At 37.1% G+C, this 144,179-nt stretch overlaps 1 long non-coding RNA gene across 2 annotated transcripts; it reads right to left on the reverse strand.

The window, feature by feature from the left end:
- Positions 1-32,076: 32,076 nt before the first annotated feature.
- Positions 32,077-116,582, reverse strand: LOC134516102 (uncharacterized). 2 transcript variants are annotated; one of them, XR_010071219.1, is made up of 8 exons: positions 116,513-116,582; positions 74,209-74,320; positions 73,802-73,867; positions 59,136-59,217; positions 44,684-44,781; positions 43,632-43,952; positions 37,253-37,359; positions 32,077-32,755 (listed from the first exon to the last, which is right to left on the reverse strand). It is a non-coding gene; the product is annotated as an uncharacterized LOC134516102 (long non-coding RNA). The 2 variants fall into 2 exon arrangements; XR_010071218.1 differs by having other exon boundaries at positions 73,802-73,914.
- Between the last annotated feature and the right edge of the window lie 27,597 nt (positions 116,583-144,179).

A 144,179-nucleotide genomic window follows, 5' to 3' on the forward strand; every position in this document is an offset into this window, starting at 1 on the left:
TCCTTGAGCCACAGATGAGGATGCACGTATTTCACAGCTGACATCAATGTGTTCTTACTTTGGGTGCACAATACAGAAAAAATAGGCATAAGCTTTGCAAGAGAATCTTCATGGAGTAACCAGAAGGAACTGAGGGTTGCAATTACAAAATTTACTAAGAATTTTTAATTGTAAATCAAATACAAGTTTGTTTAAGAGAGATTTATTTCTTTTGTGACCTCAGTAGGACTATTTTGACAAAACAAGATCTGGTCTATGTATGGTGAAACTATGTCAGAAGGTAACACAACACATACCAGAAGACAGAAAATCTCACCGGACATCTGGAAAATATCTCTGTTTGCTGTCATTCTACTGATATTCCCAGAGTAAACCTTTTGTTAATTCTATATTTTGATTTCTTGATGCGGTTGGCAAGAAGGTAAATATTTAGGGTTAGAAAAGTTCAACTTTCACACTGATTGTAATAAAAAAAAAGTCTATATATATTCAATAACTCAACCAAATTTACATGTTCTTAAGGACCTGACAAAATGTCCTTATATGCATGTGACACATGCAAAGCAATTCTTCTGTTACACCTTTCTGTATGAAAACAAAACCAATCAGACAATAAGCAAGAATCAGTTCTGCTACCATTTGTTTTGGGGAGTACGTCCAAAGAAACCCATGAAACAAATATTTTATATTGTATTCTTCTTTAGTTTAATTTGTGTTTTTGGATACTGTTATAAATGTCTATTAAGTCAAAAACTACACAGCAGCAATTGCTTTCCTCATGAGGTTTAGTGATCATCCTTGACCTCATACTTCTCTGTAACAGAGAAAAACATTTCTGCTTTCCTTTCATGTATATTCTTTGCATCTAAGGAGGTGAAAGGTTGTTCCAACTCAGCTCTTAAAGTATAGCCTGATGATTGATCCATTTAGACACCTTAGAAACCCGTTTTTGTTTGTGCAGTCTCAGAGAAAGTGATAAAAATGGTTTTGTAATAAATGATACTCTCACTGTGGATCTCCATTCATTCAGAAAGGAAAGCGTCCACAACCATTATAAAAGGATAATAGTCTGTGTGTGTCATAAGCAAATACAAAAAAATGTTTGCGTTAAAAAGCAGATTGTTCTGGAACAATAAAATGCTGAAAAACTTAACAAAGATTACAAAAATATTTTGATTTTATTTTTAGAGAGCATTCATCTTGCCATACAGGAATGGAATACGTAGGTGGCATATAAACTATTCGGTTTGCAAATCTATCTAATGCTTATATGTAAGTGTCTGCAAATTCTGAATATTCACATTAGACATCCTTCACACATTTTTCCTTAGATAATAATGCATTTTCCAAGCACTTTTAATGGATTTCTGTGAAAGTGGAATGGAAAATATGGACAAATCAGAGAATCTTCCAAAACAAAACAAAATTGGCTAATTTTTAGTGCACTGAAAGTTGATAGTTCAAATAAAGTCTTAGGAGTTATGAACAATTTACAGACTCTCTCCTCCTTCTTCAGGTTCTTATCAGAAATTTACAATATTCTATTTTCATTTATGCTGTCTGTTAATAACTATAGTATTATGTGAGCTAAAATTTTGTTTCCTAGCTACAAGAATCACAGCTATGTTTAAAATGTTTTGACTGTATCTTACATCCCTTTTATTCCAGATTTGATCTTCGCCAAGTCAAACAGCGTAGATTTCATGATCTATATAATGCAGAACTGAAGGGTAGTTTCATGAGACACCCCCTAGCTAGCATCAATCTGAGCCATCACATTTTCATCATGCTGTGACACGCCATAAGGGATTGTGAGTTCAGGTCCCAAAAGCAGGATAGTCATTGGAGGGTGACACTGTGCCTGGACTAATCAGCTCTATTTCTCAACATGCTTAATTAAAATAGACATGTTCCAAAAATTCCACAGATAGACTGCTGTCTTTCTGGAGGTGAGATTTCTATATCGTACTCCACAGTACATTGTAAGCGTGACCTTTTTCTTTTAATGTAGAGCTTGCATAGCATTTGGGTACCTCACCTAAAACTTACCTGCTGGTTCAGCTTCAGACTCATGGCAATTTGTAGCCTTAAAGTGTCAATAGGGCTCTGAATTACATTTTCAATAGTTGTTTCAGTTTTATAAATTTGAATTATGTCATGATTGATGTAACAGGGAGCTGAAAAGCTGATATTCTTCCACTCCAAATCCTCAATTAAGTGTTTGCAAAGTGTGCCTAGCTCTCTAACAGCAGTGGGCACTGTCCCAAATACAATGATAATTATTCTGGCAGTAGCTGCTGCATTTCCTGTAGAAGGGAGTGTTTTCCTTTCTTGTGATAGTATCATTTGACAGCTTACCCAGAAAACAAGTGAGTTGTCCAATGATGCTATCTCCATCTCACCCAGCAATTATATATTTTAATGATTCTCAGGATAATGGTTTTATCAGGGGACAGGAGGACTGGCCACCCCAGCAAGTGGAGCTGGTCAGGCCCGTGGGTGGCGGCTAAGGTCAGCCAAGAACCCAGATAACCAGACAAGTCCATAGTGATGGTGAAGGTTATGATGCGAAGCCAGGACAGGAATTCGACAAGTAAGAGACTGTCTCAGGCGTGGTCGTGGTAACCAGGGTTACCCACAGTCCTGTGACCATTAGTAAGTCCATAATGATGGGGCTGGTCTGAGGTCAAACTAGGTAGTCACATTTGTGGCTGAGATTCAGGGTCTGGATCAACAAAGAACGTGGCTCTGCAGTGGCGTAGCTGCAGTGTAGCTCAGAGATGGACCAAAAGCAAGAATCCAGCTGAAATGCACATCCTGAGAGAAGGTGAGTGGGCCAATTCAGGGGCTGCCACAGCTCTTTGGCAGCTGTGTATCCCTTTTCAGCGTGGCACAGTTGCAGTATCAGAGTTGGCTCTGAGTCCGAGCAACCCCCAGGAGTGCGGGTGTATGCTTGGGGCACTGACAGATATATCCTATGGGGGAAGTTAGGACTAAGTGCAGGCTCTGGTAGGAAGGGCAGCCCCAAGCCCTCCCAGAGAAGCTGTGTCACTGTAGAAGAGATTTAAAATCGCACTGAAAGCAACTGAAAGTGTGACGGTTGTGTAAGGGCAAACATCAAAAAGGGGGAGGTATGGATGCTTCTCTTGCTTAAAAGGTTGCATATATTTTGCAGTAAACATTATGGACTAAAGTAGAGAAACAACTCCAAAATTAAAGACCAGTGCAAAAATTATCTTTCAGTGAGTTCCAGTGAGAGCATTGTCAAGTAAGCTAGATATTCATGTTTTTGCTTTGTCTTTTGAATCAGTGATCTTTACTTCTTCCCTCTCCGGTAACATACCTTAAATAGAAGTAGCAGAAATTGATCATCCGTTTTCTTCTTTCAGCCTTTGGCCACTGCGACCTTAACCACCTGTACAAATTTTGTGTCTCCAAAGACAGATTAACACCTAAATCTAGAAACTCAGGGAAACAATCTTGTTTGAAAGCACTAAACATCAACAGCTGTTCATTTAACCGTTCTCAATACAATCTGCTGGTGTAAAATTTTGGCATGTAGGCAAGTGTAAACATTTGTGGGAGCATCAGGAGCAGAGTCTGAAGTGAACAATAGTGTGCAAGAACTAAGTGGTTTGCAGCAGGGCTTTTGTACCTCGAAAACTTGGTCCTTAAATACCTGCCTTTAGCAAGAACATAGTAATATTGCATAGTAAATGGTGCTATAACTTCATGTCTCAGGCAAAGCCAAAATATTCTCATTATTACTATTTTGATTATAATTACATCCTTTATTAAGATGAATAATTCAGTACTACACACATGCAGAATAGAGGACAGATTTCAATTTGTAAATCATAATACAGTATATCAGTCATAAGCTTTAAGGTAAAATATATCTTTCCAGCGTCTTAAATTTGGACACGATTTATGCATGCATTTTTTAAAGCATATCATCTCTTAATTGTAATCGATTTTTGTTGTGACGAACAGCGTATTTCAGCTAAGGCAGTATTCACATGTTGAAAAATGCTCTAGACAACTTTATGTTCTGCCAATAGCCCAATTATTCTATAGAGTCCTTCTGCCCCCAAGCACTAATTATATTAATAAGAATTATTAAATATTAAAATTAGCTACCAGAGTTTTCTAAGAACAGAGTAATCTTCTAAATGAGAACTTCTTATACAACCCTAGGTAGCTAATATTTTTGAGGTTTGGAAATATATATTTTCTATTATATCCAAGGAGAATGGTGTGCATATGTGTTATATTTATATTGCTTTAGTCACACCTGAATGAATATGAAGCACATCTTATTCACTCAGAAAAAAAAAAGAATTGTCTTTTGAAGAAGGCTTTAGTAAAGAGCCAGAAATTCACATAGCTGCATACAGTATGCAGAAATGATTTTCTGTTCATTGGAGGGTCGTTAAATTACCCCTGGTGTTTCATCAGCATGCCCTACTTATTTGTACTGCACTGAAGTCAGTCAACAATGGTGGTATAATATATTATATATATTTATTATACATGCAACTTCTCGAAGGAAATATGATACTTCACAAAAAGTCTGATCCAAAGCAGGGTAGAAATCAGGAACAGTTTGTCTTTTAAGTTCAATGTGATTTTGATCAAGACCAAACTGTATCTTAAATAAAATACATGTAGTTCCTCACATGAGGTACAGAAGCCGGTAGAATCAAGTGGGTTGTTACATTCAATGCCTACACACATCAATGACATCTTAAAGGAAGAGAAGTCTAGAGCACTGCAAATGATACTGCTTATTTTGCTTTTCCGAAAAAAAGTGTAAATAAAACCCAACCAACTTTGGAATTAACATAACACCATAACACCAGTTTCACCATGAAAGTAAAAAGCAAATAACTTGTTTCGGTCCAGTCAGCTCTTCCCTGAAAAATTTAATTTTCATATAGAAAGTAAAAAAAATATTTTTTTTTCTAGTGCTTCTGCTTTTTGTTTGTTTCTTTCTTTCTTGCCAAAGCTAAGCAACCACTTGACAATTTTAAACAGTCTCAGCGACATTTTTCCCTTTTTCAAATGAATCGTCTTAAAGGACGACAAAAGGGAAAAAGTGTTAGATCTTGAGCACTCATCTAGGAGAGGACTAGTTTATTTAGTTTCTGATAGTTTATTTTGTTCTTAAGGACTATAGATGAGGAATGCACCAACCTTCTTCCAATGAATGTATCCCTCTGTTTTACTTTTTTTATTTTACATTATTTTATGATAATAAAGCTTACTCTTGTATCTTACATGATTCTTCTATCCAACAATGCAAATGCATCAGCCTTTGCCTTATCTGCCACACACATAAAGAGGAAATTGTTACTTTCCTTTTCACAAAACTCCTCTGTATACTTAAGGGCTGTAGTCATATATATTCTCAGTCTCCGCTTCTTTAAGCTAAACAATGAACTTCTGTTTTTGAATAATTATGTGATTTTTTTTTTTGTGAAATCCTTCCTGTGCTTTCTTATCACTAGAGACACTCTGAACATAATCAAAGTAACATTTTTAATAAATACTCTGTGCTTAATCCTGAAGTTCTCAAGCACTAGGTAGATGTAAGCATAATTACTTTAGATTTATACAGGGAATGGGTCATGCATCATTTCAGATACTTTCCAAATTCACACATCAATCTATTCTCTCAAGCACAAATTCACAAGAACTGCCGCCTATACAAATAACAAAATCGGTTTATTTACCTCTGCATGTTTTTATACAATATGACTTTTTAGAAAAGATTCACCGATTTGTGTAACAGTCTCGAGCCACTTACTTTCGGATCACCCACAGATTTCCCGCATCTATATCATCATGCAAATAAACAGCCTATAATTAAGATCATAATGCATTTTACATAATGCATTATATGGGTATTTTTCCATTATCCAAGGTATCTTTTTTTATTTACTATTCATTATTCCCATTACTCAAAGTATTCCTTCTCAAATAACAAAGACGTCAAGAAAGAGCAAAATTTAAATGGACAGTGACCTAGCATACAATCTAAAACATCATTAAATTTTTTAACTGATCTTAGAAGAGATAAAAATCATCGATATATTCAGTGGGGTTTATGAGCCATCCGATTTATACACCTGATTCCCAATGTAAATTTTACCTATACTGAGTCAATGCAACAGCTGGAAATAAGTAGGGTGTTACAAGTGAAGCTCTGATGTCTTGTCCGTGTTGCCTTCTCTTACAAATAACAAAACCCCTTTGCCAGACTTAACAATATTTGTTTTCTGTTCTACTGTTTTGTCGCAGGGATCTGAGAATTCAACTGCAAGTTTTGGAAAGATAAAGGTAATGTAAAATACAGTGCTGAAAATTGTCTTTACCTGAATTTATTTGTGGGATGACATTTATAGTATAATTTAGCAAATGTGGAGTGCCCTTTTTGTTTGAGATTCACATTTAGGTATAAACCTGTAATAGCACAAACTGCTGATCGAAAAATAATTCAGTTTATTTTTATTTCCAATAGATTTCATTATAAAGAAGATTCAGTTAATGCTTTCAGACTAAGAGTAACATTACGGAGTTCTATGGCTACTATTCTAATTGTTTATTTTACAGTTTAATTTAATTGCACCATATTTATCTTTATTATTTTGGGACTTCATTTTCAGTGTGGCTTTTTCAACGTTTTGTGAATGAGGATAATTATCTCTTTTGATCTAACACAGACACAAGGGTCACTGATGCATACATATATTAAATGGTTTTGTTACTTTGTTTTGCTTTGTTTCATTCAGCTGCACAACATAATTGCAACTTTCTGTTTATACTTCTTAATTTTGGTTGCTTCTAATGATTCTGAAGAATTCATTGAGAATTTCTTTTTTCTAAAATGATACAGTTGTTGTGTTCTTTCTCTTTATAAAGCATGAAGAAGATGAGGGAATTTCAAGGACACAACCAGATTTAAAAATAACCATGAAAGGTAATTTTAAATATGCATGGCCTAACTACATAATGTATTTTCTGATCTGTTATAATCTGATGACATCTGAAACAGAAGACAAGGAGACCTATGGACTTCCCACAGATTATTTTTTAAAAAGTGAAATTAAGCCCTGTGCTCTGTGGTAGCTATATAAACATAAAGTCCTGAACATAAACATGTAAAAAAATTACAGTAAAGACTTAAATTAGTGAAAATCATGGTGTTTATGAGACTTTGCCCCTTACTTGCAAGTACGCTTAGCACAAACTCACACATTGTGGTGGATATCATGAGCATGGATAATGCTTTTCTTTAAACGTTACTGGATGATCTTTTTTTCTTACCTTCAGTCAGAATATTTATCTTCAATATAATAACTAATATAGTTTGGAAATCTTGAAACTGGGAGCTAGTTTTTAGCTTCAATATACAGTTCAAATTAGTGACACGTATTTCCCACTATCATTAAAAAAATACAGTTAAAAATACGTGGAAAAGGGAAAAGAGCATACTGTTCAAACCTAACAAAACTTCTCTGTAATCGTGGTTATGAAATTTAAGATCACAACCGTCCAAATGCAAGGAGATTATGACCAGATGTGACCAAAGAGGCTAAAAGGAAGTTTAGAATTTCTGTATTTATTGGTTACTTAGATGTACTTCAGTGTTTCAGTTTCCAAATGGTGGTATGATCCAGAAAAGAATAAAACTTCCCTCTATTAATCTGTCATTGACAATGTTCCCATGATTTATTTTGCATTAATAGCCAAAGCATATGTAGTTACTGTCTCAGGCAGTACATTTTCAGGGTTCAAAGGTAAGATCTCGTGTGTTTTGGGTAGTTACTCTGTACTACAGACTTTCACGTTGAGTTTATTCATGGACAAATTGTGTGATGAGTCCTTCACCTTACCAGCTATAGAATAACATGGCCCTAAACAAGCTGCTGAAACAGTTTAGAGCTCTGGAATTGTTTCGTTATCTAGTTCCTTAAATTGCAAGACATTAGCCAAACCTAGATTTGTAATAATTTATGATACCAAGAACATAAAGATGTTAATAAATATACGTTTTGAGCAAATAATGCATTCTACCTAATACATTCTTCTTGTGCTTATACAAACAGATCTTTTAAATCAAATATATTCATTGCCAAAATTATTTATTGTATTTTTACCCATAGTAAGTATTGGCTTGTAACTTGCATTCAAACTGGGTTTCCTGCAAGAATCCAAAATTCAAAATTCAAAGCTTGTTGAGTAGCTTGTGTTGAGAATAGGCTGTTCCTGCCCTCTGATAGGATGAGAGAAATGCTTTAATAACTGAATTTACATTTGTATTTGTAAATTCAAAGCTCATTTTCTGCTCATATTCATTAATATTTGTTTAGAATCTACTATTTTCAAAGATGTATTTTTTTTAATAGAATACTAATGGGAAGAAGACATACAACATGCTAGGATGAAGATTGCCTAATTCACTGAAATGTGAGTAAATATTTTTAGAGGAAGTAGTTATATCTGGGCAACTTCTACATGAAGTATTGTTTGCAATAATAAGTATGCAAACATTTTAAATGATGAAAGGGCACAGAGTCTTCAGTTTAAGCCATATTTCAGACACAGATTACTTGTGTTTGACATTACTTGTTAAGCTATCAATGGTTAAAACATAACTGAAATGGCCCCTTGGTCATTTCCAAAATAGAACAGTTGCTAGACAACTGCCATCAATAATTTGCAACCAAGTCCTTGCTTATACATTTCACAGTACCTTTTTCCAGACACGCGATCAAAGTACGAATATGACATAGACATATTCCCAATGTAAACAGATTGTGCCAAAAAAAGGAAAATGACACATTTGAAGCCACTGTGTAGTATTGAATCACTGGGAAAAAATGTCAGTTAAAGGTTTTGCAGTCAGGAGGAATACATTCTGTTTCCTATTATACAACTCAACAATGAAGAATTTCCTGTATTCCGTATATTTCACTATATTTTCTTCAGTGTATTTTCCCCATAACATAGGAAATGGGACATTACTACACTCCCATGAAGAATAGGAAAACAATCCTGAGGAAGAAAAAATCAATTAATTTCTTTAAGGAAGAAGATTTTTTTAATAAAATTTTTGTTTAGGTCTAATGTGCACTAATAAAAAATGCACTAATAAAAAAAAACTGTTCATGTGTGGTTTAGATTTTATACATTTTTTTGATATATAAGCTATATCACTATTTTTAACCTTTCCAGACAACACTCTTGTCTACAATATGTAAAAGAATATATACAAATAGTAAGATGGAAACACTTATTAATCAGGAAAGGTTATGACACTTGTGGTACTCTGATGATCTCAGGATTTATTTGTAGTATTCTCTACAATGTTCTAATTTTCTATTCTGTGAAATAGAAAGATTAAGAAAAAAATAGCAATTTTTTAACAGCCTTTCCAAATGTACTAAGAAGATGGAATTATGACGCACATTAATTATTGTGATTAAAAGTGTTTCTGCTTTTTACTTAAAATTCTCAGGGCGTTAAAGAATGCTCTGAAAATTTCAGTTGTGGTACTCGACTGATCACACACAAAGCTCTCAGTATATTACAGGGGTGGACGGACACAGGCAACTTGAAGGCCAGCAACAGCTTTCTTTTTCACCATACCCACATGAGCTAAGGTCTCATGCTGGAAGAAAGAAAAGATTTATTCCTGGAAATAGAATTCCCAGAGGCAGATACATGCTCTAGCAAGAAGATGAGGAAACTGTAGTTTGGAGGTCTTTTCTCTTTTCTTCTGACATATTTGAGAATGCAAAGAAAGCCTGCCCCAAATGAACGTCAAAGACTACTGAAAGTATTTTAAAGAACAGTCAGTTAAAAGAACTCATCTGCACTCCCTTTGACTACTTGATTTACATGTACTGCAAATAGATAATTACCAGGAGAATACAACTATTTGACTCGGTCATATCTGAAATGAACTCCTGTATTTACTTCTTTAAGTTCATTACAGGCTTAAGAATGTGGCTAATGTAAAACAATAAAATAAATTGAAATTATGGAATAGTTCTGTGTGTGCAGTTCAGTATGGCATTCATATCTTAACTAATATTTGAATATTTGAAGTTTTGGCTGTCCAAAAATTAAAATCTTTTCAAAATCATATTCTATCTGAACATCACCTTTTCACTACTGTCTTATTGGCACCCAGTAATATCGGTGTCATTAATTGTCTATGAAATCTGGACACGCAGCCATCTATTTTAGGAACTCGTTTTGATTTCCTATTGTTTTGGCTGATTACTGTAGGAGAACTAGATTATCTTTAAGGTCCTTTCCAACCCAAAACATTCTATGAGAAAAAAATTGTATTTTGAGGAGTGGAGTGGGGAGGAACAGCGGGGAAAAAAACCCAAAGTATTTTTCTTCAGCTTTTAATGAATCAGAAGGAGCAGAAACAGGAATTTAACTCTGTTTTGGAGAGGAGTCTGTCCCTTTTGGTTTTACATTTCGAACTATGCTTTTGTGATCATCCTGCACTGTGCTCTGTCTCTTTCTTCTGTTTCCTTGTGTTTTGCCATTAGGCCAATGAGCCAAATTGTGCTTAAGCCGGCAAATTCCAAGTGTGAGGCTCAAAGAACATGAAGGGTCAGGTCTGTTAGGTTGCAGTATGAATATGAGATAATGCTGAGTGCAGTCCTGCAATATGCAGGACTTAAAGGTAAAATAAATGAGGCAGTGCCACTTACACAGAGTTCACAGAATGGCACAAGCCTTTGTCAATTTTTTTTGACAGAGACTTTATAGACACGATAACAAATGCGTGGAACAGACAGACACACTTTCCTTTTGTTTAGCCAGCTGCAGCTCTCTGCACACAACAGTAAAATAAAGTAAATTATTCTTGAGAAGATCTGGGAATGAGGTATGAAAAATAATTTATCATTTCATTAAGCTACTATTTAATCTAGATTTTCAAATATTGCATGAGTACTGTGTAATTTCCATGAGAAGAATTTGTAAATTTCTCCCATCATCTGAGAAACAGTAAAATTCATCTTTCCAGCCGTTGTTTCAGCATGTACAGAAAAGTGGAACAGTTTGCTTATTGCTTTACTTGAACAGAGAATGCCCATAACCCACAATAATATATGTATTCTTCTGCAAGAAAAAAAAAAAAGATCATGGCACATTCTAATTTCCTTCCATCCATTCACTTATTCATTCATTTGTTATTTCTGTAAATATCTTCCTATTCAGTTCCTGTTCAGTGCATTAAGTTATTTTCTGAATATCAACTATAACCTTGACATCTCATTATCGCCGGTATCTCAGTGTTCAGATCAGAGGTGAGTGATATTCCCAGTTAAAATATCATAAAGGTCAGGCCTTAAGGCTGAGAAACTAAAAAAGTTATCTTAAATAATCCCGTTAAAATATAGCTTCTAAAAGCAATTCAAAATTCACAGAAGCACCTGCAGCTGTTCCCTTAATCAAGTTCTATGGCTGTTATTTTGCAGCGGTTCATACTGCTTTAATGAAGGTTCAGCTTTCATCTCCATTAAAAGTGCTGCATTCGGGCGCTTTCTTTTTTTGTTTTTCTAATTGCATCAGCTTACTTTTTTTATAGCTGCCCCACGTATCAGTAGTAAACATTGTTTACATGACAAGGATATTATTTTTTTAATTTAAACATACAAAGTAAATGGAGGGAAATAAACATTTACCACGTTCCTGTTACTTCTTTGCTGAACTCTAGCTAAAAATTACCATTTTTAAAAATAAACACTTTTATTTAGCTAGGTTTTAGTGACTTTCTGTATAGTATAATGGAAAAAATACACTGGATGTCCACTCATGAATTTTTTTTCGGATCTTGTTTGCATATTTGCCTTCATTCTACCCCTTATACCCCTGCTTAGTTTGTCATAGCTGTGTTGTTTGATTTTCTTCTTCCACTATTTCCATGGGGGGGTTTGTTTGTTTGTTGGGGGTTTTTTTCATCTTAATCAGTCCTTTTAGGCAATATTTACACGTTTTAAAATCACTAAAAGAAATAAGAAAACTCAGACTGTTAAAATTATGGATTTGCGAAGGGTGAACAGTGGTCTAGTGCAGATAGCCTGGACAAGTTCCTATACTATATTTTACACTCTTTCAAATCAGGAATTCATTAATCAGTTCTGAACCAAACTTCTGCCTATGGCTACATATTGGGTAATAGTCTTAAATAAACTGTCCGCAGGAGAATTGTATTTCTTCTGTCAAATTCAAATTGTTCAGAAAAGGTGCTAAGTACCTTTCAGCTGCTCTTCACTTTTATCGGGAACAGTAGAGAGCCTGCGTTAAGCGGCGTTACACAGCTGAGAATATGATGTACATAAACATCCACATTTTATTTTTCACCAAATCTCGTCTTAAACTAAATCCAATCAAAAATGAAAAAGAAACAAAAACCCAAAACCAAATCCCCCCTACATAGATTTAAGATATGTTAACATACTTTCTACTCTTCTGTTTGTGTCAAATTCATGTTAATTTTAGAGTTTGAAAGATTTCATTAAATCAGTCATGCTTAGATTTGCACATGTAGGCTTTTAAATTTCAGACTATCAGAAAACAAGCATATGCAACAAATCCAAATATGAAACAAATATTTTGAAAGATAATTTTTCAATGTATACTTGGATTATATTACACCACAAGGCAAGACTGCTGGTGTAAATACAACGTAGCTGTAATGCGCATTTTGTTTGTATCACAGTATTCAGTGAAAACATCTTTTCAGATTTTCTGTGGTTACAAAATAGACGATGTGCAATTCCACTAGTAGAAAATACTGCTTTATATGGATTTGATTGACCAAGAGAATCTTAGAGACATTTGTCAGAGTAACTGGGCTCAGAGGCACAAGTCACCTTCCTTACTTAATTTGCATTTTCTTTAAAACATAAACTTTTTTTTTCCTTAGAATTAATTTTTAAATCATACCAAAAAGTGTGATTTTCTTTTCTTCTAGAAATCAAGCAGAGAGAGACTCAGATACCTGTTTATGACAACCAGGAAGTATTACTTTAATCTATGCCAGCATTTTATGTATCTATCGATCATATACATACATTTTTTTCTATACCTTCCTGCATGTGATTATAGGAAAAGTTATATGACATAAGAGTATAGTTTTAAAACTGAATTTAAGGTTCATTTGCTAAGGAAATTGACTACTATTTACAGTCTTAATGTAATTGCACAAGTCTTTCCACAAAGACACTGTAATTCAACATATGGTTATGTTTTGCATTTAATATGATTTTTAAAAATTTTAGCTTAAAAGAAGATATATGTAATAGGTGAAAAACATTCAAAGTATAGCTCAAGAAGCAAATTTTTTTTTTAACAATGTTTTTTCCTATAATAGATTATGATCTTCTCTATTACCAAAGTATTAGCATTAGTTTGAAAATATTTTATATTTCCTGGATAATATTTCCAATGTGAAAATGAATATGCTTCCATTTGAGAGGTATATTGCAGTTTTTCAGGGGAAGAGTTCAATAAAAAAGATAGGAAAATGTTTATTCCCTATTAAAAGGGAAATAGGGCAGTCTAGGAGATCAGGGAAACTGCCTAAGACAAGGCAGTATGAGAGAGCTATTTTGGGAACTTCTTTTATAGCAATCATGGAACAGCAAGGGCAATGTCATCTGTGCAACATTAAGAAGAAAAAAAAAAAAAAGAAAAAAAAAGAAAAATATTCCTCTTAATAAGTGTTTGGTTTATTATGTCCAGAATTGTGTAAAGGTTTTGCAAAACATCTGAAACAAACAGTATTTGCCTGAGAATAATATTAATCACAATCTGCTCTGTAGTAATTTACCTGACACGGGATCAAGAGACAGGTTGGACAAACAGGGGGGGAGGAGTGGAAATCCATCCAGAGTTTCAAACGCAAAGAGAATGCCTCTGGCTCAAAAAGTGTTTGTGCCAAAATAGTTGGAGACTGGGATGGTACTCAGGAGAGTATCGCATGGCTGCCCCACTCCGTTACTCCTTGCTAGACATCTGCTGTTGGCTATTGCTAGAGTCAGCATAAATGAGTCTTCCACTAGATTAACCTTTCACCTGACATTGTACAGCTCTTCTTCCATTTTTACTTTCCTCATTATTCATGCTATGTTTGCTGAAAAGGTGAGTAAAGATAAGAGCCTATACTTAAACAGAGGATTTAGGTAGAAGAAAAGCAAAGAAGGTGACAAGGCAAGAGGAGAAAAGTGCTAAGTTTGTATGCTCAGGCCCTCAGAGAGTAAGACACAAATTGTGATGATGTTTTTATTCCATGCTGTGATGAAATCAAACATACCTTTCAATTACTTTTGGTGTCATTTAGATAAAAATACAAGGACAAGTATATTGGCATCCAGAGGGGAAGAAAATAAAAACAAACCAAAGTGAAATTTTAAAAGAGAGCAGTGGGGTTTTTTTCTTTCTATAATGCTATTTTTGCCTTGTAACACAGAGCGAGAGTTCGTATTAGACACTGCCAAACTTTTTTCCTTAAGAAATACACCGTATCTCAGCAACAGCACATGTACAGTGGATTGTTACAACCACTTTCTCTCTTCTGCCCTTATATTTTTCTCTTAGAGTAAATAAGCTTTTAGGACATCATAGAGTGCTCCATTTGACATCTCTGTAGCTCTTTTGTTTCTATTTTCATCCCAAGAGATTTTGAGGTTCTTAATAGAAAAATTGGCATTTTCAACTTGAAAAAAATATATTTTTTTTGTCTCTTGTTCCCTAAAGATGTCCAATCCAGTACATCAACAAGTGAGTTATTTTACAACAGTGAGAATACCACAGCTAAATCATTTACATACATTAAAAATAAGCATTTAAACTGATTATTCAATTATTTTACAATTTCTGATGTTGTATCTTTATGAATGCCTTCAGGAATATATCAAGTTGTGAAGAGTTGAGTACTGAATAGCAAAGTAGCCAGATGCTTTTATAAAAGTATTTAGATATCAGCATCTCTAAAAACATCTGAAAATGAAAAGAACCACTTTATTTTTCACCTGGGCTATGACAGCTTTTGCCTTTAGAAATTTATTTTTTTAAATCCATTTGGAGGGCAGTGGGGATTCATATGCTACCTTAGACATTTTAGTGCTCCTTTTTCTATCTTTCTGTTTCCAGATTTTCTTCAACATCTCAAAATGTGTTGAAGTCTTTCTTAGTATAAAAAACAGAATAATCTGATCTACTACCAGTTCTAATACTTAAAGATATATGAAGCAAATTTTACAAGAAAAATTAAATCACTTTAGTTCTCTCAGTTCGGGTTTCTTTGATGGACTTCCACTGACATTTTTAATGTTTAGAATCTCTAAAAGAAAAGATGGAACAAGTGAATAATGCAAACACGGTAAAAACAAAACTTATATATAGATATACTTTCTTAATTAAGAAACTATATCACACACTAACAACTGTAAAATAAATAAATAAATAGTATTTGTACATTGCTACATAAGCATACAATTATTAAGAAGTATGGCATCATCCTTTGCTACTTTTCTATGTGTCTTTGTTAAAAAAATCCACCATGTAGCACATTGTTTTGGTCTGGAGCTTGATGTGCAACGAACACTGCTAATTCAGTGCAACGTAAGCTGTTTGACAAAAATTAAAATATTTGGGTTTTCTTGTTTTATTTTTATTTTCATAATAAACTGAGTAAAAGCATATTCCCTAAAGCAGAACATCAAAACCAATATGACAGAAGTTGGCAAATAACAGTCAGCCATCAACCGATATGATATGATATGATACGATATATAGTACAGTATTTTAATTTTGTATTGTATTGTGTTCTATTTATCATATAATATTTAATAAAGTAGTAGGGATTTCACACACAAAGAATTAATGGGATTCTGATGAAGTTTTCTGATCCTCCCCATTACAAAAAATACAAACTGGATAGGAGCTCCAAAATATTTTAAAGCCACTATGACTAAATTAATATGGATAAATTCCATGCATCAGCAGCTAGCAAAAAAGCGAATGGAACACTTTCCATGTTAAAAACATAAAATAAAATAGAATTTCTCTGAAATTAAAGTCTGTGGACTCACACGGGACATCAGTTATCTCTTTAAAAAAAAAGGGCTTGGAACATCAGATAGTGTTAGCAAGTGATGTAGATTTTTTTCAAAAATAGTATTTTTCTGTGTTGAAAAAATTAGAGTTCCAGAAGACAAAGAATGATGAGCTGGTAACTGTAACTACATTCCAAATTTTTCACCATAGATATATTTAAATATCATCAGGCTTCTGGCACAAATAGAAAACATTGTTATTTAGTTGACTCAAAGACGTTTTCTTTTACCCCTTAAGGTCATCATATTGATTCTGTCAAAATACTGTAAATATTAAATCCTCCAGTCAATAATCTTAATACTGACTTAAAAAAGTCAATATATGCTTAGTAGCTGCAAAATAGTAACAGAACTTAGCTTGGTATCCTCTGTTCTGTATAATACCCTTTGCATAAAAGCAGAACAGTGTTTTTGTGTTTTAAAGGAGTGGAAATGTTATTTCCTGGAAAAATATAGTGGTAAAATTTTTCAGTAACTGTCCTGGTTTGGGGCGGAGCAGAGCCAGCGGCCTGTCCAGGGAGAGGCCCTTGCTCACACTCGTTGCCGTGGCAACCAGGGTCAGCTGACTCGGGTGTTTACCCTGTGGGCAGGTCAGGTGACCCAAACTGACCAATGGGGTGCTCCGTCCCATCTGCCATGCTCGGTGTCAAAGCTGAGGGAGCAGAGGGGTCAGGGTGGCTCCTCTCTGAGGGCTCTTTTCTGAGGGCTTTTCTTCTTTGGATTGTCTCCAGTGAGCTCCTGTTCAATGGCCTGCTTCTTCAGTGTCCCTCTCTCCCTCTCTCTCCCTCTCTCTCCCTCTCTCTCCCTCTCTCTCCCTCTCTCTCCCTCTCTCTCCCTCTCTCTCCCTCTCTCTCCCTCTCTCTCCCTCTCTCTCCCTCTCTCTCTCTCTCTCTCTCTCTCCCTCTCTCTCCCCCTCTCTCTCTCTCTCTCTCTCTCTCTCTCTCTCTTAAATGACTGATGACCCCATAAGCTCGTCTGCCTTTTGATCCCGGTCAGTGTGTTCCAGTTCCCATTTGTCACTGAGTCCAGTCTGGAACGTTCCCAGTGCCTGCCAGTGATGTCTCCCTGGGAGCTTGATATGGTTTTGTATATATTGTATCTTTTTCATTATTTCCTTTTTTATTTTATTATTACTATTTCATTAATTTAGTTTTTTTCTAAACTCCTAAATCTCTTTATCTTTCTTCTTTCTCTCCTTGGAGTGTGAGGTGGGGGAGAGCATCTGTTGTCTTGTCATTGGCCAACCTGGCCCAAACCAAGAAAAAAACATTGAAATTATCAGCTCTATTGGTGAGCATGTTTCTGCAAGTAGTAATGTAAAATAATGTGAGATGAACAATAGCATTCCAGGCAGGTTGGATGTTTTAAACAACCTCTTTTAAAGAAGTAGTCACATGGAAAACTTAGAAAAATGTAATATGCTAGAACCAAGGACAGAAACCACTCAAGGAAGTTTGAAACAAAAAGTCTAATCTTGCTGAAGATACAAACTCACACAACATTGACCACTTGCTGGCAATTGTCTTTTCAAGGTGAAAAGCAAACAAGAAAGTCAAGCAACAAGGCTTACCAGAGAGCAGTTCCAAGCTCTGTTCAGAAAACGTAATGCAGAAATGTAGCAAAATGCATTTAAATATGCTAAGAATAAAGCAAAAGTATCTAAAAAGCTGAGATTCAGGAAGGACTTAAAGATGGCTGAAGGTAGTAATGACTTCAACCCAATGTAACCTCAGAAATTTGCACTTTTCATCGAAATATTATTTCAAACAAGAGCATTTGCTTTAGGGCTCAAACTGTGTCACTAGGAAGAATTTTTTTTCTTTTGATGGACAGTTGAACGAGGGAGCGGTTAAGTTTAGTAGTCTGATTTTGCCCATTTCTCTCTAGAATCATTCAGAACTGGAGGAAGGTGTATGACAAGATAGGAAAGTCACCAAAGTTAGCAAAATTTTTGATCTTTTGATGACTAATGTAGGATTGTATGTTGCCAATATAGAGTTTACATCTTTGGATCTCTCTCTTTTACCACAGTATGGTGTGGAAAGACATTTTTGCTGGTCAGTTTTGTTATATGTGTTCTGACAACAGCAGTGTCCCATCATGAACATGGTTCGTGCCTTTCCAAGGTCTCAGTTAACAAAATGCTTGTTCAGTTAGACACTTCTTACGAAGGTTGATGTGTTATTTTCCCTTTTGTTCTGGCTGAAAGAACAAGGTGCATAGTGATTCCATAGCTTATACAGTTAAGATGCTCCACCATATGGATAGCGTGGCATGTTTATTGTTCATAGGTGGTAAAACCTATTTGCTACTTAATTGTCTCTAGTAGAAGATTAATTTATCTCAACAACTGTTTACAAAATTACTATGCAGGACAAACTATTTGCAGTGAATAGTTCACTGAATGTAGCCAAGTTGTAATTGTACAGATAAAAGTGGGTAGAACATCTAAAGTAAGGGGATGCCAAAGGCCAAATGCATTTTGAAGACTGTACGTTCAGTGGGAAATAGGTATTTTTGCACATTGACATTGAGATTATTAGCTGGTGGACATTATTTGATAAAGTGAACTATGGGTTTTACAGACTCAGATCATTTGTACGTGCCCTGTATGACTATTGATTTAAAGTACCCCAAGCTTAGTTTCTAAATTGAAGAATTTCTGTAACATTTGGTTTTCAGAAAAAAATAAAATAATCCCTAGGTTATAAAGTTGGGGACTGAAAAGATAACACCTCAACAAAAGGCAACAATGGCTCAAAGATAAAGTATGATAGAATAATTCAATCTATAGAAATATTCGTATGTCTCATCATACAATGAGCTGAGACTAGCTAATATATATGCTAACTGTCACAAGTCATAGTATGCATGCTGACACAAGTGTCAACAACTTAATATTGTTGACAACAACAATATTAGTTGACATAAAACTTGGGCTGTATGTTACAGAATCACAGAATGGTCGGGGTTGGAAGGGACGTCTGGAGATCATAGTCCAAACCCCCTGCCAGAGCAGGGTCACCCAGAGCAGGTTGCACAGGAACGCGTCCAGGCTGGTTTTGAATGTCTCCAGAGGAGAAGACTCCACAGCCTCTCTGGGCAGCCTGTGCCAGTGCTTTACGCTTAAAGTAAAGAAGTTTTTCCTCATGTTGAGATGAAATTTCTTGTGTTACAGCTTGTGACTGTTGCCCCTTGTCCTGTCACCGGGCACCACTGAAAAGAGTCTGGCCCCATCCTTTTGACCCCCACCCTTTAGATATTGATAAGCATTGATAAGCGCCTCTCAGTCCTCTCTTCTCCAGGGTAAATAGACCCAGGTCTCTCAGGCTTTCCTCATAAGAGAGGTGCTTCATTCACTTGATCGCTTTTGTAGCCCTCCGCTGGACTCTCTCCAGCAGTTCCCTGTCCTTCTTGAACCAGGGAGCAGTTCACCAGGGCCGAGTAGAGGGGGAGGATGACCTTCCTCGACCTGCTGACCACATTCTTTTTAATGCATCCCAGGAGACCATAGGCCGCCTTGGCCACAAGGGCATGTTGCTGCCTCATGTTCTGAGAGAGACTTATATTACAGAATTACAGAATGGTTGAGGTAGAAAGATACCTATGGAGATAATCCAGCCCAACCATCCTGCTTAAAGCAAGGAAATCTAGAGGAGGTTCCTCAGGACCATATTCAGTCACGTTTTTAATATCTCCAATGATGGAGCTTCAGCAGTCTCTCTGGGCAGTCTGTGTCCACGTTTGATGACCCTCGCAGTAAAAAAAGATATTTTTTATGTTTGAGTGGGGTTTTGGGGTTTATTTTGTTGTTTCTGGGGTTTTTTTAAGTGTTTAAATGTAAATTCCTGTATTTCAATAGAAATTGAAAAAAAATAGTGTCCTTTTTGCTTCTTTCACTGTCTCTGGGCCACACTGAGAAGAGGCTATATTCTCCTTGCTCTCTCCTGTCAAATATTTATACATTTTTGTAAGATCTCTGAGTTCTGTTCTCCAGGCTGAACAGTCCCAGCTCTCTCAGCATTTCCTTGTATGAGAGATGTTTCAGTCCCCTAATAATTTTTGTGGCCTGTGACCCCTTGCTGTACTTCCTCCAGTACAACTGTGTCTCTCTTCTGTTGAGGAGCCCAGTACTGGACTCAGCACCTCAGATACATTTTACCGGTGCTGATTAGAGGAGGATTGCCTCCTTCCACCTGCTGGACAACCATCTTCCTGATGCAGCTGTAGGCTGGTGGCTTTTTTTTTTTTTTTGCCACAAGGACACATTGCTGCCTCACGTTCAGCCTGTTATCAGAACTGCCAGGTCTTTTTCTGAAAAGCTGCTTTTCAACTGGTTGGTCACCAGCCTCTCCTGGAGCATGAAGTTATCAAAACCCAGGTGCAGGACTTTACATTTGCCTTTGATGAACTTGCTGAGATTCCCGTTATGCTAGGAACGGACACAGTGCCAAACAGAGTAAAATCCCAGGGCAGTCAAGGAAGATTTTACCAAATAGTGCGTTCACTCACTCACTGAAACATCTTGAAACTACTGAGTGTAGTGTCCTTTGTTTTCATGTTAGCCAAAATTTTGTAATAATTATTAACTCTCCTGAAGAGGAAGATGGCATAAACATTAAGTGGAAACCACCATGATTGTTTATATAATTTTTATTGGGTTTTTTTATAATTAAAAGTTACAGTAGAATCAACTTGAACTGTGACATAATGCTGAAATTAGATGCCATTTTAAATCCATATGTAAAATGCATTAATGCAAATATTTACTGTGTTGTTCATCAGTATTTACATTAAAAATTAATTATATTTTAAAATTAGTTATATTTTGGATTTTGATTTGGTTTTGTTTGGTTTTATTTACAGATATAGAATTTACTCCATCCTTAGGATTAACAAAAAGTCTGAGTGCCAAAGCTGTGTTCCCCTTTTTAAAGGAAGATAAGATGATATTCTCACTACATAAACATTCTACCCAACTAATTAGTTTTACTTTCCTGGCACTTAATTCTGTAAACAAGTAAGGAAAGCTGGGTTTCAGTTCCTTTTGTGCTCCGTGCTCACAGACATTATGGGGTGAATCTAAAGCTTCCTGAGTATAAGGACAGTTTCAGGAGTGTTCCCTTTCTGTTTTGCTTCCAGGGGCGATTATAATATAGAATAATAGAATTCAGAATAAGATACTTCAATGGGATATCTAATTCCTTCCCCCACTGTAAGGTAAATTCAAAATACTAATACTTGACAATCCAGATAATTCCTGCAGTACAATATAGTGTGCACAGTTAGCTTTTCATTCACAGGCTGCTAGCAGAATTTGTGGCAGGCAGGGTTAGAATGATTGTGGAATCCTAATGATGCTTCCACACTTACGAAAATCTAAGTAAAAAGGAGCTTAGCATAAAGGAGAACTGTCTGTACTTCTGTTTACTGGCACTGAATAATAAAAGCACAATCAAACAATAATCAAGCAACAGTAACAGCCCGCGGGGCAGGATGCTATTTTAGAATGCATATGTAGAAGTAGAAAGATGTCTTTTCCTTTTTCAGTTCTTTACAGTACTATCATAGTTACCGTCTTCATAAACTTTGGCTTTTTTCCATTGCTGGCTCCCTCTTCTTGAAAGTATGACTTCCCAGAAAGCTTGGTCTGTTAACAGAAAACATCATCAGCTACTTACCAAGCTTACAGAGCTCACATTTCAATCTGTGAGTATGGCATGCTTGCTGCAAAAAGCTCTCAAGTAACCCCTCTACCGAAATTCAAAATGACAAAAAAAAAAAAAAAAAAAGGAAAAAAGGTATCTGCTTGTAGGCTTGTTATGTACATTGTGCTAAAAGTAATTACCTTATTTATAGCAATACATTAATCCATTTACACTAATCAAGCTATGTAAACTTAATCCCTTAAGGAAGGCTGCTATAGATGACCCTGTAATTATTCCCCAAAAAAGTCACAGTGGTGCCTTCATTTTTCCCAGCTCTTTTACTTTTCTGCTCCTATTTCATATGGAGAACAGTGACCTTTGGTTTTCTTTATTTACGTTTTTTCTATGAACAATTAGTATAGAAGTAATAAGGATGTCAGTATTTAAATTAGTGTCTTTTCAAGTAATTACAAAAGTGATTGATCAGGACAAGCAGCAGAGGGAGTACTGGGAGGCAGGTAGCAGACTTTTAATAAAATACATATTTGAAAAAAAAAATGTTTCATGTAAATAAAGATTAAAACGGGATCCAGCACAGTCTCAGTGAAGAAATACCTATGGACATAGGATAGAGGAGAGTATAAAAAGCAAAGAACATCATTATAGGTAGCAAATGATGTTAACATAGGCTTAAGTGCATTATTAGTAACTTATGTTTCGAGAGAGGTGATTAATTGACTCTAGGACTGAATATTTTAAACATAACATGCAGACTGCATTATACTGAACTTGTTCAGGTACCTTCTGACACCCTGCTTGACTCCTGAATTTAAAGTGCTCATTCAGTGTGCAATAAATAGCTGTAATTAAAGAGTGTTTATTTTTTGTCTCAAAATACATTGCTTAACGTATAGGGATCTACCTATTAACGTATGGCATATCCAGATCTTCCAAACCCACAGTATAAAAGTGCAAAATAGCAAAACTTATTTACGCTATGGAAGTATTCTTAGCTTTAAAGACTTCAACAACCATAGTATGATTATAATGCTTTATCCATTTTTTGCAGTGCAGGAAATTAACATATCATCAGTCACATTCTGGCTTGCATACTAATAATTTCATTTTGTTTCATTCATTGACAAGGGAGAAAACAGACAAGTGCTAATGGACAAAAACCAGAAGATGACTGTGTAAGAGAGACTGGAAAAGGATCACTGAAAGAGTGATCTTAGGTTGCCAGGTGTCACAAAACATTTTCAAGAACAGATATCACTTTGGTTTTTGACTCTCAAGCAAAACTAAGTTTGACTTTAAATGAATAGGAGAAGTTTAAATGAAAGGAGAAGAAGAAAGATGCAGTTTCTCGTACTTCCCCCTCTGATTTAAGTTCCGTAGCTTATGTCTTTGTCATATGAAATAGAAGAGACAAATGTATACCGCTTCTTAGCTTCCATGCATTTTAAATATGCTTTTTAAATATGGCTTCAAAGAACACCATGATATTTGTTTAGTAGGAAAACCAGGAAGTGATGCAACATCACTACTTCCAATTGTATCCTAAGGGACATGACTTAACCTTCTTCAGCTACAAATGGATCCACAACACCTGTGTTTAACAGTTCAGCAGTAACAGTGACAGGACAAGAGGCAATGGGCCCAAACTGAAACACAGGAGGTTCTGTCTGAACCTAAGGAACACTTTTGTACTGTGAGGGTAACTCAGCACTGGCACAGGTTGCCCAAGGAGGTTGTGGAACCTCCCTCCTTGGAGATATTCAAAAGATGCCTGAACATGGTGTTGGGTAACCTGTTCCAGATGGCCTTGCTTGAGCAGGCATTGGACCTGGTGACCCCCAGAGGTCCCTTCCGACCTCAGCCATTCTGTGGTTCTGCGATTCTGTAATCTTAGGAAAGTCACGGGAAAAAACTTGAGATCTTCTCAGTCATCATAATGGACATTGCTGATCCCGATATTTTAATTCTTATAAAAATTCAAAAACTTAAATGCTTTGCAGTCATTAGAATATTTTTGCATCTGAATGGACATACAAATTACTGTAGGACATGCTAGAGCATGAATTTACTGTACATGAGCTGTTCTGTGCTAATTGGCCGTGTTACCTTGCGATAAATCTGAGATGGCCAGAGATCTTTCACTGAGTAATCTAGTTTGAGTTTGTCTTGGGCTCAGACTAGGTATACAGGCAGTTACAGCAAAGGAGCTGAAATGAATTAACTTTTTAGACTTGACAACTTGCTTGCTTGCCTATAACCCGTTTGCAGGTCCTAAAAGGACTTTCTGAAAGATGAAGTCAGGAACACACATAGTCAATTTATCCAGTGACAGAGCTGGTTAAGACTGTTTGCAATGCATTTTGTAATACATATAGATTTCCATTTTTATTCCATAAATGTATATAGACTCCAAGGGAACATTAAAATAAGAGACAATCCCACTGAAGAGTTAGATCATTTGAAGATAAAAGCTAAAACCCAGGCAGGCACACGGGTGCCTGAGGGCATGACTACACAGGAGCAGCGAGTCGGCTGGCCAAACATACAAGTCGCTCTGGTGTTGAGGTTCCGTGTCTGTGTTTGCATAGCCGTATGCCAACATTCTTCTGTCCTTATTGAGCAGGGAGCACAGAAGTAAAACTTGGCAATACTGGAAAATGCTATGTCTCCATTTTTCTGATGCCATTTGGACTTGCTAAAACAGGGTATGTCACAGGATGAGAAAGATCAAAATAAAGTTACTGTTTCAGACGTACTTGTGCTGGATCGGCTGAAAAAAAATAACTGAGAAATTAAAGGGAATTCCAGAGCAGAGAATTATATTTAGGATATTTTTTCTCATGCATAAGAAAAATCAGTAGAGGAGCTAGGCTACATAGGTGGTAGCTTTTTAGCAAAACCTGACAGAATTTCTGAAAGATTGTATATGTGGTGAATATTTTTAAAGTAGCAGTGGCTCGCATAAGTTCTCAGGTAAATGTGGCCGAGGATGAGCTCTGTCCCAAACTGAAACTAAACATAACTTTAAAAATTCTAACAGAAAATCTCAGGAAACGTATTGTAGGTTGATGTATTTTACACACCAAATTTCAAAAATGTTCCCACTGCATATTATCTTCCTTGGTTTTGCTTTTATTTGTTTTATTTTCTACTATAGATGGAAAAGTACAAGTAATCTCAAACCAGAAGGTGATTTTTCCCCATAGCATTGGTCCCACTTTCATATTTTATGTTCCTTTTTATTACTGTTTTAGAACACCTAATCACAATGGGCTTATGACTATACTAATCTTCTGTTTTGAAAAAAACCTGGTTTTTGTATTGAAAAAGATGTTGAACATTCCCAGTCACTTCCAGGTTAACATTTAAGAACACAAACACTATTAAAATTATAATCAAATTGACTAAACAACAAAGATAAGCGAGTAATTTGTATAAATGTGTCTTGCATAAAGCAGAGCTGTGCCCAGTAGATAACTTTCCTGTTTATCAGATTCTTGTAAGAATACATTAGTGCTAATAAATACTATTTTTTAATTCCAAGAATTTGGAAGGTGCCTACTGAGAAAAAGTTGTTTGTTTTATTTTTTAAATAGCATACAAATTTGTTTTGTTAGCTTAGTGTCAAAAAGAGAATAGAGAAGTTGTATAAAATGAATACAAGAATGCGCAAGTGGAAATGGATGCACATAAGCTACAGTTAACACTGGTGACCTATTGGAGTGATTCTCCAGAAAATTCTGTCTGCTGCTTCCAAATGGTGTGAGTGGGATGGAACATCCAAATGGATGCAGTTCATCCATTGTTGAAGCACTTTGCACTGGCTCCACTTGCTGGATATCGTCCTAGTTGGCTTTCTCAGGGCCCAGGTTGACTGGATTCAGTTATGGGATACTTATTTATTTATTAAGACGACTTTCAATTGGTAGGGAGGCCTGTACTCCAAATCAATGCAGGACTACTAGAACACCTACTGAAAATAGGACAAGGGTCTCAGAGATTTGAATAGTGGCTGTGCTGTAACTACAAAATATTAGGGCCGGCATTTTCAAAGGTGACAAAATTTATCTTATATCTCAATTCCAATGAACTTTTAATGAGTATTTAATATTAGCTCTATGGAGCTTTTCAGGCATTTCCAAATTAATCCTTATGGTTTTATTCCAGTCGGATATACTGATTTAAAAGACAACACTTGTGCCCGTACACAGAAATCCCATAGGTTCCCGGAGGTGTCATATGTTCACATAGGTATTTGCAAAATAAGAGTTCAACTAAAATAAACTCAATTTCTTAGATGATAATAAAGATTAATTTTGAATGAGCAGTTTGATACACAACAGATGAAATCAGATTATTTTTATTTGGAGAAATAAATATATCTTCTCTGATCTGTTAACATCTGTCCTTCAGATTTATCTAAATATGACTTAATCTTTATCTGTTTCAGTCTTTTGCATACTGTTACATACCTTTAACAGAGCAAAAAATGCCGCCTTGCCTGAATTCATCTCACTGTTTAAACCCGTATAAATTCCAGAGTTGTCAATAAATTCTTTTAGGCAAAATGGTCTTCTTCACTGAGTAGCATGAAGCAAATATCTTAATTTTTCAACTAAATATTGAATAACTTTTAAACAGAATTAATACACGCAACTGAATGTCATAATGAAAGACTTTATTTTTCTGATCTTAAACTGATTGATTTTTATTTTTTTTAATTCTGATTGTGTCAATACTGCACAGGTTAGATAGCAACACTGTAACTTCATTCAAGGGAGAAATTGTCCAGCTAAAAAGGAATTACTTATTTAAATTTATCTAAGAGATGTTGGGTTTAGGAAAGCTACTCTTGTGGAGTTTTCCCTTCTTTTTTCTCCTTTCCTTTTCTTTTAAGGAAAACTGTTATTTGCATGTCTGAGAGCATATAAAGTTAGCAAAAGCTGGCTAACGTTAAATCCGCTTTACCAGATGAAGGTGGTAGATTCTTAGCATACTTTATGCACTTCGTTCTTATGACTTTGTTTTGTTATTTTGAGATTTTGAAAATAAGTCAGCGAAAGAAAAGGTTTTTAATAGAATTATATTACAGTAACTTCAACATGCAAAAAATAGAGTATCCTGAATACGTCTATAAATAGTATCTGTGAAGTTGTTACGATGTAAATAAGAATCACTAAATAACAAGTTTTAGGCTAGGTACAGGGGTACCACTATTGCTGCTGAGTACTACAGAGTCTACTCTTTTATTGAGTTTTGCTTCTTATCATTACTTTACTTCACTTCTTTGCAGTACTTTGACCCCCTGACAGAACTTCAATTTAAAATGTATAATTTGCCTGAAATGACACTAAGAAGGTGGAATTTGATAAATCAAGTGTTTTCACACGATACTATTATATTATCACTGAAGAATCACCTACACGTACTTGGAAGTACATGTAATCAGGCATTATACTTAACTATGCTGGAGATTTTTGGGGTAGGGAAACAGGTTTTAAGCTGTTTCGTATGCTCCATAACACTGGAGATACTACACCATTACGTAAAAGTCCTGCTCTCAGTGATCCCTAGTGGGCATCTCAGACATACGTCCTTATATTCTAGTTGTCTACGCAGTGGAGAGCTTTATTTTATTGACCCGAATTTGGCCATCATACTTCAAAGTCCTCAATACTTTTATACAGCAAGAAACTCTTTTATACAGTGAGACAGAAAACCAAGAAAAGTGACAGAAGAAAAGAAAAATAGAGTCACTGAGGCTTAACTTCATAGAAGAATGGCATAGAAAATGGGTTTGTCCCTACTTTCCGTCAAGAACAATTAATCTACCAGACCCATAGGTAATCTACAAGGGGACAACAGGAACAGTGTAACTAAGTGATGCATTGGATCAGTTTCACAAATTATATTCACTCTAATAGCAGAGAGAAAATTATTTTTTCTTGCTCAAATGAAAAGGTATAGGCTTGTTAAAGGAACAGAGGATATCTGAAACAAGGATCTAAATCTATCTCAGAGATTATCAAGGGATGGAAGTGATTTTATTGTGTTATTTAATTCATAAAGTGTGAAAAAGAATTACATCTGTATTTTTTTTTCCCAGATTAACTCCACTAGTAAATCATATTAGAGATTTGAAGATAAGAATCAAATAAAGCTACTGATGAATGCATTGAAGGCTTGTCTAAGGCAATGAATGCAAAATAATTTATTATTTTCTTCCTAGGACAACTGCTGCCTGCAGAGTGGGGGGTAGGAGGGAGAATATTTGACTACTTCCTCTTAGAAGGACTGCTACGACATATTTCCCCTTCTTTTGCAGCCATGATTCATGGTCTCCAAGTCCATGACACAGTATTGCCTGCATATCACACCTGTGAAAGGATAAGCTGTAAAAAAGAGTTTCCATCCAAGCTGCCAGTAACAGTATGATGTCCTCATCTACTTGTATATTAATCTGTTGTGACAAAATAACAACTCTAACTCGATCTTTCAGTGGTTATTCTATGATATTATAACCTTCCAAATGGTTTCTTGTCTTTTGGGTATGTAGAAAGATTCTGCGCACTTCTGTTCTTAAAAAACAAAAACCAAAACAAACAAACAAACAAAAAAACCCCACTGATCTGATTCTGATACCTGATTTTCCTCTAGACTCTTAATTATCTGGAAACAGTATGTATGAAATACCAAATTAGGTAGTGTCAAGGTCTATACAAAAGAATATCTGGTGGCCCTGAACCGAAGTACAGATTTTTTTTTTTTTCTGGATGTTAAGTCATATAAGAGAGAATTTTGCATGAGCTATTGATAATATGCAAAATGACCAGCATATTTTAGCTTTCCTAACCCAGAATAACTGCGTCTCATATCTTATGTTCTAATATGGCCATGAAGCAAATGAACAAATGGAAAGCCTTTTTGACTGGGCATAGCGTAATCTAGAAAACTGCTGAATCTGATACACATCTATCTCATTTTCTGTTTCTTGTTCACAAGAATCTCTTTTATTACTCTATAAACATTTAGTTTTCTACTTGAATTTAGAAGCCAAGTTAAAAAAAAAAAAATCCGATTTGGCTGACTAGTTTTTGCATTTACTGGGGGGAGGGGGAGGGTAGTTGGGTTTTTTTCCCCATTCCACAAAAGTACTCAAGATTTTTAAAAATTACTGTTCTGTATCAGAATTAAAAGCAATTAACCTGTAGCTGGGACATTCATGAAGAGGTGAGATTAATGTTTATGCTCAGATTTTGTTCAGCTTTATATTCAGACTTGTTCACAAGCTATTGTTTATTCTAAGACAATTTATTTTTTGTTTGTCTTTCTGGTGCTCTCCTTCCTAAATATTCACGGGACAAGGAATGTGAGTCTGAGATTTCAAGGGCTATAAATGCTACACGGACGGTACAGACAATCACAGTCTCAATAAATATGTAGCTACTTATACGATGTGGAACTGCTGTCAAAAAGAAAGACAGAGATTTTCTCAGAGGTTGTCCCCTCGTATTGGTGAAATCATATTATTTAGATCAATTAGTGGGGGAATCCTCTTATCAGTAATATTTAGAAGATGAACAGAAACATTACTGGCCAAGGCAGTTAATGAAATCCAGCATTGCTGAGTGTTAATTTTCAATGCTACTGAAGTATGTGCAACAGAATTACCTTCAACCACAGACAAAGGCTCCATTACATATTGTCTGATATCAGCTCTAGTGAGACTGCCTACGTGCCCAGAAGTTGTGGCCAAATTCGAGATGAAAATTACCGCAGATGTAAGACGTTAAGTGATCAGGATTTGGACATGAAGGTTATTTAGTCAGCTAATCGCTATTGAGGTACGTGAACATTAAAGTTCACCTGTTTTAAAGGTGCGAAGCCATTTTTCTGCGTTTCATCTGCCTGTGGGTATCAAAACCACCGAACAGTTTAAGCATTAGGATCTCATTTCAGTAGGAATCAACCACCTAATTTTCTTGGTGAATCTGTTGTGACAACGCAGTGTTTCACAAATCCAGTTTCATTGCAATAAAGGGTTTTAAAGTTACCTACTGATTTTATAAATTTTCCATGAAACAAAGCTGATAGAAAGTCTTATTCAAAAGTCAAGTTAAATTTTCACAAGGTCTATTGGAAGGACTGTGATATAAAGAGACGTTATGGACCAGGCATAATTCAATGAGCTGAATGCAGCCCGTGTTACCCGTCATTTTTTATGGTACTCCTAATGTTTTGACATTACTGAAATTAACTATCCCATCATTTTTGAAGTAAAATATGATAACTAATCAATGTCTTGGCCCTGTGTTTTTTGAATGATTACATGAATTTTTATGTATCACATTTGATATGAGTTCTGATTTGAAAAAAAAAAGGAATTCAACTTGATGTATTCAAAACCCACTGAAACTGTTAAATAAAATGCACATCTTTACCTTGATAGTACACATATAAATGCGTGTCTCAGGACAGGTGTGACGGAATCTGAACTATCTTTGACCCACATCCCCAAAAAAGAACAAAAAGTTGCCAGTCAGCAGAAAAAGAGTGCTTAGTGGAGAAAAATCCTATGCATAATACGGTCTCCTATACCTAAAAGGTTTAGGAAAAGATTATTATATTCACATTTTAACTCGTAGTATAATTATTGATGTAATTTTATACCACTTTTATTGCAACTGAAAAGGTATAATGGGAGAGAGATGGGAGAGACGGATGTGGTCAGAAATGTGCAAGTAATGAAGTACCTCAAACTGTGAACACATGGGTAATTAAAGGGAAACGAATCTAATCCAAAATAGTATTGGGCATTTTCTAGTCAAATGATAATGTTAATCTTGCTATCCAAGAAAGTAATTTTCTATTCCAGACGTTTTGCAGCTTTATAATGCATTATGTTATGTTTGTTGCTGTGGACTTTAATTTGGAAATGTTGTTTCGGGGCCTGTTCAAGATGCAGACTGACACATCCTAACAATGCATAATTCAAAGGACTGCATTTAATTTTATTAACATTTTATTTAGATTTTGTACTTAGATTTCCTAGAAAATGCCATGCTTTTAGCTTTTGCTGTCGTGCTATTAACTCATTGTGTTTATGACTTACCGTTGTACACATTGTAAAAGTTCTGTTAAATTTATGTAGCAACATATGTGAATATTTCACATAGTTAATCCTTGAATAATACTTTTTGTATATACAGTAAAGAGGGAAGAATGAGATGCCGCGGAGTATTTGCCTGGATGGGGCTTTGAGCAGCCTGGTCCAGTGGGAGGTGTCCCTGCCCATGGCAGGGGGTTGGAACTGGATGATCTTTAAGGTCTCTTCCAACCTGAACCATTCTATGATTTTTCTGAGAGTTCAGTTTTCTTTCCCATTTGGGCCACCCCCAGGGGCGGGTATTGTCATTCATCAGAAGAGTAGTGAATATTGGACTGGATCTAGGAAAATGACGCTGTCCTTCATTTGAAAATTAAATTGCCAATAAGCCCAGTGTGCAGCACTCATAATTAGATGGCCAGATGTCAGACCTCAAAGTTAGGCTGCAAATCCCGTTGTGAAGACTCCTCGAGCCTTGCTTTCCAAATACCTTTATTCAAAAGGTAGTAGGGAGACCACCTAGTGAAGAAGGAGAGGCAAGCACTACTGATCTAATCTTCATAACCTAGTTTCAGAACCCCGTAATTATTGCTTTGTTTGTGCTACACAAGCTCAGGTGATTAATTTTGTCCTTGGTACTTCTGAATACGAGCCACCAAGACATGTACAGTAACATATGGATTCTGTCCAATACATACTATGGAATATAAAAAAACAACAAACCACAACCAAAACAAACAACCCACCCCTTCAATTTTATTTTACAACCATATTTAAAATAACACTATAATTCTTAACAAAATATGGAGCTAAAGTGAAATAACTTTGTAAACAGTTCTGATACAAATCTCTCTATCTGTTCCCAAATTCATTAACGCTTAATCCATGTGTCATTGGAAGCGTATGCTTTGCAAAGTGTTGCACTACAGTATTTCACATTAAAATTCTCTTTAGTTTTCCAGGATGTTGGAAGATATGTTAAATAAACATTTATTTTTTTCTTTTAGTTGTCTTAGTGGTGATTCCATATAACTTCCAGTCATACCGGTTTTTACTGAGCATAAAGTGCATTGCAGGAAACCAGGCAAGCAGCATAATTGGTAGTCACAGAGATGAAAGAAAAAACTTATCAAATGAGTAGTCTGCCGTAGTATCTAGGTAAGGTACACATTAGGAAATGAAATAAAAATCCACTGCTGTAAACTGTTTAGATTTTTAATTTTGCTTTAATCAAAACCATTTTCACACAGTAATTCAATTTGTCTGACATTAATCAGAAGCTGCAAATACAAATAATGAAAGTGGTTCTCATTAATAGGTAGGCGGCTGGATTTTCTCCATAAATATTTCAACAGAGAAGTCAATCCATAATATTATTGATTGAACATGAAATAAAAAGTGTCTATTTTTGACTTGCTGAGTGCACAAGAACTGATGTGCTGCTAATGGGAACTGCAGATCCAGCAAGAAACAGAAAAATTATATTCGTTTGGCCTCTCATTGTGGTGACTTCAGATCTCACAAGCGAAGTAGTGTGTCAGACAAAATCTGAATCCGTATAGGAAAATAAAAGATGAAGAGTTAAACGGCTTCAGGTATTTGTGCTCATAGTTCAGTGGTTGAATTTTTTCCCTCCAGTAAGCTGTGAACTTGAATTCCATCATGGTTCAAGGGGTCATTCTGCAGCTGGAAATAGTATGTTCCAAAGTCTTGATATAATGCTCATTAAAAAGCCCATGGAAATTTTAAAGGAAAGTAGAGATTTTTAACTGTGATATCTAGACACATTTCTCATCCAGAAGATTCTTGGCTAGACATTGACTTGCTTTCTGAAAACAATCAAATAGTTAATCAAAGTAATACATGTATGTAATATTATGTAATACAGCATAAAAAAATCACAGAATCATGGAATCATTCACTGGGTCATCTAGCCCAGTATCCTGTTCAAAACCAAGTCAACACTGAAATGATGGGATTAGTCCAATTGAGTTTTGAAAACCTTCACGTACGGACACTGTGAAGTCTGTCTGGACAACCTGCTCCAATGCTTAATTGTATGTGGATTGAAGAATTTTCTCTTTGTATCTTATTCAGACATAACCTGTCCATTTATAACCAGTATCACTTTTCCCTCCTGTGCACATGTGTAAAGAGCCTGGCTCCCTTATCTATCTTTCATTTAGCCGTTGGGGGGGCTGCTGTTCAGCCCCCCAAAGCTGTCTCTTCTCCAGGCTAAACAATCTGATCTTCCTCAGCTTCTTTTCACAGGGCAAGGGCTTCAGCCTCTGACCATTCTGGTGGCACTTTGCTGAACTTACTGCAGTCTGTCACTGTTTTTCTTGCATTGCAAAGCCAAAACCTGGATGATGTATTCCAGATACGCTCTAATGACTACCAGGTAAAGGGGAATAATCACTTTTTGGGAGCACTGGCTGTGCTTCTATTAATAGAGAGCTGTATGCTTTTAGCATTCAGCACTCATTTCAACAGGCAGAAATCCTCCAGTAATATAGAAATGCCTTTTCAAAACTCACAAAAAATGACTGATTTCAGCTGGAACATAATATGTAGGATCTTCGTAATGGGAAAGTTAATTTTACATGCATATATATGTTTGCAGCATTTCCTTCCAATCTCCATGTACAGGGCATCCGTCTGTTTAGTCCACAGTCATGAGACCTCAGCTTTTTGCTTTGAGCCGTGCTTGCACCATTTATATATGCTCCTTTCTCTGGCTGGTAATCATTAGAAGTTAAGAGCTGGTCACTAGCATTCTCCTTTCTCATCATCTTAGTTAGCTCTGCCCATATGCTAACAGTTTCTGATTATACATTCCCAGCAGCTGCACTACGTTATTGATGTAAGGAAGAACTGAACTGGAAAGAAATTAACCCTGCAGTCCCAATGAAACAAGACTACAGTGAGTGGCTTATAAAAAATTTCATAAGTTTTATGTGAAATTTACAAAAACCTGTTTTCTACAGAAAACAGGGAATACAACCAGATTGCTACAACACTGAAGTCAGGGCAAAAGGTGAACTGAAATTAAATGGATGGGAATGAAGGTGAATGATGAGGAAGGCTGGGACGGTGGGAGGGAAGGTGATTCCTCCTTCTCCCAGTAATGTCAATTTGTGAAGTTAACTTTACCGTCTCATGGAACTTCATAAAATTCGGGTGAGAATCCGAATGGAACTCTTAGAGAAAAATCCAAAGAAGAAATCTGCTGTCATAACTAGCATCACTCACCAGGAAATAATTATCTCTAAGTAATGTAAAATGAACTGGAGGATATGCAGAAAGACAGAATCTCTGGTGATACGAGGGCGCCCCGCAAAAAAAAAAAATAATAATTTCCATCTTTTCTTGCCAAAGTGCTCTTGAGCTCATCATCTTGACCTCCAGGGCTGAGATCATCAAGGACCACAGCCATGAGCACTACATGTACACCATCAGCTCCTGGTACGGTGTACTCAAAGCTAGGATGACTGTTTAGGTGATGACTGTTGAGAACTGAGTGCTTCGTGTATTTAGTGGTAGAGATCAGTAATGTATAAGAACTAGCCATTAGCATGAGCAGTGCAGGAACTCAGCAAAGTTACGTTTTAAAGTTTGAAGCTGGCTTGATTTGTCAGTCTTCTAAACGCTTAGCAGCCCCTGGTTCCCAGACACACGTGTACATGTATATTGAGTTGCAACTCACTTCTCATCCCCTGATTTCAGTGTGTAGTGAATGAGAATAATTCCTGTAGGATTTTATGAAAAATTAGAAACGTTTTTAGTATTAATTCAGAATATTCAAAAGGTTGGCAGTTATACTGCTTTAGAAGCTACACGGGCCGAGTTGAATGGTGCTGACAGTGGGCAGTGATAACTAAATCAGGAAATCTCACTCCGTAGAGCCATGCAGGAGTCAGACAGTTCCATATCGTTCGTTCTTTCTGTATCTATGATCCCAGCTAGGAGTACAAGACCTGTTCCTTCAGAGTCTGTTAATCAAGAGTTTTGACTGGGAAGAAAAAAACTACAAAAACTGGAAACTACAAAAAGACTGAAAACTACAAGAGACTTTCTTGCTCCCTCCAAAAGCTAAAAATGCTGCTTTTGCAGCTGCTGCAGAATCTACCGGCCTGGGAGCCATGAATTGACCCTGATCCTCAAAGATGGATCTCCTATCAGTAATCACAGAACAAAGTGCTACAAGTGCTAAGAGAAATCTGTTCATTTCATTTTTAAAAATGCTTTGCTAGTTTTCCTGTATTAGCGTCATCTTCTGTTCCATGGGCTGTGCTGAAGGCAGTATTTTTTTCTAATACCAGAGGTATCACAAAGAAAATCTAAACAATTTTATAAAGCATTGTCAAGTTATACCAAGGAGAAAAGCAGTAGGGTGAAGTTGGTGGAGAAAATGTGAGAAATTAGGAAAAAAATCCCAACTAACATGCAAGTGTGAACGGATAGATGTGGGTGAGAAATACAACAGCAAATAACTGTTTTATTCCATCCACAAATTTGTGGGGGGTTTTTTTGAAATAAGAAAAAAAAGGTATATGGAAACAGAAAGACAACATTTTTGTGTCTAAGGCAGCATTTCATGATCAGAAAAAAATGAACTGAAAATTCACTAATTAAGACTTAAATTTCATGGGTTACAGTGTGAATTCCCATAAGTTTGGGAAGTAAGCTCAAACTTCTTACAAACTCCTAATCCCTGCACACAAAAAGTAATTGTTTCAGAACCAATTGCTTGTTTGACTGGAATTATTAGACATCGCAGATGTTTCCTGAAGTTCACTTTGTTCAGTGAACACAGTAAAAAAGAAAAAGATTTCTTGGGTCATTGTATAAGACAATGTAATCAAGATAATGAAGAAGAACGGAATTAGTTTAAAAATCAAGTTGTTCTATAATAAAACTGTTCCTTTGATTCTGTAAAAAACAAACTTTGCTGTTGAAATGTTACATTTGCAACTAAGAGTATTTAAAAAAATAGTGAATAAAATTAAAATGCAGACAATAATTTTACAGAACAGTATTTTTTAAATATGCTTATTTTTCTCTAAATATAACTTACAAATATAATAGCTTATTCCCCATTCTATTTACTAGGTAGTGTGGGCAAAAAAAGGTAGCGGAAGAAATGAATACTCGAATAATCAACTTTAACATTTAGGGCGATATTTCGGTGTTCTTCTGTTTCGGTGTTCATAAAAAAACTCCTCTGGAAATCTGGCTGTAAATTTATTACCCCAATTCAAATGACAAACACGTGTCAATGTGAATTACCAGCAAATTAGTGATGTGAAGCCTGTGTTATTTAATATAATATTGTACTGGTTCTGGCTGGGATAGAGTTAATTAGCACGCGTGGTGCTGAGGAGGTGTCCTGCGACCAGAAGAGTGTTGATTGAGAACACACTGATGTTTCAGTTATTTCTGAGCAATGCTTCCGCACTGTCAAGGCCTTTTCTGTTTCTCATGCTGCTCCAGCAGCAAGCAGCCTGGGCACGCACAAGAATTTGGGAAAGACACAGATGAGACAGCTGACCCCAACTGGCCGAAGAGAGATTCCATGCACAGAGTCTCATGGAATATCTCATTCTCCAGCAACAAACAAACAGAGTGGTAGACAACTTATTCTGTCTTGTTTATAGCATCCCATAAAACATTAAAGACCAGGATAGCACGATAGAAAGTTTTGGAAGAAAAAAAATATATGTGCACAAAGATTCTTCTCTTTCCCTGAGTTTGGCTCACAAACAGGAAAATATCACTTCATTTCCTGAAAAACCCAACACACACACCCCCCAAAACCAGGGAGGATAAATCCCAACAGTGCACCCTGACCACGTGAACCTTAAAGTTCACCAATTTTAGCTTAGCTGTGTGTTTCACAGAGCCAATTTATGATCACATTCAGTGTAGCAGTGAACATAATTTAAACAATCTGCCAGCCCATACGGTCTGGTCTTATTTTGCCTCTTTTAATGAAAATGTCCAGGATTATATTTGAAATGAGTAACTTTATTTAATATTTTTAAGATTTCAAAATCAAGCAGAATTCTAGAATTCCCATTTCATATAATCATAGAACGGTTTCGGTTGGAAGGGACCTTAAAGATCATCTAGTTCCAAACCCTCTGCCATGGGCAGGGACACCTCCCACTAGACCAGGTTTTCCTTAATAACTTTTTGTTATTAAGTTTACTCTTTCTCCGAAACGAACAAACAAACAAGCCCTAACCACAGGCTTTCCTGTGGCTCCCTGCAAACATGGAGCAACTCCCTGAGGAACTAAGAAACCTCCTTGTCCATTGTCCTACCGTTCTGCAGGCAAGTTGTACTTCTTCATTCTTGGCTTCTTAAAAATGTAGTGGGTCCTGGCGGGTTCATTACATTTTAAAAATAATCCTGGTACAGTACATTTTTCCTAAGAACATGAGAGAGAAAATGAACTACATTTGGAACACATTAGTAATATTGTTTAATAAATTGAAGGAAATAATTATGATAACAAAGTGATGAAGGTAGTACAGGATATTGCAAAAAACATAATGCACTGTACTAGTGACAAATCCTCCACCCAGATACTTTATATAGTCAAAGCTTTGGAAGCAATATAGTGCTAGGGGAAAAAATACATTGCAAACAAAACCTTTTTTTCTTTTTTATCTTCTAACATCTCTCCCTGTTTTCTTCAAATCAAGGGGAAAATGAATGGTGTTAGTTAAATAGATGACAAAAGTTCATGATTATAAATCAGGATATGTCAATGAAAACAAAAAGTAAGATCAGTACAGCAATTTGTCTTGCATCAGTACATTTCTTCAGGCTGCTGAGACTGTAAAGTCATGATGGCTTATCCTCATGTCATATAGGCATTTTCTTGATTGGTTACTTTAAAAATATTGTGACTTCAGTGGTGAAAGCAGATATAGATTCAGTATTGCAATATCTAACATTTAAAACTCCTACCCAGTGAAATCCTTCTTAATTATTCAATGCAGCAATGAACTTAATGAATTACAATTACTTATGGAATGAACCATCTTTTTCAAGAGACATAAGATACTTATATTTTACGGCTTTGAGTTGTAAAAAATGTCAGGATGAAACAATCATTTCTGATAGAACTTTCCTCGAGAAAGTATGCCCAGATTCCTACTAAAAAAAAAAAGAGGAATGACAGGTCTGAAGTGCTGGGAGAGCAAGTTTCCAGCTTGGAAACAACTGGAATTAGGAAGAACATCCCAGAGTTGGGTAGGTAAAGAACTGAAGTTCTTCAGAGTTTAAGAATGTCTTCATAGATGTGGAGTCAGATAGACCCACTGGGAAGTCAAAAGTCTTTTCCAGAAATCAAACGGGAGAAGGATTGCCTACATCAGTAATCTACATATATGGCTACTGATTACTAAATGTACTAAATATACAATAGTTTGGCCTACTTTCTACTTCATTCAGATTTAGTTATTATCTAAAACTGGCAATTGTGGATGAATATCTAGCTTGAGAATTCAGTGGAACGTACGTCTCAATATGCCTATTACCAGTGGCAGGGATGCTGGCATCAGAAACATCTTACTGATAGAAATGTAATCACATCAGTACTTTAAATGTATCAGTAGCTGCAGATCAGCTTAGGACAAAGCGGTAGAAAGTCAAGTCTAGACTTATCCATTTAACCTGGAAGTTAGATGTCTTAAACCTTTGTGGCTATCAACACAAAGAGCCCTGATATATATATTAAAAAAGTATATAGATAGAACCGGGTAAAAAACTAGCTGGGAAGTATATATACATAACTGGGTAAAAAAACTAGCTGGATGGCCAGGCCCAAAGACTTGTGGTGAATGGAGTTTAATTCAGTTGGTGGCCGGTCACAAGTGGTGTTTCCCAGGGCTCAGAGTGGGGACCAGTTCTGTTTAATGCCTTTATCAGTGATCTGTATGAGGAGATTGACTAAGTTTGCAGAGCACACCAAGTTGGGTGTTGATGTTTTTGAAGGTAGAAATGATCTACAGACAGATCTGGACAGACTAGATCAATGGGCTGAGGCCAACTGTATGAGATTCAACAAGGCCAAGTGCAAGGTCCTGCACTTGGGTTATAATAACGCCGTGCAACACAACAGAACCTGGGGGTGGTAGTCAACAGCCAGCTGAATATGAGCCAGCAGTGTGCTCAGGTGGACAAAAAGGCCAACAGCATCCTGGCCTGGATCAGGAATAGTGTGACCAGCAGGACCAGAGAAGTGATCATCCTGCTGTACTCGGCACTGCTGAGACCACACCTTGAATACTGTTCAGTTTCGGGCCCTTCACTACTAGAAAGACACTGAGGTGCTGGAGCGTGTTCAAAAAAAGGCAACGAAGCTGGTGAAAGCTCTAGAGAACCGGTCTTATGAGGAGTGGCTGAGGGAACCTGTTCAGCCCGGAGAAAAGGAGGCTGAGGGGAGACCTTATCGCTCTCTACAACTACCTGAAAGGAGGTTCTAGAGAGGTGGGGTCTGTCTCTTTGCCCAAGTAAAAAGATATAGGATAAGAGGAAATGGCCTCAAGTTGTGCCAGGGGAGGTTTTGGCTGGAAACATTTCTTCACCGAAAGGGTTGTCAAGCATTGGAACAGGCGGCCCAGGGAAGCGGTTGAGTCACCATCCCTGGAGGTATTTAAAAGACGTGTAGATGTGGTGCTGAGGGACATGGTTTAGCAGTGGACTTGGTGGTGTTAGGTTAATGGTTGGACTCGATGGTCTTAAGGGTCTTTTCAAATCTAAATGATTCTATGATACTATGATCTCCATGAAACATAGAAATATGTATATATATGAATATAAAACGTGCATAAACTCATTTTTTAAAGAACTTTGATACTACTACAATTGGCAGCCTATAAAGATATTGTCCATAGGTATTTTTAGGAAAAATAAATATAGAAAAAATTACATTTGATGTATGTTTGTGGCAGGATAGATGTTATATCTATACCTGACACATGCAATGAGTCTATTTTCCTCAGATGCTAATTTTCAAAACTTGCAGACCTTCACAAAATAAGGTAATACATTCTGTAAGCATATTTTCATTATGCTATTCACCAGTATCATGATTATGTTTCAACTTCACCAAAAGAAGTTGTAAGCCAGAGAGAACTCATGAAGCAGCATGTACATGCTTTCAAAAAGCCAAAATAAACTAGTGAAACAGGAAAAGTCACAATATTATAATATTCTTATAATCGCAGTGATTAATAGGAATAATAAAATAGGAAATCTACTATTCTTTCAGTAAAATTGAACATTTAGGCAATGTGGGACCTTTTCAGCCAGGCCCGGCTTCAGCATCCTTTGAAAATGTTGCTAACTCACATTTATTTTCTGGAAATAATAAGACTAGGAAAAATCTCAGAAAGTTTCACATTAACTCTACCCCATTTTGAGAAAATAATGTCCTCTTTGTGCATACAACTGTCAGTTTTCCAGGACAGCTGTAAAAAGACATCCTCAAAGCCACCACCAGTTGTACAAAGCACCAAACCTTCTCAGTTTAGATGGATTTTCCCCATTTCATTTTCTAAAAAATTAACCTAGAAAGGTTCCCAGCTTGATGACTGGGCTCTGTAATTTGTTCTGAAGGAGAATGTGAACGGGTAATTGTGATAATGAGTAGACTGCTAATAGAAACTTTTTCAATGTGCCTTTCATTGAACTCCCTTACCAACTGGTACCAAGGTTGAACAAGTAACTACCTAATATTTTTTAGCATGTAAAAAAAAATAAATCTAAACTCAAATATCATAAACCTGCAGCTGTGTATATGCCACTGTAATCACTACACAGTAAAAGTGCCATTTGCTTAGGATGGATTAAGAGATGTAGCTATCAATGAAAAGGCTCTCCTTATTGATCTGATATTATCTTCTCCCCTCAAGCTTCCTTTCTTAAGTCATGTATGTATTTTCAGTTGTTCTAAAAGGGGAAATTTATTAGAAAGGGTTTGTTTTAATCTAGTGGGATAAGAGTGAACTTGATCTTTTATTTTAATTTTCAGATCTGATTCAGATGTGTAAAATGAGACAGACTATAAGGATCTTGACCACCTATCTAATTTGCTAGGTATTCAGCTCACCATGGTCAGAGTGTTCACTAGCATCCTCGAAAGAAGATATCAGACCATCCTCAAATAACTCATAGGCTTAGGGGAGACTTTATCACCGCCTTCCAGGATTTAAAGGGTGCCTACAAAGAAGATGAAGAGTGTCTTTTTACAAGGAAAAGATGAGGGGTAAAGTGTACACATTAATCCTGGAGAGATTCTGGTTGGACACGAGAGGAAAATTTTTCACAATTACAACACAGCCATTGGAATAATCTCCCCAGGGAAGTGGCAGATTTACTGTCATTCAGCTGGAGAGAGTGTTGGGCCATCTTGCCTAGAGTGTGTTTTTGCAAAGAAACATTGGACCAGATGATCCTTGAGGTCCCTCCCAACCTGGTATTCTATGACTCTATGATCCTGAAAAAAGGCCTAGAAATTAATGTTTGGATAGCAGATATATCTTGAACAGCTTTATATTCGTGTTCCTATAGGTAGACCATGTCTCCGTGGTGCACATAAGAAGGAATGATGAAACTGAATACTTTTCTCTATATTGCTGCATCATAGAGCTACTGAATTTGGAGTTCCATATATATGTATCTGCCAACTAGAAACAGAATCCAATAAAAACTTATGTATAACCCTTTGACTTAGTAATAAACTTTGGCTGAGAGAGTAATCAATTTCCAGTTCCTACGATGGGAACAAGAAGTGACCAACGTCTGCAACTGTACATAAACTATACATAAAAACTCACTCCACTATAGCAGTAGTCATTTAAAATTATATTTGCATATGGAGGAGAAAAATTCCTGAATTGCTTCAATACATTTCAGATGGTTTTCTCCACCCGAGAAGTTGTACTCCACTCACAGTGAAATTTTGCTCTGACCCAAGAGATCTTTCCCTTATAAAGTAAAATTATCATCTATCAGATTGTTATTAAGCATATTTAATGGGTCTTATTAACTGCTTCTTCCCTGTCTTGTCTCATTGGGAGAGGAAAGAGATGTTGCCACTACTCACAGAAAGAAAATAGATTTTTTTTTTTGTTGTTCTGGTTGCCAGTAATTATATCAGTCACAGGGAAAAATCAGTCCAAAAATCCTTCAGACTAGCAGATTTGTAGCCTGCTTTTTGGGATTTATCCAGTAAAGGCAAAAGATGAAAGTCATTGCTCATGCTTCCATCCCCTTTTTCTTAAAATAACCATAACCCTTCTGTATCAGGTGTCCAAATTCAGCCTAGACTGAAGTGACCCAGTTTCCCGTTAGTTACCTGTAGAACTAGTGGGCAAAGGCTGTCTGCATTATCCTGATTTAGGTGAGCATTATTATCTTCAGAAGGGACTTTTTACATTTGCATTACATTCTACTATGGATTCTATTCCTTCTACTTTTCTTGAGGCAAAAGTCTGCAGTTTTCTTGGAACAAGGATTCTGCAGAGTCAAGTAGTAACTATTATTCCTCTTAATGAAAAACTAGAGGATTTACAAACTGTTTTACTGACAGCACAGGAAAGTAAACAAAACCTTTTCAACTAATTCTGAAAGAAAGCATGAGCTTCCTACAACTCTAGTAGTTATGTTCTGATGATCAGTGGAATATTAATTGTACCATGGACACAAAATTCCAAACATCAGAGCAACTGAGAACTGGATGCAGATTTTTGCATCGGTGCCTAATGTAAACCTCAGTTTGATTTAAGTGCAGGAAGTTGATGACACTGTTTCTTATCATAGCCTCAAAAAGACAGCAAGAGCATGCCTGTCAGAAACTTTCAGACATAGTGCTTCAAAATTTCAGATCCTTCATATTTCGTATGATTTGTCAGACACTATGCAGATCACTTCCCAATCTTTTGATTTGTCATCAATTTAAATTTCTGTTCTGATAATGATATATTATACAGGCTAAAAAAAAAAAATCTTCTGGTAGGCTCTACAACAGTGAAGGAACCCAAACAACATAAATTGGCTGAGGCGTCCAATTTCCATAATTTTGTCTTAAATATCTAGGTTTCTTTGGTCTGCTAATGCAAATTCACTTTGTAGTAAAGACTAAGAAAGGAAATGGTAAGCTAGATGGTAAAATATTCATATAGTTATTTACCCTGTAGCCTCTATTCTGGAGAGTTTATAGCCTCTGCTAAGGAGTCTTCTGCGTTCTAAACAATTTTTTCTAATTAATGAAAATAATTGATCTATTAAATGTGTTAATAGGGAATCAAAAGCTTTGAAATGATCTTTAAATAAATTATCTAACTCAACGCTATTGTCATCAATTCTTGTGAGAACAATGAGGTTTAATGTCATATCCTGTGTGACACAACCTTAGTTCCACTATGTGTTGAAAATGTGACAATTCAATACCAAAATTCTCTAGAAATAAACCTCATAAATGCTAACCCTCAAAGAGCCTTCAGCATAGTAACATGCCTTCCTGTGTGATCGTTAAACTTTAGACAAAACAAATAAATATTCTCTATGGGACACAATTACAATTGTTCTATCTGAGGATAAGAACATATAACATGCTATGGATATTGGCAGCATTGCGTAAATGACGGAGAGTATCTAGATTTCTTCTGAGAAATCCAGAGCACTTACCATTCTGGTGAAACATAAGGGAAACCGAAGAAATCTATTATCTTCATAAAATAGGTCACATAAAGTACTCATTATTTTCACCAGAAGTTTTCCAGTACGGACGCACAAGGAATTTTAATGTTGTCTAATGTTATGCCTATGTGAGTCAGGCATTCCACCACAACGTGCTCATTGCCTGACTTCATACAGCAATTCTGCAAAATCAGCCATATGCTTGAATATTGATGCACTTAACTCAGTTGAACGGAGCAGGATTTAAGTGTTAGTCATTTTTGCAACTGTGCATTTATTAGACCGGTGCTTTCATAAACTGAAGAGTCTCTGTGATTAAAAAAGAAGAAAACATATGCATTGAATACAGTATTACAGCGTACGTACATTTCACCCCAAGAATAGTGCTTGTTGCCCGTCAAGGACAATAGTTTCACAGAAGAACAAGATGTCATAGTATGAGATCATCAAAACAGAATACAAGCAAAAAGTAAACACTAATTATGTGAAGCATCTTTTTCATAGGTAAACTAGTATTTAAGATTTATAACTTCCTTTATATGTGAAAATTTAATTTTCAACTGAAAATCAACCAAAAGCCAATCAACTGAAATAAGACTGCTAACCTGTTTTGCTTGTTTTACTTTCAATAATTATTACAAATTTAATTCCATATCCCTATTAAATTTAGTAATTAAGTGAATCAGGATATGGTGTCCACCAAATAGTCTTTTGGGTTTTTTTTTAAATGTAGCTTTCAAACATGAAATATCTAAAATTCCAACATCTAGTGTCACTTTTTAAACAAGAGGTTATTTCTTAAAAACAGCTTCTAATTTTTTTATAATTTATTTTCCTCTTAAGCAGTTTTCCTCTGCTAACATCCAGAAAGTCTTGGGAAGATCATTTACTTTAGTATAGCTCTTTGTTTTTCTTATTCTGATGACTTCTTTTCCCACTACTTTTATATTATTATTAAATACCATTTGCTTTTTCTTCTTTGTCTTTTACTTCTTGGATAGAACCATACTATGAAAATACAACAGAGAAATACTACATACCTGTTTCCTTCTGCTCTGTTCATTTACTAGAAACATAACAATATGGGTATTGTTGCTATTACTCTTACGTAGATTTGGATTCCACTTAGATTTCAGATCTTTTAATAGCACAGTGTGATGAAAAAAAAAACAGGAATAGGAAAATTATTTCTTTTTTGAAAAGTTAGATCTATACACTATATATATTTTTAGATTTTATATACATTGTCATTTATTTTCAACCTGTATGCAGTGAATCTCCGTATTAAAGATTATAGGAATAGATAACACACATCACAGATTCTTCACATGAATCAGCTTCTAAATATTCCTTTCATTCAAAGCACTTCTTAATCAGTTTAGTCTAAAGAGGAAAAACTGTTCTGTCTTCTTCGCAGCTGAACATTAATGACACTTTAGAAATGATATGACAAAACAGAGCTCTCACATGTGTCACTTATGCTGACAAATACTATTCTTGCTGGACTCCAGGGCCAAAAAATCCAACTAAAGGTGCCATTCATAAGAAGATACCCTGCATAATAAAAATTTTTACAGTATACATTTTAAGAGCAATTTTTCATAAATACAGGATCTCAGAGTGGTTATCAGAATATATCTAACCTGTCTGATTCTGGTAGAATCTGCTGGTAATATTTCGAGACTGTGATCTCCTAGAACATAAGTTTTATTTTCATGAAAGCACTTGGGGGAAAAAGCAAAACAACCCACATCTTTTCCTCCGTGATTACATTTTTAAATCATTCTTCAATGGAAAGGGCAAAACAATGGTTATTATATAATCTTATGTTTCTCTCTGAACAGACTGGCTTCACCCATGAAACTGGACTAATTGCCGCTCATCATCCCTGAGCAATATTAGGGCCATTTACTAGGAATGTAGCAACGTAAAAATTCTCCTGCTTTTCTGTAAATGAAGGATACACTTCAGTTCCAATTGTTTAGCTTTATAATATTTTTATGATGAAATAGTGCAGTATATAAAAATATTTAAGGAAAAATTAAATACATGCTCTGTTTCCTATATCATTAAGTATTTGAAGGCTGTGAATGTGTTAATGCCATTTCCTCGTAATTATAAAAACAACAAAAATGCAGGGCCCAAAATCAGAAAAGAAAAATTAAACATTTAAGCACCTTTTAAAAATCTTGTAATATAACAAAAGAAGATGGATTAGACTTAATTTTTAAAAAATAACAGATTTAAATTGTCTCTGAATACTTCAAAGTCATGAAAAAGAAAATCCAGTGCCTAAAATACTAGGTAATATACAAATTGTTTGCTGCCATGGAAACTGACAAGTTTAGAGATGCTTGACTTTCTGTGTGTAATTTTAATATACCTTTCTTATATGGATTTCATGAATTTTATTTTTTATATTAGACCTTTATGTAAAAATAGTTCCTTCCTGATGACTACTCTTGGATAGTCATCCATAACCTGTTGTGAGGATGAACAGTATGGAAATTTCAGAGGCTTAAATTCTTGTAACATTAGTTATTATTTTTAAAAATGTATTTTAAAATCTAGTGCTCTTCTATAAGAAACTGAACTCCTTTAGATTGGCGAGCTAAGGGGCATTCACCTAAACTGGTAATAAATGACATCTGAGCATATTCAAACTGCCAATGACTTTTTTAAACAGCCCTTTTGCTAGATTTTGCCTTTAGATCTTTAAACTGTTCCTAGCAAAGCTTCATCTTCCATTTATACCACCAAATGTACCACCACTCGTTACAGGAGTGTCAACATTGCAGAACAAGTTTTGGCAAGCTGACTATGCAATACTCATTCAGCACCTATTGCCTATTAATGCAAATCACCCGACCCTCAATCAATATTATTGATATAAGTAACATGATACATACATTACTTGTAGGGATACTCAGAAAATAACATTTCTGTATTGCAAGATTTAAGAAACATAAGAACATTGTTTGAATTACTTTCAAAATGAAACCTAACCTTGTCCCTCCCAAATGTAAGAAAAAGCAGCAACCTAACCTAACCACCAGACAGCCTATTTGGGAAATTCTAGTGGAGTTTCATTCCTATCTTGACCCAGAATAAGCACCTTACCTCATCATCCCACGTTTACACGTGACTGTTATGATAATCAGGCTATTTTCATATTATCTTTTGTCAAAAAAAGAGAGGGTAAAGTAAAATAAAGCATTTCAGTTTTCACAGTGTAATATTGTTAATTGAAAAGCTTTGTCAAAATCACCACTTCTCTAACTTATCATGAAAACATTACCACTCCCTACCTTATCCAGACATTTCACTTCCAGAGCAAGTTTCCTTCCGCTTTGAGGATAAAATACAAGTAGTGCATTTATCCAGCTTCTAAAAACCACATTCAAATTCACAGCATTATTTTAGAGGAAATAATTCTATTCTAATGATTTTGTGCAGCGTTTTCTGGATGAGAAAAATAAATTTTTTAGGAGGTTTCTGAAACCAAAGTTCGCCCTTATGTGGAAGTTGATGGGTGTACGAGAAGTCAGGTAGCTGCTCTGTTGCTTAAGTATGTGCTTAATATTTCGAAGTTTAAATAACATCCTCTACACTTCCTTAAAAGAAGATGTGGTTTTGCATCATATGAAAAGAGCAAAGACAGACTGGAAGACGGCTGATTTTCTTTCTCTACTCACACAAGAAAAGCTGACCCTCTCACATGTCTGAAGAAGGTACACATGCATATAAATTGTGCTGATTTTATCATTTTAGCTTGAAGAACACAAAAGAATTCACAAGCTTTCCAAGGAGAAATTATAAAAATGTCTAACTCACTTCACAAAGTTTTCTTCAATGTTTCAGGCCCAAAATATCATCATTACAACTGTTCTCTGAAAAGGTAGTGTTACTAAGACTTCTGTTTATTTTTTTTCTACAAAAAATGATCTAGGCAAACAGTAGCATGAAAAAAAGGCTGCTTCATATAAATAAAATTTAGTTTATTTTTTCCACAAGGAATCAAAAAAATCTATAGAAAATTTAATAATTTTCAGTACAAAAATGGTGTGACATTAAAGTTGTTCTCATTTATCTTTAAAAATATATTCTTATGTATTTGGGTTTTCTACTTTTAAAAATTATCACTGTCTCCATTTGTATTTCCTAAGAAATGCCAGCCCTGGGAATCGCAAGAATAGAATAAGAAGCAGGACCTGCTATATTTACTCTGCTGTCTAAATTCGGATTTTGCATGTATTTTACCCTAAATAGTTTGATAAAGCCAAAGCTACTCTCATTTCCAAGCTTAGTTACCAATTTACAAATTCTAATTTTTTTCTTTCTAGTCACATGACACAGCAATGTGGCTTCAAAAGGAAAATAAAACTAGCAAAAGAAAAAGAAGGTGTAAAAAAAAAAAAACCAACCCAGTGGTGCCCTTTTCCCCCACTATATTGAGGTGGTCTGCGTGCTTACTTCAAGCTTTGGACGTACAGGACCAAAGACATAGAGCAAGTTATCCCATTTCCTTGGCTATTACACCATTTCATAAAGCATATGAGACTACTCTCACCTCTCCCATTAATTTTAAAATCAGTAAGATTCAGTCAGTTAGGAATTGGCATGCAAGACAGAAATATTCAATGCAGATCCAAAATGGGAAAGATTTGGAAAGCACAGATAGCTAGGACCCAAACAGGGACACTGTTTTCATAGTGTACATCATTCTTTCCTTGATACATTCAGGTTTTGCATTATACATTGAAGTTACCTATTTAATTTCACCAGGTTTATAGGTGCTTCATCACTAAAGGCAGATGCAGAGTCTAATTTTTGGTACTGAGGAGTATGAATTGAAGATACCTACATAAGCAGACTCATTCTTTTACTGCAAATTGCACTACTTTGAGCTGAAATAACGTAAACCTGGTTTTGACTCTACCCTATGAATCCAGTGCATAATATACATATAGACATATATGTATAGAAAGTCTTAGTTCAAGCTTTAAGAAGGTAACGGGTCTCAGGCTTAGCCAGAAAATACTGCAGTAGGTTCTGGTCTGTTATTTGAAGAAGGAGCAGAATATCGTAAGGAACACTTTTTCAGGAGTCCTCTTTGAGAAAGCTCAGAAATGCACTGCTGGGGAGAATTTCTGCAGGTTGGGATGTGATTGCCTCTCATTGTACTGACCTGCCAGAGAACTAGAAACTGCTGCTTAGTTTCTGTCTTACATTGGATTCCTCAATACGTGCCTGCCTTCAGGGAGAAAAAAAGGCAGTGCTTTTACATGGAAGATTCGAAGCTTTGCAAGAAATCTGCCCAATTATCCAACTGTCATCCTTACAAAAAGTTACATTGAGTTCAAATAAACATAAATACTGGGAAAATTTACAAATAGTTAATATTTTTTACCTACAGTTATATAGGTGTCTAATTATTTAAAAAAACCCCAAACAAATAGTTGCATTCACATCTAGCAATGCAATGCCATTTTATGTAAATAATAAAATTTACACTAGGATGTCAGATATTTATCCAAAAAACCTGATACTCTAAGTTAAAAATATAGACATGAACTATGAATATGTAAAGACTTTTTTCCCCTTAATGAACAAATAGCTGCAGGCACATTTGATGTAAAAAAAAACCCACAAAAAAAAGATTAAAACCCTATATTGTAGAACTGAACCCCAAATGAAAACCACATAGAAATAACGATGCAAATATTACATTTACAATCATTCAGAAGTATACTTTATAAGGAATTAGGTATCTGGATTCTTTTGAAATGTATGAAAGCGTTTTGGGAAAAAAAAATCCTTAATTATCGACATAACAGGTTTTAAATGTTGACAACTAAGGCTCTAAGACAAAACACAATTCATTCTAAGACAAAAGACAATTTCATTGCTAGCTTCCACGCTTTAAACCTTATAGATCTAATACTGAATGTAAGAGAAGATGGTAATTATTTTTCAGAGAAAATGAACTTAAAAGTTCACCTTTGTAATCAGAGCAACTGATGAAATTCTGTTAAGAAGCTGTATTGAAAATGGAAATTACTTAACACGTGGTACAAAAAACCACAAATGAATACATTATCTTCTTTAAAAGAGATATTTTTTAGTATTAATAAACTGTGTTTTACAGGAAATTCTTTATGAGAACATCTACCACACTTGGTCCATCAATTGCTTCTTAACAGCCATAACATAAAAGTCATCAAAAAAGCCTCAACAGCAGTCCATGCAACAAGAGAAATTTCTTCTTTCTTTATTTCAGTTTTAATATTCAATGATCTAATGAAGTTCTCATCATCTTGAGATCTCTACAGTCTTTGAATTGCCTTTAGCTTCATAGAGTGGTTGAGAGTATGCCTATGTTACAGTTTCAGTCTGGATCAGGAAAGTGCTTTAAAAACTAACCATCTCTATATACTATGTCCTGATACGCTTTGTAGCACAGTCTCAGGGCACAACCCGCTTCATTTCAAGTGAAACTAAGCTGAAGATGTCTGTCAAAGGTACATCCAATGAACTCCAGTCACTGATGCCGTTCCGTCCGTGAAAGCAGGCTGAAGACAATCTGAAGTAACCCCACATGAAACATGCTAACGGTAGATGTCAAGTTATTGACAACTGCTTTGATTTACAAGTCCATTTCTATTGTACTTCCTTACTTTCTAAAGTTGACATAACATACAAGATTCCCCACTTCAGCTCTCTGGAAATTTTCCATGTTACAGGACAATCAATGAAAAATACTTATGCTTTTCTCTAGAGAACACTCAAGTTCTCTTTGCTTCTCGCTACCTTTGAGCACAAGTACCTAGCAAAGGTTTAAATAGCAGGAGCCTAGTCCTGTGCCTCTAAGAGAGAGCAGTGAATAGCTACAATACATGAAGAAGAAAAAAAATAATAATCATAGAGTGCTGGTAATCAGGTAGTATATCTATAAAATGCTAATAAGTGATAGGCGTGCTTTATGCATCAACTGTTTAACCAGAGAGCAAAACTGAGTGGAAAATCTCCACCATGGAAAGCAGAAGTACCACATGAATTTTGGTTTTGTTAAACAGCAGCAATGTTTTCTACTGTTATGATCCCACAAGTAAGAAAACACTCTGTATAGAGCTTGCAGTCTAAATAGCCGGAAGAATGACAAGACCAAAGAAAGGCAAAGAAGAATGTTTAAGTAAGCTATATTCATTGATGATAGATCCAAACAGGAAAATTAGCACTTAAAACCTAGCCATTTCACGTTTCAGTGTCTGCTTACGCTTAGCCTGAAAAATGGAATCCAAGCCTCTGAGTTAAGCACTGTATAGGGGAGAATTTGGTCTTTTTGAAAGTTGTCAGATTTCCTACAGAGTAATAATAAAAAATTTGCAATAACTAGTGAAAAATACTGAACAAGAGATACTTTTGAATTTATGCCTTTCTGCAAGGGCTCAGATATGTATCTCGGGACGAAGGCAGGTGCCTCTGTTCAATTAAGCTTGATAGCCTAAAAATCTCTGATGATGTTTCAATACATCATTTAAAGGAGATGTGAAAAGTACATGTAATACTTCAGTAGAAATCCAGGAATGACAACATCCAGTTTCAAGGGAACACAACTTGGTCATTGCTAAAAAAACCACACAATGGCAATTCCCTACTGCACCCCATTCAGTTCCTGCTAACAAATGGAAAAAGGGAGGAATAAAGAGGCTGTGAATTCTCTCTGTATATACAAAAAAGCAACAATACATGCACGTAAGAGAGGACCTCAGGTGTGAATCTGTTCTAGGAAGAAACAATACTGACCATTTCTGCATATATGGACATGCACCTTTCTATTTTCACATTGCAGGAGGGTTCTCATCTTTCACAGAAGAGTTCAGCAAGGAGAACTGCTCCTGGGGAGGAAACTTAGACTACCTGCACACATCAAGTTAAAGGTGTTCATCAGAGCACTCTGCTTAGAATAGGGCCAAATAAGATACAGGGGCGAGGTGGGCATCTCTGTCCTCTAGAAGGTGTGGCCCCTGTACAGGAAATACTTCAAGATTTACTAGACCACAAAGAGAAGACTGTTGCCAGTATGTCCTGTGTCCTAACTGTCTTACCAGTGTGGCCAAGTATTGTGAAAAGTGGAATGACTTTTCTAAGGTACTGAAGAAAAAAAGTGTTGTACAGAGAAATATTATTTCAAGAGTCTCTTTACAGATGTTTCTGACAGGATTCATAAAGCTTCTGGCCTAGGAGCTATTTATTCAAACAAACAAAACAAGCATAGCAGAAAAGCATATAATCAAATGATTAGTAAAACAGGCAAAAAAAAAAAGCCCCAATCCTCTCCTTTATTTATTTAGCAATGCATAATGCTATTTATAGAAAAATGCAAATATTCTAGGATTAATTCACCATACTGCCCCACAAACAATGTGAGAAATTGTTAAATGGCAAGAAAAATGTGAAACATGCAAAAATTAAAGGAAGCATTGTGGTGATTATGCAAATGCAAACATCATTAACCAGCGTAATTGTAGAAATGTGTTCTTTTCAGTTGTGCATAAATGTTTCATAGTCAACTCCCAAAAACTCAGAAGAAAATTCTTGCACATTTGATTTGTTCTAAAACACTGAACATAACTTTCATACTACTTGACCTTATAACCTACTGGTTACTTGACCTCTGGAGAAATAATGGTCTTCTGGAGATGCAATGAATTTATTAAACTTTCATTTTGGATTAGCAGATCACAAAACAAATTGTCTACAAAAAAAAAAAATTGTACAGTAAGTATCTCTTACTCTTGCAATTAAATATTGGGCCACATAATTTCTTTGTTACATGATTGTATACAAGGAAGTCGAAAGATTTCAAATGCGAATGGAGAGGTTAGAATTCTCTTTTTTCTGTCATGGAACCAACAGTTCTTGGGTCAATCTCTTTACAGAGAATGAGGGCATCTATCGAAACAGCTGAAGTGTTCTGTGAAAAGTAAATATCATTTTTGTATTGTGAATGCAGGAAGATCACCTAGCATGAGAAGAAAAGAAGCCTCACGGCTTCAAAGAGGAAAAAAATAATTGCAATAATATATGAAATTACATCAAACACTATTATTATATTTAAGAGTAACCAATAATACATCAAAAACATTCAAACTTCCTTAAAAAAATTGCTTAGAGTCACTCATCTGCAAGTAGAAAATTATACAACGTCACTCATCTCTACACTGATTCAAGCAGATGAATTTCCAAGGGAATGTCGCGTTTTAGTCAGGTCAGAAACTGTAAATGTTACTGTCTTACATTAATTCTAACTCACAGTGTGTTACAAAGATCTAGTTATATAAACAACACTTTTTAGACAATTAATAAATTTCTCTATGCAGAATGGCTTTTTTTTAAGGGATTTTTTTTCTGTTTGAGGTATTCAAATATCATTCTGATTCACATTCAATATCAAACTGATTAAAAAAAATCTTTGCTTTCTCTGCAAAGTTACCTATATGTTCTCATTGAATGTCTATATATTTGTTAACTTTACTATCTTTATTTCAACCTGTATTTGTTTTGCTGTCTGATTTTATGGCAGTAAAATTGTCTCAAGTTTGTCTCAAGACCCGCTTTCTCAAGAGCTAAATCTAACAGTGGTTTAAATTGCTTGCTGTAATCAATTATCTTCTCATTTTTTGTCTAATGATTTTACATCGCAATTTTTAGAAATAAATGAAGAATTCTGCCTGAAAAGTGAAAAAGGTGCAGAGAGGATGGCAAAGCAGAAATATTTTGTCTCCGGGACTGAACAACCAAAAAGGATCTTTAATGGTGTACACTCCAGAGCCACTTAATTGAGGCAAATGGGACAAAGAGCAAACTACCAGAGAGCAATCATCTCCAAGTTTGTTAATATCTCACAGGAAATATTGAGTGACAGCTAAACTGCCTTTTTTTTTTATCCTTGGGCTGTTCTGTCACTTCTCTCTCTTATTACCCACCTACTCCCATCTCATTTTCCTGTTTCTCTGGCATCTGTCTTGCTGTGACTTGACTTTAAAAATGTGTACTAAGTATTTAAACTGCATATGAGGTCTTTAGCATTAGCAGTTGTTAAAGCTTTATTCATAATGGCGACTTAGCTCTGTAATTCTGAAAAGCAGCTGCGACTCTTTGGCTTTCCTAGGCAATTATATGGTTAATACTTTGTAATATTCATTATATCAATCATATTTTTTAATTAATTTGCACATGATATTGTTCCAATTTATTATTATATATAAGGATCCTAAGGCATCTATACGGATATCAACATTTAGCAAAGCTGAAATTCTGAAATAATATAAATGAAAAAGCTGCTCCTATTTTACCCTCAAATGCTTTTTCATTCTTCAAGCTATGAATGCACTGCATGAAATCCATCAACGTAGTGCTTTGGTCTCGATTCACTGGAAGTTATAATGGTTAGAGAAGAAAGCAGGACCACAAATTATTTTGTTAGGAAGCTCAGTTTCTCCTCAGTGTAACACAGGCGTCTCACTGAAAACAGGTGCAGTATTTCAACATGCTTTCAGACAGCAAAACATTCTGCTTGATGCAATGGCAAAGCAAACATTATGAACCATGATTACAGACAAATGTTAAATCATTTTGACTACAAGAATAGGGACATCTGCCAGAAATCACAAAACCACAGAACAGTTTGGGTAAGAAGGGACCTTTAAAGATCATCTAGTCCAACCCTCCTGCAATGAGCAGGGACATCTTCCACTAGATCGGATTGCTCAGAGCCCTGTTCGACCTGACCATGAATCTTTCCAGGGATGGGACATCTACCACCTCTCTGGGCAACCTGTTCCAGTGTAAAAAATTTCTTCCTTATATCTAGTCTAAATCTAACCTGTTTTAGTTTAAAACCATTACCCCTTGTCCTATCATAACATGCCCTACTAAAAAGTTCGTCCCCATCTTTCCTGTAGGTCCCCTTTAAGAACTGAAAGGCCACAATAAGGTCTCCCGGAGCCTTCTCTTCTCCAGGCTGTTCAGGCTGTTGTTCAACCACAACTCTCTCAGCCTGTCCTCATAGGAGAGGTGCTCCAGCCCTCTGATCATTGTTGTGGCCCTCCTCTGGACTCACTCCAACAGGTCCATGTTCTTCTTGTGCTGAGGACTCCAGAGCTGGACACAGTACTCCAGGTGGGGTCTCCAGAGAGCGGAGTAGAGGGGCAGAATCACCTCCCTCGACCTGCTGGCCACACTTTTTTTAATGCAGCCCAGGATACAGTTGGCTTTCTGGGCTGCAAGCACACATTGCCAGCTCATGTTATGGTTTGGGCCAGGTTGGCCAATGACATGACAACAGATGCTCTCCCCCACCTCACACTCCCAAGGAGAGGAAGAGGAAAGATAAAGAGAAAACCTAAATTACTTTAATGAAATAGTAATAATAAAAAAGGAAATAATGAAAAAGATGCAATATATACAAATATACACAAAATCATATCAAGCTCCCAGGGAAATGTCACCAGCAGGCACTGGGAACGTTCCAGGCTGGACTCAGTGACAAAGTGGAACTGGAACACACTGACCGGGATCAAAAGGCAGACGAGCTGACAGCATCCTCCTCAGACATCAGCCACTGAAGAAAGAGAGACACTGAAGAAGAACCCAATGGAGAAGAGCCAGCCTGACCCCTCTGCTCCCTCAGCTTTGACACCGAGCATAGCAGATGGGACGGAGCACCCCATTGGTCAGTTTGGGTCACCTGACCTGCCCACAGGGTAAACACCTGAGTCAGCTGACCCTGGTTGCCACGGCAACGAGTGTGAGCAAGGGCCTCTCTCACTGAACAGAGAACTGGCTCTGCTTTACCCCACGCCAGAACACGTGTCCAGCTTTTCATCCACCAGTACCCCCAAGTTCTTCTCCACAGGGCTGTTCTCAATTCCTTCATCCCCCAGCCCGTATTGATACTGAGGGTTGCCCCAACACAGGTGCAGGACCCTGCACTTGGCCTTTTTGAACCTCAGGAGGTTCACATGGGCCGACTTCTCGAGCTTGTCTAGGTCCCTCCAGATGGCATCCTGTCGCTCAGGCATGCCAGTCGCACCACTCAGCTTGGTGTCATCTGCAAACTTGCTGAGGGTGCACTCGATCCCACTGTCTATGTCATTGATGAAGATATTGAACAGTACTGGTCCCAATACAGACCCCCGCGGAACACCACTCGTCACTAATCTCCATCTCACTTTTCAAATGTGGCTTGGCAACTACATCAGCCAATTCCCTCTGAACTCTGGAATGCATCTTGTCAGGTCCCATAGACTTCTGCATGTTGAGGTTTCTCAGGTGGTCACGAACCTGATCTTCTCTTACAGTGGGAGGGACCTTGCTTCCCCAGTCCCTGCCCTGTGGCCCATCCACTCTACAGGTGAGGGAAGAGAGGTTGCCAGCAAAGACTGAGGCAAAAATGTTGTTGAGTACCTCAGCCTTCTCCTCATCCATTGTTATCATTTGCCTTGTCTTGTTCATCAGACACATACGCTTTCTCTGACATTCCTTTTCTGGCTGACATACCTGTAGAAGCCCGTATTATTTTTCTTTGCATCCCTTGCCAAGTTCAGCTCCAGCTGCACCTTGGCCTTCCTGACCTTATCCCTACACAACCGGCCACCATCCCTATACTTTTCCCAGGACACCTGTCACTGCTCCCACTGCCCTGTGCATCTCTTTCTTGCCCTTTAGTTTGACCAGCAGGTCTTGACTCATCCGTGCCTTCCTGTCTTCCTCTTCTCTTGCCTTCCTTTCCTGATTTCTTACACGTGGGGATCAAGAGCTCTTGTGTTCTATGGAAAGCATCCTTAAAGTTCAGCCAGCTCTGTTCTGCTCCTCAGGGCAGTTTCCCAGGGGGTCCTACTGACTAATTCATTGAAGAGCTGGAAGTTTGCTTTCCTAAAACGCAAGGTCCTCGCTTTACTCTTCACCTGACCCATATACCTCAGGACTGCAACTCCACCAGTGCATGATCACTGAAGCCCAGGCTGCCTCCAATCTTCATGTCACCAATCAGCTCACTTGCATTGGTGACCAACAGGTCCAGTATCGCATCCGCTCCTGGTAGGGCTGTCTATTACCTGGCATAAGAAGTTATCTTCAATGCATTCCAGGAGTCTCCTGGATTGCCTACAGCTTGCCACGCTACTTTTCCAGCAGCTGTTGGAGTGGTTTAAGTCCCCCAGCAGGACGAGGGCCTGAGAGCATGATGCCTCCTGTAGCTGGAGTAAGAAGACTCCAGCTCATCAATATGCTCCCCTTGATCAGGCGGCCTGTAGCAGACACCAACCACAAGGTTCCCTTTGTCGCCTCACTCTTATTCTTACCCATAAGCTTTCAACCTGCTAGTGGCAATTCTTCAGAGACATCTCTTCACAGTCTATCCATTTCTTGATGTAGAAGGCAATGCCTCTGCCCCTCCTTCCTCACCTGTCCCTTCTGAACAGCCTGTAGATGCACTCCAGTCATGGGATTCATCACACCAAGTTTCAGTAATGGCAACTGGGTCGTAGTTTTCTAGCAGCATGGTGGCTTCCAGCTCCTCCTTTTTGTTGCCCATGCTGCGTGCATTGGTGTAGAGGCACTTGAGCTGGGCTGTTGACTGTGTCACCTTCTTAGAGGAACACCCCTTAATTCCTTTGCGGTATTTCACTGGTGTTTCCCTCCTGGCTCCTACGACCTCAGGAGCCCCTGGCTCATCTCTGTAAGACTTCAAGTACGATGCAGTGTAGCCAGCAAGTCTCAGAGCAACAGGCTGAGGGCCCTCGCTAGCACCACATCCCTCTGAACATGGCGTGTCATTCCACAGCTTGTCATGGGCAAGTCTGGTATTATCTCCCTCCGCCTTCAAGCCTAGTGTAAAGCTCTGTCCATGATCCCCGCTAGGTTGTGAGCAAAGACCCTCTTCCCCCTCTCAGAAAGGTGAATCCCATCTGACACCAGCAAGCCTGGTGCCATGTAGGCCATCCCATTATTGAAAAAAAAAACCTGTGTTTCAAAAACTGTGTTATCAAAAAACCCAAAAATCTGAGTATGTAGATCACTTAACTAAGAAGTAAATGCACTTCCTAATATTTATATTCACAAGATTCCATGTGGTGGATCAGAAACTTCGGTTTGTTTTACAGACCTCTTCTGATGTGTTACTTTTGATACAAAATTAAGTCTGAAGCTGTAATCACAGAATATTCCACTTCACCAAAATCTTCATATTATGTCATCTCCACTGCTGGGCAAGAATTAGGTTTTATTTACTTGCAAGAATTTTTTTGAGAAAATTGCATACACGGATTTCTCTATGATCTGCCATTGCATATGAGTAAGTTGTGATCAGCAAACAAGTATTTATGTGTGCATATGTTTAATGGATAATGATACACCTACATACAATTCTAGATGGATTGTCTCCAACTAAAAAGCTTTAGTCTATGTGTAAGTAACCTGCTATGCTTGCACAAAGCATATTTTCATGATTGCATCTAAACATATGATTTTATTGATTAATGAAAAACGTTACCATCTCTTTCATGCTCCTAAAAGATTTCTTTCTGCAATTGCTATAGGAATCAATATCTCTATTGTGAATATTTTTTGTGAGATTAAGTTATCTCCACGGGGAAAATTTTGGAGTTTCTTCATGTTTCAAAACTAGTTCAATAAAACAAGCACTATCTCATCTATGTAGAATCAAACCTCTAAACTAATCTGAAATAATTCAGGACTATTTGATGACTGTTTTCTCAGTATTGAGAAGAAAAAACGTTCAAAAATTGAAAAATTATAACAGATTTACTATATTGATGTATAAGTTTTATCAAAGCATATCAAGTTTCTTTGTTTTACTTCTTAATATTTTTCCTTTGATTCATCTTTTTTCTCTATTTTTCTGCTTCATTCCAAACTGGCTTTTGATTTACTTGATTTTTTTTTTCTGCTGTTCAGACTTGCTAAAGTGCTCTTGTCAACAGTTCAGTGGTTGAATGAAGCAAAGTGTTAGTTAACAGTGTGAGAGCTTGGTGTGCTGTCAGAAAAGGGCAGGCCATTAACTTGTGAAATTTTGCTTTCAATGTTCCACAGCCCTAGTGCTGGCAGAACAAATCTCACTGATGATTTACTATTAAAATTACAAATGGCATATGAATTTATGACACTTTGTAATTAAGCACCACACTTCTGCCTAGAGCAGTTAAGATGGCAGACTATGGAAGACGGTTTATTACACACACCAAAAAAAAAAAAAAAGAGCTAATAAAAAAAAACACAGTAAAAAAAAAGAAAAGAAAAAACACAGCCACACTGAAGAGCACCTCCTTTTCACCAGGAGCATTAAGCGTGTCAAAGGACTGCAATCTTGGCATCACAATCCTATCTTTAGATAATCAGAGCGGTCAGTACCTGATTGCAACAACTGTGTTAATTGCTACAGTTAAATGAACAATAAAATCAGATTACCTTGAATGTCAAAAATAAATATTGTGTGATTCCAGTCCTGACAAGAAAGGAAAGTGACACCTCTGAATTGCACTGGAGATCCCTGAAATGACAAAGATCTTTTAAGATGATAAATATTATGTAATGGTAGGGTACATTACATGCTATTTTTCTGTCTCGAAAAATGGTACATCATTGCATCTGAAACCCTGCAACAGTCTCAAGTCTAGTAACTTCAAAACATTTGCGTGACTTGTAATTTGTGTCATTACCTGAAGTTACCTTCTAACAACTACTAAATAGTTACAGGGTTATTTGGTACAAATGAACAGCGCTCACTTTAAACAGACCTGCTGTGCATCTGCTGATAATGTTGTGGCTGTGTTTTTTCTCTCCTGCCAAATTTCCTCAAATTTTTAGATACGTTTTAAAATAAACAAAGGTATGACACCCTACAAACCTTGTATTTCTATTGTTCAGGTTGATTTTGAAATATTATGTCATGCATTTTTTACTACAACCATTAATTTAATTCCCTCTTTTCATTGTTGCTGCCTTTAGATTTGACACTTCTTAATATGTACATCTCCTGTTACAAATAAAAGAAATCACTTGGCCACTGAAAGTTATGCTGAAGAGCAGCTACAGAATGGAAGACTTAATAGTAAATAACTACAGTGGTGGATTAAATTATTCATATTGATTATATTTTATTTTGTCATTCTTCCCATCTACTCTGCTTTAAAGCTTCTGTTTCACCTACATGCTCCATCTTATTTAAAGTTATATTGTGAATTCTTCAGGATGGACATGTATTTTTGTGATTTTTATTAGTTTCCTGAGTCTATCAGAATATAAGTATGCCCAAAATTCAGCAGCATTAAATCAAACTTTAGTAATCAAAGAAGCAAACTTACTTGCTGAAATATGGAACTCTGAAATTGTGAAAGTCACATTCCCAAATTAAAAAAGGTAAGACTTTAACTGGCAGGGAAATCAAATGACAAAAGTTCCATTTCATTCAGTAGTAAAGGAGACAGATTTTTTCAGTAGGTCCTATGTATGGAAAGGTACAGAACAAATAATTTGCTGTATTCAAAGGAATTTTGCAATGAAACCTTGTGCAAGTACTTTGAAAGACACGGACATGTACAGCTACGTAATTTGCAGACAACACTACACTTATGTCTTAAGACTCGCAACAAGAAAAAACTTCCTAGTGTTGAACCTTAAATAAACGGAGAATGCTAGGAAGAATTTACACCTAAAATTCTATATTTCTGTTATTGGGTTTTATTTAATTAAAAGATAAGTACATTCTTAACTTGGGTTTTTTAGTTATAAAATTCTATTGTCATTAGTTAGCAAATAACTTGCAAAACAGAGTCAATATGTAGAGGGAACCTGTCAAAGTTCATTAATAAAATTTTAATTAACATTCAAGTGTAGACCTAGCAAAGGAAGTCAATTACAAATATTCTTTCCAGACCTGTATAGCAGGAACTGTGGGTGACATTTTCATATGTTGTTACATTAAAAAAAAAGGGAAAAAACCCCAAACAAACAAGGCGCTAAACTGGCAGCAAGAAGTTTGCTTTAAAGGCCTAGGAGTATACTCTGAACAGTAAGTGAAAAAACATAAAGAACTCAAAACACTCGACAGTCTCCTGTTAGTGTATGACTGTGCAACGTATACAGGCTGTCCTTGAAGGCTGATGAGAAGTGAAATGATTGTAGTTATGGGCAACTTTCCAAATCACAAAGCGATAGCCAGAAAGTCATTCCACGGAGCTGTTGTCAACCAGGAAGAGTATGAGTTTAGAAGAAGTTTATTTCACCTTTAAGCATTGATCTGACACACTAAATGATGCGTAATTATAAGGAAATTACAAGTACCATATCAAATTCTTTCGAGGAAACTGTGTTTAGCTTTTTTTGGTTCATTTATAAAAGATTTTTTAAGATGAGGAAAAGGAAACTGGAATAGGAGAATAGATAACGGTAATTATGATTAAAGAAGCAGCAGGCGATCAATGTAGGTACTTTTATTTTGGCATCATGTAACCTTTAAATATCTCTTGTGGTGTTTTTTTTAAATATCAGTCTATAATGATTTATTTTTAAACATCATTATTCCATGTTTACCACTTTTCTCTCCCATATCTGAGTCTTATGACCATATTTCCTATTATTATTTAAGATATGAATGCTGATATTTTTTTTTGTCACCAGAATCAGAGGAGTTTTTCTTTATAATTCAGACAAATTTACAGCAACTGCTATGAACTGAAGGTTTTTGCAAAAGAACAAAAGAATAAATCAAGTTTTCCAATGAAGCTGACTAAAATTACACAGATTCATGCATACATCTGTTTCTGTATGGACAGTTATGAAGTCATCTGGAATGCAGTTACATGGCCTAGTTTTTAACAGGCTAGTTCTCAACGCAGAAATAGAATAAAGATGTTTTTAACATTTTTAGCTCTTTTGTTTAGACACTAACTGAAACAAGATCAAAACCAACTGAAATATACTGAGTCACGTTTTCTAAAGTCTCGGTAGTTGGTGGTCTGCTGTTGAAAGATTGCCAACTCTTTCAGCTCAGACCAGATCTCATACAAGCAACTGTCAGAAAGGTGCTTAAGAGACAACATTTATAAATGCAAAACTAGACTCTCATTTTCAATTTTTTTTTTCTGACTTCTCACTTACATGGATTGAAAATATAATCATTTCAATCATGGATTGAAAATCTAATCACAACAGAGATCTAGGTTCAGGTTTTAAACAACGGGATTAAGAACGGTAGTTACTAAGTCATTGTAAGCAAATGTAGAGGCCAAAAGTGGACAGATTTCATAGGTGAGAATCAAATATGGGAACAAAGGGGTACATCCAGGACAGAGCACTGGAGACAAGCTACCTGCAACATCAATGCAGGAGACAAAAACAGAGATAATGCTGGTGTTCTGCCTGTCACTGAACAACACTGAGTGTCTATGTTAGCGTGTAAGAAGTGCGCAAGCATACCTGAAATACCACCTAGCTTCCTGATTCGGGGGTCAGGAATGTTTTGAGTTGGATGTGATATATCCTTTTTAATTAGTTCCCTTTGATAAAATTTTCTGAATATATAGCCATTTTGAATCCAATTTAATTTTCTGTAGACACTGTATTTTGTATAAAGTATTTTGGTTGTACAATTCCACATCTTGATTTCAGTTAGTTTGATTATTTCTATGTTTCTAAAGCAATGAGCTATTACTTCATTTTTATTCTTTTCATGATTTGACCGATGACATTATATTCCTTCTAAGGTGTCTTTTCTCTAACCTTCAAAGAGTTTCTGCTCAGAAGCTTTTCCATAACTTTGGTCATCATTGCTATCATTCTTGGAATCTCTTCCAGTCGTGTTACGTCTTTTGTAGTAGAATGAGATGAACAGGGGCAAATAGTATTCTAAATTAATATCCGCATTAGACTGGTTTAGCAAATAAAATGCTGTTCTCACTCTCTGATTTGCCTCTCTTACTTCTCTAATCAGTCTTAACATTCAATTTACTTTCTTTCACTGCCAGTTCCAAGGTACTTAATTGGGTGCCCAAAATTCAGAAAAATAAACAATTAGTGGCCAACTATGAAATTTTTGGTTAAAACATTCCTTGGCATCACATAAAAACTGTATGGCAGAAGGCAGATTTCAAATGCTTTAGCCCTCAAGGCTCTGTGTCCTTTTCCTGTAATCCTCTTCATCACTCACTCCCAAATGTGAAAATTGAGCCAAATGAAACAAGTTCTCATGGAAAACATTCTGCTTACAAAAAGCTTTAATTTTTACACCTCCGTCCTAGCGAAATACTAAAGTATAGGACTAACTTTAAACATGTTATTACACTTAGCAGTAATTTAGAATACCTCATGAGTATCTTTTCCTTATTGAGACAAGGGGAGAAAAAAAGAAAAATCATATTCCGTATGTATACGTCAACAGTTTACAACAAAGTTTCTGATGTATTCTACTGTGGTTGTGGTGTATGTATGGCTTACATACTGTAATCAAGGTATGATACAGACACTGAAAATTATTTTAAGATTTAAATCTTAAAGATTTAAATATGAACTACCCAAGATGATTTTTTCATAATTTACAGGAATTACCTCAGCTCCCCTCACATGTGATGTGTTTATCCATATCCCTTCTGAGTAAAGTTATTGCTGACTCTTGTTTCCCTTGAGGTTACAAGGATAGATACTCCAAATTTCATGTGTGCAGAATATGTTGTTTTCTTTTGATTCCTTTTGCACAATGCTGCATCAGCAGTGAAAGGGACAACAGTAGAGATAAGACTGACCAACTACAATCTTCTTCCTTTTTTTTTTTTACTGTTAAAACTGTGTGGTCATGACAATTTCTCAAAACAGTGTGTGGAATAATTACTAAATTGGCCAAGAATACAAAAATACAGCATTGTTCACATATTAAGGAAAGTCATAAAATCAAGAGGCTTCTGAGGTAGAATACAGCCGCAGCCGGCCCACCAAGAATGCAACATCTGCGATTCCCTGTACAAGGTTGTTTGCGAAACAAGATCAAAATAATGGACACAGTTAATGAAAAGTTAGTTTAAATAAATATGTATATCTATCCTCCACAATCACACACACAAAACATATATACTCCGATTATCCTATATGCTGTAGAAATCAAAAGCAAATATTTACTATGGAAGTTTTTCCTATTTCCTAATGCATAGAAAACATATCTGCTTTATGTAATTTTCATGAGACAGAAGCAAAACTCACGTGTTCAAAACTACCTACAGTATTATATGACTATTTGTTCTCTATCTAGAGCTACTATTTCTGGCAAACATGCATATCAACAATATCATTTGATATACATATATCTAGGAATAGAAGAGATTAATATAAATGGGAAATTGTCTTTTTGTCATTAGCCACTACCTAGTGTTATACCATAATTCCAGAAATCAGATATGTAATTAGATAGTACTGTAATCAACAACTGTATTCTTTTCGTGTATTCTAAATAGTAGCTCTGTATTAGAGATGGTAAAATCTAACTGATCAGTTCAATATTGGAAAATATCTAGAAATATCTATGTAGCTGAAACCTACCTGACATCCTAAATACAAAAGTTTAGTGAGTGTCGTATATACATACATGCACATTTATGTACTGCAATCACACGGATTTCAATTCAGTTAGGGTACTTGAGTAAAATTTGATTTCCTACATACAGTATTTTTGGGAATCTCTTTAATCCAGAGAGACATGGAAAAATGAGAGACACTGGAAAAAAACAACAACTGTGTATCACTCAGAAAACAAAGGCCCATTGAGTTATCATTGAATAAGATAGTAAAGGCTAGAGTCCCCTTTCTGATCGTTATTGTCCTACCATCTCAGTATCATTTATTATTTAACTGTTTTTTAAATGCATAACATCTATACCTTTTGGTAGCAGCTGGAATTTCAACAGAAAAATTACTGCAAGCTGGACCCAGATGGGTAAGAATCAAGTTAAATGGCCTGGAAGCTTGACTTATATGAACACTTATGTTGTCACTATAATTTCAAAGATACACTTTTGTGTTTCAAAACAGCTGACAGTTTTCCACTATGGTACAAGACACTGCTTTTGCCTGCCACTTATGAACCCTAGAGATGGTTGTGTAGTCTTTTGTTTTGTTTACCAAAAGTTGTTGTTTCCAGCTGATTGGTTGATAGGACTTAAGAAAGATAAGCTATTTTTTCGCATGTGTTGCCAATTCCTATTATTCATACCAAGGAGTGTTCAGAATTCTCACTCCTTATCTCTTTCAGGAACAAGAATTTTTCTCTGATACTAAAATAAGCTGAAAGTAAGCATTATTTTCAGCATTATCTGAGGTCCTCAATGGCCATTCATAGGGCAAGTTTTCAAAACTACCCAATTCTTACCTATTCCCCAAATAACTGGTAGCTTTTGAGAAGAGTAGAGCTACACAGAAAGAGTCTGAGTAAGTGTCTGAGTAAGGACCTCCTGGTCAAACTGAAACATGCTTTAACTTTGTCAGCCCTGAAGTGCTCAGGCAGTTGCACTAGATGATTGTTGTAGGACCCTTCCAACTGAAATAGTCTAGTCTAGTCTATTACTGCCTTACCAAACACAAGACAAAAACGCACAGGTAGTGTAGGCAGGGACACACACCTCGGGAAGAAAATAGGGATACTGCCTGGGCATGTAGGGATGGGATCACGAAAGCTAAATCACAGCTGGATCTGAGTTTGGCAAGGGATGGGAGAAGAGTAATAAGGACTTCTACAGGTGCATTAGTCAGAAAAGGAAGAACAAAGAAAATGTACCCCTCTGGATAACTGATACAGGCGATCTGGTGACAACTGACGCGGAGAAGGCTGAGGTACTCAACCATTTCTTGCCTCAGTTTTCACTGATAATTGCTCTCCCTGCATCTCTTGGGTCCATAAATCTCAAGGCTGGGGGAACAAAGTTCCTACTTAAAGTAGGAAAAGATCAGCTTTGAGACCAAATGAGGAACCTGAACATATGCGAGTTCCTATGAGATGCATCCCAGTGTCCTGAGGGAATTGGGAGATGTAGTTGTTAAGCCACTTTCCATCATATTTGAAAAGTTATGGGAGTCAGGCGAAGTCTCCAGTGACTGGAGAAAAGGGAAACGTCACTCATTTTTAAAAGGGGTAAAAAGGACAAGCCTGGAAACTACCAACCAGTCAGCCTAACCTCGATGCCTGTTAAGATCAGGAACAGATCCTCCTGGAAGCTATGTCAAGGCACATACAGGACAGGGAGGTAATTCAAGACAACCAGCATGGCTTCACAAAAGGCAAATCATACCCAACTAATCTGCTGGCCTTCTATGACAGAGTGACTGTATTGGTGCCTAAGGGAATCATAGAATCATAGAATTGCTGAGGTTGGAAGGGACCTTTAAGATCATCAAGTCCAATGATTAACCTACCCTGACAAAAACCACTTCTAAACCATGTCCCTAAGTGCCCCATCTACCCTTTTTTTAAACACCTCCAGGGATGGTGAATCCACCACCTCCCTGGGCAGCCTGTTCCAATGTTTAATAACCCTTTCAGTGAAAAAATGTCTCCTAATATCCAATCTAAACCTCCCCTGACGTAACTTGAACCCGTTTCCTCTCGTCCTATCACTTGTCACCAGGGAGAAGAGGTCACCCCCCATCTCTCTACAACCTCCTTTCAGGTAGTTGTAGAGGGTGATAAGGTCTCCCCTCAGCCTCCTCTTCTCCAGGCTAAACAACCCCAGCTCCCTCAGTCGTTCCTCATAAGGTTTGTCCTCCAGACCCCTCACCAGCTTTGTAGCCCTTCTCTGGACACGCTCCAACACCTCAATGCCCTTCTTGTAGGGAAGGGCCCAAAACTGAACGCAGTACTCGAGGTGGGGCCTCACCAGTGCCGAGTACAGGGGGATGATCACTTCCCTAGTCCGGCTCACCACACTGTTCCTGATACAGGCTAGGATGCTGTTGGCCTTCTTGGCCACCTGGGCACACTGCTGGCTCATATTCAGCCGGCTGTCAACCAACACCCCCAGGTCCTTTTCTGCCAGGCTGCTTTCGAGCCACTCCGTCCCAAGCCTGTAGCGCTGCATGGGGTTGTTGTGACCCAAGTGTAGGACCCGGCACTTGGCCTTGTTGAACCTCATACCATTGGCCTCAGCCCATTGGTCCAGCCTGTACAGATCCCTCTGCAGAGCCAACCTACCCTCAAGCAGATCAGCATGCCCACCTAGTTTAGTGTCATCTGCAAACTTACTGAGGGTGCATTCGATCCCTTCATCCAGATCATTGATAAAGATATTGAAGAGAACCGGCCCCAGCACCGAGCCCTGGGGGACACCACTTGTGACCGGACACCAACTGGATTTAACTCCATTTGCCACCACTCTCTGGGCACGGCCATCCAGCCAGTTTTTTACCCAGCGAAGAGTACACCTGTCCAGGCCATGAGCAGCCAGTTTCTCCAGGAGAATGCTGTGGGAAACAGTGTCAAAAGCTTTGCAAAAATCCAGGTAGATAACATCCACAGCTTTTCCCTCATCCACTAAGTGGGTCACCTTATCATAGGAGATCAGGTTTGATAGGCATGACCTGCCCTTCACAAACCCATGCTGACTGGGCCTGATCACCCTGTTCTCCCGCATGTGCCGTGTAATGGCACTGAGGAGGATCTGCTCCATGACCTTCCCAGGCACCAAGGTCAGACTGACTGGCCTGTAGTTCCCCGGATCCTCCTTCCGGCCCTTCTTGTGGATGGGAGTCACATTTGCCAACCTCCAGTCAGCTGGGACCTCCCCGGTTATCCAGGACTGCTCATAAATGATGCAAAGTGCCCTGGCGAGCACTTCCTCCAGCTCCTTCAGTACCCTTGGGTGGATACCATCCTGCCCCATACATTTGTGCACCTCCAGGTGCTGAAGCAGGTCCCTCACCGTTTCCCTCTGGATTACAGGGGCTTCATTCTGCTCCCCATCCCTGTCTTCTAGCTCAGGGGTCTGGGTACTCAGGGAACAACTGGTCCTACTGCTGAAGACTGAGGCAAAGATGGCATTAAGTACCTCAGCCTTTTCCTCATCCTTGGTCACTATGTTACCGGCCCCATCTACTAGAGGACAGAGATTATCCTTAGTCCTCTTTTTATTGCTAATATATTTATAGAAACTTTTTTTGTTGTCCTTGTCCCAACAGAAGAGCAACTGATGCCATCTATCTGGACTTCTGTAAGGCCTTTGACACAGTCCCACACAACATCCTTGTCACTAAGTTGGACAGATACAGGTTTGATGGATCAACTCTTTGATGGATAAGGAATTGTCTGGATGGCCACATCCAAAATGTTGCAGTCAATGTCTCAATGTCAAAATGGATCTCTGTAATAAGTGGTGTCAATATCTTTATTAATGACTGAGTGCACCCTCAGCAAATTTGCAGATCACACCATGATGAGCGGTGCTGTTGATACTCTAGAGGGAAGAGATGCCATTCAGAGGGATCTTGACAGGTTTGAGAGATGGGCCAATGTGAACCTCGTGAAGTTCAACAAGGCCAAGTACAAGGTCCTGCATATGGGTCAGGGCAATCACCAGTATCCATACAGACTGGGGGATGAATAGACTGAGAACAGCCCTGTGGAGAAGGACCTAGGGATACTGGTAGATGAAATATTGGATATGAGCCAGCAATGTGTGCTTGTAGCCAAGAAAGCCAACTGTATCCCAGACTGCATCAAAAGAAGCACGGACAGCAGGTCGAGGGAGGTGATTCTCCCCCTCTACTCCACTCTGATGAGACCCCACATGGAATACTGCATCCAGCTCTGGAGTCCGAAACACAAGAAAGACATGGGCCTGTTAGACTGGGTCTAGAGGAGGGCCATGAAAATTATCAGAGGGCTGGAACATGTTGCCAATGAAGAAAGGCTGAGGGAGTTGGGGTTGTTCTGCCTGGAGAAGAGAAGTCTTAGGCAGACCTTACTGCAGCCTTATAAGAAAGATGGGGACAAACTTTTTAACAGGGCCTGTAGTGACAGGAGCAGGGATAATGCTTTTAAACTAAGAGATTGGATATAAGCAAAGAAATTCTTTACAATGCAGGTGGTGAAACACTGGAACAGGCTGCCCAGAGAAGCAACTGAAGGGACCCATCCCTGGAAGTGTTCAAGGTCAAGTTGGATGGGGCTTTGAGCAACCCAGTGGAAGATGTTCTTGCCTGTGGTGGAGGGTTGGTCTAGCTGATCTTTAAAAGTCTCTTCTGACCAGAACCATTCTATGATTCTATGATCATTTTTCAGAAAAAAATCCACTGTGTCAATTTCTGCTGGTATATGTGCTGTCCTCATTTAAATACCACGCTTTCCTAGGCAAGTTTTTATTGTCTTCTCTCACAGAGACTTTTCTCAGCTTAGTTCTGTCTACCTATCCAAAAGATGGGTGAAATGTTGGTCTAATTAAATCAACATTACAATATCCATTAATTTCCCTATGCCACAATTTCACTCACAGTTCCCATCTTTGGAAAGCTACCCTACCTTTTATTAAAGTTATTTCCTGCATTATGGAAGCTCCCGTAACCTGGTAACAAGTAACTAGCTTTGAAATAAAACTGAAACACTGAGAGTAGCTGTCAACATATTTAACAAGCATGGTTCGAGTTTCTTAAATTGAACAACCGTCAAAATTACTAATGTTGCAGCATGAGTCTAGGTACAGTCAGATCTCCATTAAGTCAGAGATTGGTAGCATTCAGCCCTGGAAGAACAAAAAACTTATCTCATCTAATGATCTTACATGTCACTGTTCCTGAATTTCACTTATGTTACAGTCAAACACAGAGATAACTATGAACCAGAATGATATCCCACAAATCTTGATCTGAGGAGTAGTGAGACTAAGAGCCATCACTTTCTTTATAATCGTGTTTCAATCGTTAATCGTGCTTTCTGTTAATACCAATTTTTGCCTTATTTCTTACTTTAATTTGCCAAACTTCAGTTTTCTGCTTTTTGTTATTACTAAACTTTCCTGTTTAAGTATACAATATTTTCTTCCCATGGTGGCTTTTATACACTGCAACTGGGTCACCTCACCTTTTGTTCTTCACTTGGTTTCCTTTGGATTAACTACAAAGACTAAGTGCATTCCATTTCTTGGTGTGCAGATTTTTTTCTAGCTCTTACGTTACTTTAGGATTTCTTTCCTACATTTTTTTCTAGGCTTCTATCTTCTTTTAAAAGAAGGCTATCTATCTTCTCTTAAAAAGAGGATAACAAAATTGAAGAAAACATTCCAGCATGGTATCACCATTATCTTTATCTAAGTATGCCAGGTGTACATGTTGAAAGCTCTTATTCTCTTTTCTTCATCTATCATTGCACTCCAGCTTTATAACTGTGCGTTGTCCACTCTTACTCCTTAATAAATTTTTTAAAGTTCCACTTCTTGTTTCAAAATTATGTAGCTATTGCCTAAATCTGTGTGCATGCATGCATTGGGACATTTGTGGGGTGAGAAATTAATGTTAACTTTGCTTTTGGCTGAAAATGCATTTTATTTTGTCCCCCATCAAACATCCGTAATGCATTCTCTAATTGCCTTTGCCTTATTGGCTACCTCTTTAGCAGCTGGAGTAGGTTAATATCTCCCCATTTATTTCAATTGCTATTAAAGTAGTGCCCTGAAAATCATTTTGATAAGCTGTTCCTGCTTTGTTTTTCCAAAGTCATGATGCAGTGTGTGCAAAAGCTCTTATTCTTTGTTTCATTGTTCTCTTCAGAATTCTCAAGAGAACTTTGTCAGCCTTTACAAATGACACAGATATGAGGTATAGTTTAAGCCCATCGCCAGCTGTTTTGTTTAAGGTTTATCATACTCTTAACATTGATATATTTGTGAGAATGCAGAGTTTGAAAGGATTCAGAAAAGTGGAAGGGCTGTAGACTTTCTACCTTGTTTTTCTGTACTGCTTTCTGTTTGTGCTTGTGTGTTGGTATCCTAGGAAACCACTGAAGGTGGAATTTGTGAGCTGAGAGCTCACAGTTATATTAAACATTATAAAGATTTCAGTTTTGAAAAGTTTTTTTGTTAGGGAATTCAGTAATGCCAGTTTCATTTTGTATGAAAAATTATAATTCTGATTGCTGTGTAGGAAGACTATTTAACTGAGCCATAGTACTGGAAAATATACAATAAATAAACTGACAGGTTTGTCAAAATATCTGGAATAAGGTTCATTCAATAAAGTTCCTTTAAAAACCCAGGGCATGATTCTCATCTCTGTTCGTTACTTCAGTACCATGCCAGTGAAGCTCTACTGAGAGCAACGCAAGTGCATAAGTGTAATGGAATATATTTCTGATTCAATCAGTCATCAAACTACAGTATTTATAAAACGGAAATGTGGTAAGAGATTCTAAAACCAGGAGATCTAACATTAAAATCAGAAATCAAGATTAAATTACTTTGTACATCACACAGAGAGCAATAAATATACGCAGTGAATAACTGAAGAAGTTTATGAAAGTAGAATGCAAATAAACTCAGGTTAAACCAAGATTTATTCATGGAAAATCAGCAGATGAAAGTGTAGAATGGAAAAAGAGGATACTGACATTAAAACAAGATTTAAAGAGTAAATGATGTTTTAGAGTTTGGTAAATTCTTGTGGAAGCTACAGCATACATTATTCTGAAGACAGATAAAAGTGAACAAAAAGGCAAAATTCAACATTCAGGTACTCCGTTTGCATGGGCAGATAAGTGTGCAATTAATTGACAGCTATTCATGATTAAGCTGCTGAGAAATCCATAAACAGTGGGCTTCTTGGGAAAGCACGTGACGAGCAAATATACTGTCCACAAAATACTGGCAAGCCCAAGTTGCAGCTTGTATGCTCTGAAAAAAACGCTACTAAAAATGATCATCTGACTGTGGCTCTGGTTGCTGGAATCTGGGAATAAGTAAGAAAAGATGGGTCACTATATTTTCCTACATCTTAGACTCTTCCCTTAAGGAGCTGCTATAGGGAAAGTTGAAAACTAAACATGGAGCACATCCCTGTTCAGAACAGCCTTCCTTTCAGGTGAGCCTTGCACCATGATAACACATTCAATCAGTAAAGGAAAAATGTTTTTGGCACCGGTCTCCTTTGCACTCTTTTGTCCCCTCACATCTGTCCAGGATTCATTTTCAGCTATGGAAACCGTAAGAGAAAGTGGACTGTGAGAACACCTGCTTCATTAAGGTTATCAGACCAAGGACCTTGTCAGTTCAAAGGGAGCTGTAACAGGGAAAGCGATAAACAAAACACACAGACACGCACCTGACAGACAAGTGATAAAAGGAACAATAACAAAGACCAATACTCTCCAGCAACTAATTGGTGGGCTCTTAAGAAACTCCAGGCAAAGCTCTGGAGAGGGCCAGCCTGGAATTTGTAACCAATAAGGAGAAGGAAGCAAAATGATCACGACATTATGAATACTTGAGAGGGGCCTTTGGGACTGTGCAAAACTTACTAGGGAGTGTTTCACAACTGGAGAGACTGAGAGCGTGAATTCAGAGCCGGTAACTGGAGTCAAACCAGGCGTGACAGGGTTAGTGCATCTGTGACCGGTTGGTGGCCAAACACCGGAATAGACTTCCTAGAGAGGTGGTTGATGCCCAAAGCCTGGCAGTGTTTAAGAAGCATTTGGACAATGCCCTTAAATAAAATGCTTTAACTTTTTGTCAGCCCCAAGTCTGTCAGGTAGTTGGACTAGATGATCATTGTAGGTTCCTTTTTTACCCTAACTCAATGTGTGTGGGTGCATGTGTTTGTTTAGTTAACCAAAATTCAAGCTGAACTAGCCAGCATATTGTTCTAGGGGGTTAAGGACACCTACATTCAGAAATTATTTACTAGTACTTACTGCAAATAATATTTTAGCTTCAGTAGCTAAAGAGAAGTGGATGGAAGTTTTAAGTGTAGATACCCACCTTGCAAAGTCAGGTAGTCTATAGAAATAGCTCAGGGAAGCAAAGGCTTGCTACTTAAGTGATTCCTCTGTTTTCTCAAAATGTTTTTGAAAGGAATATTCATGTAAAATACAGATCTATAACATGGTGATTTAGTAAAAAATTTACAAACTAAAAATAAATTCAGAAACTCAGAATTATCAGATTCTTTTCTCGCATATATTGTCTGCCATTGACGATGTGAAATTTGATGATACTAAAGAGTTTTACAAAAGGACAATGTTGCATTTTTGAATGTCATAATTATAGATTTTTTTATGGAGATTTAGTCTTACTTAATTGTGGGATTTATCAGAAAGTATCATTTGGGATAATGAACAATCTTAGTATTTGAACACTGGATTAGGTTACAAGAGAGTTATTTCTTAATTTTGCAGAGATCTGTGTGACCTAGGAGAAAATGTCACACCTGCAGTTCTTTACTCGGTGAAAAAAGAAGAAGAAGAAAACAGGGGAAAAAAAAGATTTTTCTCTTGTTTAGACAGCTCCACCCCATCTCCCCCGCCATGGTCTGCTGTTTGTACTCTTTTGTCTACAAAGATAACATCCATTGAGTTGCAAGGAGAAAGAAATTACTGTTCACACTGCATCTGCAGTCAGTATATACATCATTGCTTTTCGTACACGTAATTATTCTTTTATTTTATATATCTAGCATATTTTATGTTCAGTACAGTTAGAAGTTTTCCTCAGTCTGTGAAGCAGGCAAAAAAATAGTGTTATATCAATACTGCCATCCATCTTCTATCTAACATTAGTATATTTCCCTTTTATATCCACCTTTTTTAAATCATTTGGGTTTTCCTATCAACTCAGTGGTTTTGGCCTGTGTACAGTGCTTTCCAAGGAAATTTATAAGAAATCTAGAAAATACCCTGTTAGCAATAATTCATCATACATACAGAAATACATAACACTCAGCACCTAAAACCAGCATATACTAGATATCTGGATTAAAGTTGAAGGGTGAAAAAAGTTCTACCTGGGATTTTTTCTAGCTATAACTATAAGGTATAAGGTTTTGTTATATTTTGATGTCATGCTTTTATGAACAAGTAGCAATTTTTTTCATAGAAAAAAAAAATAAGGTTATTTGCTTACCTTTGCACTGTCTCTCAAATGAAATTAACAGTTTCATTTTGAGGAGCATCAGGTTTTTTCATCTTCCTTTACAAATTAACAAAAAGAATTGTTTGAAGTCGGAGAGTCCATAACTGCTCAAAACCAAGCATATATTTAAGTATTGTCTTAACTCGCAGTAGAGCTAAATGTGCATAAGCATTTTCTTGTATTTGAAACTAAAACACACATAGCTCACAGAATGCTGCAAAAAGTGAATACAACTGCCTATCTACAAATATAAGGTATACATGTATACATACAAATGTATTTATAACCACTTAAACATATACAAATATGTATTATTGAGTGTTAAACCTGAGTGTCCAAAAGCCCTAATTACAGTTATTTTGCAAAATATTGTACAAACACAAAACAAATGTACTTACTGAAATGTACAGCAGAGTCTGAGGATGTACATTTCATTTCAATTTCTTTCACACCACAACAGTTAAAGGTGATCCGCATACTACTGGGTATTCTTACATGTAAGCTTTCACTCTGAAAAAAATGTACATAATCCTGTATTAATCCTTGTATTGTGGGCCCCACGGAGTGTAGCTGAAGTGAGAACACGTGGAATTCGTAAAAATAGGATTTTATATGAATGAATAAAAGTAATTTCCAGGTAACTTGAATTAATTACTATATTTTAACACTCAAGTTATACTTATGGTCCTAATATATGAAAGATAATTAACTGTTGTATGTGAATCACGTTTAGAATAACAAGGCATAGGAAACTAAATAAGGCACTTAAGTAATGGCATGATTGACTCTTTCTACATAGAGGGATACTGTGCCCTACTGATATAATCATGAGCACAGTATGAGTGTGTGTCATTATATCAACACAATTTAACATACTATAAAACCCCACAGAGTAGAAATAATAAGCTGGAGAGAGAATGTGAAGGATGAACATTAAATACTTTCCACTTTACAAAGGGGATATTGAGGTGCAACACAATTATTAGCTTCTTATCACACATGCAAAATGCAGAGATCTACAGATAAAAATTCTATGTACACTGCTGAATATTATTTTTGAGATTATTATTATTATTATCACTTTATTAACAACACGAGTACTGACAAGTAATTTAACATTACAGATAGATCACAACAGAGCTTGCCAGGTCAAACTGTAAATCATTTATAAACGGCTTGCATGAAGAATGTTTAATTAGACCGTATATGACATGAAAGGGATTCAGAGAAGTAAATACATCCAATTCTATTGTAGCTACATAAAATGTCATTCTAAGCTTATCTCTGCATTTTACGTAGAGTCCAAAAGCTAGGCTTGACACCATATGTAGGCCATGCACTGTTGAATCACAAATTACCAAAGGTGGTGCTTAGAGTGGAGCAGCTCCTATGCCCAAGGAAAACGAGCTGGGAATATGACTTGTGTTTCAGAGCATTCTCAGGAAACAGCATTCCAGAAATGCAGAGGGTCCCTGGCAAGCTTAGACATTCTATTTCCATACATCTGACTTGCCTTGCTGTGTTCGGTGCAACTATGCTCACTCCCTCCCTCCTCAGTGGCACAGGGGAGAGAATCAGAACAACAAAACCAATAAAACTCCTTGGTCAAGAGAAAGGCCAGTTTAATAAGCAAAGCAAAGCTGTACGTGCAAGCACAGCAAAATGAGGAATCCTTATACCCCTTCCCATGGGTAGGCAGACAACCAGGTACTTCCTAGAAAGAATGATCTCAGCATACACAATGGTTACCTGGGAAGGCAACCGCCCTGAACGTGAACGTCCCTGCTTCCTCCTCCTTTTCCTGAGCTTTTACTGATGAGTACGATATCGTATGGATACGATACATGGAATATACTTTTGGTCAGTTCAGGTCATCTCTCCTGGCTGTTTCCCCTCCCAACTTCTTACATACTCCTAGCCTACTCACTGGGGATTCACAGTGGGAAAAAGAGAAAGCCTGGATGTTGCGCAAGCAGTGCTCCGCAATAGCCAGAACACTGGTGTGTTAGAACTCTGATTTACTCACAAATTCAAAACACGGCACCATATGGGCTGCTATAAAAAATCTAACTGCATCCCAGCCAGACCCAGTACACTTGCCCTTGCAACATAACAAAATCACTTCAGAGTATGGTTTGTATTTTTCCTAGAAGAACACTGGCTGGCCTGAGTGTTGGCTTCTACGGGAATAATGGGACTTAGACAGTCTGTATTCAGAATACCCACATCAATTCAGAAGCCCACATCAATTCACCAATCAGCTTGGCAGGCTGGGTTTCTGAGGACTATAAAAAAAATTTCTATAATCTGACTTCTTCAGGACGAGTGTAGGTAAAGCTAAAATGATCAAGCGACATAAGGGTACTGCCAGATACTGCCATCAGTAAAAGGCACGGTTGTACTCACCAGCAGAAATACTTGGTTGGCAGATGGAACATACTTGTTCCAGTTAAACTGTACATCCTTTTTGGGTATAACAAATGATTCCTCTGCTCCTCCTTTAGAAATGATAATCCAAATTCTATAGCCCATAGAACATGTGTGTGTGTATAAAGTTTATGCATGTGTGTATAAACAGGTAAATACATGTTTAATGTAAATCTTCACATTGTTAGTTAGGTTTGTGGGAAAGAATGGTGAAATCAGTATTTCATTAGATCTTCTACTGAAAAAAGGGAATTTCTTTCTCCAAAATAAACCAACGAAGTAGCCTTCTAGAGAATTAACATTTGCATTGGTGGAAATTAGAATAGCATATCGCTTTCTTTTCCAAGTAATTCTATCTTTTCATTTGTTTCATGTATGTCTTCAGTTAAGCTACAGTTTCATTCAGATACTATAATATAATTTTCTAATGTTAATTAATTTAATAATTAACTCTGAATATTTTTTTCTTTCTGGCTTTATCTTTGCAGCACTACAAAGCAACATCATGGATCTTAAGCTCCTTTCAAGAAGGGGAGTATTTTAACAAAGCCATGAGGTCAGGAGAAGTTGCAGGTCTGAGGATACTTGAAAACTAATCATCAAACATTGCCTCTAATTTTGTCAGTTTCGGCACAGCATGTGATTTATTTTGAAAGACATCAGAAATGTTAATTCTACAGCCTGTTATAGGCTTAATTTCTAAGCACCATAATCCTTCTTAAGTTTCTTTTATGCATAAGGGTATTTAGGGACAGAAGTACATATTAAACTTCAGTATCAAATGTCAGAGTATTGTTTTATCTCATGTAAGTCTGGACATTTCTTTAGAGGTATTTTTCAATTGTGAAATTTTGAAAATTTTATGCTGCACGTAGTTGAAGGCGGTGTTAATTTTACTAGAGATGGACGGCAAGTTAGATTTTTCATCTTTCCTTCTAATGATTCTATATTTTGGCCCGAAGCCAAACTTGTAAACATATGTCTCTGCTGGTATTTTTGCAGTAGAGTCTGATTTGGTTCATGAAATTGAGTTTTTGTGGCTCTGTTGAGCAGAAATTAGTCTTATTTTTGAAACACACATCAGTAGCCACAGATGTCTCATAATACTTCATAGACAACAGATCTTCCTTTCTCGAACAGTGCAAAGGATTATATTTAAAGGTTGTGTCTGCTGTTGCAATTTATCTACCAAACTGGAGAGTTGTCTTAAGCACACGCCTAAACATAGTCTCATCCCTGCAGTATCCTTCATCGATGCTTAACACTCACACAAATTGGTCTTGGGGGAACGCTGAGCAACAGCACTCTAAAGTCCTCCATGTTTGCGCTCTTATCCTGTATATGGTAGGAAAGAGAAAACTATGCATATAAAGGAACAAAAATTACTGAGAAGTTTGAATTGTTTTATTTTTGAAATCACCCAGAAAACAGATACCAACTATTACCTATCTGCTTTGAAATAAAATGGATAAACTTTTTCTCTGTAACATTTTTTTCAGGTGCTTAGCTGCTTGGTTTCTCACCCACCTCGTTTCTGTAAGTCCCTTTTGTGTGTTGAATGCAGTATATTGGATTGAGGATAATCTCATATAACATTCATGGGTTTTGATGGTTAATTCATAAGGTACATTTTTTGTGATGGTAACTCCGATGAAGTACTCTATTTTTTCATTTTGATATGATCTGATTACACAAGAAATTTATCTTAGAGGAGGAGTAAGTGTATAAATGGATCTCTATTATTTCTTTTTGGAGGAAAAAGAACAAAACCGTTTCTTAATAAGGCTGCTTTAATGCTCAAGAGTAATACAAACTCTGTTGTCTCTTCAGATAACTCTCAAGCTATTTGTGTACAAGTTTGTAGCTAAAGATTGCAGCAAGAAATTTGCCAGTGAGAAATGGTTCTGTAATCTTAGTTATACTTTTGGTAACAATTACCATTTGTCTGTAGATTGGTCTCACAGCAGTGAAGTAGATGCTATCCAAGATAAGGAATCCTGATTTCCCTCAAAGTCAATGTAGTCAGTGGGGTTTTGAAGTCAAAGCTTTCTGTACCACCTATAAGTATAGCTTATTTTTAAAGGTAGAGTTCATAACTGTCAACTTATCATTTATCAGATGTAACCACTTTAAAGAATATATAGTGGAGACTGCAAAATATGCTGAAAGCTGGGAACATACATTCTGAAACATGAATAAGGGAACTGGGTTAATTCTATTTAGGGAGAATAACTTCAACAAGAACTGCAGCAAAAAATCTTTTCAGGTCTTCAGGTTCTGAAACAGACTCAGAGAAGTCCGTCGTATCAGCAAAGGAATATATGATGAAAGGCTACAATATATGATGTAGGCTACAATAACTGACAATAGTGAACTAAAGAAACCTATCTAGATACCTTAAAAATTATTGAGGTTAAACAATAGGCCAGAGATTTATGTGGAATACACATACCAAAAACTTGAAATAAGGTAGAATCATTGGTCTACTCAGAAAGATTAAACACAAACTTTCAAGGATCTCTTTTCACCTTCCCTGACCTGTCACCTTTTAGAGAGGTTGTAGGTTTTTTCCCGACATGATTTTTTTTTTAGCAATAATAAATCACTTTAACACTTTGAGTCTTTAAAGCCTGTTCTCTAAAAATCTTTCTTACTCTCTCACTGAAGATCATGGAATATAAACATTCAGGTTCCATACCCTACCTTCCACAGTCTTCTGTAGGCTTAGTTACAACTCAGACTTCTTTGGGGTTTGGTTTTTCTTTTCGAAAAATCTGTTGTTGACAGAGTTTCAATTTGAGTAAAATGGAAATCTCTGATTTTAAAATATTCGGTGGAAATAGTATTCCATTTCTTTTGTAAGTTTTAGCCAGAACAAAGTATTGCTGCCATCAACCCTGTTTTACAAAGACTTAAGATTTTACAATTTCAAATAGCTACTAATTTCACTGGGAAATTTCCAATCATCTCTAATCTTCAATCTTTTTTCTAGGTTTCTTTTTTAATTCCCTCAACTTCCTTTTGACTAGAAGGAAGAATATGTCCACCCAGCCCAATTATCTATAAACCAGCAAGTACTCCTTCCACACTCAAAGACGAAGAAAAAATAATAGAAAAAGAGACAGAGATGATAAACAAGCTGATAAATGCATCTTCCTGCTTATGTCAAGGAGATAATGCAATACTTTATTATTGATGAAATTTATGAGCTAATTTTTCTTACAAACACATAACCGTATGCACTGACTGTAGGAGCCAGTGTTTTCTTCTATGTATAGGTACTTGCATGTCTAGTATCTCACGAGACTCCTGGTCCAGCAGGATAAAGCGTTCTTTAATTTCCTTAAAATTCTGCATATTTTGGAGGACTTTATTCCTGTCTTTTCCTGGCTTGCCATACAGTGTATTTCTCTTTCTTTTCAGAAATCCCTCCTTTTCTCCTGTTATTCTTGTCTCTCTCTGCTGCTTTTTAATCCAAAATCTCCTTTCCTTATTCCCTAAAAAACCCTCCAGCTTTGTGCACTACCCCATTGTTTCAGCTACCCTCATTTCTCTAGTTCAGTGACATTTTCTTGTCCCATGCTCATTTACTACCTCCACTCTCTCAGGCCTACTCTCCTAATATTTCTATTTCTTTTCAAATCCCATTTCAGCTGTAAATCAAGTTCAACTGAACTGAAAATCACATCCCCTTCTATAAAAGAACCTACTTTATTACATAATCAAACCCTTCTCATGAACCCTTTAGAAAGTTGCTGAGCCAGCAGATAGCTTTTGCTGAGTGCCCAAAGGGCAAAAAAAATCTTACCCTCTGTTGTGCTAAGTATGTGAAAGTAATTATTGATAATCTAAGTTCACCCTAGTGAATGTTTAAATAAAAAGAAACTGGTCAACAGAGACCTTTTAAAAATAATCTGCAAATGAAAACACTAATGTATTTGCTACTAGCAACAGGCCTCAGAGAGAATTTGTTTAACACCAGAAGTTTAATGACTATCATGTTCTAAGAAAGTGCTGTGGAGTGATGCCTTTAAATTAGCTCTATAATCAGCCAGAACACATTTGAAGAGGATTTTATTTGCAAGGTTTAACCATCAATCTTGTCTTAAATCTATAATCTCTGGTGGGCTGGTCATTTCTCCAACAAAGAATTTCAGCACCAGCTGTTCAACCTTTGCCAAAGCTCTGTAAATTGATTGATCTGTCCCAGTTCACACCCTCAGGATATAGTTGGTCTATTGGCCCCTATAATCCTGAATGACAGTGTGGATTATAGCATGAACAGCATCTGAATTAATTTGTATTTGTGAGTGGAATACATTGTGTAAGTATGCTTTTAAATTTTAAACCGAATTATTTTTTATATTAGCCTTGTGTACTACAAGAATAGTATTCTACAAACACACACGGAATTACACACCCATGTGCAAAGAAGTTTGCAGCCTAACAGCACAGTCTGGATACAAACACGTTTTACAGCCCTAAATTCAACCGTACCCAGTGGAAGAAACCTAGGTGGCAGAAGTGTGGAAGAAATATCTAAAGAATGACAGCTGCTCTTGAACACCTAGTGTTTCATGTTCATCATGATGAAATTAGAAAAATGCCCTTCCCTGTTTATTCTCTTGGATTTTTAATAACTGATTATATTAAGATACTTAGTAAATACTAGGATAATTTCTTAATCAACATTGAAATAAAACCATATATGCTTGTTTCTTATCACAGATACGGCACGAATATCTTTACGGTGGCTCTTGTACACCCTGTGCATTAGAATACAATAAAAGGATACATTTTTACATTAAACCCAGCAGTAAACAGTAAGTTGCTGAAGATTTAAAATAATGATCAGTTCTTTTCCAATTTACTATTAATAAGGATATGGAAAGATTAGGATAATATGCAATAGAACAGCTTATCATTTAACGAGTCAGCATGTTCCTGTGGACACAGTTTGAAGGCTAAACAAAATCACTGAGATCTTTTTTTCTGATTCTACATGTGTACTTCCTATTTGTGGTTGGTCCCAAAAAGGCGTATCATGGGTATATTTTAAAACAGGAGTCCAATCACTGGAGTTCCAGTGTGATCCTCCTTCAAACAAATTTTCTTGAGTTCACTGGAAGTTCTTGCCTTAATAAATAGGGAATAAAATGGCTACTGATGAAGAGAAGTATGAAAACAACTAAATTGAGATTAACTGGAAGTATCAAACCCAGATATTTATTTTCTAGTCTTGTCCCTAAATCTGTTGGGGTTTTGTTTTGCTTTGCTTTGCACACTGTCTCTTCTTCCCTGCCGGTTAAATTGGGTCTTCACAAGTGGGAAGCATCACATTTTTCTAGTGGAATATTTTCAAATTTACAAATTTTATTGTCATTTCTTGGTTTACACAAAACCATATTTTGTTCAGAAGTTATTAGAAGTGCCCAGCCTATTTATTTTCAAGTTCATTTCTTCTCGGACAATGTGGCAGCAAACAGATAATCTATGACTTGATTTCACACAATTGGGCATCCCAGCACACACTGGAAACAGAACAAATGAAAGAATCAGGATATTTATAATAAAGATCCCTGCAGGCTCATTATTGTCGATACCATTTTCCATTACAAAAATTCAGTCCTTGAAGCTCTGAAAAGCACACTGAGCAACTTGCAATTCCTAAAGCACATAAGAACATAATGCATTTTCTTAGTATTTAACTCATTTTTGTTGAATAAGCTAACTGTTTAGTTAGGACTCCTACATCCTTGGTAGTACAAATATTTTACTGAGCTAAGGATCTGTCATCAACAAAGTTAGTAAAATGATTGAAAATATTTCCCCATAGTTATAATCTGTATGTTAACTGTCACCTACACTAGAGAATTCTACCAGAGAGTTGTGTTAGAGACAGCCACGATTTTTAAAAACTGATCCTTATTATGTTGGGAAGAGTGTGTTCCACTTTATCTTTCTTAAAAAGAATTTCCCGTTTCAGGAACGTTCTTTTTGTAAAATAATGTTTCTGTGGTGTTGTTTTTTATTTTTAAATGAATGTTTATAAGAAAAAAATAGCAACAGTATTTTCAATCTTTGTGAAATAAAAAAACCACATAATATATATTTCTTGTGTGTTTCCAAAAAACAAAAACAAAACCAAAAAACCTTTCAAAGAAACATCAATTCTGTGTAGCAGAAAGAAAAATCAACTTGTTGAGGAAAATGTAGAAGTTTTGACATTTAGAATAAGTAATGGAAAAGTAACCTTTCACTTCATGACTCCTTTCATTTTGCATAATGTGTAATGTTTTAAAAAAAAGATACATCATTCTTAAATATTTGCCTTAAAAAACATATAGTTTCATACAACATGGATCAATTTAATGTTCTTAAGCTCTGACGGATTTTCTTGAACATCGAAAACTGCTGGGGTGTTGAGATTTAAGGAATCAAAATCAGGCTCCTAATGTTTACAATTAGGTAATTACTTGTAGGTAATTTTATATTTATGAAGTTTAATTTACACTGTATATGACTAATTTGACTAAGCATTTCCTCATATTAAATCAGACATACGTGTTAAACTATGCATATAGACATGCACACATATATGCATTATATCTACTATATTAAAAAATAGTAATCTCGTGGGTTTTTTAAATTATTTTCAACATTTGTCCAAGTATGTACTAAACAAAGAAATGAAGAGAATAGCAAATATATATATATCTCCACTGATTCTTGTTTATCAGCTACCTAATACATATATTCTTGACTCAGATGATAGAAAAAAAAATGGGGTAAAAGCTAAGAACAGTTCAAAGCGAGCACTACACACAGGCTCATTGCCACTGACATGAATGGCCAATTGCAGTGACAGGAAAATATTGTCTAAGAATGGGAAACCAGCTCTTCCCTCTTTCAAGAGGGTTGTGATATCTATTAGTGAAGCTCTCACCAAATGGCTTTGAAGGACAAGCTGGAGAGCAGCTGCTTAGAGGTCCTCTCAGATTCCTGCTCTCCTGCAAAGTATCTTTGCCAACCCCATACATTGTAATGGCATATCAGAAATCTCGGCGGGGAAACTTCCCAATTTCCCTTTTGTTTTTAGACCAAAGCTTCACAATTCCCTTTCCTTATAAAACTGAATCCTTGAATCAGTAGATCTTGCCTTAATTTCTTATGATTGGTTTCATGTGGAGGAGAAAAGGAATATCAAGAGGGTAAAGGAATAACCTAAATTAAGGCAGACTGAGGCAGATGCTTTTTAAAGTTGACTAAATCGAAAAATTTGTGTTGAAGACTCTTAAGTGTTAAAAAGCAGACTTGCAATTTGATGTGCTTAGGTAAAAAATACATTCAATGCAGATGAGTGATCTAGGTAGACTAAAGAGTGACCTAAAGCAGATGATAGCACTGTCAAAATACATCTCTTATTCAAAGGTTGCTTTTGAAACAGGAGTTCTATCAATCAGCCACACTTTTTATCACAGTTATAATTTCTTAAAAGTTTCAACATGGACATGAGGATAAGATCAGTGCCCACAGTTAGGAGGAGAAATTATTAGAACTAGAGCTGAGCAGTTGGGTTGAAATGACTACTGATTACACTTGCAAATTGATGCACAAGACATATCTAAATTAATATCTGATATATAAGGCATATAAATAATGTTTATTTTATGAAACACTTCATCCCGAAGGTAAATACACGGCTGAGGTATGAGGTCAATACGTTTGCTTTAAAATGAATGCATAAATGCATCAGAACTCAATTCCATATATGAAAGGAAGCTGACCTTTAGAACTGTGCTTGCACATATTTAATTGCAAGAACATTACACTTTATTTGTGCTAGCATAACCAGCTCTTTCAACACTATTGCAAAAAGCAGCTCTGTCACTTTGATGTTCCAGGATCTCCAAAGGCTGTATTTCTCTAAATATATCCCAGTTGTCTTAGAAGGAATCTCCTTAAGTGCCTTGCCATAAAACTTAATTACAATTTCAAAGGAAGGCAAGGTCCTCTGTGCCTGTTGTCCAAGTGGCGACCAGTGATGAGTGATGTTTCTCAGGGGTCAGTACTGGGATCAGTGACATGGACAGTGGGATCGAGTGCACCCCCAGGAAGTTTGCCAATGACACCAAGCTGTGTGGCGTGGCTGACACGCTGGAGGGAAGGGATGCCATCCAGAGGGACCTGTGCAGGCCTCAGAGATGGACCTATGTGAACCTCAGGAAGTTCAACAACACCAAGTGCACCTGGGTCAGCGCAATCCCAAGCACAAATACAGGCTGGGTGGAGAATGGATTGAGAGCAGCCCTGAGGAGATGGACTTGGGGGTGTTGGTGGATGAGAAGCTCAACATGAACCAGCAATGTGCACTAACAGTCCAAAAAGCCAACTGCACCCTGGGCTGCATCAAAAGAAGTATGTCCAGCAGGTCAAGGCAGGTAATTCTGCCCCTCTACTCCATTCTTGTGAGACCCCACTAAGTACTGCGTCCAGCTCTGGGGCCTCCAACATAAGGACATGAACCTTTTGGATTGAGTCCAGAGGAAGGCAACGAAGATGATCAGAGGGCTGGAGCACCTCTCCTATGAAGACAGACCGAGAGAGCTGGCGTTTTTCAGCCTGGAGAAGAGAAGGCTCTGGGGAGACCTTATAGCAGCCTTTCAGTGCTTAAAGGGGGTCTACAGGAAAGATGGAGAGGGACTCTTTGTCAGGGATTCTAGTGATAGGACGAGGGGTAACAGTTTTAAACTGAAAGAGGGGAGATTCAGATTAGATATAAGAAGAAATTCTTCACTGTGAGGGTGGTGAAGCACTGGAACAGGTTGCCCAGAGAAGCTGTGGATGCCCCATCCCTGGAAATGCTCAAGGCCAGGTTAGATGGGGCTTTGAGCAACCTGATCTAGTGGGAGGTGACCCTGCCCATGGCAGGGAGTTTGGAAATAGATGATCTTTAAGGTCTCTCGCAAATCTAACCATTCTATGGTTCTATGACTCTATTGTCTACATCGCTGGCTTTAAAATTAATAATTATCATGGCATAGCCAACATTTACTTTTCTAAGCATCACTGCATTCTCTCTGTGATGTCAAATGCTCTGATTGCCACCCTGGGAAAATAGATTTTCTAAATACTGTTACTCGTATTGTCACTGCAACGAGGGAAGGAAAGACGATGCAAGTAGCAATTTCTGATCCAAACTCTTGGCTTCTCTCCTGTCCTTGTGATGGACAACAGTCATTCTTTCTGTTTAAGGAAGATTCTTCATCTTTTACAGAGTCTATTCATCTGGTGTGAGATAGGGAACAATACTACAGATATGTCTCAGACTGCAGAACTGCACCTGTAAGTGAAAGAAAGAGAAGAATGGTGGGAGCTAGGAAACAGACAGAAAACAGAGCCAAAATGAATGGATGTGAGAAAGAGAACAGCTGTTTCTAGGAGAAACAGATACATGTAGAGCTAGAGGAAGATGGACATAATTGCCTAGAAGGATTTAGAATAAGTTTGGGTGGCAGGGAAAATTCCTTTTGTTTATTATGAGCAACCAATTCTCATTTTCTTTCAGTCATCCCTGAAAATTATTACGCATCCCTTATTTTAGGAATATTCCTTATTTCATTTGCTTGCCAAGTGAATAAGAAGGTAAAAATCAATCAAACAAGCTTTCACAGAGGAACATTAAACAGTGCTGCTGTCAATTAAATCTTATTTTCAGTACAATATTGAGCCTTCAGGAAGATAACATTTGGGCCAGAAAAAAAAAAAAACACAAAACATGAAACACAAAGGGATACTTCTTTGCGTTGTTGAGAACTGCACATACTGCATGGGCTTAAGACACTTTCCACATTACCATAATATCCACATTTGTATTTGGAACCCAAGTAAGGAAATGGCATTCAGAGAAGAAAAGATCTGGCAATGTTAATTAATGATTAAGTGAACAGGAAAAGCAGGCATCGGTACGTTTATAGAAAATGTTCAATGAGCACAGGAAGAATACAGAAACATTACCCAGACATTCAGAAACGTAAGCCAAAGCTCAGCTGGACTTGGAAGTGAAGAGATGCAAAGGGCCAAAAGGCGGCTTCTACATTTACAGCTGAAGCAAAAACAAACCTAAGGAAAATTATATTCTCTTGCAAAAAGAGGTGGGAGAACTCATGACAATGGACCCAGAAAAGGGTGAGGCAATCAGTGCCTTCTTCGCTTTTGTCTTTAGTGGCCACATTTGATCTCACGCATTTCAGGTTTATGTTGCCGAGTGGCAGAGTCTGAAGGATTATAGTACCATTCACGATATAGGAAGATGAATTCAGGGATAACTCAAGTAAACTGGACAAGCACAGGTCCATGGGACCAGATACTAAGGGTACCAAGGGAACCGATCACTTTCATTACTAGACTATGTCATATTTGAGAAGTCATGACAGACTTTCCCAATTGCACAACAATAAATGTTATGCCCATTTTTCAGAAATAGCAAGAAAATAAGTCTAGCTCAGCCTTTTTAAAACTAACCTCTTAAGGCTTTGATGTGAGGAAATTTGAAAATACAGATACAAAATACTTACACCAGAGCCAATGAAAAGTGTATGACATAATTACTTCTGGTCATTCACAGATTACTTAATACTGTGGCAATGTTTTCCAGTACTGACTGAAAACTAAACCGATCAGCCTGACTATGGTAAACTTTAGCAAACTGCTCGAGCTATCTTACCTGTTCTTTAACCTGAAAAACAGATGAGGACTCTGAAATGAAATCCTGTTTCTCTGTGGCTTCACATCATCACGATATCAAAATATTTAGGATCAGCAGTTGTTATGCAGCAAGTAAAAGGAGAAAGTTAATTATTTCCTGTTAGTTTCAAGATACTCCTGACAGAAACACTAAGTGCAAAAACTTTACTAGAGCCATACAGTTTGATTTTTTTTCTCATGGATCATAAATTTGCAGCTGATAACAAAAACATTAAAGTGGGACAGCAAGATGGACAAAAAGAAGGGCTTCTAGAAGCACGTAAGTAGCTAAAGGTAGACTGGGAAAATGTGAGCCTGCTGCTGATTGGGGCAGGGGCCCTAGCGACATAGGATATGGAAAAGGCTGAGGTACTGAATGCCGCCTTTGCCTCGGTCTTTACTAGTAAGAACAGTTTTCAGGAATCCCCCAGAGACTGGGGGAAAAGCTGGAGCAAGGAAAATATAGCCTTGGTAGAAGAGGATCAGGTCAGGGAATACTCCAGCAAAGTGGACTTGGATAACACCATGGGCCTTGATGGGGTGCAACCACGAGCACTGACGGAAGCTGGCTGATGTCATTGTGAAGCCACCCTCCATAATCCTTGACTGATGATCGCAATTGAGAGATGTGCCTGAGGACTGACGGAAAGCCAGAATTACGCCTATCTTGAAGAAGGGCAAGAAGGAGGACCCAGGGAACTACAGGCTAGTCAGCCTCACCTCAGTCTCTGGGAAGGTAGTGGAGCAGCTAATCCTGGAAACCACTTCCAGGCACATGAAGGAGAAGAAGGTGATCAGGAGTAGCTGACATGCATTTATGAAGGGGAAGTCTTGCTTGACCAACCTGATAAACTTTTATGATTAAACTGTCTTGGTAGACGAGGAGAGAGCAGTTGATATTGTCTATCTGGACTTCAGGAAGGCGTTCAACGCTGTCTCCTGACCTCCAGAGGTCACTCCCAACCTCAACTGTGATTCATGGGACATACCAGCATGTAAAATACTGGAATGAGAGTGTTTGCCATAAGCAATATGTGAGATACTCTACAATGCAGTAAATAAAAGTAGTTACGGCATTATCTGATACTGAATACTAGCTCAAAATTTCAATAAATTTTCAGTATTTTTTTTTAATCTGAAAAAAAGATTGAGACTTGCCAAGGATATTTCTTAGTTGTCAACCCTTCGTGCTTGGAACTGTTGAGGAAAGCTCCAATAAATCAGTTGTCTTTAGAACCTGAATTTTTAAGGCACTTAAAATTTCCTTTAGATATTAAAAAGTTTGCTTTTACACACAAAAAGACTATTTTAAAGTTGTGGGGGTTTTTAAGAGATGTCAGAAAATAATATGACAGAGTGACATTTTATTACAAAACTTACTTTTTTCTTTACAAATATTCCGGACTTTTTTCTGATTTTTTTTTTTTTAATTATAAAAATTAAACTTTCTGAAGTTTATGACAGTGCATGATTTACAAGGTAAATTGCAATAAAGATCTGATGACAGCTTATTTGGGTATAGTACTAATTTATCAAAAAATTTCAGCCAACCAGAAATAAAGAAAGAATTCCATTAAATACAATATACTGACTGTCAAATAGTGGATTATTCTTAATTTTATCAAGAAAAGTCACATAAGTGGAATATACCTTGCTCATTCTTTCCATCTCAAAGAATTTTCCAAAAACTTAAAGCAGTTGGAAAATTTAAAACTCAACAAAAGTTGAGTATGTATTACTTTAGGTTAGCAAAAAGTAACAGTTTTCAAAGTTTCTTTATCTTTCTTTCTTTGTGTTGTTCCAAAAGAGGATGTATCTGTATGGCTGAGCAAGAAAGACAATTGGTAAACTGATCCACCTGAAATATTATCATTTTTTTCCTTTCTTTCCTGAGTTAGTTTTCAAACAATTCCCTGATCTAATGTTTAATATGACATGGCAGAGCACGATAAGGGATTGAAAAAGTAGCTGAAATGGAAAATAAGGATAAGAAATGTTGAAAACAGCTGAAGTCAAAATTCCACTGAATGCAAAACTATAGTCTTAGAGATTCAGTTCAGTTGAGAGTTCACGCTTCAAGTCTTGCATTAAAAGAAGGTTTAATAGTCTGTCATCAAAATTCTCGTATTTTAGTTATCTTTATCTCAAGGAAGAAATTAAATGGGAAAGAGACAGTCATACATGAGAAAATGGGAAGTACTGGATTGAAGAGAAAGGCTAAGGAAGAAAGAAGACTTCAGCAGAACTACAGGAGAAAGGATAATAGTGGCAAAGGAAGTAGGAAATAAGAGAAGGATGAAAAAGTACAGAAAATGTGCTAAAAGCTAGAAAGAAAAATAAAAATGACAGAATAGAAATAAAATGTCTGACTAAAAAAATAGCAAAGATATCTAGTGAGACTAAAAAAAAACCCATGTAGATTTTTGTATATGTGTCTGTCCGCATTTTGCCCAAATTTGAGGGAAATTTTCAAATTCTTGAAAAATGCATTCCTTCCTCTGAGGATGTTCTATTAAATTTTTCTCTCAGAATCAAATTTTCCTTTCAGAGCTGATCTTTATGATGCATCAAGCAAAATCAAACTGTAGGATTATAGTATATTTTATACAGTTCTCAGTTGGGCTGTCAGATCTGCACGGGAAGATCCATTTAACTCACTTTGTCCTTCAGAACAAATAACATTGCAAATGACTTTCAGCACAGAAATCACTCCGTGCACCTTTCAATCACGATTTATCCCCTCTTTTTTCCCTGCTAGTTCCAGCTCAAGGTGTAGAGTCAAAGCATGTTCAACTGATCTAAATCTAGGCTATCATCTAAAGCTAGACATTTACTCAAAGGTAGGATTAGGTCACAACAATAAATGGTCAGAAAGAGAATGCTCCAGACAAGTTTGTCCCAATTTTTTTCAGACACTAGTCTGAGGATGAAGAATTCCTGTTTCTCCATTGGTTATATAAAAAATTCAGCCAAATAGCTGAGACCGAATGCTTACCTTTTAAAGGATTACAGTTACAGTCACCTGTCATTTATATCTGTCTTCATGCATGCATGTGCCTGAACACAGATTATTTTTTTTTTTAATTTTTAAAGAAAAATTAAATTTATGTGTCCGAAAAAGGCCATTCATAAGACAAAGCATTCTCAAAAGTAAGCATAACGGGAGGCAACGAGTCCTCAAGGAATCTGTTTAAATGCAGCTGGGGACAACAAAGATGTACAGAAGAAAGCATTGTCTTCAAGTAATGCAGTACTGTAAATTAATACCTGGATTAATAAGAGAATAATAACTATTCCTTTTATGTTTTTAGGCATCTCCTCCTAGCAATTTTCTTTACATTCAACAATTGTTTTACAAGAATCAGACGTAATTTGCATTACACTTTAGCAAGGATTTCGTGTTACAATGCTAGTAATGCTTTCTTTCACAAACATCTGTGTTCTTTGAAAAATTTGGCTGACTTCACTCATGATAAAACACGCATAGGCTTCTTGTCCATTCATTCTGCCCATGACATTCAAAGTCATACAGCAGGACTTTCAGATTCCATAGGTATTCCACAGGCTCCGATCTTTAATCCTTAGACAAATTTTGTATCAGGCTATGTGATCCTGTACGTTTTGATTTTGCTTCAGAACATTATCAAAGCAATCTCTTATTTAAGCAGCACAAATTCTTCCGGGACTTATATTTGGCTATATAGAATCCTGTCAATATAAGCTTCCTATGAACTCTAAACACTTAAGGTTCTTCAAGTATGTTAATATAAATGCAAAGGAAAAATTAAAAACAAGATTCCTGTGAAACACTTGGTATTTCTGAAACTAAGGCAAAAAAGTGAAATTCCTTTAAATTCCTCTTTCTTCCAGGTGATATACTTGATTATAATTTTTGTACTTGGAAATATTTCTAGCAGGTAAATCTTGAACATTGGGCATCTACTGTGATTATGTTTTATGGATGAAATTTTTCTAAAAGTGTTTCACTAATTTTGTAATAGTGCAATAAATTGCTAGCTTTCATTCTTTGAGCTTGATTGGGTTCAGTTTCTTTATAAAGAAGTTATAACATACACAGGTGCTTAGAATGTCCAGGAATTTAATTTTTCTTTTGTATATACTTTTGTGTGCATATTTGGTTATAATAGGATCTAGTCTTGCAAAAGTTTGTGTAAGTTGTTACTTTTATACATGTTACCTTCATTAGGACTTTTGTGATCTTAAAGTACATATACAGACATATATCTTAGAACACTGGTATCTTAACAGTTGGACTCGATGATCTTAAGGGTCTTTTCCAACCTAAATGATTCTATGATTCATAATTCTTAATTTTAGGTGAAGCTTTGAAAACAGGAAATGGGAATGAGCAAGCATTTTAAATTCTAATAAGCATCTTGATATTTTCCAAACTTCTGTCAGATTCAGTCCTAGTAGTTCCTCAGTCAGAATAGTCTCTCAGTGGATTTTGGTTTTTTTCACTTAAGTTAGCCTTACAGACCAAAGATAACAAAGTTAACTTTCTGCTACCGTAAATACATTTTGTTGAATGTGACAATTAATGAGGAAAAAGTTTACCTGTTAAAAGATCCCTATGATGGTCTAAGCTATCGTCCAGCTCAGGTAACAATTAGTTATACTAATTCATAATGAAGGAATGCTCAAAGTAACCTCTGTTTAAACATCACTTCTCAAAGTTAAAACTTGTGACTCATATTGAAGTTTCCTGCGATTTTTATGGCAGACAAAGTAATTTCTTACGTAAGTCTATTTATTTACTGCAAGCTGTGGAGAATTGCTCAGGACACACACTCCTAGCACACTCATACTCTGCAAGTAATACTTGTAACTTACAGTGAAGATAGCATACCTGTCATTTAATCATTTACTTGAGTTTTATCTTAATTTAGGTGCCCTAAAAGGCATGTGAAATATGACACACTAGTAATATATTTGAACTATCAAAGTATATAACATATTAAATGTTATCTCAGGACTTGGAGTAATGCCTAATTAAAATGAGTATCTGGGCCTCGTAAACAGTTTTTTAAAAGAAAAAAAAATATCATACTGCACCTATATGAAATAATTGTTTCTGTGCTTCCCTAGAGTTTAAGCAGGAACCAAACTGCAAGCTTCTACCTTCAGCTGTAGCAGGATAACCTGGAAAACACAGCAAAGACAGCACCAGGTACTATTGCCACCACTAGGAAAAATGTAGAAAGAGCAACTGTGTAGGGGTCGGGTCTGGAACTAAGTACAGACCTCCAGCATCTAACTCGGAATTTTACCCTACAGAAATCTTTAGGTTTTACTTATGCAGCAAACAAAATATGTGATTCCTCCAATACAGAGTGCATTCTTCTTTCTGCAGTGTTACATAAGATGCCTTATTCTGGCAAGGTGCCAGTGTCTCCTATCAGGTGAAAAAGCTTCCCACTGACATCAGGGATGCAAGGAGACTCCATACTTTTCAGAATCAGATTTACTGGAATAATTCACTTTTACCTAAACATTCATGAATACATACAAACACAGAGGACTACACACACACCATCATCTGGAAACTGTTCAGGATATTCTATTATTCTGAAATCTTATTTAGCAATGAATTAAGATAATGCCAGTGAACCCACAGATGTGCATTCATTGTGTTTTTAACAGAACTTTTAAAAAATACTGTGTAAGATATCTAATTATAGCGAAGACTGTCAAGGTCATATAGGTTCTACATGCCGTAAATGTTTGTTTGTCATACTTCATGACACAGGGTATTAATTAAGCTTGCCAGTGTGTTCTCAGCCGCTTCAATATGGCTTCAAAATAGAACGCAGATTTTTTTTTTTTCCCAAATTACTGGTGCTCTTAAATGCAAGCTAACAATAGAGATTTTTTTTTTTACTTGCTACTGTATGATATTGCTGGGGAATTTATTGCTAATTTATTTATCCATTTTCATTATGCATTACATGACTTAGGGAGTGCAAATGCACCATTTAGAACTACAAACTAGGGAAGTTGTAGTGACTTCATAAGACAAACAAATAGTTTTTAATATTATACTGAAACGTCCTTTCTGAGTCTAAGTCTTTTCAAGTGGACCTCATCCAATAAGTATAAACAAATCTGCTGAAACACACTTGTATAAAAAATGCAAATGCAAATAAAAGATGAGGAGATAAAAACACTTCAAACATATATGTTTTATAAACTATTTAGAAAAACAATACAACAATATTTATATGCAGCCATCCTCATGCTGTCAGAAGCCAAATTACCACCACAGCAAATAGTGACACTTTTTAATTGCAGAAGATGATCATTAGTTACTCAGTGACCCACCAAATACTGGCTATCACACCATCCGTCCAGTAACTATCATTTGGTAAATATAAATAACTAAGCTGTATCTATTGTGATGGTATTTCTAACACAGAAATCTCTCCTGTTTGAGTACAATTTATAACCAAATATGCAGATAAAACATTAATAAAACAGGGACACCTATTTCTCTGAACTCATAAAACAATTGATACTTTGATAAGAAAGATTTAATTATATCCACATGTTACCAGCTTATTATTTTGTAGAAGAAGCAGAGCCCTGTAACACACATAAATTAGCATTTTACAGATGCATGTGAGCAACTTGACCATGAAAAGGGCAAAGGTGTTGTACATGGGAGGCATCCAAGTAACAGAAAGCTGGAAAACGAAGAACAAGAGAAATGCAAGGGACTGCAAATATGTATCCTGACTAATAAATTAGAAGGAGCACTGGTGAAAACAAAGCCAAGAGAAACAGTACTGGAAGCCAATTTTAAGGTCCATAAGAGACAGCATAAAAATATCAAGCAAGAAGAGGAAAGATGGAAAAACGATGAGGTTTAATGCTAATGAGGAATTTAGTAAAGTTTAGTTTTAAAGTTTAGAACTGGCCTTAACACTTCTCACTGCCTGAATAGTCCCACCACAGCGATCTCTAAGATGCCATTTATTCACTAAACAAAAGCTGAAAAGCAGCAATAAATGACTTTAGTAGCAACAGCTTAATAAAAATAGTAAATATGTACTCTTAAAATGAACTGCAAAAAAGAGGTATCCTAAATAAATGTCATTCCAAATTTTACATTCATGTGTGTTTCTATTGAGTATAGTTAGTCACTAAATCATATTATTTCTGAGTCTGGATTATACCAGAGTTTCAAGAAGTAATGGATATAAGCTGTTCTCACAAGTCCCTTAAAATTCTGACACAGTGTACTAATTTTTATTTATTTTTTTCATACTGCAGGAAAGCATACAAAATGCCAAACACTCTTTATGCATATCATTAGAAACAAAGCAAGTCTGGCATTGCAGCACAGTGAGTGTAACCAGACGGATTTGCACAGGGAATTTAATTCTTTTGTTCGGAACTGCCTTTAACCCCTTATCGACACCAGCTCCCAGCCCATTTTGCTCCAAATATAACTGAAAATCTTTGTCCCTCTCTGCCATCTTTTTCATATGACACTAGTGACACTGTAGCTACTATGGACATTAGTAATAGCAATACTCTCACAGGAGAACATGAGAGTTGTTCCTTCTTCTTCTCATTTCTTTGGTAATGTCAATGATCCTCATACGTGCATTATGTCTCAGCCCTGAAAATATGTAGTACAATACAGTATTCATAGAATCATAGAATCATTTAGGTTGGAAAAGAACCTTGGGATCATTGAGTCCAACCATCAACTCCACTCTACAAAGTTCTCCCTTACACCATATCCCCTAATGTGTGAGTCTTAAACACATCCAGGGATGGTGACTCCACCACCTCCCTGGGCAGCCTATTCCAGAGTCTGACCACTCTTTCTGTGAAGAATTTTTTTCCTAATGTCCAGCCTAAACCTACCCTGCTGCAGCTTGAACCCATTCCCTCTTGTTCTATCGCTAATTACCTGTGAGAAGAGACCAGCACCAACCTCTCTACAGTGGCCTTTCAAGTAGTTGTAGAGAGTGATGAGGTCTCCCCTCAGCCTCCTCCTCCTCAAACTAAACAGTCCCAGCTCCTTCAGTCGCTCCTCATAAGATTTATTCTCCAGGCCCTTCACCAGCTTCGTTGCCCTCCTCTGCACTCGCTCCAGCACCTCGACATCTCTCTCATATTGAGGTGCCCAGAACTGGACACAATACTCAAGGTGTGGCCTCACCAGTGCTGAGTACAGGGGGACAATCACCTCCCTCCTTCTGCTGGTCACACTATTTCTAATACAAGCCAGGATGCCACTGGCCCTCTTGGCCACCTGGGCACACTGCTGGCTCATGTTCAGCCGCTTGTCAATTAGAACCCATATTCCCATATTCCATACAACAATAACATACTTCCAATGAGCTTCCTAACTTGGGAAGTCTACATTATTTAGCTTATCCACAAGGCTGAAAGATTTTGAATTTTGAACACAAAGAACATCATCAGCACACAGAGAAGCAGAGAAAAAGTTTGCAAAATAGTCCAGCTACTCATCTACACATCACTAAGTCCATGTGGTGAGACCCTATGAACAATATCAGTCCTCATTATTAGAGGCTGAAGGAAACAGAATCAGAATTTGTCATTGTTCCTTCTGCCTGAGCATAATCACAGTAAAAGTGAAAGGGTCCATAAACTGGTGTGCAGATCAGACTTCCAGCAAGTCACACTTCTTTCCCTAAAATATAGCATAGATATTAATTTTCAGTATGTTTCTAAATAGCAATGCTTAAAAAGTAAATTATTCCATTAAATAGGAAAAAGAAATACAATAATAAGCTTGCAGCAGAGTTTTTAACTTCCTCTTATATTCTTGTAATATTTCTTGGGAAATATTACAATTTCCTAGGAGTAGAGTATGGTATTGGTAGATAAAATTCTTTCAGTTTTTCCATCAGCAGAATATTTCCAAATTCCTCGAAACAAAACATTGCTAAAACACATAATTCCTTGCTCCAAGGGCAGTCATATTTCATATACCACACTGACCGTGTATATTATTCTTTAAAGAGAGTCAAACATTGTCCAACTCAGTAACTGTTAGTGTGATTTAACTGATGAACCGAAATTCTGAAAGGAAAATAATCTAGTAATTTATTTATTTCTCTAATAACATTTTTGGAAAAGAAAAAATATTTGCTTTTCACCAAGCAAAGCATTTTCTTTCAACAAAATGGAAAATTCCTTTTTCAAGTCCATTAACAGAAGCAAAGGAAATGAAGAACTGCATGATATGTCTGGAAAAGGAAGAATTTAATTTAGAAGCGCTTTTATCCAAAAATCATTTCATTAAACCAGGATACGAAAAAAAAAGAAATCAATTCTGTCTCTTGGTAATTGGAGTATTTTCGTGTGTGTGTTGGGGAAAGCCCCTGGATTCCAATTCCACGCTTAATGCATATTCAAATATGCCACGTAGAACATAATAGTATGTGAACAGTACAAAGCAAGAAACTCACAAGATGACAGACAATATTATAATTGTACCACATCCCACTTAACAAGTAAAACATATGGCTGCAAATCCTTTGAGGAAGAAAAAATTGATACTAGCTGAGGAACCAAACCACTTGGCTATTGGATAAACCACCAAAACCCCTCTAACTCCTAGAACAAGGAATACTAACCTGGACTAACCTGGTGAAAAGGGCTTGAATCTGTTGTGATTTCTGTCCACCTGTCAGCCTCCTGATTTCTTAGAGATGCCTAATGGCATTGGCTGTAGTGGTTTCACCTTCTGCGAGACAATCTTGTTGGCTTCTTAGCCCAGGCTAACTTTGAACTGTATGTTCTGCGTTCCTCCTGGTGCTACTCAGCCAACAGGTGCTCTGGCCTGTGAATATTGGTCACCTGCTACTACCTTTGGGATGGACCATCTACTTTCACACTTTTTATGCTGGTGGGATGAAAAAATAATTCATCTTTACAATTCATAGTACAAATCTAATGTTTAAGTACTTTTTTATTGCCTTTTTAAGTGCATGAAAATAACATTTTATTTCAACACTTGGAAACCTTTTTTTTTTCTCCTCATTTTCATTTCAGATGAAATGGAAATTTCAGCTGTTACGGAAAAAACTGACACAATTCACAAATGCTTTTCATCACTACTCAATAGCCTTTCAGTGGCTAAAATGATCTACAAAACCAAACCAAACCAAAAAAATGAATCAGCCAGTCTTAAAATGATCGTAAGTGGCCGTACTCAAACAATCAATACTTTTATGGGTGATACTTTGTGGTAAGTCACTGTTAAACAACTGTAGACCTGATCATTCAATCAAATGAGCTTGCATGGACTCCACGCATTTATTCTATACCGGTGTTCAACCTGTGAATCATGGCTACAGTATTAACTTCTACATGAGTTTACCTGCTTATCTCTCCTTTGCTTGGGAAACTCACTGTAGTAAAATACTGAGTTGCTATTGCTGTCACGGTACTTCACCACAGTTCAAAACTCCCAGCTTCCACACAGTGCAAATTACTAAGCAAACAAAGCTACGAAGTAGGTGGGTATGTTGAACTTATATATAGTTGGAACCAAAGCAATTCAGTGTTATAACAGTGACAATTACATATAAAATTATATGCACTTAGACAATTTACTTAAATGGAAACTCTTAACACAGCAATTTGTGAACTAGACCATTATAACTGTCTTTTTGTTTCAATTTTAGAAAATTATTTCAAAAAATGACTTGTGTCAGGAATGTTCTTAAGAAGATAATTATTGTAAAAATCTGTTTGATATAATTATATTAAGGTATCAGTGTATGAGAATAAGGATGCGTATGCAAAAAAAATCTTCCTGTCTATAAAAGAACCTCAGAATTATTGAGCAAATAAATAAAATTCAAATTATTTCTTCTATTATTTTACTATTAGAGCTCAAAGAAGGCACTTTTGTTGCTATGAAATTAACTGTGTGAGAAATCAACTAGAGGCCCAAATGTAATTTATTTAGAGAATACCATCCAATGGAAGGTAACAAAAGCCTTGAAAGGCCACATATATAATGCTATAATAATTCTTGTCAATGGGCTTCCATATCACTTCACTCGTTTACAGTTTTATTTACTGGTCAATAAAAAAAAATAGAGATGTCTGAGAATCTCTGATAGAGATATTTTGAAGAGCAGAAATATTTAATTTTGTAAATATATTTTAATAAAAAAATAACAATTCCCTTTCTTAAAACTCGCTACTGACTGCTGTAGACTTCGAAATTCAACCAAGTAAACAAAAGACTGATTTTTTAAAAATTATTATTATTTTACAAGAGCCAAAAGTAATTAGGATCACAAGGCAAATGCAAATTCCTCTATTTGGAATAGTGGACGGAGATGTAATATGTTCCAATAAGTATAGAAGTCATGTAAATACAGCCTTACCTAAGCATATGGCATAACTATGAATCCTTGTTTACACTAGGACAAATCACTTATTCTATAAGTGAAACAAAAGCTGCAACAATACAAAATAAATATGTTTATTTGTTTTTCCTTAGACAAACTCTTAAGAGTCCCAAATTAAAAAATAAATAAGTAAACAATTGACGTTTGCAGGAATACCACCTCTACTATATCTGAATAAACACTACAAATGCACTGCCTTTAAATTGAGATTTCATTGTCTCAAGTCCCTTGTATCCACACCTCAAACAGCTGCAGGAGTCAAGTACAAAACAATCCTCCCCCTGAATTTCCCTCTTGGAAAAGTCAGGTCTGCAGAAAACGTGACGGATTTGGAGACTGATGTAACTGCATATACATTGGTTACACACATAGAAAGGATTGTAAACGTTCCCTAACTCTTACATTCAGACGACGGTGTCTTGACAGCAGTAGAAACAAAACAAACCGGGGGGGGGGGAAAAAAACCAAACCCCCCAAGGTCATGAAAGCCACATTAATCTCTTCTGCATCTCATGATTCCATCAAAAAAACCCTAGGCAGTAGGCTGAATGGAAAGCATAGCAAACTAGAACCTAACGCTGCCATGTGATAAGTGAATCAGGAAGCACAACAACGCATATCTGCACACAGTTAGACAGACAGATGAAACATCAACACAAGATAAATTAAAGTCTGGAGCAAAAAAATTGATTAATTTTTTTGTGGATTCTGGGAATTTGGGTGGGATATAGCACCACCAATTCATATGCAGCAGTCTTATACTACAGTTTTTCACACTTCTTCAGTAAATTTGGTTTCCTCAAGTTTTGCTCTTTTAGTGTTCCTTGGGTTTTAAGCACTTTCTCTATATATACTCTAGGGGAAACAAGCCAAAACTCAAAGGGATCAAAATAATGAAAGAAGAAGAACCCCACCCTTCCCCCCAAAACAAACCATACCACCCAAAAAAACTCCTCAAAACTGAGATTCATCTTTTGTCTTTGTCCAGATTCCACAAAGATATAAGGCTGTTCAAATCATCATGATCAAGGGGAAAGAAAGTGTTCAAAACTTGTATTCCCCACAGAACAATAGGAGGGGAAAATACCGTCTCCCTGTCAAAGCAACTATAATAAATTCTAGAAAAGCAAGAAAAAAAGAGTTTGTGTTTTCTAATAAAAATTAAATGGGAATCAGAAACTTTCACCTAACTTCTACAACCTGCTGCCTTGACATGACTTTTCATCTACAACAAGTCACAAACTAACACTGCCATTTTGGGGTTTTCTTGGTTTGTTTTTTGTTGTTTTTTTTTTTCTTAGGGATCCTATAACCTGCCATATAGTGACAATCCTACTTTTGCCTTCCTTTTTGAATACTTTCTCACCCATTATGATCATAGAACTACACTGCAGGAGAAGAATCAAGGCTCAAAGACTCAATAAATAGCAAGGAAAATTAATCTTAAATGTATAATTTAAAATTTTTAAGTCAGTTCCATATGACTTTTTCAAAGGCATGATTCATAGTTTCTGAATATTTGGGACTGTTAATGCTTACCATTACTCCATAAATACTTAGCACTGCACTTTGTACTAATATACGTTATTCTGATTCTATTATTCGAGTATTTGAGTTAATCTTATTTTTCCTGTATGACAGTTTTATTTTCTTCTTTATGAATCCTCCCAGCTCTGTGTCACTAGCAGATTTTCTTACTGCATCACTTGTATTTTTGTGTAAAGAAGACTGATGAAAACATTCGATGAAATTATTCCCACATATTTCCAAAGCTGCAAGAATATCCCTTTCCCTCTGTGAATCTACAAAAGTGACATTCCTTCTTCTGCAATAATTTCGTCCCCAAAATCAATCTGATTAGTCTAGAGGAAATTAGATATTGACTGAAATGCAAAAACTGCTACCTCGATGTAAAGGCATCACTGGCCTTGATATGGGTATGACATATTATATATTCTCCTCCTGTGCTCAGTCGGGTAATTCTTTTACTCCGGATTTCAGAAACTGTTTACCAGGAGGTAGTTTCACTAAAACTGTTCTGTTAAAATCTCTTTTCTTCCTAGAAATTTAGGCATTTAACTACAATTCCACATAATAAAGATCCCAGTAGTCCTATTGTAAGTCTTTATTACCATTCAGTTGCATGCAGTATTGATTTATGCAGAACCCATTCTATTCATGTGGCTGAGCAATACACTTGAAAAATAAATTTTACAAACTTCCTAACCATGTTAAAAAATAAATGCTTGTTTAGACTATCATATCTATACTCTGAATCTCTTTAGTCAAGTGGAAATTCATGTACGATAGACCTGTAATTTCTAAAAGACCTAACAAGAAAAAACTGGTTGCACAGAATACCGTGTAGCAAACCAAACTTAGACTAACTGTAAAACTGACTATCTGTTGTAAACTTAATACAGGATTTCCTCCATGTGAATGGCTTTAACTCTTCAAAAGTTCTTTCTACTAATTCAGAATCAATCAAAAAAATTGTGGTTGGTTTATTTTTCTTCATAACAGACTTTAGGAGGGGGAAAAAAAAAGTAGTTCAGGATGTTAAAAATCTTAGTTGTAAATTTGCAATGTGACCCCTGCTCAGTGGCTTCATCAGACTTCAGAATTTGTTTATCCTTTTAGAAAAAGTACATTGATCATAGGAAAATCCTGCATCTGACAGTGACCGCCTAGCAGCCCAAAGGAAAAAGACAAGTCCAAACTAAAGATTTCCCAGGGCAATAGTCCAGGAAGGCAAGCAATTTTCATATTCTGTAGACCTGATTAAAAGGAAATTATTATGATTTTATTAATCCAATTTCTTCTATATTTCCAGTAAATTTCTGTGTCCAGTACATTTTTTCTTGTTTTTGTGTTTCCTAAGTAAACTGAATTGTGTCACGGAAAATGATAATTTGCAGAAGCCTTATTTCTTCAATTCAAGTTTTACAGTTGTGCTTTCTTCCTTTTCTTGTTTCCTCTTCTCCATAGTTACTTACATTGTTTGCAACAGCTGTAATTATATACACATTTGAAAAAAACGGAAAACTGGGAAAAAAAAAATAATACCTTTTTACTTCAGTGATTTGTATGAGAACTCATTCCAAAGGCCAATATATCACAAGGCAGTAATTTTGGTTTTAGTAAATTAATACGGGACCAATTAAAATAAAAATCTACAACCAGCTCCAGAACATTTTTTTTTAACTTCTAATTTCTTTGTCTTTCTTTCTCACTGCTTTTACCGAAATATTTATAAGGAACAAATGTATCTTTCAATACAAGCACACAGGTTCATGGAAAGTCTGTTGTGTTGTCCTCATGAATACCAAAATTATGTTTGCAGTTCCAAATGATATAATATTAAACAGACTTGCCTTCCTTGTATTTTCTGAATTATTCTCCCAGGTTTATAAAGAAACCAAAAGTAAACAAGTAGTTATATTTTGGAGACAATAACTAATTTCTTCTTTTGCCAGAGCAAATACGAGAGACCAACGTAAAATGAAATATTTTTAAAGCCATTCTGAGGGGCTTCAACTGCAGGGGAAAAAAAAAAAAGAACAAACCCAAAACCCACCTTGGATTGTAATGGCCGTATAGTATGGAATTATTTTATATTATTGCATGAAATAATTTTAAATTTCTTACTGTTCCGATATGCTGTCACAGCACCTAGGATGTCAGCAGCAGTCTATATGGTATATAGCTAATGGATCAAATCTGTAATGATAAACAGATCTCCTTTTTAAAGTTTAATTTGGATATGAAAACAGACAGAAGAACATATATGACTGTGACTCTGGTTTCCCCCATTTGAGCAGTCCTTGGAAATTCAAATCCTTAATGAAAAAAATGGAAAATTATACCTCAAAAAAATGTTGGCAAATACATTTTTTGCATAAAGAAAAAACACTCAGATATTTCCAGCAGAGTTAAAAAGCCACAAAAAAACCCCCAGCATTCACTTAGAATAGACAGGGTTCTGTTTACTTCTTCCTTAAATCAGCTATAAATAAATGTTGATCATTTTATGGTCGCGGAAGAGAATAAAACCATTTTCAACCTTCGGATCACTGGTAAGGTATAAATGCTACTCTCATATAATTGGGTTATCAAGCAACAAGTGACTAATACAGTGTAATTTATAATTCATGTTCTGCTATCAGACTAGATGGAATAGGTTTGTCCCACTGTTTTGCTGGTTCAGGAGTACTGCTAAACTACAGTGCTGTCTAGCATCAGGAATTTCTCCTTTCCCTTGGACAACTTTTCATTGACAGAGTAATCTTGTTGCTAATTTTTCCCAATCTAATTTTTTATTCTAGTATTCAGCATGTTAACCGTGTTAGATGGCAAGCTGTAAATTGTTATCATAGAATCATAGAATCTTCATGGTTGGAAAGGACCTTTGAGATCATCGAGTCCAACCATACAAAAAAAACCCCAAACCTACAATCTCTGCCACCAGAGCATGCCCTGAAGTGCCACATCTACACGTTTCTTAAACGCCTCTAGGGATGGTGACTCAACCACCTCCCTGGGCAGGCTGTTCCAGTGCCTGACCACTCTTTCAGGAAAGTAACTCTTCCTAATCTCTAATCTAAACCTCCCCTGCCGCAGCTTCAGACCATTTCCTCTGGTCCTGTCATTATTCACCTGGGAGAAGAGGCCAACACCCACCTCTCTACAACCTCCTTCCAGGTAGCTGTAGAGGGCAATGAGGTCCCCCCTCAGCCTCCTCTTCTCCAAGCTGAACATGCCCAGCTCCCTCAGCCTCTCCTCATATGACCTGGTCTCCAGACCCCTCACCAGCCTGGTAGCTCTCCTCTGGACACGCTCCAGCACTTCAAGGTCCCTCTTGTACAGAGGGGCCCAGAACTGAACACAGCACTCGAGGTGAGGCCTCACCAGTGCCGAGTACAGAGGCACCATCACTTCCCTGCTCCTGCTGGCCACGCTATTCCTGATACAAGTCAGAATGCTGCTGGCCTTCTTGGCCACCTGGGCACACTGCTGGCTCATGTTAAGCTGGCCGTCCACCAGCACCCCCAGGTCCTTTTCTGCCGGGCAGCTTTCCAGCCACTCTTCCCCAAGCCTGTAGCGTTGCTTGGGGTTGTTGTGACCGAAATGCAGGACCCGGCACTTGGCCTCATTAAACCTCATACAGTTGGCCTTGGCCCATCGATCCAGCCTGTCCAGGTCCCTCTGTAGAGCCTTCCTACCCTCAAGCAGGTCAACACTCCCACCTAGTTTGGTGTCATCTGCAAACTTACTGAGGGTGCACTCAATCCCCTCATCCAGATCATTGATAAAGATATTAAACAAAACGGGCCCCAAAACTGAGCCCTGAGGGACACCACTGGTGACCGGCCACCAAGAGGATTTCACCCCATTAATCACAACTCTCTGGGCATGGCCATCCAGACAGTTTTTAACCCAGCAAAGAATACACTTGTCTATGCCATGATTCGCCAGCTTCTCCAGGAGAATGCTGTGGGGGACGGTGTCAAAGGCCTTACCAAAGTCCAGATAGACAACGTCCACCGCCTTCCCCGCATCCAGAAGGCGGGTCACATGGTCATAGAAAGAGATCAGGTTGGTTAAGCAGGACCTCCCTTTCCTAAACCCATGCTGGCTGGCCCTGATCCCTTGGCTGCCCTGCACTTGCCGTGAGAGCTCACTCAAGATGATCCTCTCCATGATCTTTCCTGGTACCAAGGTCAGGCTGACAGGCCTGTAGTTCCCTGGATCCTCCTTCCAACCCTTCTTGTAGATGGGCGTCACATTAGCCACCCTCCAGGCACCTGGTACCTCCCCTGTTGACCAGGATTGTTGATAAATGATGGAGAGAGGCTTGGTGAGCTCTCCCGCCAGCTCCCCGAGTACTCTTGGGTGAATCCCATCCGGCCCCATAGACTTATGTAGGTCTAGGTGCAGAAGCAGATCATTGACTACTTCCTCCTGGATTATGGGTTATATATAATAGAAGATTTTAATTTTTTTCATTTAATATGCTTGTGCAAATAATAGGAAGAGAGAGATGGTATTCACAGCCACTATTTTAGTTAGTTGTCTAAATTAGAGTCTTAGTCTTCCTAAATTCTCTCTACACAGTCATCGTGGTTAATCTAGGTAAGAAGCACTACCAGGACAAAGCAAAAAAAAGAAACCAAACAAAACCTATGTAAATTAGGTTATAGGGATGTGCACTGTAAGCAAGGAAGGCTGGTGGATAACAGCCTTGGTAGACACCTGTGCTGGGCCAGCAGCTGGGGCTCCAGGAAAGACAAGCTCAGGCTAAGTGACCACTCAGATAATCCACTGCAGGCATTCAGGACTCTATTTAACTCTTGTAGGAGAGGTGAACACTTCCTTTCTATCTTAATCAAATAAGGCACTTCAGAAAATAGGCCATTCTGGAAATACAGCAAATGCACGGAGCAAAATATTTCTTGTTAACCTGATTAAAATCTTAAATGTCTCATCAAAATAAAGCAAACAATGCCAGCACTCGTAGTCTACATTCATACAGAAACACCTCAATATCTTTAAAACTGCTGTACAACAAGACCTGCTAATATTTGCCCTTTTCCTCTGGCTCTAGGTACTCTCAGAGCTTCTTCCAAAACTGGTGAGGCACTGGTCACTAGGCCACCCCACCTGTCAAGTAAAACCAGCTAAAATCAACCTGAGCCAAGGGAAACAGCTCCAACTGGTCCTGGCACCCTGTAAAGCTAGGTCAGTATAAAGCCCATGGCCTTCTATTAGTAATGACAAAATCATATTACTGAGCATGTCACAAAGCATCATCTTATTTCTGTGATTTACCTGAGTGGTAGTATCTGGTCTCTTAAAAAAAAGAAGAATGCAACACATTAGCCCCAAGATTATGGGCAATGAGAATTCATAGAAAGGGACAGGATCTTCAGAAGAATAGGTATCTGTTTTGACACAGGAGATTTATGAGATCAGAGTACTTTCTTTGGGAAAACAACCAAAAAAAAATCAACCTCCTAGAAGTTCAGTAAGACTTGCATAAGAGATTTTTCTTGCTTTCTGGAAACCCTATAGGATTCATATAAGAAAATCTACAAAGTTTTGTTAAAAAAGCCCAGGCACAGTATTTTTTGTGTATTGTTTGCTTGGAAGCTATTTCAGAGGTGATCTGGAAGGTGTAAACAAATATAATACATTCAGTACTTCTGGCAACAACCATCTAGTAAGGGTTATGGAAACCCCTGTAATAAACTACGGTGTAGTCACTGATAATCACTGATGTTCTGTCAGAGTCGTACGCTGAACACTACCCCAAAGAGTCTATCAGTCCATAATTAATTCATTGTTCCCTTTATTACTTCGCAGATTTTTTAAAACATTATCCACAAATTTTCCTATGTTATTCAAGAATTTATAATGATATTATTTGAATAATGCTCACTAAAAATAAAATCTCAAGCATTTGCATTTTCCTTATTTCCTTCCCTGTCCTTCATCTTGTTTTTCTGTGATAAAATCAGGCAGCTGCGTCATGTCTAGTTGCATCCTGAGACTGGAAAACTTAGCATCATGAACACAAAACCATGAATGCAGTAATAAGAATAAAAACGGAAATTAACTTTTACTTATGTAACAGCGGATAAATGCTATACTGAATATTACTGTAGCTAGATAAAGCAATTTGTTACTAATCTGTCGTCATAAAACTTTGCAAAAACATGGAAAACATAGAACTGCTCTGTGAGGTAGAGTCAGTTTGATTCTATTACCATGCTGAATTTTATTTCTGTTACACAAATAGTGCTATAATTCAGGAAGAAATAGAAAGTGATGCTAAAAGATGAAGTGTGTGTAGTATTTATAAGCCATAGCCTTCTGCTGTTCACCATCCCTTGACAGAGAAAATGGAAGGAACAACTGCAAATTCAAAGCTGAAATAGCTCAATAATATTACTGAAATTAGATACTATGAAGTCTAGTTCCTAAAAGAAAGAATTCTACAGGAAGGAAATTTCATTCTCTGCAAAATCTCTCTTCATTCGTCCTTCCTCCTCTCCTCCTCTGAGAATGCTTTAGTAGTTTTTATGGTGTTCTTTGCTTGCACCGTAACCGCTGGCTTTGGAGTGAAAATTACTTCAAACTCAGTGTATCACGTTTCTTGTCTGTATATACAACCAGACTATAAATAAAATACTTACATATAAAGTTAAGCTTATAAAGTTAAGCTTATCCATCAGAAGTATGTAGTAAAGGTCCAACCAACCCAGTAGCTGTTGTATAACAACAGTAACCTTCTGGGTCAATTAAGGCTGGAGGAAGCTATTCTACAGCTTAAAACTTAAGTTGGGAACCAGGGAGCTGGATGTCCATGCTGAAAGAAGGAAGCTGAAGTATGCTGACTCTGAATCTGCTTTTAGCTGCTCTAATGGAAATACCATATATACTATAGGAAGAGATGTGTTTCAAATGCCTATGGTATTTTTTTCATACATTATTGACTTGAGCTCTAGTGTCAAATTTATGTCTTACAATATAAGAGAGTTTATGAGAAATCAGCAAATCTCTCGCTTGCCCATGACGTGTTTGGGTTTTGTGCATCATTAGCATAGCCTACATCAACAGAAAATTTGCTGTGACGAGAAACATTGTTTTATCACTGAACGATCAATAGTACGCTTGGCTTTTAAATCAGTTCTTCATTCCTTTTCAAAGCAACTACTTCTATACATAACACAGAATGATGGCCTTTTGCTAAGCAAATGTGAGCTGTTATATCTTCGTCCAGAGTTTCTAAACAAATATTTGTGATATTGGTTATGCGGATTTGCTTATTTACGTGATCTTGTCCAGGTAACCCTGCATTTCTTTTTGACAATTGAGTATTTGCCAGGAAACGTAGGTGTTTCTCTGACAACTACAGTTCTTTTGTATACATTACACATAATAAGAATTCCGTTATGTAGATTGCCCTACCTTTCTTTTTTTTTTACCTCAGATAAAACAGATATCAAAGAAGGTTTGTTTATTTTTTTTTACCATTTAACCCTAAGATACACAACTATCATCAATATGTTGAGAATTTCAAAGGCATCAAGGTATAATTTATTGAAAATGCACACACGTGCAAACTTTTCAATGGAAAGCAGTGCTTTAAACTATGTAAGATGTTTCAAACGATCTGCTCTTCCCTAAAAATTTAAGCTCAAAAAAACAGGGGTTGAAAATCTTTTTACATTTTGTAGTAAATCTGTTTTTTCTTTCCCCTTTTACGAGCATCAAAATGTTACATTCAGGGCTTCATTTTTTTCAACAAATTAAATCATGGTTTACCCAAAGAAGTTTAGCAGAATGTACTTTTATTCCTTCAGTTTCACTAAATTACAGGGACGATAACCTGGTCTTTTACTGACTTATTCAAAGAGAGTCTGCAACTCAAATCACAATATAGAATCACAGAATCACAGAATCATTTAGGTTGGGAAAGACCTAAAGACCATCAAGTCCAACCGTTAACCTAGCACTGCCAAGTCCACCACTAAACCATGCTCCTAAGCACTACATCTACACGTCTTTTAAATACCTCCAGGGATGGTGACTCAACCTCTTCCCTGGGCAGAGTGTCCCAATGCTTAACAACCCTTTCAGTGAAGAAATTTTTCCTAATATCCAATCGAAACCTCCTCTGGCACAACTTGAGGCCATTTCCTCTCATCCTATATCTTTTTACTTGGGAAAGGAGATCGACCCCCACCTCTCTAGAACCTCCTTTCAGGTAGCTGTAGAGAGCCATAAGGTCTCCCCTCAGCCCCCTTTTCTCCAGATTAAACAACCGCAGTTCCTTCAGCCATTCCTCATAGGACTTGTGCTCTAGACCCCTCACCAGCTTTGTTGCCCTTTTCTGTACACACTCCAGAACTTTTCTTGTAGTGAGGAACCCAAAACTGAACACAGTATTCGAGGTGGGGCCTCACCAGTGCGGAGTACAGGGGAACAATCCCTTCCCTAGTCCTGCTAGAGAATTTCTAATACATTTCCCTAGTCCTGCTAGGGAATTTCTAATACAAGCCAGGATGCTATTGGCCTTCATGGCCACCTGGGCACACTGCTGGCTTATATTCAGCTGGCAGTCGACCAACACCCCCAGGTCCTTTTCTGCTGGGCAGGTTTCCAGCCACTCTGCCCCAAGCTTGTAGGACCGCATGGGGTTGTTGTGAGCCAAGCGCAGGACCCAGCACTTAGCTTTATTGACTCTCATGCCATTGGCCTTGATCCATTGATCCAGCCTGTCCACATCTCTCTGAGGGGTCTTTCAGCCTTCAAGCTGATCAACACTCCCGTCCAACTTGGTGTCCTCTGCAAACTTACTGAGGGTGCACTCAATCCCCTCCTCCAGAAGACTGATAAAAGACATTAAACAGAAATGGCCCCAACACTGAGTCCCAGGGAACACCACTTGTGACCGGTCACCAACTAGATTTAACTCGATTCACCACAACCCTTTGGGCCCGGCCATCCATCCAGTTTTTTACCCAGCAAAGAGTACACCTCTGTTTTACTTGTTTATTTTCCTTAGTTCTCTGAAATTGCAATCTAGAAGTCAATATTCCTTTGAACTTTTTCTTGATTTCCATCTTTTAGAAAGACCTTGTTTCTTTGGTTTCTCAAACAAAAAAATTATCCATCCAACAGTCCACCCATCATGTCCATATCTTTCCAATTTAGAGAGGAGGATGTTGCATCCCTCACCAAGTTCAGCTCCAGCTGCACCTTGGCCTTCCTGACCTTATCCCTACACAACCGGGCACTATTCCTGTACTCTTCCCAGGACACCTGTCTCTGCTTCCAGTGCCTGTGCATCTCTTTCTTGCTCTTTAGTTTGACCAGCAGGCCTCAAGTCAGCCATGGCAATCTCTTGCCCTCCTTTCCTGAGGATCAAGAACTCTTGCGCTCAATGGAAAGCATCCTTAAAGATCCACCAGCTCTATATCTAGCTTTTTTCTTTAATACCTATCAATGTTTGAGCATTCTGTCATAGCTCTTTTGAATCAACTGTGTATGTTATATATATGCTTTCTATATATAATGCAGTATATACATATATATATGTACGCACACATTCATCTACAATACTTTAATGGAATACTATACAAAGATGTATATTTTACATACTTTATTATCTAATTTGCACTGTTTTCAAATAAAACCAATCCTGTCAATAACTTACAGAAACGCTTTGCCTGCAGAGGCAAAGATACAGGGGAGCTTTTAAGGGCGTGACAGGGAGTAAACTTCCCTTCTGTCACTCATGCAGGTGTGAAACTCACAATGCTACTGAACTGAGAGAAAAGGAAAGATGCAAAAAGGAAAGCAGTGGAAAGAGTTTACAGAAAGACTGTGAGTTCTGTGTATGAGAACACTAATTATTTTTTTTTTTAATCTCGATGTTTTAGGTTACTCCCTTTTATTAATTTTAATCTTGCCAATTTAGGCTACCACTAGCTTTTGCATAATGAACAATACTGACTTCTCTATTAAACTTCCACACACCATTCTTCCTCATTGATCTCTCCTCCAAACCAAACAATTCTAATCTACATCCTTGACTGGAAGACATTCTGTAAATTTCATCGTTGTCACCTCTACCTGGATTTTTTTAAAAATATGTACTATATATTTGTAGAGATGTAGTGACTATAACTAGAACTCTAAATAATACTAAAGGTATCAGCAAACCGGAATTCCTCCCAGAATTTTAGCATTAATGTAGCATATGTTTCTCCGAATTCAAATAATTCATCTTGTAACTATGGAAAACAATTTTCACGTGACTGACTTTTTCTTTCCTTTTAAAGGCTGAAGTTTTGCTAGTTTCCTATTCCATGCTGAGGGACTAAGCTTTCTTTATTTATTCTGGAAGGAGATATTTGTTAGAAACATACTTCTGCTTCAATTTGCTCATTTTGACCTTGACCGCACTTTGAAAAGTACTGTCTCTAGTCCAACAACTGTTCATCTGCCCCATAATTCATGCAAGGACATAGTAAGCCCAAGTGTGGACATGGTCCAGAAAGTTTCATGACAAAATGATAAAATACCACTCACTTCAGCAGTTATACTTGTGGTGACCCAGATTATCTACACTGCAATTATCTGAAATGAGCTTGTCTTTTCTTGAAATGTAATACTGGGAAATCTATATGTGGTATTTATATTGTTCTTATTACAGAAAAATGTAATCACCTTGCAGTCATTAATGTTACCATCCTCAAAATACCCAAGAGAGGTTGGAAAATATTACTATCTCAAACAAATAGAAAAACTCAGATGCAGTAAAAGTAGACCTCTTAGAAATGTTTAGGTACGCAAAGATGTAAAATAGGACAAATGGGTTTACAAGAGCACAATGTCACATGTGGTAAGATTTTGAAAGCTGACAGTGGCTAAAGCACACAGCTTCCCTATCCAGTGGAGGGAAATCTTACATATACCACACATACTGGCACAGGTACCACATAAACCAGCACAACGAACTGAGGATGCGTAAGCTTGAAGTGCCTATTTGGTTAGAGGCAACTGAATAGCTGTCTGGTTTGGCTGGTTGGTTTTAAGAAGGCAGGAAGCAGGAGAGGAGAGAAGTGCCTATATGCACTGTTTCTATGTTCACAATAATCATCAACTCTGGCTTTACTTCTTTTCAAATCAGGCTGTTACTCTGCAGGAGCATATTCTAGCTACTAGGCTATTGTGCCAGTGAGTGCAAGGCAGCACTGTGACCCGGACACTATCCAGATTTTGTGTGGAACATCGGATAAAAGCAGAAATAGTCCCCAAATGAGAAGCCAAGCTTTGGTCCTTCTTCCAAATTACTCAAAATATTAAGTTTCATAGTCACATGTCCTCCTGTCTCTCCCCGTAAGACTCCCACCCTGACCGTACAGCAGCCTAGTCCTACCATGGGGAATGAAGGTACCCCTCAATGTACTCTTCTGCCAAAGTACCAGTATTATCTCCTGGGCATTCGCTGCAATGAGACAGGTGCAAACTTAAAATACCTTCTGACTCTTAGTACCTAAACGCTTTTAAATCCCCCTCTGGGTCTCAGATGACTATCTTATATTTCAGATACCTAAGTGCATTTTTGGATCTCACTACTACTATTTATTGATTTCAGTGGCACTTAAAAGCTGTGGTGCTTTCAAAAATCCCATTCACCTTTTATCTGTATTTTTAGGAAGCTATTGCTTTTAAAACCCATTACACAGCAAAAATCTGAACCTGGATTATAGCTGAATCACAGGCTGGCCAATCTAATCAATCATGTGGACTTCCTCACTAATCATGCATCTGCTAATGTACATACAGTTAAATAATAAAAGTCTATTCCAAAAGTCTGAGTTAGTGCACATACTAACTTTCATACAGCTCAGTGAAACAACAGGTCAACTGATGAAAGTATTTTACAGTATATATCCCATTTTCATTTACAGAGATTTTAGTTCCCTTTTGAGGCACATAATTTTTCTTGATTTTTTTTTTTCCTACTGTGGAACGCATAGACATAATCTAGAACATACAGAAATACAGCCAATATCTATTCACTCAGTGAATACGTGAGTACAAAGGCAGTGCTTCTTCTAGGGAAATGTATTTAAAACATTCATATTAGCATAACAACATTTTATGATGAAAAATATATTATTTGGTCTACAGATTCTAGTAACAACAGCAACAACAAAGTTTTTTTCTGTTACTAAAATATTCTAGACTGTTGAGGTCACATCTGAAATGTTCATCTTTCAGTTATGATGGCTTCTTTGTCCGGAAACAAAAATCAAAAAAACCCACAGAAATCCCTGAAAAGTGTTTTCCTATCAGGATAATACAGAAAGATTTGCTTGTCAGAGAATGATTTCAGCTATACAGCAACCCTTGCATTTCAAAAAGAAGGGCAAAGGAGAAAATATTTATCCACAAAACATACAAGAACATTATGTACAGTATGTAATCTCGAAATCATTGTTTTTCTTTACAGCTAGCTTGCAAGTAGGTTTCCCTAATAGAAAATATTTAAAAGAAACAAAAGCAATTTTCATAGTGGTAAAAATATTAATTTGGACAGAATTATTTCACATAAAAGGAAGTTTATTTTACATTTTACCTGTAACATAAGTTTGATATTATTATTTAAACATCATTATTTTCTAAATACTCCTAATAAAATAGGAAAGATCTCATTTCAGTGTCTTAAAATAGTTCTGCTACTCTTTCTAAGACAAAATACCATTTTATGGAAAGTTTAAAATATTTATGAATCCTTACTTAGTATTCTCTTAAATTTTTTTTTCCTTCTAAAGCTAAATACTTAAAAGATAATAAGAAATCTTACTGGCTAGTCAAAACATTTGCTGAAATTTTCATTCTGAACCTACTCAGAACTGCATGGTCTGAAGACAATGAGTATTAAGATTTAAGACTTTTTTTCTTTATCTAGAAAGTCACCAGATTGAAGCTACTGTCAGACAACTTTATCTGATTTTGTATTACAATATCATTACCTTTTTGGCATGTACCTCTTTACCTTTCTGGTTCCTTAAACAGGAGAAATAAATTTCTTAACAAATAAAGAGAATATCAATACATGTAATTATAAAATGAGAAAAGAAATAGAAAACAAACAAAGAAAGGTAATTCACAACAGTGAGTTCTAGTGTTGCTTGAAGAGTGCATTTTTGCAGTTGCTTACATGTTTTGTTAATTTGTAGGCTGCTCTGTCCAGCCAGCCTGCGCAGAGGCCATGATGCCCTTTCTTCTCCCTGACTTTTGACTCTGTTAAGTCGCCCTGAAATCTTAGAGTGGAATGCAAGCATTTCAGGATTCAGAATGTCAGGCATCAAAACCTCTAACAGCACAGCAACTGACACAGGTTTTTCATTACTGATGACGCTGTAGAAAGACAACTAAGACTTTGCTTATACATCTGCAAAAAACTAAGTATGCAGATGTCATTTGGGTAAAAAGCTATTAATTTTGCTTTGTTACTTTTTTTGACTTCCAGGTCATTTCCACCTTGATCCTGCATCAAATCCATGCAGCTCAGTTCTTTGGTAACTCTGTTTTGCAGCATAATGTTCTTGCATAGTCAAGGTAGAATCATCAATAGCTTTCTTGTGGCCCTAACATACTCTACAGCTTCAGTTTCTACAAGCGACTATAGTAAGATAATCACCAGTCCTCAGATCCTCAGCCACATTGTCAAGCAAAATATTTTCTTTTCTCTACTAACTGCAGCCAGAGCACTGAGATCAAACGCTGAGAGGCGATTCTCCTTCTAAAGAAACTAACCAGGTGCTATAAGGTGGGTCACTGCTAGTGCATAAGAATTTTTTCACATACTAATATTGTAGCTATAGGAAAGGCTATTCTGTAAAGTTTGAACATTTAGAAGGCTAGATGGACTTTTTAAATGCTTTCTTTCTAATCAAGTATTAAAATTAGTTAAAATGATGTTATTTTTATCTTCTCTTCTTCAACTGACATTCTTCTCTTCCTTTATTTTATCTTCTTCAGTTATACGGGCTTTTACTATCATGATAAGAAACTCCTGTACAGCTGGATACTTGTGGGGGAAACATCAGCAGGTAAGTATGATTTCTTTTAGAATTCATACTTAATATAATATGTATGTTAAAGTGGCTGTTACAGTTTGAAGACCCACAACAATTTGTTGTCTTTTCGACAGTTATTCTATCACCTGATGACCCCTCCCCACCCGGGAAGGGGAATCGGGGAAAAAACAAGGAAACCCAAGAGTTGAAAGAGAAACAGACTTAACAGAGTAGGAATAGATAGTTAACATTAATAATACTAAAGAACCAATATTGATCCCGATACCAATATAAAATACAGAAGGATTATACTGAGCCCATTCTATCAGCAGGAAGCTGTGCACTCCCAGCAGGGAACAGCAAAAGTCAGACACTGCAAGTGCTGAGGCTTCAGGAGGAAGGGAAGGGCTCAGGCATCTGGCACCAGGGCAAGAAGTTCTCAGGATTGCAGCCATCATAAAAGAGATAGAAATCCTCAGCAAATGTTCTAATTTATATTGAATGTGCCGTTCATGGTATGAAACAATCCTCTTGGCCAGCCTGGGTCAAGTGCCCAGGTCTCACTACTCCTCATTCCCACTTCTGGCAAGGCTCAAAAACACTGAGACCTTGAAACCCACACACCACGGCTGGCTATAAAGTAAATATTTTCACAAATTCAGACACTAGAGTCTTCTAGAAATGCAGTTTTTTGAAGTATTAAAAGAGACCTTATTGGAAAGTAAAATTGCTGAAAGAGAAATTAATCCTGTGTCACTCAAACTAGGACAGCGGCCCGAAAAAGAAAAATAAAAAAGAATTTGCAGTATATTTTCCTCATTTTTGTCCTCTCTTTTGAAAGGCATTCAAGTCCCTTTAAGTCAATTTAAGGTCAAAGGATAAAAATATGAAAAAGTGGAGCTGTCAGACACCCAGACATGTGTATCAGAAATAATCTTGTTCCCATAGGAAAGTGGTATAAAAACAGTGGATAATCACATCCTCTATTGTTGTCCTCTTCAATGTAATTGCAGGTAGAAGGCAATGGGTGCTACTCTACTTCTGGTAGTTTTGTCCATTATTTAATGTAATGTAGCCTACATCAAGCTATGTTTTGGAGGGGAGGTTTTTTATTATTTATCACATATCTCCACTACTCATGCCTTCTCCCCTATCTTCAGGCAGCAGGGCACAAAGATTGGTTCTGAATTTGTAGAACAGTTATGAAAGTATTTTACATGATGATTCTTTTTTTTTTCTTTTTTTTTGGGGCGGCAGGGTGGTGAAGTTAGTGACTTTATCGAATAACCCCACTGAGTGGTGGCTATCTTTAACTTGTGGCCACAGTCAAGACGGCTGTGTTGTTTTTATGTTAACGGCAGGATAAATTTGATTAAATGCATAAAAATAGGTTGTAGCCTTCCCATGTTCAGATGATATACTCAGTGCTACTTACAGCAGTGGCACTGTGGTGTGATCAGGAGATATAATGCTGTTGTGTTTTTCAAGTCAGTGATTTCTGTGACTGTGACAAAACATTTGCTAGATTTCTGCCTTCAATCAATAAAAAAATCACATAGAATTTGCAAATAACAACTTTGCACAGATGACCATGGCTATTTTTCTATATGCTAAGGTCAAATTATATTTGAACATGAAATCAGCAGGTTTCCAAACAACTTTTATGTGATGAGATATTCACACAATAAAACAGTCTGTTTCAAAACAGGATTTGAAAAGTACTGTTCTGTATTGATTTTGTAGTACGATTCGCAAATGAGGTGTAAGGAGAGCATTTCTATTTGCAATTTCCATTTGTACTGAAAATAAAATGAGAATTTTTATTTTTTATTCCATTTCTATATTTTTATGTTTTCTGAGTTGCCTGAGATATTCATGACACTTTCATGAATATTCATTCACTTTATAGAGCATATTCAGTAGGAGGGGAAATGGTGACATTAAATAATTATATAAGGAACTCTACCAAAGCAAATCTCACCAAGATTTTGTGTAAGGTGAGGGAAGCCATTTCATTTCTGTGTGTGTATCTAGGTCAGTATTTTTTGTCTGTAGTTACAGTCATAGCTAAACATACTCATAATCCAGAGAGACAAACACATCATCTAGATGTAACAATTTGGAGGAGATGTAAGACAATTCTGAATAACATTTTAAAGGATATTAAGGCAGACATCTTAAGTGGTTTATGAAGATTCATAAAAGAGAAAATGACTGAGACCTCAGTGATGACATTCACCTGAGACACATTAATTATAGATTCCTTGTCATTCAGGATTAATGTATGTCTAACCACAATTTAAAAGGGGCAGACTGAACAAAGACTGGAAAAAATGTAGTTTTATGCTGAACAAGGGGCAACATAAGAGATAGCAGAGCCTTACTGTGCCTATACTCACTGCATTATATTTCCCTTCCTCTACAACATAACACATGCTGACTTTTTTTAAGGTACTGTGAGACAGAGATAATAGAAAAAGTCAAAGACTACTTACCCATTTCCAATAATGAAGGCAAAAATAAAGAAGCATATGACAAAAACGTTCTTTTCCTGCTCTTACTTGCTATCTAGGTCAAGCAACTGGCAAGTCAACAATAAGTAGTACCTCATGTCCCACTTAACTGAGCAGACATACAGAAACCAATGGACACTTTGGCTTATAACAAGGTAAAAGATCTGTCTAGACATTCATTCTGTCCATTCTGCATATCCATCTACATTGCTGCCATTTAATTTTTTCAAGATCTGACTTGCTGTAGAACAAGGTAGTTCAGTGAAAGGGAATTAAAATGTAAACAATTTTTTCTCTCTGTCTGTGACATAGCCTCTTAAACCGTCAAAAGCTAACAGATTTATCTGTGGTAAAAGAGCACTCTTCATAATAAATTACGATTTATGCCCACAGGTCAGAAGGACCCTTTGTCTCCCCGTACAAAATATAAAGATGACACAATGACATTTATCTCCGTGGGGCTTCTCTAACAACATTTCTAATGGAGAACAATATATTACACATCTATAACAAAACACTAAACTGACTGCAGGTCCACAAAAAATCTTTTTAAAAAGTGTGATACTCACACAGTACACTACAGACACTGAAACTACCCACAGTAACTTTTTATGCAATTAAATTAGAATAGATTACATGTCACTCATGAATTATCTTCTGCTCTTCTACAGTAATTCATTTAATTGGCCTCAATGATCAACTCTGAGGTTTCTCATCTCTAGTGAATTTGTTCTACCCAGGAGCAGGGTTTGCAGGAGATATATCAATTCTGAACACTTTTCTTCAGTTCACTCCAGGTTCTCAAGTGACTACATGACTAGACATGCAAGAGGATTTAGCAAAAGTCACCAAAAAACATAATGCAGACAATTATTAAAATATCAAAGCTCCTGATTAGTTTCTATTTATTCAGCAAGGCATGTTTATAAATTTATTTCTCACCAGGTTATCTTTGATCAAGTAACATCCAGAGTTAAAAGAATATAGCCAGCTATAATATTGCATTTAGCACCTGATATTTAAGCCTGAAAGTGGTGGATATAGAGAATTAACAGCAATAGATCCTGTAGTCATAGTGTAGGACAATATTACTGAAAGTATGTGTCAGTAGCTGAAATCCCTCTAATCAGGTTGCAGAGGATCAGACTTAGGTTTTTTTTGATTTGTTTTAATGCTATTTAAAGCAGACCAGTATCACGAAGAAGAAACTATTTGAAAGTGAAAGGCATACAAATTAGGACAGGGAGATCAAGATACTAATTCAATGTAGTAGAACTTTTTCCTTTACCATTTTTGTGTGTATGTATGAGCACGGGTAGGTATGGATATATAGGTACTACTGGGTGTGTTTTACCGGGTACCTGCAAAATCTGTAAAAAGCACCAACATTTTCGTTTAGAAAAATCAAGCGCATCTAAGTTAAACAGTGGTCACTTTAAAATGCTTCCTCCCCTACAAATGTGTTTGTTTTACTATTCTGATAGAAGCATTTTTCTCCTTTTTTCTGAAACAGGGTTTTCAAAGTTCAGAAATGGAAACCTTCTCTGTTTCCAGGGAAAAGGACTTCTCTTTATACACAGGTCTGCTTGCAAACCTCAGCACAAGCATTCCCACAACAGTAATATATCTATGGCTCTCTGTTAGATCACGTAGTCAGCCACCTAGCACACAACATTAACCTACTCCTGTAGTGAGTTGCCTCTGAAGAGAATTCTGACAGGAGAGTGTCGTGTTTTGGCCCAAGCTGGCCAATGACAAGATGATAGATACTCTCCCCCAACTCTCACTCCAAGAGGAGAAAGAAGAAAGATAAAGAGATTTATGAGTTTAGAAAAAACTAAACTACTTAAATGAAAAATTAATAATAAAATAAAAAAGGAAATAATGAAACAGATACAATATATACAAATATACACAAATCCACATCAAGCTCCCAGGGAGATGTCACTGGCAGGCACTGGGAAAAGTTCCAGACTGGACTCAGTGACAAATGGGAACTGGAACACACTGACCGGGATCAAAAGGCAGAGAGCTGATGGGGTCCTCCGCAGACATCAGCCATTGAGGAAACAGCCCATTGACAAAGAGCCCACTGGAGACAATCCAAAGAAGAAAAGCCCTCAGAAAAGAGCCCTCAGAGAGGAGCCAACCTGACCCCTCTGCTCCCTCAGCTTTGACACCGAGCATGGCAGATGGGACGGAGCACCCCATTGGTCAGTTTGGGTCACCTGACCTGCCCACAGGGTAAACACCCGAGTCAGCTGACCCTGGTTGCCACGGCAACGAGTGTGAGCAAGGGCCTCTCCCTGGACAGGCCGCTGGCTCTGCTTCGCCCCAAAGCGGGGCAGAGTCAGCCAGGAAGATCAGGCCTGAGGTTCTCCCTTTGCAGCAGAGGCAGGAGCACCACAGAGATGTCAGGAAACTGCTCCACACCAATTCAGTTCTCCACTCTTTCCCACTTGGGTAGGGAATGAGCAGCAGCAGGAAGGGCAATTGGAAGCTTTCATAAGAGGAGAAAAAAAGGGGAAGAAAAATATGTCTCTTTAAAGTTAGACCCAGAGAGTCTAACAAAAGCACAGAAGGATTAATATCTTTTTCCATTACATTCCTACATGACCTCACATCAGTCACAAAGTAAAAACGTTAATCAAAAAAGAGTTTACTGCATTTTAGAGGGAGGACTGACTGAACTAAAATTTGAATGAAAATATGAAGTCCAGGTATTTTTGTGAAATAATTTGGAGACCGTTTAAAATAACAGTAAACAAGCAAGTTAATGCCTAAAGAGAAACTGTAATCAGAGTTGAGAAATCTGGCAGGAAGGTGAAAAGAATTTTTGAAACTGGGAATCTCTGGATTACACGCCCTAGTTGTCAGGAAGCACTTTGGTCTCTGACATGTGCTGAAATGGCAACACAGCAGGACGCAAGCAATCAAGATTTGTGGTGTGTGTCAGGGGCATCTTCCTGGTACAAGTATCACGGTGATGCACAGTGGGATCTGCTAGTCACACAAAAAGGGAGAACTGGGCAGCGATGAGATAACCAGCGGCAGCCTTACATAGCCAGTAGATCAAAGGGAGTGATTATCACCTTTACTCAGTACTCATCAGACTCCATCTAGGATACAGTGTTCGGTTTTGAGTCCCCCCTGCACAGAAAAAGCATTGACAAAATAGGATGAGTTCAGTAGAGGGTCCCCAATCTGGGCAGGGACTGGAGCACTTGCGCTGTGAGGAGAGGCTGAGGGCACCGGGCTTGTTCAGCCTAAAGAAAAGTCAGCTTTGGGAGGACTCAGGAGCAGCCCTCCAGCACCTGGGAAGGTTAAAAGAGAGCAGTTCCAGATGGTTAGTTTTCCCCATGAGAATAGTCACATGTTGGATATAGTTGCCCGGAGAGGTTTTACAGCCTCTATCCTTGCAGTTGTCAGACCCCACGGGAGAAAGCCCAGGCATCAACCCAATTTGACTTCAAAACTAATCCTGCTTTGTTAATGGAAACACGAATCATCAAATCATTAAGTTTCAAGATACCTTCCAACCTCAATGATTCTGCAGTTCCATGTTTTCAGTAATAAAGTAATCTTGGTAAAATGTATCTATTTTTTTTTCAACAGAAATTCTAAAATGAGGATTGTTAATATTTTTCCAGTGCTTAATATATAGTATTTTCAAAAATGAAGGTGTATTTTCAGTTTCAGATTTTCAGCAGCAAAAATCATATTTTTAATGGCACTGGCATTAAAGCTTAAATTTAATTGAAATGGAGATTTAGAGAGTTGAGTACACATTGTTTAAAAAGTGTGTATTATGTGGCTGAAAGATCAGATTATAATATTATAAGTCAATCTGCCAAAATGATTATGTAAATGAAATAGAAAAGGGAACAAAACTTCTAGAATTATGTTTTGCTAGATTTTGGACTCTGATTGTTGCAGAGGTAGTTCTGATGAGCTGGAAGTTCTGCTGCTGCCAAAGGTATAGATGAATCTGTAGAGAATGGCTGCATCTTTTTCTCCTGTGGAGTAATTTTTAAAGGGTTGTGACTCTCTAGGCCAACAAAGAATGCTGGAAGAAAAAGTTAGGCTTCATTACTTTGGATCACACCTGCTATTGAGAGAAATGTCCCCTGCAAGACATAAAGAAAAACTATGAAAATTTCTTCTGAGTACTCATAATTGTTCTCCTAAACATGTTTTTATTCCCTGTGCATATGCACGTTCATTTGTTCATTGTATGAAAATTACTATAGGAAGTTCTCTTAAGTCTGTGAAAGAAACATATTTCTTATCTTACAACTTTCCAGTTGTAAGAAACGTACATTGTCTAAGTATATGACAATTTGGTTTATGGTTCATGTCAACAGAACAGGAAAGTCTCAAAGTGCCAATTTTTTCTAACATGGAAGTTGGTCAGCACGTTTAAAAATTGGTGAAATAGAGCAAAACAATTACTAGCTATTTAAGGATATAGGAACTCTGTTTTCTAGGTATTTATGGTTACTTCAATTGAAAAAAAAAAAAAAGAAAAGAATTTATTATTTTGTACCTGATTGAGCAAGCTCTGGAGTTGCACCTGAATTTTCTCAATACATCTGAAAATGGAGGTTTCACAGCAGTCTTCAGTGAGCTGTCAGCTCTTTGCAGGAACAGAGTGGTATTTCTTTCTTTCCTCAGCTAAGCTGTTGTATTTCAGAACTTTGGCATTTTCATTTATGCCTGAGTAGTTATCTAAAGACAAGAAAAAGTAGAGCTAGAATATTCATACATATTTAACAGGCTGGTGATATCTGGATTTAAGTTCAGGACCTAGGTATCAGGAGGATACTCTGGAAGTTCTATTTCAAACCTAGACCTCTAAAACGTCTTGGAGATTAATAAAGAAAAATCATTTCCCTGGAATATGAGAATTAATTTTCAATAGTTGTCACATGATATTATAATTCATTCTAATATTTTAGATCACAAAGTTTAGCTAATATGAGAGACTCTTAAAAGTAGAAATTCCACAACACTTGGACAGGAAATTTGGAAAATTAGTTGGAATGCAACATTTATGTCATTGGTCAAGAAGATAACCTTAACCGTACAGAAAAGATCGGCTGCTGATTAATTTTTTTTTTAGAAGTTTATTATTGAGAAATTTCAACTTACAAACCTGAAGCAGAGAGAAATAATAAGGAACACATTAAAAATATTCTTTAAGTATTCAAATTTTATTGCAGAAGATACTTAATTCTCAAAATTAAAAGATCAATTCTCTGTTTAAGAAAGGAATGAACTATGCGGAACAAGTTACAGCTGAGATATCAGCATTATCTTCTGCTTGTTCTATGGTAACACCTCAATAAAAGTTCAGAACATTTTGATATGAGGTTTGTAATTCAAACACAAAGACAAATGTTTCATGCCTCAACATTTAGTCAGTGCTATTAGTCTATATTAGCCAAAAAGGACTGTGATGGGTTCACCTTGGCTGGACGCCAGGTGTTCACCAAACTGCTCTACCACTCTTCCGCCTCAACTGCACAGGGGAGAAAAAAAAATAATGACAGGCTCACGATTCAAGATAAGGACAGGAAGAGATCACTCAGCAATTACCGTCATCGGCAAAACAAACTCGACTCAGGGAAAACAGTTTGGCAACAATCAAAAAGTCAGAGCAGGGTAATGAGAAATAAAACCTAAAATCTTAAACCACCTTCGCCCCACGCTCCCTTCTTCCTGCGCTCAACTTCACTCATGATTTCTCTGCCTCCTCCCCCTGAGCGGCACAGGATGACAGGGTTGAGGTCAGTTGATCACGTCTCTGCCGCTCCTTCCTTCTCACTCTCTTACCCTGCTCCAGCATGGGGTCCCTCCCACGGCACAGTCCTCCATGAACTCCTCCAGCATGAGTCCTTCCCACAGGCTGCTGTTCTTCATGAACTGCTCCAATGTGGGTCCTTTCCACGTGTCCTTTCCACAGGGTGCAGTCCTTCAGGAACAGACTGCTCCAGCATGGGTCCCCCATGGGGTCATAAGTCCTGCCAGCAAACCTGCTCCAGTGTGGGCTTCTCTCCACAGGGTCACAATCTCCTTCACGTGCAGCCACCTGCTCCAGCATGGGGTCATCCACTAACTGCAGGTGAATATCTGCTCCACTATTAACCTCCATGTGCTACAGGGGTACAACCTGCTTCACCGTGGTCTTCACCATGGGCTGCAGGTGGATAGCTGCTCTGGTGCCTGGAGCACCTCCTCTCCCTCCTTCTTCACTGACCTTGGTGTCAGCAGAGTTGTTTCTCTCACGTATTCTCACTCCTCTCTCTGGCTGCATTTGCTGTTGTACCAGTTTTTTTCCCCTTCTTAAATATGTTATCCCAGAGGCGCTACCACCATCAATGAATTTCTAGGCTGTGGCCAGCGCCAGGTCCATCTTGAAGCCGACTGACATTGGCTCTCTTGAACATGGGGGAAACTTCTAGCAGCTTCTCACAGGAGCCACCCCTGTAGTCCCTCACTGCCAAAAACTTGCCATGCAAACCCAATACATTCCACCTCTCTCCTCTGTGAATCACATATGTAAGAATTATTATTAAAATACATATCTATCACACAATCTTCACAAACTTCACTCACATCAACAAAAAGAATTCCACACACCAAAATCAAAATAACAGCATCACAACATCAAATGAAAGCGGACAATTTACACACAATCCACCCCTTGCCCCTTCACCACAATTACAACAACTGAAATTCCTCACCATTATTCTGCTCTTTGCTCTCTAGCTGTGTTCAGTCCATGTTTTGCCCCTTACCTCTCCCAATTACTATCCTTATCTCAAATTCCTCAGGCCCCATGTTGGGTGCCATAAAGGACTGTGGCGGGTTGACCTTGGCTGGACAGTAAATTGACATTGAAATCCACATGCTTGTGGAGATGTTCTTAAAAGAAAAATTAAACATATATTTACATGAGCTTTAAGCTCAAAATTAAACATCAAAAGTCATCATGATGCAAAGTGGTAATCTAGAATAAATCCTCTCTGCTTGTGTAGATTATTAACAAGATGTTGACGGGCTGCTTTTGTATCAGCCTGCTTTATCTTGGATTGCTTACCATCATTTCTCACCCCTCAAACTTTATGTCAGAGGAGATGATACAATTTCTCATCTTGCAGCCATAGTAAAGCTGGCATTAAGGCATATGGTCTAACTTTAACTGAGAACAGCGTGCTCCAGCACATTCACAAATGCAGTCCTCTGCCGATAACCCATCTAGGTAGAGCTATCCTCCTGGGTGTCCGCCTGCTGCACTCGATAGCTGCTATAGCACACTATTTCAAATAAAAATAAATATAAATTGTAAACTACTAACGATGAAAATGATGCATGTCTTCCACAGTACATTATATTAAAATTAACCTAACAACAGGTGAATCAAGATATTTCTGATATGATAAAATAAACAATCTGCTTTTGGATAAATGGGGTTTTTTTTCCCTGTAGAGAAACATCAGGTGAAGCTGCATGGTTGCCTGCATTTAGTGCTTAGTTCTTATGGCAATTTTGTAAGGGAGGTGACACTGTATCACAGTACTCCTACAGATTCAATTTTATAAAACTGATAACTCAGGATAGGCCTTTATTCAAAGAGAAGAGTGGAACAAGGTTTTTCTTTCCTGTTCCCATAGTTCTTTTATTTTTCAAAAGTGGAATGACTACCCAAAAATCAGATCAGGTCTGGGGAATTTATATGTACAAAAAATTGCTTCTTGCAAACATTATTCAAATTTCAGAAGAAAAGCTTAATAGTTTCAGAGAATATTCCAACTACTGCAAATATAGACAATCTAAACATTTGGGCAAACTACAACAAAGAATCTTATGTGATTGTACTTTAGTGCACATGTTGTTTTTCAGGGAATGCAATACCAGTTCCTACTTGTCTTGATTGATTACTAATAGTACTTAAGGCTATACCTATGCATGAATCGCATTCTTCACTTCTTAGAAAACATCGTAATTGCAATTTCAATTTTTTTCTCTGAAGAAAAAAAGAAAGTTCCTAAATTATTTGGTAATAAATTGAAGATAGTTATGAAAATTTTATTTTAGATGTGATCATAACATTTTTTGCATGTAGATTGATGTTATATGGAATTGAAATATTTCAAATAAAAAGCTATTACAAATTGTAAAATTAAAACTTCCCATCTTAAAAAAAAAAGCATGAGATATTTTGACTATAAGAAAATATAAGGGAAAAATTACATAACTTACATAAATACATCCTTATGGACTATTACACTGTTTTCAATAAATACTTCATTTCAGCAAAATGCCATTTCTAATAGGGAAAAATAAATTCTTTGTGGAATGCATTCAATTTCTTTGTCAGGCTATACTGTTTTAGAGGCCTGTGTAAATAATGAAATTTATTTTTCAAAACTTTGTGTAGGATAGATATGTTTGTTTTGCCTTAAGTAATATGCTTCTCAAAATTGTATGTGAGGCATTGCCTTGTCTGAGTGAACAGCAATAGAGGTTTTTTTACCTACTTATGGAGAAGCTAGGCTAGTAAAGATCTTCTGGGCTATAAATGTCTAATAACAATTCTTGTAAGGTTTAACAGGATGGTTAAACATATTTATATATATTGTATGGCAAAACACAACCATTTGTTATATAAAATAGTTACACACGTTTTTTCAAGCTCTTCCTTGATGCTCTTTCCCCAGTTTTCCCTGCCTTTTCTGACTTAACAGCCTACATGTATATGCTGCTTAGATAGAAATGAGTCAATATTCCCCTCATACAAAAAACTTTATTGATGTTTGCACATTGCTTTTAACTACCTGAGAGAAAATTATTTTATAATAATAGAAGTTGAAACTGAAAGAGTCCCACTAAGTTTATTGTTCATATGGTCTGCTAGAGCTACTATCTAAGGTGTGTTTCAACTGGTTTAGCTATTTTAATTTCAAGTAAAAAAATACTCAGGTTTTTACATTTTCCCAAAGGAATCTATTAGGTAGTTCAAGGGACTTCAGCAGAAAACGCTTTTCAATACAAATGTTTCATGCTCAGATTCATCCCCTTATTTCTAGAATCTCCATGTATTTCTCAGAAACGATAATTTATTGGAGAGGGGGTTGTGGTATTGAGACTATTCAGATATGTATAAAGTATGATAGGTTTCTCCTAACCGTCATTTATTCTGTACTCCATTAATAATTGCATAACACATGAAGACGATAAAATACAGGACAGAATTTTAAATGATGTCTGTGATGATTTGCACATTCTAAGCAAGCGTATTTTGCATTTTGTTTTGCATTACAGAATCCGTGTGTAGTTTTGATATGCTGCATTCTATTTGGAGTGTGTAACGTGTTTGATTTCTCCGCTGCCTATTGGTTCCATAAAGTTAAAAAAAGGACCTCTAGAAGTGACAGGACAAGAAGGTGTTCTTAAACTTGGACCACTCAAGTGAAGAATTGAGAGTGCCCAAGACTGATAATTACAGCACTCATTCGGGAATGCAGGCAGCTGAGTTCAACCTCTTGTGTATATAATTTGGGAGTATTAGTCAGTGAATTTTCAAAGTGCACTGAAAGTCCTGGAAGCAAATATGCAAATGCTGTGCTCCCTTTTTCCTCCCCTTAACCTGTAAATTTGTTTTTCCTGAACCTGTAATTTGTCCATACCTGGCTACAACAAGCCCAGGTTTTATCAAGAAAGAGTAGAGAATACCATCTCTTTTCATGGTATTCCCAGTAAAATTAGACTATGTTTGACATTTAGGGTATCATACAGCAAAGCTAAATCTACTTATTCCACTTCCTTCGCAGGAGTTATTACTTTGGAGTAAAAAACTAGGAAGTCATCTTTCCAACAATGCACTATACCTGTTTTCAGACTGAAGGAAGAAGTGTATCTGTAGCCTGATAAAAAAGAAAGGATTCATATATTAAATCTTGTGAAATAATCTCCTCTGCTTTTGGGATAATATTTCAACCAGACTTTCATGTTACGCACTTCTTTTCATTGAATGGTCCATTGAAAATGGTCAGAGTTGCTAATCTACTTCCCTGGATTCAAATGAATCGAGTGCAATGCAACGCTTTTGATGTAACATTTTCCAAGCATACCGTAATATCAGATAATTTTGCCTGTGTTTAGATGTGTTTCTGAAAATGTGCAAGCATCCAAATTTAGGCAAGTAGTTCATATTGGAGGCTACCATTCATTTTAGACTCTGCAAGTTTAAATAGCTCTGGAAAATAGGTTCTTTAGAGTATTTTATGAGATCTACATACCTTGACCTTCCTAAATGCCTAAATATGTGACTTGGGTTAGCCTGAAGTTATTTAGATAGTTTTAAGCATTTAGCCTACACCTCAGACATTTTTGCATAAGAGTTCCAGGAGCTTAAGCAAGCTAGTCTTTCAGAACGTATTATAATTGCCTGGGACTTAAGGATCTGACACTATTTCCATAGTCAAACAGTAAATTCATTCTATACTGAGACTGTGAAGAGAAAAGGAATTTTTGCCATGATACTTGAAATTACTTCTACAGCACTATATACTGTAAAAGAAAAGATTAACATTCTCCAGTAGTAGTAATAAAGCATTTAATGCATTCAGTTTCAATGCAGCTACGATCATTTTCCCAGTGAATTAGTGAAAAATTTTCAATTATGTGTTTAGGGTAAAAAATTAGGAAATATTACTGAATCTGTTTATACAGTCCTAAGAATTTTATTTTGGGGGGATGGGGACTACTTCTGTTATTTTTATATTTTAAAAAATGAAATATTACTTTTTTCTGATTTTGAATTTGACAGTAGCAAGCATCAGTTTATTTTTAATTGCATAAAATTTACTAAGAGTTACCAAATGAAATGAGGATGGTCGTGTGTTTAAGAGACACAGTTGAGATAAGAGATATCCTGCAGATGTCAAAACTTACTGTCTTGGGCAGGCGGCTTCCTTAGCAGCAAAATCTGGGTACATTTTCTCAGGAGTTTTTCCTGTATATTTGCCAATACTTTTTATCAGATGTGTCGCTTTTGTTGTTAATCGATTAAATCTATTCCCAAATTTTAAGTCAGATACTGTAGAACTGGGGTGGGGCAAGAGCTGAGGGACAGTATCAAAGTTTTCTTAATATTAGTATAGTTTTAAATGAAAAGTTTCAAGTTGCAGTGTGAAAACAGATTTCAGTTTGTCTATAAAGAATTTTGATTGTTAAAGAATGAAAAAGATATCAAGCCAAAATGAAAATTCCGAGTTGGACTGAACTGATGTTTCCATTGCTCTGAAATTTGTGTGTAAATAAATTTATATATATAAACATATATTCATATATGAATGTTTCTTTTTTTTTATTGGCCAGAGGAAAAATAAAGAGCAGAAATCCATTGTAAGTTAACTCTAATTTGACACCAGCAGTCAAATAAAAAATAAATCAGTTAGTTATGCTTTGGTGTTAAAGAACAATGTGAGTGAGCATTCTCCAACAATAGGGTATTATCAGACATCAGCAATTTTAATTCAACAACAGAAAAGAAAAAGCACAGATCAAGAGGAGCAAAATAAAATAATATCCAGCTCTCCCTAAGTCTCCCTAATCAGGGAAAAAAAAACCCTTGACTTTATCTGTTAAGGTCTGACTTAATAACAGGACATATATTTCTACACCCAGCTTCTGGTGTCAGTGATCTTTTTGTTAATATTTTGTAAAATAATCTTGTCTGTTAGCTTTGAAATGCATCGTAATTTATTTGTGCATCTTTGTATTTCTGTGTAATAATGTCACTCCAGCTAAAGCTCAGTGACCGCTTTATATTTGGCAAACAGCTATTATATGCAACTTCTTACAAAAAGGCACAGCCTACAGTTGTTTTATAATTACTTCAAATGGACCCTTTGAACCTTTTCTAACATCACACCACCATTTATCACAATAGAAGCTATAGAGACATATTCAGTTATAGTTCTGTGAATCGTTTTCTGTATTTTCCTTAAGTTGCCAGAAAAAAAGAAAAAGAAAAAGAAAAAAGAACTAAAAATCAGCAAGAATCTGTTCCATCTGCAACAGTATGGAAATTAATCTAAAATTCCAAAGAAGTCTTGTGGCCCAAAGAAGGTGATATACAGTGAAGAGATAACGATGGCAATACATGCACAATAGGATTGAGACCTGATGCTTGAGTCTCAGTCCCACTTCTGTCATTGGCTGAACTCGACACTTTCCATTTGCACAATTTTGCAAGCATGAGATGGGCTTGAGATTGCGTCTTTAAAATAAGGGTAGCTAGGTAAGACGTGCTAGGAGACCTGACTTTTCAAATAGGGTGTTGGAGTCTGTGTCCTTTGTGATAACTGAGCCTCAGCAGGATTAATGACATTTACTCTCTTCAAAAATGTATTATGAACATTTAACTGATGTTCACAAGTAACATTTGTATGGAAAATACTATTGGAAGACATTACAAGGAGTAGAAATACTACTTGGAAATTCCTGACTTGCCTGTCACAGTAATTTCTTTAGGTCCTGTACGTTCCTATGAATGAGCTACAGCCTGGATCTGAAGTTTGCTATGTTCTGTCTTACCTTACTGGTTCTTTTTCATTTTGACAGGTGAAAGGATTTCCAGGTATGTCTGAACTGCACCTATCCCTTGTTTCTATTCCTCTTTTCATATAAACACCTTACAAGTGTTCAAGTTTAAATATACAAGACTGGCAATATTCATGTTTGATCATCTTTCTTAAATCAGCACTCACTAGAAATGCTTTTTCTTTCTTTTTTTGCAGGCACAGCAATTTGATTATAAATCCTAACCTGACGATTTATAAACTGCGTCAGTTTTCAGCTATGTTTGTTACGTAGTATGAAGGTAACATTTGAAGTTGCCAATGCTGGTTAAAGAATACAGCTGATGTCTGTTAATTAGAGATGCATTATACAAAAAATCATACATTGATCTAAAAGCATTTTACCTCCCAGTAATAAGACTTGCATATATCCTAACTATCCTTCACACAAAAAGTTTTCTGAAGTAGGAGTTTTCAAGGACATCCCTTTTCCACAGGTTTCCAGATACCGGACTGTCTTTTCCATCTCAGATTGCCAAGTTTAAGGCATACTTCTTATTTGCAGTGAGAGTTAGACTAGCACATTAGAGGCAATCTACCATTGCTCCCTTTCCATCCATTCCAGCAACATATGCAGCTTAGCTAAAACAAAGAAAAGTTACAGTCTCCGAAGTTTTGCTTCCACTGTTAACCTGTTAAATCCCATGCACCCATACAGCCCATTATCAATACTTAAGAAATCATTCAGCCATTCAGCCCTTGTCCATGTCCATGAGACAGGTCATGTGTAGGCAAGTCTTTCAGAGCAACCATAGCATTGCACTGGTAGTTCTTTGTCTGTTGTACAACAGTTCTTGTAAGAATGGGTTCCACAGACCTTTAGTAGGGTCAAGGAACTCCAGATTTTTTTACACATCTTAAATACTGTAAAAATACAAACCGCTTCCAATACAAAAGAATAAGGAAAAAGTATATACAGAGAATGTTATATATAGTGTGTAGTAATACTAATAGACTTTCCTAGACCTTTTATATAATTCTATATAAACTAAGGCTTTTAATTTAAATTAAACCAAAAAGAGATGTCAAAGGAAGAAAAATGAAAGGAAATTAAATTAGGCAAAAGACTAGAAAAACTCAGATTCTCCCCTGCCCATGTACAACCAGCTACAGAACAAGATCAGACTGGTTTAAATAACCACAGAATATAAAGGTTATGCTAGAGGTTAGCTTGCATCTGCTTAAAGTCAACACAACAAAATAAATATCTTCACATCCCACACTACTTGATTTTAATGATTGTATAGTAAAAGATAAGCTTTGTCCTGGAGTTTTGTTCCTTTGGTACATTTATGATGAGGTTCCCACCTCCTTCTGCAGTGAGATATCCATTTCATCGCAACACAAGAGCTTGGGAAGGATCAGTCCTAACATATCAGCCACCTGAGAGCTTTTATTAATTTAAGTCAGTAAGTCTTTGAGAATTAAGATATTTCTCTTAGGTTTTTTAAAATTTAGCATTTATGTATTGATTTCAAGCTCTGCTTCTATTACATTATTTTGATTTTATTGAGTATTAAACTTTTTTGTTAGTGAAGTTCTCTTAAAATGAATTATTTTCCTTTCCGAGTGGATTTGGTTCTCAGCTCATTCCAACAGCTTTCAATAGTAGTAGTGCTTTTATTCCTATAGGATAATCATTATGCAAGCAAATTAGCATTATTCTTCAATTAGAACAAGCCTGTTCTTATTTATACTCCAATATCCCAAGATGGGAAAATCACTTCAGCATGACAATGGCCTCCTTAAATGAAATGGCTGGTCGCTTGGGACTCAGTAATTTGTTGTAGCTTCTATGTGCAACCCACTTAAAAATATTCTTAGCAGCTTGAAGTTTTCACCACGTGATTTTCAGGTGAAGGGTCAAAGATAACTTGCTTGCAGCTAACTCCATTAAAACAAAACAAACAAAACAACCCCCCCACCATATTATATTAATTTAAGAGGTTAAGGTGGTCAAAAAGAAAACACTTGTTTGTTTGTCAACAAACCCCAAGAATGGAAGAGGGCTCAGAGGAGATGGGCACGGGTGATGCGCTCGTGAAGCTCAGGGATGAATATAAGGAGTGACCACAGCTCTTTTAAAGAAAATAGAATTTACATCAACTCAAAAGGGATTGGAGGGAGACCTTTGTTTTATCCTTATCAGTTGAATGGATCAACTGGCTATATTAGCTGAGGGGAACTGGTTGTATAAATGACCTTCCCTGAGTCAAAAAAGTGTGAATGTCTTCTTGAGCCAGCCATACCAGTAGAGGGGAAATGGGAGGAGGGGGCAGGCATGTTTATACGTGGCTCGGCTCTGCCCAACATAAAGTATACACCATGAGCTACCAGCAAAATTAACTTTGAAGAGAACAACAGCCTTTAACTAGCTTCAAGCCACGATTTCCTTCCTGGTGACTGGGGATGCCCAGCATCATGATGGGGAACTTAGAGACCAGAAAATCATGGCTGTATTGTGATAAAACTGCAATTGCAATATTGTGGTTGTAGTGTGATTTCGGTACATTGCTGTGTCACTCTGCTAATCAAAATCCTGAGTAACATCAGATATCTTCAAATCAGTTTGCTAAAAAGATTAAACCCTCCTTGTGTGGAATTTCTAAAAGAACCTGGTGACAGAATATGGGACTCTGACAAATCTGAAGGGTATATGACTCATCTGCCTTCAGATTTAACTCAAGTCACTTCTCCTTCTACTGTTACACTCCTGGTTGTCTTCTGAACAACCAGCATCAACTATTTCCATGGGAAATAATATGTTCGTTTTGAAATTAAATTAATCTCATTATACAGTTAAAGTTCCCCTGTGTTTTAGCTTATTTGATAAGCTTTGTTTAAACACATCTATTTAATTCAGCAGTAAACAAATTTCAGGAAAAGTGTATTAGTAACCTGATTTTTTTCTTAAATAGAACATAATTATTCAATGCAATTTATACTAATGCATTGGGTATTTCAATTACAAAAAAAAAAAAAAAACCACAAAAATGTCTGGGGAAAAGCCAGTCCCATTCAAGTCAGTGTCAGCCATATCTCAATAAAAATGGAATCGTACCTTTTGTCATTGAATGTTTAGAAAACAATTCAGGTTGCTACACATATGTACAGAAATTTCAGATTATGTCATAAATCTCTCAATATGCAGTGCAAAAAATACCAAAGCAAATAAAAAGCAGTGGTTATGCATGTTCCCTCACTTCTTTTTGCCAGTGCCTGACTCCAGTGTGTTCTCTGCCAGTTCTTGACCATAGAGACATAGAATCATAGAATCATCTAGGTTGGAAAAGACCGTTAAATCCAACCATAAACCAAGACCATGCTGTCAGTCCTTCTGTGCTACCTACATACTTTGGTTTTACCCTGTTTGGCAGTTTCTATTTCTTTTATAAATCACAAAATCTCCTCCAGACAATAGCTTTTTATGTGCTCTGTGTCAGTAGTGCCAGGTCTTTATATCTGAAGTGAAGATCATCACTGCTTCACCTATTTCTATTCAGAGTAGCATCTCCACCTTGCAACTCACAAGGGCCCTCCCACTTCATGGTTTCACTAATCCCATAACTGAAACTGGAACTGATACCATGTTCATTTTAAGATGTTTAAATTTATCAAAGTCCCAGTAGCTTTGATAATAACTACCTTGAGACCCAGTAAATCATTATATTTACTGAAGAAGAGCAAACGTTTTTAAAAAAATATTTAGCATGCTTTTCCAAAAAATGTTTTGAAAATCTCCTTGTTGTGTTATGAATGAGAGCACCCAGCAGTCCTGTGAGGGAGTGACAGACAGGACTGCGGAGCAAAGGGCGTGGGCTGATGCTACAGGAAGGGATTGCAAAATCAACAAAATGGGACTTACACAACCACCGATTGCACATAAGCAAGGAAGTGCTTACAAGGCATTTCCAGGCACAGGAAGGACAAGAAAATCATCAGGAATAGTCAACATGGCTTCACCAAGGGGAAGTCCCTTGGTAAACCAACTTGCAAAGTTTCTCCAATGACAGGACTGGCCTGGTAGACAAGGAGAGTGCAGTGGATGTTTTCTACCTGGACTTCAGTAAGGCCTTTGACACTGTCTCCTGTAAGATCCTCATAGACAAACTGTTGATGTATGAACTAGATAAGCACACAGTGAGGTGTGTTGAAAAGTGGCTGAACAGTCAGGCTCAGAGGGTGGTGATCAGTGGCACAAAATCTAGTTATTGGCCATTATTAGTGGTGTACCCCAGGGGTCAACACTGGGTCCAATCCTGTTCAACACCTTCATTAATGATCTGTATGATGCAACAGTGTTTGCTGATGACATAAAACTGGGAGGAGGCACTGATATGCCAGAGGGTCGTGCTGCCATCCAGAGGTATTTTGACAGGCTGGACAAGTAGTCTGACAGGAACCTCATGAAGGTCAACAAGGAGAAGTGCAAAGTCCTGCATCTGGGGAGGAACAACCCCATGCACCAATACAAGCAGAGGGTCACCCAGCTGGAAAGCAGCTTTGCAGAAAAGGACCTGGAGGTCCTGGTGGACAACAAGTTGAACACAAGTTGAACACGAGTGCCACATGTGCTCTTGCGGCAAAGGTGGCTAATTGTATCCTGGGCTGCATTAGACAAAGTATTGCCAGCAGGTAAAGGGAAATGATCTTTTCCCTCCAGTCAACATTGCTGAAGCCACATCTGGAGTTCCATGTCCAGGTCTGGGCTTTTCAGTACAAAAGAGATATGGACATACTGGAGAGAGTCCAATGAAGGGCCACAAAGATGATTAAGGGATGGTAGGATCTCATACAAGGAGAAGCTGAGGGAGCTGAGACTGTTTAGCCTAGAGAAGTCAAGTCTCAGGGGGATTCTTACCAATGCACATCCGAAGGGAGGCTGTAAAGAAGGTGGGGCCAGGCTCTTTTCAGTGATGCACAGTGACAGGGCAAGAGGCAATGGGCACAAACTGAAACACAGGAGGTTCAGTCTGAACATAAGGAAACACTTTTTTACTGTGAGGGTGACTGAGCACTGGCACAGGTTGCACGTAAAGGCTGTGGAGTCTGCTTCTTGGAGATATGCAAAAGATGACTGAACATGGTCCTGGGCAACCTGCTCCAGGTGGCCCTACTTGAGCAGGCACTTTGGACAAGGTGACCTCCAGAGGTCCCTTCCAACCTCAGCCATTCTGTGATTCTGTGAATTATTTTATGTCTATATTCACACATGCCTAGAACAGCAGAGAAAGAATTCCTGTTTGCATATGTGGCTGTACATACATATATACCCTGAATAGATATGAAAAAGACATTCAGTTTAAACAATTTATCTCCAGAATTTTCTTTGGACTTGAATTATCTCTTTAGATAGCGGTATTTTAAATCTGACCTATTGAACTTGACAGGTATCACAGAAACTATTAAGTAGTTCTATCCTGCGTAAAGAAAAATCACCAGTGGTTCAGCAGAGGGGTGTACACAGGTAGAGACAGCTCAAAGAAAAAAAAGATAGGGATCCCACATAAATGTTAATAGCATTGAGCACAACCTCAGAAACATTTCTTCCTACAGGAGGTTGTTTGCCTGATTGCAAGGGACTGTGATTAATTTCTAATCTTCAGAAAAATTCAGAGACAAACTATTTTTGCTAGTACCATTGTCATCATTTAAGATTTCAGGGTAGTCTGATGTGGTAAATAGTTAGAATTTTTATCTTAAACATAACAGTCCATTTTAAAGTTCTGTTCTCTGAATTACGTGTGGTTCAGAGCAACAAGCCTCAGAAGCAAAGCTAAGAGGATGGTAAATTCACTGGAAATTTGAGATTGACTAGCTTAATTTTTTTGTGAATTTGGATCAAATATGATGCATCACTTTATCTGAAAAAAATATCTGGTAAATATTGGTAAATAAAGAGTGAAGTGTAATTAAAGTATTTCACTTGGGAAATGCTCAATAATTTATTATAATATTTTCAAAATAAAATACTGTAATGTGGTATTTTAATTTAAATATTAATCTAATTTACTTTAAAAGCAATTCCAAAAATTTTAGTGACACAAGAAACAAAAACCATTCTGTTCCCTACCAAACAATGGTTTTCTTTTATTCCTATAAGACTGAGAAAAACTTGGAAAAACAGTTTTGATTCAGTGTAACCTTCTCCCTCCTCTCACCATTTTCCTTTTTGGTTTCAGGGAACCTAAAAATAAATCTATTATTTCTTCATTTCTCTCTAATAACACTTGATTCCACTGAAAGCAGGCAGAAGGAAATCTGAGACAAAAATAAGCAGGTACATTTGTAAGAATGCATCATTTCAAGACATGAGGAAGTAGATACTAAAAAGACTATCCACAGAACAATGAAGTTGTATCAACTTCACCTTCTCCACCCTCAAAAAAAAGAAAAAAAAAAAAGAAAATCCACTCTAAGAGCGACTCTGCAAAAGCCTTGTACTAATGCACTGTCTGCATGCAGGTGATTAATGGCTGTGGTGAATGGGTTGTGAATGACAGTGCTCTGCTTAATGGAGATGAGTAGACACACATGCACTCAGCACACTTATGAAATAATGTGTGCTTTGCCCAGTGAAGATTGAGACTAAATGCTTTGTTTAAAGCTGGGAGAAAAAAAAAAAATGCAATCTGGTTAATTCATGCATTATTTTCCAGGGAAGTGCTTAAATGAAAGAACACTGGTCAATACATAATAATTCTTAGTAAATTATTGTTTTGCTCCAAATGAGGTCAAATCTTTTATAAAATGGTATGCATACAAATGACCTAACAATCATTTATATCGTAAGCATGTTGAAGAGTTACTGTAACAGTATGGGGAAACTGGACAGCTGTGCACAAATGTATGCATATATTTACATCTTTTAACTCAATTTTATTTGGAGTGTAATGTGATACTGTTTGCATCACACTATAAGCAGCAGAACTGCCTCTTTCAAGAACTCATTCCCATTAAATGCCACTTAGAACAGATGGGGGTAGAAATAATGCTTTAAATAAGGAACAAATATTTACGGCTCTCAGCATATCATGGGCATGCATTAAAATTCAGCCTGCAGCAGGACTAGAGAATTTTCTTACTGATGTGATATTTCAGTGTTTGAAGAAAGCATGTCTTCTCTGCTATTACTCCTTTGGCATATGATGTCATCTGATTCCAATAATAATAGTAATAACATAGTACTTGTTTTCTGTCATTTCAGTTGAATACATATTCTTAATAAAATCATAAATCCATAGTAAAGATTGGACACACGCTTTGGTCCACCTTTTGTAAATATAGGATTTTTTTCCCTAGAGTGGCTCTATAAATAGTACAGGACATATTGCATAGGTTTTGGTAGGATTGAGTTTTAAAGGTAGCAAACAATGAGTCTACTCTTTCCCTAAAAAACTATTTCATTTATTTAGGGGAGGCAGCCCAGATATGCTTTAACCTCCATTATATTCATCAGTCTTGTCTATCTGTACAATAGCCTTTATTTCAGATGCTAAATGGTGTATTTTTAGGGTAAAATGATTTTAAGTATTTGTGATTTGATGTCTTGCATGTACGTTTATATAAGCCACATCAGTTTTAGAGCTGCCAAAGTTCACTACTCTGCTACAAAAAATTTAATCTCAATGGACTTTCCTGTGATGTCATTCTACCATTGTGCCTTCTGTATTATTTTCTTTAAAGTTTCCTATTTCTCTTTATCACTGCCTCTCCTCCCTTACTTGTTCAAAACCTAGCTTCAAGTCCATTCTGTGCCAGCTTCTTTAAAAACCAAACTCTTCAGCAGCTACTCACAGTTTCTGCTCAAGGGCCACTGTCAAGAATTGCTTCTCATGAGATTCATCAGATAGATAGCCTGCTGCTTTTCATTTGGCTCTAAGGAACACACCTCTCATGTCAACCTATCAAGAGCTTTTAAAATGCCTTTCTGGGAAACTCACAACTAACATCATCACTTTGACAAGAGAATTGCTAACATCTGTTCCTTTAAAAAAAAATAAAGATAAATTAAAAAAAAAGAAAGGAGTGCTACACTGTTCTGTTCAAGCTTTAGTATTACAATCAATGTTTGTAGAATTAAAATAAAAAATTACACTAATTTCTCCAAATCTTGTAAATATTTAAAGTTGATAAATTGTTGTCCATTTTAGCAATACAGAAAACATAACTTTAAATATGAATTGTATAATATTTTGAAATAAAATTTGTTAACCTCCTAAGAGGCGTTAGCTGCTCTATTCTCAGCAAAGCACCCAAGTTTAGAGTGTAAAAAGAAGAAATAATTTATTTGCTAACAAAATCAGTTTCAAGGTGTTTTTTTTTCTCTAAAATTCATAGGCAGGTTTTTCATCATTATTTCAACAACAGGCTAATTGTAGATACTTTTTGACAGTAGTAACATAAAACCAAGATTTTCTTTTTTCTGCGTGAAAGATAGCAGCTTGAAATTCCTACATTTAAATATAATAAAAAGTAAAAAAAAGATTGGTTAAAAAAATCTGGGTTTGATCAATTAATTGCTTTCCAAGCACTTTCTCAGTGAAGAGAAAAAACAAAAGAGAAAATATGATAAACAAAAATGAAATGGGGAAGACATTCTTCACATTGACATCAAGTGATCCTGACTTTCATCTAGAACTTTACAAAACGTTTTCAGTGTTTCCCTCCATAGTGTAGCTAAATTGACTGCAATTATCAGTGGAGGAGATTTATTCTTTTATTTCAAGTATCCATTCCTTACAATCAGAGGGTAACATGATCTTTTTTAAATATTCCTTTGTTCTTATTTGATGAAGAACCATAATTTCCTGTATTTGGGAAAAGCAGTGTAGAGGAACATGTTCTAGCATTCCTCTAGCATTCCTTTTGGGCCCCTCGCTACAGGAGGGACATTGAGGTGTTGGAGCGTGTCCAGAGAAGGGCTACAAAGCTGGTGAGGGGCCTGGAGGACAAACCTTATGAGGAACGACTGAGGGAGCTGGGGTTGTTTAGCCTGGAGAAGAGGAGGCTGAGGGGAGACCTTATCACCCTCTACAACTACCTGAAAGGAGGTTGTAGAGAGATGGGGGCTGACCTCTTCTCCCTGGTGACAAGTGATAGGACGAGGGGAAACGGGTTCAAGTTACGTCAGGGGAGGTTTAGATTAGATATTAGGAGACATTTTTACACTGAAAGGGTTATTAAACATTGGAATAGGCAGCCCAGGGAGGTGGTGGATTCACCATCTCTGGAGGTGTTTAAAAAAAGGGTAGATGGGGCACTGAGGGACATGGTTTAGAAGTGGCTCTTGTCAGGGTAGGCTAAAGGTTGGACTCGATGATCTTAAAGGTCCCTTCCAACCTCAACAATTCTATGATTCTATGATTCATGCCAGGACTGAAAATAAACCTCAGTCAAACGTCAAAAATTTCAAAAAACTTTTAATACAAGACTGACCATGTAAGTTCTTCTGAGCAAGACAAAAACTATGAAAGATACACAGATAGAAAGGGAGTTATTAAAGGATTAGGGGACTAGAACATCTCTCTTATGAAGAAAGGCTAAGGGCCTTCGGTCTTTTTAGTCTGGAAAAAAGACGACTGAGCGGGATCTTATGAATGCTTACAAATACTTAAAGGGTGGGTGTCAGGAGGGTGGGGCCAGGCTCTTTTCAGTGGTGGCCAGTGACAGGACAAGAGGTAACGGGCACAAACTTGAACATAGGAAGTTCCATCTCAACGTGAGAAGGAACTTCTTTACTGTGAGGGTGGCAGAGCACTGGCACAGGCTGCCCAGAGAGGTGGTGGAGTCTCCATCTCTGGAGACATTCAAAACCCGCCTGGACGCGTTCCTGTGCAACCTGCTCTGGGTGACCCTGCTCTGGCAGGGGGCTTGGACTAGATGATCTCCAGAGGTCGCTTCCAACCCTACCATTCTGTGATTCTGTGAACTGAAGCTAAGAAAATCTCAATAAATAATATACAAGGAGAAAATCAATTTTAGTAGATGTGGAAGTGGAAACCAAATGTTAAGAAAGTATAATAATAGAAACTACCTTATTTTAAAAGTTAACACAGAGTACTTAAGGATTTAAGTTTAGTCCCTTTATAGGAAGAGAATATTCCTGGAGCAGCTGTCAATAGTATTATACCAGAATGGTGACAGTGACAGAGACAGAAACTACAAAGGCAGAAAAAAAGCAGCAGTAGTACCCACATATACGTTGGGCAGCTTCTGGATATTAAACTTGCAGGAAGAAATGCAGAGAGGAAACTCTTTGCATGCTATAAGTGATGGCACTTGGAGCAACTGGTCCGAGAAAGAACTGAATTGGGCCTGTTTCAGTACTGGACTGTATCTGGCACTTGATGTAACTATTGAAAAAACAGTCTACAACAGTGATCATAAAATGCCCAAAATGACCATTTCATAGAAATGAAAAGCCAAAAGCAACAAAAAGTCCATTACAGTAACAGAACTTCGTAAAATAAAACTACATAAAACTGAGAAAACTTGTAAAAAAAAAAAAAAACCAGACCCACTAACAGGGTAGAAAGTTTAAATGCAGCATAGCAATTGTTTCAAGTTGTAATATTTAAAACTCTAAGTAAGCATATACTACTTTTCTAGAAAAGTCTCGAAAATGACATAGAAACAATACAAAACCAAAGTCTCGCTGTGTTTCAGTAGTTAATGATTCAAAATAAAAAGGATATATTTCAGAAACTGGATATTGTACCCAAATAAAAGAAATAGAAAGGAACATAAATTCTTTTATGTGACAAACCACAAAAAGACAATCCAAAAAATTACTTTGAAGAGCAACTTGGTAAGGACATAAAAAACAATACTAAAAACTTTTCAATCCCATCAGTAGCAGGATTACGTTCCAGAGAGTCAATGAGGCTGACAGATGATAAAGATGTAGAAGGACTCAGAAAATACAAAGCCATGACACAGGAGAAATAAAATTCTTTGTCTCAGTGACCACCACTGAGGGGACACAATACACTGATATCAGAGACTTTTTACAACAGATATATCTGAGGAATTTTCTGAAAGCAATGAGTCACTAGAAGATATTTTGAAGCAGATTAACAAAATCAAAGAATAGTACATTGCAAAGATCAGATGTTTTCATCCAGGGGCTCTAAAGTAACTCACACACAGAAGTGCTGAACTAATAACTGTGGTATACAATGTATTGCTTGAATTAGCCTTAGTACTGGGAGGACAGAAGGTGGCCAATACCACTGCAATTTTTAAAAAGATGTAGGAAGGTGATGTGAAGAACCACAGATTCGTAAGTTTTATTTTCCTGCCATGAATGTTACATTACCTAGGCACATACACTACATTTATATTAGTAAGATGTACAGCACAATAGAAGTGGATTTGCAGAGTAAGCAGTTCATCCTGCATACCCGAATCAACACTTTAAGTGTTTTGGAGGTTTTTACTTTGGACTAACTCTAGTCTGGTCCCATGAACGGAATATCTGTTAGCATTTGTAGTACATTAGAAGCATGTTAGATTAAGGTTTATGGTTTAGTTTATCCAAAAGGAATACAGTTTATGTCATCCAAGAATATTTTAAGGTATGAATCAAAGTAGATATTAGAGTGCATGTTAAACTTTGGATTATGATGAAAAGCTTAACTCGCTTAATATTTCGCCCTAACAATCTAATTAGAGATTAGATTCATTAGGGAATATTATAATGTCATTATAATACCAAATCCCTAATAATATAGATACATCACCTGTTAGCTTCTCGTCAGCTAACAGTGGCAGCGGTTGTCAGAGCAGGGCACAAATAGGCCCAGAATCTCTGATGAAGTGACGATGTGTTCAGTGATGATGACAGAATCATAGAATCATTGAATCATTTGGGTTGGAAAAGATCTTGAAGATCATCAAGTCCAACCATTAACCCAACACTACCAAGTCCACTGCTAAACCATGTCCCTAAGCATCACATCTACACGTCTTTTAAATACCTCCAGGGATGGTGACTCAACCACTTCCCTGGGCAGCCCGTTCCAATGCTTGACAACCCTTTCACTGAAGAATTTTTTCCTAATATTCAATTGAAACATCCCCTGGCACAACTTGAGGCCATTTCCTCTTGTCCTATCGCTTGTTATTTGGGAGAAGAGACGGACACCCACCTTGCTACAACCCACCTTGCTACAACCTGCTTTCAAGTAGTTGTAGAGAATTATAAGGTCTCCCCTCAGACTCCTTTTCTCCAGGCTAAACAACCCCAGTTCCCTCAGCTTCTCCTCATAAGACTTGTGCTCTAAACCCTTCACCAGCTTCATTGCCCTTCTTTGGACCCACTCCAGCACCTCAATGTCTATCTTGTAGTGAGGAACCCAAAACTGAACACAGTATTCGAGCTGTGGCCTCACCAGTGCCAAGTACAATCCCTTCCCTAGTCCTGCTGGACACACTATTTCAGATACAAGTCAGTATGCTCTTGGCGTTCTTGGCCACCTGGGCACACTGCTGGCTCATATTCAGCTGCCTGTCAGCCACCACCCCCAGGTCCTGTTCAGCCAGGCAGCTCTCGAGCCACTCTTCCCCCAAGCCTGTAGCGCTGCATGGGGTTGTTGTGACCCAAGTGTGGGACCCAGGACTTGGCCTTGTTGAATCTCATACCATTGGCCTCAGTCCATTGATCCAGCCTGTCCACATCCCTCTGATCCCTTTCAACCCTCAAGCAGATCGACACTCCCACCCAACTTGGTGTTGTGTGAAAACTTACTGAGGGTGCACTCGATCCCCTCCTCCAGATCACTGCTAAAGGTAACAAAAAGAACAGGCCCCAGTACTGAGCCTTGGGGAACACCACTTGTGACTGGCTGACAATGGATTTAATTCCATTCACCACAAACCTTTGGGCCTGGAGATTGAGCCACTTTTTTACCCAGCGAACATGGGATGATGATGGTCCCTAACATGGTCTGGAGCAGTTGTCCCTAGCGCATCAAAGGCTTTGACCCAGGCAGAAATCCCAAGGGAAGATACTGCTGTCCAGTGCCTGGTGACTCTTTCTGGGGCTGGAGACAGCAGTATCCTTACCTGTGGTAGGTGTACTCTTGCTGCAGCACTGAGTCACCTGGTGAAGAAGCTGCCGGAGAAGATGGGCAGACTCCATCCCTTCAGTGAAGATAAAGAGATCTGCAGGGTCTCCAGGTCTTCACAAAAACCATACAACACCAGGAGCCCAATCCTCGATTTGCAAGGAAAGACTAGTGAAAGAGAAAAGGTTCTTGGAAACAGTCAGCATGGATCAACCAGGCATAAGCCACACCTGAACAATCTAATTACCTTCTCTGATCAAAAGTCTGGATCTGCACGTGAAGACAGAGCAACCATTTATCTCTTCAGCTTCAAGGGGCCTCCCAATACCTATGCGGAATATTTCAAGAAGATGGATTCAGGCTTTTCACAGTGGTGCATGACAGGAGAGTTAGAGACCATAGGCATTAACTGAAACAGGAGAGGCTCCACCTGAAGTTAAAGGAAGCTTTTTCACCACCAAGAACTGGAAGAGGTTGCCCAAAGACATGATGCAGTCTCCATCCTTGAAGATTTTCAAGATCAGAATGGATCAAGTGCTGAGGAACTTGGTCCAATCTCATAGCTAAACCTGCTTTGAGCAGGAGTTTGGATCAGCAACCTCCTCAGGTCCCTTCCCATCTTAATAATTCTGTGATTCTAATTAGGGATAAAGAAGAGAAGGACCCGAAAAGCACATCCTGGTCTGAACTAAAATACTAATGTAAGTACATCCTGTAGACATGTACCATATACTGAGGTAGTGTTAATACAGGAAATAAAAGAAATAATGCATCACGAACCCTTCAGAGTTCTTTGAAATTGCCAAAGAGCATTCAGGTGAAGATGATCATGCTGCAATTGTGTGCATGGATTTCAAAAAAATTTTGGACACTGCCCTTCACCAAAGACTTTGATAGAAAGAAAAGAGAAGACACATGCCTTTTCATGTTTAACATATTTTTAAGGTGAGAAACAAAGATAGGAATAAGCAATTAGTTTTTCTAATGAAATATCAGCAGTATACATTTGTGCTACGGACCCTGATGTGAAGATATTATGATCTCACAAAAGAAATGGGAAAATGATAGACAAACTTCGATGCTGCTGCCAAATTATTCAAGTTAATCAGTGTAACACTGGCTTTAGAAAGCAATTGGGTAATGGAATAGCAGGGCAAATTCTGTATTGATAAAAGAAACATACAGCATATTTAGAAAAGCAACTCTAATTACGCATTGATAGTGATGTGTCTTAAATCAGTCATTAAAAGTCTTGAAACAAATCTTAGAAAGATTTTAATCATGTTTTGAAATTGTCAGTGACAGCTGGAAGTGGCTGAAGAATGGTATAAAGGAACTGGAATCAAAATCCAACATAATTATACCATTATATTAATCTTTGATGCACGTGGATCTTCAATATTGTGTTCAAGTCTCCCTGTTTCCAAATGAGCTAAAAAAGATACAGAAAACAGTGACAAAATCATCACTGAAGTGGCAATCGATTTCTGGAAATAAAAAAAAGGAAAATAATGCCGTATTGGGGATACTAAATAGAACATGGATGTCAATCTGGAAAAGATACAGGCAAAAGAAGCTGTAACAGAGGTCTAAAAATATCATACATGATATGAAAAAGCCGAGTAGGAAAAGTCTACCTGTTACTCCTCTTAACTCAGGAAGCAGGCAGCAACGGATGTAACAATCAAACAGTGGGTTAAAAAGAAATAAGAAACTTTTTCACATGATAGTTAATTGCATCATGGAGTTTAGGATACTGTGCGCCTCCAATATAAATGGCTTTAAGTGGAATTAAACATATTTATGGAAGAGAGTTTCATCAAGACCTATGAAATTAGAAGGCCCTGATGGAAATATTCAGCTCTGAAAACCGCTAAACCTCTGGTTGCCAGAAGTTAGGAAGGTATTTCAAGAGAAAAGGTACTTCAA

Source organism: Chroicocephalus ridibundus, chromosome 5 (assembly GCF_963924245.1).
Source record: "Chroicocephalus ridibundus chromosome 5, bChrRid1.1, whole genome shotgun sequence".
NCBI lineage: Eukaryota > Metazoa > Chordata > Aves > Charadriiformes > Laridae > Chroicocephalus > Chroicocephalus ridibundus.